The sequence below is a fragment of the Astatotilapia calliptera genome, chromosome 7 (genome assembly GCF_964374335.1).
Source record: "Astatotilapia calliptera chromosome 7, fAstCal68.1, whole genome shotgun sequence".
In the NCBI taxonomy this organism is placed as follows: domain Eukaryota; kingdom Metazoa; phylum Chordata; class Actinopteri; order Cichliformes; family Cichlidae; genus Astatotilapia; species Astatotilapia calliptera.
The window spans coordinates 30,119,195-30,242,391 of record NC_137428.1 but is presented as its reverse complement, the minus strand read 5'-3'; the positions used below and the strand labels follow the sequence as shown (position 1 = coordinate 30,242,391).

At 40.7% G+C, this 123,197-nt stretch overlaps 2 protein-coding genes across 2 annotated transcripts; one reads left to right on the top strand and one right to left on the bottom strand.

Moving 5' to 3' along the window:
* Positions 1–15,869: 15,869 nt before the first annotated feature.
* LOC113025924 (5-hydroxytryptamine receptor 4) lies at positions 15,870–73,817 on the bottom strand. Its single transcript, XM_026174182.2, has 7 exons — positions 73,693–73,817; positions 55,389–55,470; positions 51,673–51,849; positions 50,791–50,991; positions 49,537–49,690; positions 46,155–46,819; positions 15,870–16,100 (listed from the first exon to the last, which is right to left on the bottom strand). Exons 2-7 carry the CDS (start codon positions 55,409–55,411, stop codon positions 16,007–16,009), a joined length of 1,314 nt encoding a protein of 437 aa, XP_026029967.1. The 5' UTR covers positions 55,412–55,470; positions 73,693–73,817; the 3' UTR covers positions 15,870–16,006.
* Positions 73,818–74,963: 1,146 nt separating this feature from the next.
* On the top strand, positions 74,964–100,770 carry LOC113025923 (putative cytochrome P450 120). Its single transcript, XM_026174181.2, has 11 exons — positions 74,964–75,359; positions 76,051–76,128; positions 76,268–76,352; positions 76,639–76,674; positions 78,280–78,419; positions 78,757–78,880; positions 79,227–79,371; positions 80,328–80,438; positions 82,932–83,059; positions 90,673–90,760; positions 98,585–100,770. The coding sequence occupies exons 1-11, from the start codon at positions 75,170–75,172 to the stop codon at positions 98,744–98,746; spliced, it is 1,287 nt and encodes a 428-aa protein (XP_026029966.1). The 5' UTR covers positions 74,964–75,169; the 3' UTR covers positions 98,747–100,770.
* The last annotated feature ends 22,427 nt before the right edge of the window (positions 100,771–123,197 follow it).

Sequence of the window (123,197 nt, the reverse complement as noted above, 5' to 3'; positions counted from 1 at the left end):
CTGTCAAGCCATCCCTTGCAAGCCTGCTCCTACGATAACTTCCTGGGTGAGTTTAAAAGGACATTCGCTCATCCTGTCTCTGAGGGCAGTTCGGCCCGCAAGTTGTTAAAGTTGCGCCAGGGTCGCCGCAGTGTCGCTGATTACCTCATAGACTTCCGTACGGCCGCCGCGGAAACGGGGTGGCCGGATCACGTGTTGCAGGGAATATTTCTACAGTCCCTGAATGATAACATGAAGGATCAGCTTGCTTCTCGGGATGAGCCCGCTACGTTTGAGGAGCTAGTCTCCCTTTCTCTCCGTATTGACAACAGGCTGAGAGAGAGGGAGTATGAAAGGAACTACAAACCCCAACGTTCCCTCCTCCGTCCACTTCTGTGTTCGGCGGTGCCAGCTCCACCCATAATGCAGTTGCCTGTGTCGGTTGCCTCTCCCCCCGTCGTAGACGCGTCGCCGGAACCGATGCAGATAGGCCGCGCTCAGCTGACGCCGGAAGAGAGAGAGCGTCGTTTTCGTGCACGCGCGTGTTTCTATTGCGGGTCAACTGAACATTTAATCGCAGCATGTCCTAAGAGGGGAAAAGGGCCAGCCCGCCAGTAGATTCGGGGATACGGGTGGGCGGTTCTCTTAGTGATGACAAACCCCGTTTGCTTCTCACAGTCAGTTTAGTTATCAACCGTGTCATGCACTCCCTTCAGGCTCTGGTCGACTCCGGGTCGGAGCAAAACCTAATTAGTTTTGACTACGCCACACAGTTAGGGTTGCACCTGGTGCCGTTAGACCCGCCTATTTCAGCGAGAGCACTCAATAACCAGGTTTTTGCACAAATAACTCACCACACAGAACCAGTGACTGTAATCACTTCAGGTAATCATAGGGAGGAGCTCACTTTCTTCGCCCTCTCATCGCCCGACACTCCCCTCACATTCGGCTACCCTTGGTTAAAGCTGCACAATCCACACTTGGATTGGTCGGGACAAAAGATAACAAGCTGGAGTGTATTCTGCCATTCTAACTGTTTGATGTCAGCGTGCCCCCCGGGTCCCGAGGAGCCCTATGCGTTGGATGAAACCACCCCCGATCTCACTGGGGTGCCCCTAGAATATCACGATTTCAAAGAGATTTTTAGCAAGAGTAAGGCACAATGTTTGCCGCCTCACAGACCGTATGACTGTGCCATAGACCTTCTCCCCGGGGCTCCTTTGCCCTCCAGCCGGTTATACAACATATCCAAACCAGAGCGTGCTGCTATGGAGAAGTACATCAGAGAGTCACTTGCTGCTGGACTAATTCGACCGTCGTCTTCACCTGTTGCAGCTGGATTCTTCTTTGTGGGTAAGAAGGACGGGTCGCTACGACCGTGTATCGATTTCCGTGGTCTCAATGACATAACCATAAAGAATAAATACCCATTGCCACTCATTAGTTCCGTGTCAGAGTACCTGCAAGGCGCCACTATCTTCACAAAACTGGATCTGCGTAATGCTTATCACTTGGTACGTATCCGGCAAGGAGATGAGTGGAAGACGGCCTTCAACACGCCACTGGGCCACTTCGAGTACTTGGTCATGCCCTTTGGACTAACGAACGCCCCAGCCACTTTTCAAGCTTTGGTGAATGATGTGCTCAGGGACTTTCTGAACAGATTTGTGTTCGTGTATCTGGACGACATACTCGTCTTTTCCAGATCGCTCCAGGAACATCATGTTCATGTCCGTGCGGTCATCCAGCGCTTATTGGAGAACAAGCTGTACATAAAGGCGGAAAAATGTGAGTTTCATGCATCGTCAGTCTCTTTTCTTGGTTATATCCTGGCAGGGGGGCAGCTGAAGGCGGATCCGGCAAAGGTCAAGGCAGTCACAGAGTGGCCGGTGCCCACGTCCCGCAAGCTACTCCAACGATTCCTGGGCTTTGCCAACTTCTACAGGCGATTCGTCAGGAACTACAGTCAGGTAGCCGCACCCCTAACACGCCTCACATCTACCAAGCACACATTCACATGGTCTGCTGAGGCCGACAGAGCTTTCAACAAGCTAAAACAGCTGTTTGCAACCGCTCCTGTGCTAATTCAGCCCGACACCAGCAAGCCCTTCATCGTAGAGGTGGATGCATCGGATGTTGGAGTGGGGGCAGTGTTGTTGCAACACACTGGTCCATCAGCAAAGTTACAACCCTGCCCTTACTTCTCTCGCCGCTTGTCTCCGGCGGAGAGAAACTACGATGTTGGGGACCGTGAGCTGCTTGCCGTGAAACTGGCATTGGAGGAGTGGCGGCACCTGCTGGAGGGGGCTGAGCACCCATTCATTGTCTGGACAGACCATAAAAATTTAACATACCTACGGAATGCAAAGAGACTTAATACACGCCAAGCCCGTTGGTCGCTGTTTTTTGCTCGTTTCAACTTTTCTATCTCATATCGCCCAGGTACCCAGAATATCAAGCCAGATGCTCTCTCCCGCCAGTTCAAAGCTGCTTCAGAGCAGTCAGGGGTGCCCTCCATACTCCCTGCCAGCTGTCGGGTGGGGGCTGTCGCATGGGAGGTAGACTCCGTCATTCAGCGGGCTCTTCAAGCAGAACCTGATCCGGGCACTGGGCCTGCTAACAAGCGCTATGTACCCACGGCATACCGCTCCAAGGTGTTAGAATGGGTTCACACGGCCAAATTCGCAGGTCACCCGGGCCGAGGCCGGACGGCTATGCTACTGAAGAGACACTTTTGGTGGGAAACATTGGATAGGGATGTACGTGAATACGTAGCTGCTTGCACGGTTTGTGCTCGCAATAAGTCCAGGAATCACCGTCCTTACGGACTGCTTCAACCACTAACCATCCCACACCGGCCATGGTCTCATATTGCGTTGGATTTCGTTACGGGACTTCCAGACTCGGCAGGGAAGACTACCATACTTACCATAGTTGACAGATTCTCCAAGGCCGCACATTTCATAGCTCTAGATAAACTGCCCACTGCTTCGGAAACAGCTAAACTGTTGGTGGAACATGTTTTCAGACTCCATGGGATCCCTATGGAAATCGTGTCTGACAGGGGTCCCCAGTTTGCTTCTCAGGCCTGGAGAGCCTTTTGTACGGCCCTGGGGGCCAAGCCCTGTTTGAGCTCAGGCTACCATCCACAGACCAATGGCCAGACTGAGCGCTTAAACCAAGAACTTGAGACCACTCTTCGCTGTGTTACTGCCCAGAATCCAGCCTCTTGGTCCACGTTCTTACCGTGGGTTGAATATGCGCATAACACACTCACCGCCTCAGCCACGGGTCTTTCGCCTTTTGAAGCATCCTTAGGTTACCAGCCACCTCTGTTCCCCAAGCAGGAGGCCGAGCTTGCTGTGCCTTCGGTCCAGCATCATCTACAGCGTTGCCGCCGGGCTTGGACGCAGACTCGTGAGGCGCTGTTGCGCGCTGTGTCTCGCCAATGCCACTACGCCAACCTGCGGCGCACGGCGGCACCTACTTACTCTCCGGGGCAGAAGGTGTGGCTGGCGGCTAAGGACATCCCGCTCCAGGGAACCTCCCGCAAGCTGTCTCCGCGCTATATCGGGCCTTTCAAGGTTGACAGGCTAATCGGCCCTGCAGCAGTCAGGCTTGCATTACCTACATCGTTGCGGATCCATCCGGTGTTCCATGTTTCGCAGGTCAGGCCGGTGTTGTCTAGTCCTCTGTGCCCTCCTTCCGACCCCCCTCCTCCCGGCAGGCTCGTCGATGGTCATCCTGCCTACTCGGTGCGGCGTATCCTGGACGTGCGGCGGAGGGGCAGGGGCCAGCAGTTTTTGGTGGACTGGGAGGGGTACGGGCCTGAGGAGCGTTCGTGGGTGTCTCCGTCTCTGATCTTGGACCCGGCGCTTGTTTCTGATTTTTACAGGTCTCGTCGCGTGTCCGGGTCTGCTCGGTCGCCGGGGGGCGATCGTTGAGGAGGGGGTACTGTCATGGTCCGGGTGAATACGGGGTGTTTCCACTCTGCTGGGCTCCACCTTCAGACGGAGACTCCAATCAGCTTCCGCACCTGGTTCCAATCAAGTCACCTGCATATAAGACCAGCGTTCACGACAGACCCCTGCCAGATCTTCTGCTAACACATGTTAGTGCTAGGCCGCCAAGCCCTTGCGAGAACTCTGGATTACTGTTTTTTCTCCTCACCGTGTTTTCTTTCCTTTTTCGCCATAGGACCCATCTGCCTGCCTGTCACGGCGACGGATGGCCGGTACTGAATAGGACCCAGGTGCAGGAACCCAGAGCGGAGACGGTAGTTGATTTAATAGTTTATTACGGTTAAGTGCAAGGGGAACAACAAAAAAAAGGAAATGTGGCAAAGACAGAAAATGACGAGACGTGGAGCCTTGGTGTGGCGTGCCCAGGGGAACGTGGCTAGGGCGAGGGAACGAGGCCTGAGAAGTGGAACGGAGCTGAGTGGGGAACAGTCACATTTGCAGTTAGGGACCTGGAGTGTTTGAGAGGGGGATGATGAAGATCCAGGGAGGCTGAGTGGCGTGGAAAGGCTGACCTGAGATCCGGGGCTCCAGATGGAGTGTGATGGCAGGAGGGCAGGCAGGTGAGGCACAGAGGGATTTCCAAAATGATCACTAGGTATTCCGAGTCCGGAGGTGGAGTGAGCCAGGGTGGGTACAGCGAATGGGTTGATGACGAACTGGCAGTGAGTGAACATCGATGTGTGGTTTAAATCCCTCTGGCTAGATAGCCTGCAATAGGCTCCAGGTGTGCAGGAGCTGGCCCTGCCCAGGGGCGGATCCCAGGTCAGTTCAGGAGCCTAATGGAAACTCCAGCCACCCACCGTAGACCATGACACTGCCTCCCTGCTCAGCTCCCCACTCCAAGCCTATTCTGGATCTGCTTTGGACACTCCTCACCCGGAACCCCCTGGACACTCCCTCCTCGATTGACACTCCAAATCTGCAACGCTGACTTCACACCTCCCTCCAAGCCGCTGCCCCCTTTCTCCATTCCCCCGGATCCCTCTGTGGAATCCAGCCCTCAGAGTTTCTCGTTCACAGTCTTGCCTCACAGTTTTCCGCTCATAGCTTTCACAGTTCATAGCATGCATAGGTTATAGCATTCTTAGTTTTCTGTTTTGTAACTTCGCTCAGCTCTGTAAATAAACTCTGTGCTCACGCCTGTTTTGCCTCCCTCTGTGTCTGCATTTGAGTCCACACCCACTGCCTGGCCCTCTCGGCCGTAACAGCTTTCCTTCAATAACAGCAGGTTTGAACAGCAGGGCCCTATTTCAGGAAGCCGGTTTAGAAAACTCAGTGAAAAACGATACTCAGGGTTGAGTAACCCCGAACTGTCCAACTCGGAATATTCGGTTTCAGAAAGGCTGATAACAATTAGTTCAGTCAACGCGGAGTTGCTTTAACCCCAAGTTAAACGTGCGCACGAGGATACATAAAGCCCTGATTAGTGGAGCACAGATTAAGCGAGTCACCATGGAGACGGAGGGAAAGAAGGCGCGGTCAATGTATTTTACAGCGCTTGAGGCCGAAATTCTGATGGCAGCATATGCCGATAACATGCAAATTTTGCGGAAAAAAAGTAACACAGCCTCAGCTGCAAAAGAAAGGGAGCATGCATGGCAAAACAAAGCCGACAGAGTCAATGCGTGAGTGTTAATTTAAACATTGATCTAGGGATTTCCATCCATTTAACACGTTATTTTATTATATTTTATTTTATTTTTTATTTCATACATTTTATTTTGTGATGTGATGTGAGCGCAGGTGCAACCCAACAGGCCCCAAACGTTCCTGGCAGCAAGTAAAAATGAAATATAAAAATATAGTCCAAACAGGTAAGGTGTAATTGTATTATGAGCCATAGTGCTTGGTCTGTTTGTCCGATGTAAATCAATTGCAGTTAGAGGCTACATTAATTTCCCCTCTGTAAGCACTTATTGAAATTATCTGAGCACATTACAAGTACATATTTGCTTACTCTGTATGCTCAAATTTGACCCGTTATAGCCAACAGAAAAAAAAGCGGAGGCCCGAAAAACAGGTGGGGGTCCTCCACCACCACCACTCACAGAGGCTGAGCAGTTGGCTTCCACATTTGTGATAATGTTGGCAGCATCACATATGATCTTCACAGTGCAGAGAACACAAATTAGCATCCATTACTATAATGAAATAATTTGTTAGTTTGAAATGCTACAGGGAACTATGTACCTGTACATTAATGCTGTGGAAAGACTTCCTGTTCACATAGTCTCCTTCATTTACTGAAGGAGCAATGATTGGAATGTGAGTGCCATCTATAAAGCCACTCACGCCTGGGAACCGTGAAAATAAATGTAAAATTTAAGTAGTAGTTCAAGTATCATCACATCATGAATTAAGTTTCGTTCATCCTGATACCTGCAATTTTGTGGAATCCCTCTTTGATAAATCTTGTGGGTGTATGACCGGGGAACACCACAAACGAGTACAGGAGACGTTTCAGTGCAACTGTAACATTCCTGACTGCCCGACAGACGGTAGCCTTGGAAACGTGCTCAGCGTCACCAATATTATACAGAAAGCTCCCGTTTGCAAAAAACCGAAGTGCAATACAAATAATATGTACAGAACTGAGCGAATGTCCGCGATGTGTCACATGAGCAATATTAGGCCTGAGGATGTTATTCAAATAAATTATAGATTGTGCTGAAAAACGGTAACGTTCACACAGAAAATCATCAGGAAATGATAAAATGTCCAAACGCGCTCTAATCACTCTCTCCCGGCGGAGAGCTCTGCGGAGAATTTGTGCTTCAACATCTACTGGCTCTTCAAGGAAGGAGCACGCCATGTCTGACACTTCCTACAGTCAGGTTTCCGACAAAGAGGCGGAGAAAGTCAGGGTTAGTTGAAGTAAACCTGCTAGGGGGCAGGTTAGCTTCACGGAGTGTGTCGTCATAGTAACTCACTCAGAATTAATCTAAACTCGCTTTGTGAAACCGAAAACCCAGAGTTTCCGTTAACTCAGGGTATACTTACTCAGAGTTTGCACTAAACCGGCTTCCTGAAATAGGGCCCAGGTGAAAGCAGGTGACAACAACCTTATTATTAAAATAATACAGGGTGGACTTTAATATCACCAACCATTCCCATGTTATTACGGTGTATCCATATAAATGGCCCACCCTGTAGTAACCGTATATACTGTTGTGTGTAAAAGAAATCACACGTTTAGGATATCAGGATAGAATGAAAAGTCATCTGGTCCTTATCAGGTTTTGAAATATTTACATACAACAACACATGAAATATTCCACCTTTCCATTATTTAAATGAAGCACCAATCCTGAAGCAGTATGTGGAAAACAGGGACACCCAATGCACTTGAGTAACTGAGCACCAATGAGTGTGAGTGTTGTGAATTTGTTAGTCTGGAGCATTCCAAGGAGGACGATTATCAGCAGTGAACTTGCCCTCTGTTGCTTCTAAGAGTATAATTAGACTGTATAACAGTCTAATTATAACAGTATAAAAAGACTGAATAAGTATCTCTTGTTTGGAAGGGATGCCAGGAGAAAGTATCTTCTCAGGTTAGGTGGAGACGTCTCGCAATATCACACAAATACAGCAGCTGTCAAACCTGGTGGTGGTGAAGATTTGGGCTTGTTTTGAAGTCGCTGAGTTGAAAGTCAGCTCGTCTGTATACCAAAGTATTTTAGAGTCAAATGTGAGGTCATTTCCTTGGGCCAATATTAGGTCACCCAACAGGCGAATGATTTTAAGCAAATCTTTAACCGAAGGGTTGAAAATGAAAAGAATCAAGCTGTTGCAATGGCCCAGTCAAAGTACAGACTTCAAGTCGATTGAAATGATGTGTCGAGACCTTAAGAGAGCTGAGCCTAAACAAACATCAATATTTAAAAACCTCAATAAACTGAAGTAATGTTGTAAAGAAGAGTGGTTCGAAATTCCTTAACAACAATGTGAGACTGATAAAGTCATAAAGAAAACATTTGCTTCAAGTTATTGCTGCTAAAGGTGGTTCTAAAAGCTAATCAATCATACACTGTGGTTAGTGTTTTGTAGGACTGCAGAGAGCACTTATTTCTGGAAGAAGCACCTGGTGAGACAAAGGTTTGTGTTATACACATCAACTGATATCCTTGGATTTCTGTAATCAGGTTAATTTTTATTTTTTTTATTTTTTTATTTTTAAAGCATTTAATCCAAGTGTTCCTAACTGTAGTTGTTCCATCTGGGTTGCTAACGAGAGCAGCCACATTTAACTGCTTAACTGCCCTGTCAAAACGTTAAACAGTAATTTGCCACAAGTCCAAAGTTACATCTTGACAACCTCATGGCACGACATCACCTTCTCTGCATCTTCAGGATTTCTCAACAGTTGAATGGATCCCACAGAAGACACTGATGGATTCATGCAAAGGCTCCGTCAACTACATTTTAACTCCATTTGTCTAGAATTAGCCATTGTCCTGGGATGTAAATGTTTAGGGAAGATTAGCAGTTTATGGAAAGTAACTTGAGTTTTAGAGCCCCATGCACAAAGAGCCATTGTGGTGCTCCAGTACAACCCTTCTGGTGGCTGTAGCTCAGGTGGCAGAGCAGGTCAGCCACTAATCAGAAGGTCGGTGGTTCGATCCCAGGCTGCCTCCTGACTGCATGCCAAATATCCTTGGGCAAGACACTAACCCTGTGTTTGCCTACTGGTGGGGGTCAGAGGGCCCGGTGGCGCCAGTGTCCGGCAGCCTCGCCTCTGTCGGTGCGCCCCAGGTCAGCTGTGGCTACAATGTAGCTTGTCATCGGCAATGTGTGTGTGAATGGGTGAATGACTGAATGTAGTGTGAAGCGCTTTGGGGTCCTTAGGGACTAGAAAAGCGCTATACAAATGCAGGCCATTTACCATTCAAACTTCCCTTGAATGATGATAATAATGTTTCGGTTAAAAAGTTACCCAAAACAGCTGTTTATTGACAAAGCACTAACATATCAACCGATAACCAAAAGACCTAGTTATTTATTCTACACAGGCAAAAGGTGAACTCTAAGCATGTTGTTTACACTGTTTATAAAGTGGAGCATGCAGAAAAGAGACATACACCAAAACGCGTCATCAATGAATAATAACTGAAATATGCATAAAGAAAGAAATACATGCCTAAACAATATCACAAAAGTCTTAATAAGCTCATTTCTTTTTATTTTTTTCCTTTCTTGCATTAATTCATTCATTTAAAAAAAAAAAAAAAGCTCTTTGGTAGAAGTTCCTCATTCCCATTAATTTACCTCTTGGCTCACTGATTGCACTTGTACCTTTTAGATTTAAATGAATGCAAACAAGAATCTACAACCACTGATGTACATCAGACGGAAAGAAATGTTTGCTACTTTCTTTCAGTATGAAAGACATTTGTGCAGCGTGAAAGAAGACACGATACAGAACATGGAGCATAAAAGCCTGTTTGCAAACACTGGGAAACATGCATGAAGTGACTTAAAATGTTGGTTAAAATGACTGTTTATAAGGTTGGGGAAACCTGCAGTCAGCTGAGACTAAAGAAGTCACTTGGATGAGTGACAAAATGTTTCTCCCACTGAAAATGCTATGTCCAGATGAACAGAATCAACCTTTTGGGATGCATGAAGTGACTTTGCAGTTTGGGCTTTGCTGCAGAACCATGCTATTATAACGAGTGCAGCTGTGCATTGATAGCAAGCCTTTCTCTGTGTGAAAATGCCTTTATGATGTCAGAGGAAAAGGGTCAGACTGCAGCTGATGAAAGGCAAGTAACTCAAATAACCATTTGTTACAAACAAGATATGCATAAAAGGATCTGTGAATGCACAACATGCCAAACTGAAGAATGTGGACTACAGCAGCAGAAGACTACACCAGGTTCCACTCTTGTGTGCTAAGAAAGGAAACTTACACAAGATCATGGGAAACAAACAGGAAAATGGAAAAACATCACCTGGTCTGGCTAATCTTGATTTCTGCTGTGACAATTGGATGGTACAGTGAGAAGATAAAGGCGTGGATCCCTCCTGACTTGTACCAATGGTTCCTGTCCCGTAGTATCAACTGTGCTTTAAATGCCACAGTCTTCCTTAGCAATGTTGCTGACCATGCTCATCCCTTTATGATCACAGCATCTAATGGCTCTTCCAGCAGGATGGCATGGACAACATCTCTAAGGAGTGTTTCCTGCATCTTGAATCACAAAGAATTTAGTGTTATGAGTGGCTGTGTGCAGACAGGAATAGGACCCAAGGTGCAGACTCCGGAGACAGTCGTGAACTCAAAACAGCTTTAATGTAAAACTTAAAATATAACATAACTGGAAAAAATCAAAAATAAACTTAAACCGAAGGACTGACAGAACACACAGCTAGGTAAACAGTAGATCACGACCCAGACACAAAGAAACACAGGGCTCAAATACACAGAGGGAGCAATCAGGGAATGTGTAACAGGAGGGAAACACAGCTGGGGCAAATCAGGCCTAACGAGACAAAGGAAGCAAAACCAGACACATTAACATCGGACATGGACTTTCAAAGTAAAACAGGCAACCCATAACACAGACTGAACAAAAGACACAGACTCACACGCAGGCACTACAACAGAGGGAACAGAGACGTGGGACCAGGGCAAACACAGACACTGACTGGACACGGGGATATAGCAACTAAGGATACACAGAGACGCGAACTAGACAAGGGGATACAGCTGACAGGGGAGACAGAGCAACTAGACAAGACAGAGACATAAACCATAAGACAGAACTCAAAGAAACCAAAGACTAGAAATTATAAATAATATAATAAACTCAAAAACCCTGGGGGGGAGCATTAAGAGCAATATGTACCTAATACATTGTCAGGTATATTTTATAAAGTGATATTTGTGTTTAATACAATGTGGCGTAATGGCCTGAAGAGCACAGTCAAAACTGATTTTCAGCTTTATCAGTTGTGTGTATATAGATTTTTCAGCATTTGGTCACTTATTACTTACTATTACTATTGTTTTGGATTAAATATAGACTTAAAAATTATTTAACAATCGTTGAATTTGGATTACACTCCTGTGAGATTTCCATTTTATACCTTAATTATAATAGTAATAATAATAACAACAAAGCAATCATAAAAAGATAGTTTAGCTTAAGTTCCAGCGGTAGACTTGTAGCTCATAGCACTTATCATAGTGATGGAGGCTTTCCTGTGTTGGAAAGCTGACACTTATAACAGGCATGATGCTTTTCCTGTCAAAATCTGAACAAACAAACAGAAGCCCCCCCCCCTCAGTAATATGAACTCCTACTCTACCCGCTGAATAGAAAAGCCCATCACAGTTAGTAGTGTTGCGATGACATCTGGTGGTATTAAGCAGGAAGTCTATGAGAGTCTCTGATTTCTGCTTTCTTTATCCCCATCCAATTTTTCTCTGCACTGCACCAGTCATTTTCTAAACTTTCAAATCCATTAAAGACATCTATACTCCGTCGCTTTATAAGACTAATGGGGAAAAACAAACCCCCTCACCTGAACTGGCTCATCTGTTGTATTCCAAGTAGCACCGTGTGTCGGTACTAGTTTTTGCTGCGCAGCTGGATGTCTTCTGCTCATCTTTTACTTGGCTTGAAGAAACAACTGTTTGCGTTTGAGACAGGCCCGGGTGGTGCTGGTTGTGGCTATGCACTGTTCTTTAGCGCAGTTTTCCCAATAGAAATTACCTACAAATTTGCCCAACCAGTGGGATTTGTTTTGAGCTCTGATAACAGGGGGCAGTAGAGAGCCCGCTACAACTCGATGTACACGATGAGTAAAACTTGCTGCATGTTAAAGTAAGATTTGTGCTTCACTGAAGGAATTTTCAAATTCTTTTTTTTTTTTGGTGTTATGAAAGAAAATACTTGTTGGTTGAGACTAACAGGTTGGTTGAGCAGGAGCATGTCTAATAAGCTTAATGAACTGCTTACAGCTAGCTTATTTAAGTTTTTCCAATAGGAACCATGTGGGACTGCTTCCCAATGAATGAGACACACTTAAAAGTGGCTCTTGGGGCCGTGCTTTGAAGTTAACTCTAAGATCTTGCCTCCATGTGGAAAGAATGATAAACCCCCATGATGAGGTACCACATTTTATATCCTCAAACAAATTGTTTTGCGTTGTGCAGGCCTGTTTGCTATAAGAGATCAGACCCTGAAACAAAAACATCTCCATTGCAGTCAACATTATTTTTTTTCAGTACCATAGATGGAAGTATAAATCTATGTCTTGTTAGGTTAAAAATGATGTTCTGTTCCTGTGTTAGCTTCAGATTAATCCTCGAGCCAAATGTTTTTAGAAGACCGGGTCCAGCTCTGGCACTGTGGTGCTATATGAGCCAGAGCCTTGAGATCTCGAGGTCTTGGACAGGCTATAACCCCAGAAGGATTGCAGCGGAGTCAGAGAGTTGTGAGAAGGCTCACAATATAATGAATTCACCGTTTAGTTAACGGCCAGCAAACTCCCAACCTAAGTCATTTGTTTTGTTTTTTCTTTTTTTAGCAGCACTGGGAATGATTGGAGATATTCAGGTTTGCTGTTACCAAACAGGATTCTGATGAGGGGCTTTGTGTGTAATTACTGCCTACCACCTCCAACAATAATGAAAGCTTGTTAAAAATGCTTCAGCCTCACAGAGAGCCTGCTTTCTCATGCCGGCTTGCTGAAGAAAGGATCACATCACAGAGCTCAATTTGAGACAAGTGAACGTTCAATAGAAGGCACAAATACTACAATAGGCTTCCCCCTGCCAAAATCTGGGGGAAAGAGGACAATCTGCTTAAAATACAGACTCTAAGGACCATATATGTGTATTTTCTTTCCAGCAGAAGATGGATCTTAATGATTTCAGCAATCAGATGGACTATATTAAAGAAACAGAGCTAAAAGGAGCTTGTCTATTGGATGTTATTCTGTTAGGTGGCCAAAAACGCTAATGTTGCCTGGTGCAGAGTCAATGTGTAAATAAACTGCTCTTTGTTAACATGTGCAACATATGAGCCTTATATGACAAATCTATAAATTTTTGTTTACACCTTGTTGCAGATTGGAAGTCAAAATGTTTAAAATGCTTTCATTTCTTGGCATCTTTATCATGTCTAATAAACATGAAATACATGGAGGCTGTGAACTGAGAAGAAAAAGAAAGAAGAGGTGTTAACTGATGCTTTAAATGCAGAAGGACAATATAACGCAGATATTAGTGATGACAGACAGTAGGCGGATAATAGCTTCACGCCTTTGTAAGTCAAACTCAAAACGCGCTGTGATAGATGGAGACCAACTTAGACAGACAACATGTGGGCTAAACTTAGAATAAACCTTGGAATCAAAGGAGTCTGGAAAATGTAAAGGAGTCACCAGTGGTGCCAAACTGTACTGCTTTTAGTTGTTGTTTTTAAATGTAGGCACTATGTCACATCAACTTGTTTTCATATGTTCAATTAGACAAAATTAGTACTAATAGGTAATTACAGGTACTCCCTTAAAGTCTGATTTAGGCTTATGCAATGAATTTATGTAGAGCCTGGGCTGCAGGCTGTGCAGCTGTTCTGCAGTTTCTCTAATGAAACACTAGATGGTGCTGGAATAGGCAAATGACAGTCATTACAAGCTGCATTAGCACATACCTAGGTAAGTAAGTTACAGCGTAGATTTAACATTGAGTTGTAAATCCCACTGAAGGGCTCTTTGAGGTTGTTTTACAGTGTTTCTGCCCTCTAGTGGTCAAATGTCACCTAATTTGCCTTTAAAACAGTCCACTTGATCAGTCCACTGATCAAGCAACTCAAAAGCTCCAAGTCTGTTATTCTTCATTTGTGAAATTCCACACCTTCATACCCACCTCAGCTGAAAACTGCCTTTGTGCAAAATAAACCCGATCCTGAATTTATTACAATCTACAGCAGATGCAGTGCTTCTGTAAATGCAAGCACGAGGCTGCTGATATTTTTTTCATGTTGTGAAACATGACATCTAACAGGGAGGGCAATTGATTATATGAGCAATTGTCAGACTTTGTTCCAGTGAGTGTATTCAAGTCTGATATGCTATGTGTATGTATTCCTCTGTGTTTTTTCCTTCTAACTGATGCCAATTGTTTCCTCACAGGGGGTCACCTGGTTGGGTTTTTCTCTGTATTATTGTAGGTCTTTACCTTACAACATAACAGATTTGCAGCCAACAAATCTCCAGCAACTTCATCATGTCAATACGGGCCAAATTTCTCTGAGGAATGTTTCCACCACCTTGTTGAATCTTTGACACAGAATTAGGGCAATTTTGAAGGCAAAGGGGGTCCAACCCAGCACTGGCAGTGTAATACCTATAGCTCATAAAGCACCCTGTGAGTCGCTATATTGGTATATACATGTACTTATTTGTGCTTCACTGACATAAAGTCTCCTACTTCTCTAAATTATAATTGGTGAACGTAGGCTGAAAAGATTTTCTCCTGTTTCAGTAAAATTTTGCAAGATTTTTTTTACTTTCCTTAAGTCACACATAATGAAATACATGACTGAGAAAGGTTTGCAGGATTTAAGGCCCAACTCTGAGATAAACTGAATATGTGACAGAAGGTTGCAGGTATTTCCTGATCCTGATCCATGTACAGCTGGTTCAGTTTGTAAATTGTACATTGACCTGTATACACTAAGCTTTGGCTACTAGAAATTACTTCTGGTGTTCTAATATATTGCTGTTGTATCTATTTTTTGATATGTGAGACTGCTTCTTGTTTCAAAGTGTCTTATTCATCCAACTACAGTCACTGGCCACTTGATTAGTTATGCCTTGTTAGTACAAGGTTGGACCCTCTTTTTCCTCCAGAGCTCAGCAGTTTGTCTTGACTATGTGTAAATGTAAATTGCTGCCATGTGATTAACTAACTGAATGTTTGCACCTACAGGTGGTTTCACAGATGTACCTAACAAAGTGGCCGGTGACCGTATGCGCCAGTGATTTCTCTTCATGTTTCACAGCAGCCTTATTTACATGAAAGAATACAGGAAACTGGACTCATTCACAAGCACAAACACCAGAGCGGATTTTTCTTCACATTCCTGAAACCTTCACTTTTTCAGACACATTTATGGCAATGCGCCTGAACTTTCAGTGCTTTGTTACAGAAGTTTATCTTATAAATTTACAAAAGTAAAGCATATTCTCCAACACAGATCACCGTCATTCTCTGCAGAACGATGAAAACCACGATAAATGTTTTGACATACATTTTTTCACATTGGCGTAAAGCTACACTTCAACTTTGCGGCTGGCCTGCATACAAAAGTCCGGCCATGTTTTATGTTCCATGAAAACGTTATGCAGGTGCTTCAGCACTGTTTGAACTGCATGATGCCGCTGATGCCTTTCCTGGGAGAAATCAAATCAAAATGTCCATGTCTTCAGTCTTTGGTGTTTTTGTTCACAGCAGGATTAGAAATGAAAAACAGAAATTATGAAGTCCTTTTTAAAAACTCTGTGTCAGACTCCAGTGCCACCTTAGCTGTTTAGTTTATGCTGGTAAAAGACAGGAAAAGAAAGCAGTACTGTAAAAGAAGCCGTATTCTTATATGAACAAACATTTGTATGAGCAGCAGGCAGGTAGCTCTGCCACAGCTTGTTGTTTTAAGTTAGGTTAATGAGTCTCACATTATGTTAACATGGATGGGCTTGCAGTTCGCTGATCCCAGGATCCAGACTAGTTCTTTGGGCTTCATAATAAGAGCATGCCTGGAAACATTTGCACAGTTCCTTGATCCAACTATTTTATAACAAACAAGTCCGTTCTGATGCTCCACACTTGAGTAATGAACATCTTTAGAGATCCATGGACAGGACCAGTAAGTAAAGTAAATCAGACAATGATGATGCATTATCATAGCTCGAATATCCAGAAGGGACACGATCACTATTATTTGAGGAAGTCCACCTCAAGGTTCATCACAGTTCTGTTTTTAAAATAGTCATCCTCATAGAGGTCCAAGAGAGTCCTGGGATTCCTGCTCATTGGCCAGAATTGTCCGTCCATTGTCGCTGTAGCTCCGGTTTGGCAGGAAGGACAATCTGAAAATTAGACAGAGGTGCCTTTAGTACACGTTAGTTAAGCCTTAAGTCAGACAGTCTTAAAGTAAACTTCATATACACTTCACATCTACAATGCTATAGGCAGAGGCAGAAAGAAAGCTGACATGTTAAATGAGGTCATTTAAAAGCCCTATTTTTTTTTTCATGCTAATCATGGAAGATGAATTCTTTTTAGCAATTTTTCTCCCTTCAGCAGAGGTCAAAGGGAAGCACCCCAGCCTGTACATACAGTACATACAGTCATGTGAAAAAGAAAGTATCCCTCTTTTAACTCTAAGGTTTTATGTGTGTTTATATGTATACATATCTAAAATTATTTAGCACCTTGGATGCACAACAACACACGTGTCATTATTTATTTAAAAAACACTGACCCAAAAAGCCAGAAGCAGTGTCTGAAAAACTAAGTCCACCCCGTGATTCAGTAGATCAGCAGCATAAACTTGAAGTAATAATTTGCTGTACGACTTTATCAGTCTCTCGTTCAGGAGGAATTTTGGCCCACTCTTCTTTACTGCATTGCTCCAGTTCATTGAGGTTTGTGGACATGCTGTGCTGTCCTGCCACAGCATTTCAGCTGGTCTGGACTGTCTCTCGCAGATTTGCTGCTGTGCTTTGGGTCATTGTTCTGCTGCATAGCTCAAGGTACGCCAAGCTTCAGCTGTCAGACAGATTGCCTCACGTTTGACTCTAGAATACGTTGGTATACAGACGAGTTCTTGGTCGATTCAATGACTGCAAGGAGCCCAGGTCCTGTAGTCACCCCAGCACCACTGTGCATGGTGGTGGTATGAGGTATTTGTCTTGATATTCTGGGTTTTAGTTGCGTTATATACAGACATCTATACACTGGTCTTGTATGTCCAAAGGACAGAAGGCTTGTGATTTGTTCAGATGTAACTTTGCAAACCTAAGCTCTGTCTAGTTCTTTTTAGAGAAAAGAGGCTTTCTCCTGGCAAACAAGACATACTTGTGCAATATTTTCCAATTGTATTATCAAAAACTTTTTTGGGAGTTTCTTTGAGCACTGCACAATCTGACCATGGTGTGAATTTGCTGGAATGTCCACTTCTAGGAAGAATGCAACTCACAATAGAGTAATGGAAGAAATGGCCATATAACCATTCCCTGACTGAGCTCCAATGGCTTCTCATTCATCACTGCTGATGTCTTTCCTACTTGGCATTGTGTTAACGCACACCAGAACAGCAAACTGCCAAAACTTCTGCTTTAATAGAGATGGCCACACTTGCTGATGATGATTACTCTCTTAATTCCTGTGGAAGCAGTAAAGGTGTAGTTAGTTTTTCACACACTGCTTCTGCATTTTGCCTTACTTTTTTTTTTTTTAAATAAACACTGATATGATGAAATATATCATGTCATTCTGGTCATCTGAGGTCAGCGATTCTTTTTTTTAATTATGCTCAGATACATAAAACCTTAGAAGTGAAAGATGGAGTACTTTCTTTTTCACCCCACTGTAAATGTGCTTCTGTTTCTAACGGCTAATGTCACTTACTGTATGTCATATAGAGTGAAATTTTAAGTTCCATGTTTGAAGGATGAGTTGAGGTCAAGGCAAACACAAATGTATCATAGCTCTGCTGGCAGAAACCACCAGAGGAGAGCTTTTGTGGAAAAGTCGGTGGGAATATGAGAGGAAGAAGGCATGGGAAATCAGAAAAAAGGGGAACTGCTGTCAAAGCAAGGCACAAAGTTCCCCTGGAAAAGAGGGAGGACGGGGGAATGGGAGAAAGGCAGCAAACAGAGAAAATACTTCAAAATGGAAAAGGGAGAATTGTAGCATTTGTTTTTGCAAGGACCGTTTATTTAGAGTACAAATCAAAATTAAAATAAAAAAAAAGCTCTACATAGCACAAGTGAAGATATTTTGTGATTTAGTGTGCATGTCTGGCTCCACTGGTGTGTTTGCAACCCACTGAAGCAAGCCGAACAAAACAGCAGCAACATTTATATGTTTATATTCCAAATGAAGGCAGCTGGGATACTTCTACTGTTTCCAAATTATGTAGAAACATACATTTATCAGGCTTTTAACTGTAGATATCAACCAACACATGTAAAGATTACTTATAATCACAAAGCCAGTCCATTTATAAAGCACATTGTGGTGCTTTTGGAAATATTGTCAGAGTGAATACTTCGTACAGCCTAAAGAAACCTACTTAAAGAGCATCATCAAGTCATTTTTGGCATTTGATGATTAAGTTCCCAAAGATTGTAGTTGAAAGATAATGCAGTAACATTAAAAACTGCCGCTCAATTGACATTTCCTCATTAACCAGCCTTGTGTTAATGGAAACCTTTGGTATATTATTATGGATATATAGTGTGGATACTCTCACATATATAAAATGAAATTACATTCTCATCCTGCTTCTCAAAGTAACTAAAACAGCAAAATATTTTTTGAAAGAATTAAATGAAAAGTCCCAGTTTTCAGGTACTTAGTTTCTATATGATGAAAACCAGTTTGCCTAAGTTTAGAACTGATGTGATGTCCTGGTTTTTATCTCTGAACTCAGCTAATGGTATTTACTAATGTCTCTGCAGCTCAGAGAGAAAATATTTCTAATTGAGTACCCAAAGCAAGTCCGTCCAGGGGTGACGATTATCCAACCTTTTCACATGAGTCATAATGGTGAGTCTGATAATTGTCAGCAGTATCAGTCAACTGGAGCTGTGGCTGACAACGAGAGGCAGAGTGATGATACAGGATCCCAAACACATTGTGTATTGGATTGTTTTCTCTTCTTTTGTTCTGAAAGCTAGTTCAGGCAGTGGACATGAGCTGCATCATGTACGCACAGGCCACTTTTTTCAACTGTTCACTAACCCAACTATCCAATCAGCCAACCACATGATAGCAAGTCAATGCATTTAGGCATGTAGACGCCTAAATGCATTGGAGAGAGCCTGGTGAAGTTCAAACGGAGTATCGGAATCGAACAAAAAAAAGATTTTAGTGACCTAAATGTGGCACGGTTGTTATGTTGTGCTATTTTGATCATTTTGGAGAACGCTGATCTAATGGGAATTTTCTGCCCAACCACCTCTAATTCATTGAGTCACAACAACATTAAGACAGTAGGGTCAAAATTAGGTGTGAGCCACATGAAAGCATGGATTCATCCTGGCTTGCATACACAGTTCAGGTGCTGGTGGTGTATTGGTGTGGGGGGGTATTTTCTTGGGACACTTTGGGCTCCTTAGTACCAACTGAGCATTATTTAACCACCACAGCCTATCTGAGTATTATTGCTGACAATGTACATCCCATTGTGTCTACAGAGTACTCAATTTGCAATGGCTGCTTCCAGGAGGACAATTTGTTATGTCATGCTCAGATCTTCTCAAACTGGTTTCTTGAATACAACATACTCAAATGACTGCCACAGTCACTGGATCACGATCCAATAGAGCATGTTTGGGATGTAGTGGAATGGGAGGTTTGCATCACGGGTGTGCAGTTAGGAAATCTGGAGCAACTATTTGATGTTATCATTTCAATATGGACCAAAATCTCTGAGGGATGTTTCCAGCACCTTGTTGAATCTATTCCATTAAGAATTTAAGCTAGCTCTAAAGGTAAAAAGCTCCAACCCAGTACCAGCAAGGTCAACCTAATAAAGTCTCAGATGAGTATACATCTAAATATCAGTTTGCTTGTAGTTAAAGAGTAAATTATCATTTCCATTCAAACACAGTACGAGTCACAAACCCAAAAACATGCAGTTGGAGAGGCACAACATCTAATTTTCCCTTTTGAGTGAAGACTGGTGACCGACCACAGAGGTTCAACAGGATTAGCTCCTTCTTATCAGATCATTCGCCACAATGACCACACACACACACACACACACACACACACACACACACACACACACACACACACACACACACACACACACACACACACACACACACACACACACACACACACACACAGAGGCATACACTGAGTCCAACGTGGAGGCATGCCCCGGGTGAGGAGGCAATGGGAGAAAGACAAACAGAAATGTTCTGTTAGCTTCTGCTCTTCTCTTTTTTGTGTGTTTTCGGTACAGCAAGTTTGTTTACTGTTCAAACACAGCTCTATCTCTGTCCGTCTGTCACACAGTCATGGAAGAGATGCCTATCACTCAGAAGCCAGTAGAGGGATCAGCGTGAGTATCTGGCAAAACCACGCTCAAGCTCTGAGGATCTGACTCAAGGAAACGGGCATACAAATAAATACATACTGACAGTGTGTGGGGTAAAAAACAAACTATTAACATATCCTCAAAATCTACACTTATAAACAATTAATTGTCACTGGCAAATATGCATCTGAGGAAAGGCAACTGTAGCAACAATTTGCTTTTGTGTTAGTCTAAAGCTCAGGAGGAACAGTTTGGTGCCAAAAAGGCAACAAAGACCAGGATCAGTGGTAAAATTACAGTTTAGGATACTAAAACCTTTGAAAAAAGACGTGAAAAAAGTCACAATCTTACATAAAAATGGAACACTTTATGAGGATCGAATTGCCACTTTCTGTAAAACTTTTAATCTCTTACATTTTTTTGTTTTGTCCCACTCTTCTTTGCTTTAGTTCATTGAGGACTGTGGGAATTTACTTCGGGACATCTCTCTTAAGGTCCCAGAAAAGGTCCCCAAAAAGCATTTCACTCGGGCTGAGTTCTGGACTGGAACATTATCAAATCAAATCAAATCAATTTATTTATATAGCACTTTTCACAGGATAAAAACCACAAAGTGCTTCACAGTAATATAAAACAGAAATACATAAAATACATTAATAATAAAACACACAGCACAAATCTAATTAAAAGCCAATCTAAATAAATGAGTCTTAAGCTGCTTTTTAAAAGAATAAATACAATCAAGGCAATGTAATGATGGAGGGAGAGCATTCCACAACCTGGGGGCCACCGCTCTAAAAGATCTATCACCTCTGGTCTTAAAACGAGTTCGTGGGACTACCAACAGCCTTTGATTAGATGATCTCAGGCTGCGAGAGGGAGCGTGGGGTTCTAAAAGATCAGAAATGTAGGCAGGGGCATCACAATTCAAAGCTTTAAAAGTCAGAACCAAGATTTTAAAATGAATTCTAAAATGTACTGGAAGCCAGTGTAATGAACGTAACACTGGTGTAATGTGCTCTCTTTTTCGTGCCTTAGTTAAAAGCCTTGCAGCAGCATTCTGGACTAACTGGAGACGGTCAAGATTCCTTTTGCTCAAACAAAGAAAAAGGCTGTTACAATAATCTAAGCGAGATGAAATAAAAGCATAAATAACCATCTCTAACTCAGACTTAGACAGCAAAGTTCGCAGTTTGGAGATGTTTCTTAGCTGAAAAGGGCAGTTCCTAATCAACTGGCGAGAGTGTTGTTCTAGGGACATGGCAGAATCAAAGATCACACCAAGGTACCTGAGGCTCAGGTGAACAGATTATCTTTTAGGTTTCACGTGCTTGGGATTATTGTCCAATAGGAAGAGGTGTTTATGGTTGAATCAGTGACTGCAAGGTGCCCGAAGTCTTGTGTTTACAAAACAAGCCCAAATCATCACCACCCCTCCACCACCGTGCTTGACATTTGATTTGAGGTGTTGAAGGCGCTGCCATGTCTGGTTTTTACCAGACGTGAAGATATACATTGTGGCATTTTGGTCTCAACTGTCCAAATAACATTGTTCCAGAAGTCTTGTGATTTGTTCGGATTCAACTTAGCAAATGTAAGAAGTGCTGCCATCTTCTTTTTAGAGAAAACAGTCTCTCTTCCTGGAAAGCCGTAGTTGTTCAGTCTTTTTATAACTTACTTTCATGGACTTTAATATTTAACGTGCTAAAGAGTCTGTGGTGTCGCTCTTGCGCTTTCCTCTGAGCACACTCATTTTTTGCAAGTAGGTAGAAAAACAATATCATAAAAATAATTTTAACTTTTGTCTCTTCAAAAAATAAATTTCTCATGTTCTGGCACACAAAGCTGTCCCTACTGTCTTTGAGGAAGTTTAGACATTCATTAAGTTTATTTTAATTCTATTGTTTTGTTTAAATCCTTCAATAGCTCTCCGTCCAACAGAAATTTATCTCATTGCTCTTTCTGATTCAAAATAAAACCCTGCTAATCCCAGTACTCTGAATGTGAAAGCTACACACACTATCTAATCCCTATTAATGCCATGATAAACAAATCCAAGCCTAGTTCTACAACTGCATATAAACTCCTTCCTTGATCTGACTTGGATTTGGTTTCATTCTGCATCTTAAGAATGGTTCACAAACATGTCGTTTATGCTGCTTATCACTACAAAGAAAAGCTCACTTCCTGTGCTTACATATATGGTATTGTTCAAGAGCAAAACATGAACATGAAGCATGTTCTCTGACTGCAGTTAGTTAGTGTCAGACACATTCACAAAAAATATTAGCACACACAGTCCTCAGCCCATTAGCAGCAGTCGTGTGAACAAGTGAATGTACTCTCTCGTGTAAACTCTCAATTGTCATGGGAAGATAGATTTTAACCTTTTAAACTTAACTTTTGTTGCCTAATCCTAGCAATTCTGTTTTTTAGCCTAAAACCAATATAATGTGACTCAAAATGAAAAGTTTGAATCAATTTTTCTTGGCTGAAAGTCATGGATGAGGTCACTTATTATACTTACAGTAAGTGATGACAGGCATTTAATGGAGTCTCCCCTCTCCGATTAAAAGAGACCTAGTATGTGTTGTCTTATTTTCTGTCATATCTATGAATAGTAATTTCCCCTCTTTTCCCTCTTGTGGGGGTTGTGTATACATGTGTGCGTTCCTCAAGCTTGGACTCTCTACTAGAGGCCTGGGAGTTTGCGGGTTCTGCTGGATTGGATCGAGCCACTCTTTCAGTTTGGGGGTCAAAGCTCCAAAAGCTCCTAGTACCTCTGGGACCACTTTGGACTTTACTTTCAGCAGCTCCTTCAGTTGTTCTTCCAACCCCTGGTACTTTTTGATTTTCTCATGCTCCTTCTTTCTGATATCACTGTTGGCTGGGATTGCCACATCTATCACAACTTTCTCATGCTGGGCGTGGTTGCTACGACGCCTTAGACGCCTTGTTTGTGTCGCTACAACATGGAATTTGACGATTTATTTATTTATTTATTTTCCAAGTAATTTTTATCTGGTCATGAGTAGGGATGGGTATCGAAAACCGGTTCTTGTTGTTGTCAATTCATCTTTTTTAAAAAGAATCGATAAAGAATCGAATCGTTAAACAGAATCGAAAATGGAATCGGAATCGTGAAAATCTTATCAATACCCATCCCTAGTCATGAGCGATAGTTCTCCAGGCTTTCTGGAGGCTTTTCTGGACAAAAATGTTCTGTGGCATTTTACTAATTTGTCTCAAGGGAAGATGCCTATTTTTGCCTAAGTCCCTAACAGCAGGTAATGAGGCTGAACTGAACAAACGGGGAAAGGGTAGCAAAGATCATACACACAGAAATTTTAAACTCTGGAAGAGTTTTATGACTTGAAGCCAAACCGTTAGCAGTATTTGCGGACTGTATTTTACTTTACAGTACTAAACTGGATATGTTTATACCACAGTGACGACCAGGAACTGAATGTTTCTGTCAGGGTCCTGGGACTGGGCGACCCAGGACTCCTGGGCAGTCATGGACCTGTTATATTATTATGTATTTTTGGTGTTGCTCCCCCTTCTTCTCTATGCTTGTACATATGTGTGTGTGGGTGGCTGTGTGTCTGAGCACTCGTTTATAGGCGCCGTCAGGCCTGGTGGGTGTGGCCCTGCTAGGGGACTGGCCACACCCGAAGCCACACACCTGCTGCTGATCAGGCCTTGTCGGGGGAGCTACTTTAGAGAGTCTTGGAGCTCCCACCGGTGCGGGATCATTGCTTGAGACGCCACGTTAGTCACCCAGTTTAGGTTTTGTCGTTAAGTGCATGCCTGCCATTGTTTAGTGTCCTGACAGCTGCCGTTATTGTTTCCCGCAGGAGCGTGGAAGGTCTGAAGAGCAGCGAGCACCGGGAGTGCAGACACGGGAGCAGAGAGCACTAGGAGGACACGACACGGGAGTCTGGGGAAAAAACACGGGGATTTATTGTTGTTTTGTACCACACACTGTAAATACACGCCCTGTTCGCACACAGAGCACCGCGCCTGGGTCCTCCTTCCCTACACCCCCCACGGTCTGCCATGCCAAACCGTGACACTTTCGAGTTTTACACCAAGTAAGAGATATGGTGCTACTTTAAATTACATATCAGAAAGGTTTCATTTGGTGAAATTTTAGGAACTCATATAAATAATTAAATTAAATAGGAAATAATAAATTAACTGATCTGCCAATTATGGAAAACAGCACTCTTCAGCTGTGCTGCATCAGATTCTAAAGAAAATAACTGTTAACAACTTTATTAAAAACAAATGGAAACACTTCTTAGATACTGAGCAGCAGTTCTCAGTCAGAAGGTTGAAAACAACCAAATGCAGCACATTTCATAACTGCATCTGGCATCTATGAGCTGCCAGCTTTGATCTTATCTGTCAGTTTGATCTGTGGCTCAAATCCAGTCTGACAAATCGAGGCTGTAGATCAAACCGTCACTCAAGAATAAAGGAGGGAACTTGGTCTCCTTGAACAAATGTTTAAAGAGACTGTGGTTGTTTTGGTAAAGAGGAAGTTAAAAAGGCGAGCAGGCAGTTCGCATGAGCTTTATTTTTTCTTCACGCTGCTTTTTGTGTGCGATGGTGATTTCCTCTGTTTCTTTGCAGTGTCAACATTTGCTCCATTTTTCTTCTGGAAAATTTACTCTGATGCTTAAGTAAAGTTTGAAAACTTACCGACAGCATCAGTGTAACTTTCTGAACTTTTAAAGACCCCAAAATGAGTTTTGAAGATACCAGTAAAAATGTACATTTTTTATCTAGCATCTTTTACTTTTTGAAGGATTGTTTTAAAAAATACTTGAGCAAAGTCCCTACATTTTCTCGGGAAAATATCTGAAGCTTGAATGTTGGAATCCATATGAATGGAACGGTGTCATATCTGGAGATTAACACATCAAACTCAGATGAAAGTGTGTCCATTTTTAAAAAGCTCTACCTTCTGTGAAGCCCTTTGACTGATTTGGACAGTTTGAAAGAGTATCATGTGCCTTGTTCACGAGAGGCTGTAAACAAAATCTCAGCCCCCTGCACGAAAAACTGTGGTTCCTACAGGCCTCCAAATCTGCTGTCAGAGATCAGACATCGGGATATCTTTCAAGCATCAATCATTTTATGTCAACTTGAGCTCCATATTCATAGTACCAGATATTTGCCCCCAAATTTTAAGGTCCTGAAACTGCAGTCTCTGTACTGTGATGCTGTCCAAAACCTGAAGTAATGCTCGTAGACTGACAGTCCTCTCTAATCTGATGGGTCAAGGCCAGGTTTTTGACTGAGTGGTTGCGCACACAGGCTGTCTTCAAGTATTCTGGGACACAGCCAGAGGGCAGAGAACAGTTAATTATTGAACGCAATCAAGGGGCAGCAACTTCCACTGCTTCACAAATACATTTTTGGAGGTGTCGTATCTACGCAGCTTGAGGAGCGTTTCAGTTACACCACAGCTCAATCTAGACAGATGGACGGCACTACAAGGGAAACATTCAGGTTCATATATAGTTCAGCTTTGTGCCAGGAAATGATTCACATGAACACTACTGTACATATTCTTAGAGCAACTTTATCCAATTAGTAGCTGCCTGCAGTGTGCACATTTCAATAAGCCAGACTACCTATACTCCACGTAGCTTCTCAAATTTCCACTGTTTTTCCCACATATTTCCACTTCCTCTCGCTTGGTCTTCAATAATTCCTCATCTCCTTCTCAACCGCAAGACAACATCAGCGTTCTAAACTACAGACACCGAGTCGCTTGCATGAAAACATCATCTGATCCACAACGTGACCTTAGAATAGATCAAGACGAGATAGAGGAGAGGTTTGCGTTCCTTTAATTTTGTCCTAATATCTTTTGAGGACATTAAATAATCAAATTTCACTCTGTGTGTGTGAGACAGAGAGAGTGCTGATAGAGGAAAAAAAGACAAGTTTTCCCACAGGAACGCCAAGAAGTAGGTTAGCGAGATAAAGTGGGGACGCCAGCCTCAACGTTACAAGTTGAATGTGTTAAAGGTGTTAATGAGTTGTCCATGTGAGGCGTTTGGGCTCAATAAGTGTGTGTAATTGACATAACCATTACCATTAAGCAAAGCATTTAGATCCACTGTATTTAGGCCAGAAAACAAAGTCACAAGAAACTAATAAATGCTCAAAAGAGACTTTATTAAAAAAACAAATAAATAAATTCAGTATATTTATTTCTCTGTCCTCATTTGTGTTTACATTTGCAATTCATCATCCATTCTCAAACATAAACACACACACAGATAGAACATCAAGTACAGGCTAAGACTCTGCACCAGAAAATTCACAAACTAATTGACTGTACGGTATGAACTGAACTGATACCCCAGATTCTGGGCCAGTAAGGCTTTAGTGTTTCGAGGTCAACAGACAGATCAGCTGGGAGTCAAAGGATGCAATGACCTCAAATCCAAGCATGACTTAAGGTGAATGTAAATTCTGGCCTTAATCAGTGAGTAGTTACAGTTGGCTAGAAGTGGTTTTTATAATTTAGTAGCATGGGACCTAACCTGAACTGCACTGACACAAAGTCCTCTGAACAAAACATGACTTGAAAGCTAAAATTGGAAACAGAACTACTACTCTACAGGCCTCAGTTATCATGTTATGATAGTACAGCAAGAGAAAGACTGAACAAGTATGGCATGTTTGGAAGGTTTGTCAGGAGAAATCCTCTAGCCTATAAAAAGAACGTTGCTGCAAAGCTTAGATGTGCAAAGCTGCATCAGAACAGACCACATGAGCAATTTTCTTTAGATTGATGATACAAAAATGGAGACGGCATATGATATCACAGCAAATCAAAGTATATCACAGCATATCAGCACAAAAACCTGATACCTCAGCTGCTAAGCATGGCGGTGGGGGGATAATGATTTGGGCTTACATTGCAGCCACATGACACGACAGCTTGCAGATCAAATCAAATCAATATTTGACAATGAATCGGTGACATGAGTAAAATGTGAGGCCAACTGTTGGACAGCTAAAGTTGTCTCAAGGTGCAGCAAGACAATGATCCCAACACAGCAGGATTTCTACAAAAGAGCATCGTGAACGATTGAAATGCTGTGGCAGGATAATCAGACAGAACCATATGTCTGCAAACTTCAGTGAAATTATTATTTTAAGTTTTCTGCTAAAGATGGTCTAAAAGCTACTGAATTGTGGAGTGTACTTGGTCTTTCACAGGACTGCAGAGAGTCCTGAGAAAGCTTTTCTTTCTCATCTGTATAGGCTGTGAAGCCTAAAAACAGGTGGCCGTTTTTTAGGCTTCACCTCCACTGATTAGATTCGCTGAGCTTTATCTGTGGATCTGTGACTGTTTGTGTGCATTTTGACCATTACAACTTTTGAAGAAGCCTCTGATTTGCTTTGGGTGAGTCAAATTCTAGTTTCTAATATGCAGGTTTTTTTAAACTAATTATGAGCACTAATTATTAACTAATATAGTAAACTAAACTAATTATGTGCATTTGTGTTACGCAGCCATATAGTCTATAGCCCCTCCTTGATGACCATGCTCATATTCATATTTTAATAAACCAGCTTATGATGATGTTACAGCGCTTATGCCCGTTATCGATGCCACTGCTGGTATTGGATCGATACTAGTGTGACCGATTGTTGCTTTAGTTTGCTTACACATGACCTCTCACGCGGGCACACTTTGATCTGCTCCCTCCTCCCTGCTCTGCTGTGTTTAGTTGTCCAGCGATCATGTGACTCGGTGACACCAAGAAGAGCCATGCGGCAGTAAGTGAGAAAGCGGAGCAACGCGTGGAACTACTTTACAGCTGTAAATGAAAACACTGCAAACATCATGCATGTTGGAAGATAAGTCTACACAGTGGCAACACTGGCAACTTATATAAAGACATGAGAGACCACAAAAAATAGAACTCGGTCCCAGAACAAGCAGCAAAAGAAATGAGAAGGTGAAGGAAATTCCTCAGTCATACCCAGACTGTCAGCACGGCGTCAGAGCTCACTGTCACAGTCCTTTCAGAGAGGCAAAGAATAACCAGGTAGCTCATGTAACAATAACGGTGATTTAGTTGTCATTAAGATGTATTCAGAATTTGCAAATTGATGATGATTCATCTCATAAATCATGACACACTGCTCTCCCCTGCATAAGCTGCCTTTATAATTTTGGCTGTACTGGCTCTGAATTTACTTGCTCTCAGATTGATACTAAAATCTGCAGTATTGCACACCAGTAGCGGTGCCTCAGAGGAGTGTGTAGCCACACAGCATCCACTTGCTTATTTGGACAATTATCTCCGCTATTAGCAGATTTATGCCCGAACACTACAGTTCATGCATTACATGTGATCTGTACATGGGAACCGTGCATGAAGTTGAGAATCTAATTCAGCATACATGGCCATTTTAACAATAACTGATAAAAATTTCCTCTTTCTTTCCCAGCACCTTGTGCACTTCCACCCGTTTCCCCGAGATTTGTTTTGGCACTGGTAGTAAATGCATGAGATGTCTCATGGCTGCATGTAAGCCAACTTAATTTAAGAGTTTCTTCACAAAAGCCACAAGCAATTCCAAGCTGAAGGGCTACGTTATTCAAAGTGAAATGTTCCACATTAAGGATCAGCTACTGGAGAGGCAGTGCACATATATTTATGATGAGAGTTTATGCCTAATTACCTTGGTGTTATAATATGCGAGCCCTCATGCTAAAGACAACAGTAGACAAGGGCCCCGAGTCAGAATGATTTTCTCGATAAAAAAAAAAAACATGTTCTGCACTCAAAAGTGGCAACACTGAGGCCAAAAAAAGAAATAAAAATGATAGTAACAGCTAAAATAAGCTTTGAAAACAAACTTTAATAATAACCAGCAAACCACAAACGGTACCATCAATCTGTGCTGCTTTTCTAGGACAGAAAATCCTCTGAGTGTTTGCTATGGATGAATGTGAGGCCATTCTGACTGAAGGCTGAGCTCAAGACATTACTCAAGAGAAACTATGATGAGCACAGGCGTGATTACAAATTCATAACATGACAATTTTTATTGACTTTATTTTCCTTTCCATCACAGACCACTACGCTATGATGTCCTAAATTATCATGGGGAGGTTTTTAGAAGCATTGATTAAATTTGATGTTATGTGGTTACATAGCACAGCGTGATTAAATCAGTTTAAATATTTAATCTGGTTCTGGGTGTATCATTATCTTAAATTTCTTCGTATGTGAACAGATTAATTCTCACCATATCGCTCTGCCTCAGTGCTGTGCAGCTGTGTCTGCGGAGGCTCCCTTCATATATCCAGCACTAACTTTAAGAAAACAAAGGGTAAATCCCCTCCTTTCTCCAAACAGACCTTGTTTTGTTAGAGAAGTATGAAAATGATTTCATCTGACTGACATTTGGTCCTGATTCGTTCCCACTGAAGTTAAGTCAACTAACTTCCTGCTCAATAGAAGTTAGCTGCTGATAATGAGGTGCTGCTCCTACATGTATTTTTGACGTTGGTCTTTCATTTGCATTTTTTAAAAGTCGTTTTATCTTTGGGTTTCGTGAAGCCTTGCCAAACGTAACTGAACCTTGTGACTCAGAGCTAGTTATTTATGAATACTACAGTGAGCTTCGCACCATTTTCTGGGACCCATAGTTTTCTTGAGATCCCAGCTATCACTGAGTTATCAAACTAATAATGGAACACAACTACGATTTGGGTTTTAAATGTGAGGCAACTACTAGTTAAAGTGAATTCTTTACAATTTTCAAACACCTTGTGCCACCCTCCACAAGTTTTCAAAGCAACCTCCCTTTGACAGAGTAATATCAAAGATGGATATAGTCTTGATTTTAGCTGTAACAGGAGCTCTTTATCCTTCAAAACCGGATCCTCTACCAGAGGCCTGGGACCTTGAGTGTCCGCCACTACTTTGTCCGGCTGGTCTCTATCTGGAAGTATCCACAGGATCTTAGCTCAGTCATTCCCAACCACCCTAGGAGGCGTATCCCATGTTGACCTGGGACTTCCAGGCCATACTCGGCACAGATGTTCCTATGCCAGCCCCTCGATTATGGCGTTCCATGTATGCCATCCCTGCTAGCATCTTGCACCCTGCTTTTATGTGCTGGATTATCTCAGGGGCATCTTTGGACAACCTGAACTTGGGGTCTTGCCTGATGTGGTAGACCCCAGCCTCTATCGAGCTTGTGCTTAGAGCTTGTTCCTGTGCTGCCATGATTATTGTCTCTCTGCTGTCTTTTAGCCCAGCTTTGTCCAGCCATTTATAGATTATTTCAACACCAGCCACTCCTTCTATCTGGTACATGCTGTGAAGAGACCTGTCTTTTCATGATGGCTCTCTTCTTGCTCTTCTTCTTTCTTGTGTTTTTGCTGCCTGAGATATTCACAAAACGTGATTAGTTATGGCTATCTTCCTAATGTATTCATGGATCTTTTTTTGTTTCCTGGACAGTGGTTCTAACACTCACTAGTCCTCAGCCTCCTTCCTTCTCCTTAGCACGCAGTCTAAGGATGCTGTGCTTGCATGCATTTTCTTGATATCAGTGAATTCTATCTAAACTTTTGGCCAGCTGTCCCAGTAAAGTATCTGATGACCAGCAGGGGGTAGGTGTTGGTAAATGGACTGGTTCTTATATAGCACTTTTCTACTCTATCTGAGCACTCAAAGTGCTTTACACAACTTGTACATTCATCGATTTACACAAGCACTTTTTTTGTCATTGTTGATTGCCTGGATCTTGGTCTTCCCATTCAGCTGACTTCCCAGGCTTGTCATGTTCATGATTGCGGCTTTCCTAGTGGTTCCCATTTGCCACTGGGATTCCTTCTTGTCCTTTCTGACATGTGTGCAGTGTGTGTGTGTGTGTGTGTGTGTGTGTGTGTGTGTGTGTGTGTGTGTGTGTGTGTGTGTGTGTGTGTGTGTGTGTGTGTGTGTGTGTGTTTTTGAGGATCAATTCTGCTAATAACGTTTTTCTACCTAAGAGATTTGCTACAGTACATCTATCTGTGGCCAAGAGAGAAAGTTGTTATTATTTAATAAAAACTGGTTAAAATAAAAGGAGCGATCTACACTGAGTTTTATTTGGCATCACCAGAAATGTTGGAAGAAGCTGTGAGGACTTGAAAACTATGGAAATTGTTCACCTCAGACAAAAGAACAGGCGACTATCTTTCTGTCGATCGAACTCACGGCCATGCTGATGGGTCATGGTAAGTGGAATATTTAAAACGAGTCTCACAGATAGAATCTTTTGGCTAAAGCTGGAACACACAGGGACCAAGAAGTTCAGTTCAGTGACTTTAACTGGTGGAGTTGAAGCAGATAGTTCCTGGCTACAGTTGCCTGAGTGCATCATGCACTTTATATAAAAGATGGACGTAGCTTCCAAGACAAAAAAAACCCCCACCATCCATCTTCTGGCAAAATGTAATAATTAAAGTGAAAAGTCCAACTCAAAAGCAGCAGCAGAAAAACATCAGAACTGATGGATGATGGTAGCTCTGAGAGCTCTTTCCTCTCTTCAGTCCATCAGACTCTTTACAGATAGGTCTCATGCCACGAATCTCCAGGTTTCTGCAAGTCAGACTTAATTCTGTCATCCACCAGGAGTTAAATCAGTTTGATGACTAACAGGTCAGTTAAAATTAATTGTTTTTTCTCTCAAATTCTGTCTCTTTTAGCTTAATACAACATTTAAAATGTGTGATTTGTTGGAGAGCTTATGCCAAGACACAAAAATCTGGGCTCAAAGCAAAGCTCATGGAGCAGCTTAGCAGCCTTGAGGCTAAACCGAGCTGTGTGGATATGTGTGACTCGCTGAGAACCAGGATTTTCTAAAAATACACAGTAAGGCTTGTCTGAATAAACAAAGCAAAAAAACAACAACGACAACAAAAGAAAAACTGAAAATCAATTACATAGTGAGCATGTGCTGATACTGAGGTACTGAAGGAAGTAGTGCTAATCAGATTGGGAAGTGACCTTGTTTAGCCTCTGCTGCAGTCTGTCTACAGCCTGCAGAACTGTGTCATCTTATTTTTAGTTCAATATCAGCCTGACAGTCTCATTCAAAATATTAACAAGCTTTAAGCAAAACAAAAATCAAAGTTCTCGCTGAGATTATGATTATATACAGTGGTTTTAGACATTTAATAGCTAACTGGGGGAATAAGTAAACTGTGTCCTGCATATCAACCTTCATTTAAATCAAAGGATTTAACAACAGTATTGCATTAACTTTTTAGGAATTACAGTTATTTTTATTTATAGCTTCCCAAATGTGGCCTTTGTTTTCCAGCAACAGAAATCCATCAAAGTATTAACAAACCATTGAGCTGTCCATGGTGTAGCTAGCAGCTGATCCATAGATCCTAAATTGGACAGGCGAAAGTGAATGGAAGGGATGGGTTGTACTTCTGCTCTGGAAAACAGCCCGTGGTTTCCACCTTGTTGCATGTAAACCGTCTGTAGTTAGACCCATGAAGGCATCTCTGGATTACAGTGAGATGCAGACCTTATAAGAGTGTTCTCAACTTGGTTAGATGTTGTGGAAGCTGTTTTCTTGACTTTGGAAATAATTCTGGAATCATGAACTTTTGATGTCTTATGTGATCTTTCAGACCTTTTGGTGTCGCTGAGCTGATCAGGGTAACACTTCTTTTTAAGAATCTACCAGATCGTTGATGAGGTTAGAGTTTTCGCTACCTTCAGATTTTTCAGCCTAATCATGACCTCCTTCACTTACATCCATATCTCTTTGGACCTCTTGGCCTCTTGTCTAAATGATACAAATTAAAACTCACTGACCTCTTGGCTAAACTTCAACAAAAAAAAATGTTACCACACAAGTCAAAAATAAAAAAGTAATAAAAACACTGGTCACATTTGTCTCTTTTGTTTTTTTCATACTGAAGCACTTTATTATCCATCCATCCTCATCCGCTTTGTCCGGGGCCGGGTCGCGGGGGCAGCAGCCTAAGCAAAGAGGCCCAGACCTCCCTCTCCCCAGCCACCTCCTCCAGCTTATCCGGGGGAATACCAAGGCGTTCCCAGGCCAGCCGAGAGATATAATCTCTCCAGCGTGTCCTGGGTCTGCCCCGGGGCCTCCTCCCGGTGGGACATGCCTGGAACACCTCACCCAGGAGGCGCCCAGGGGGCATCCTTGTCAGATGCCCGAACCACCTCAGCTGGCTCCTTTCGATGTGGAGCAGCAGCTGCTCTACTCTGAGCCCCTCCTGGATGGCCGAACTTCTCACCCTATCTCTAAGGGAGAGGCCAGCCACCCTTCGGAGGAAGCTCATTTCTGCCGCTTGTATCCGCGATCTCGTTCTTTCGGTCACTACCCACAGCTCGTGGCCATAGGTGAGGGTAGGGACGTAGACCGACCGGTAAATTGAGAGCTTTGCTTTTACACTCAGCTCCCTCTTCACCACGACGGACCGGTGCAGCGTCCGCATTACTGCAGCTGCAGCCCCAATCCGTCTGTCGATCTCCGGCTCCCTTCTCCCATCACTCGCGAACAAGACCCCGAGATACTTGAACTCCTCCACTTGGGGCAGGAACTCATCCCCGACCCGGAGTGGGCACTCCACCCTTTTCCGGCTGAGAAAGATGGCCTCAGATTTGGAGGTGCTGATCCTCATTCCCGCTGCTTCACACTCGGCTGCGAACCGTTCCAGTGCGAGCTGGAGGCCTTCACCCGATGAAGCCAACAGAACCACATCATCTGCAAAAATCAGAGATGAGATTCTGAGGCCACCAAAGCGAAAGCCCTCCGCCACTTGGCTGCGCCTAGAAATCCTGTCCATAAAAATTATGAACAGAACCGGTGACAGAGGGCAGCCCTGGCGGAGCCCACCACCCACCGGGAACGAGTCCGACTTATTGCTGGCAATGCGAACCAAGCTCTTGCAACGGTTGTATAGGGATCGAATGGCCCGTAGCAATGGGCCAGACACCCCATATTCCCGCAACACCTCCCACACACTTTATTATATTTTTGGAATTATAGTTTTTGCTGCATGTTTAAATCCAGAGTTTTGTTGTGCTTTCATTGTATCAGTCTTTCTCAGAACAATATCTGTATTTAGCTTGCTGTACATTTTACAACCTATAAAACACATAAATAAAATGTCAGATCTTGTCTACACACACTTACATAAAACAGAAAGTGACACAGGAATCAGTTTATAGTCCCTCATGCAACAAGGGGCAGTAAAGTCATATTTATTGTCAGGCATGCAGGGAGAGGCCTCTGAAGTCCTACTTGACATCAGAACAACTAGTTTCCTCAAAAACAATTTAACTCAAGAGAGCTGAATGACATCTTTACTGCTCTGCAGTCAGTCTGGAATAAAAACACACAAGCAGAGCAATGGAAACATGAAATGAGCACACAAATCCTTGAACATCTCAATCTCAACCCCAAAGTTAATTTAAGCTTTGTGCGGTGCACATATTCGTGGCTTGAGTTTATGTCAGATTTAAACTTTCCCATCATTTGTATCGGACATGAGTCCGTTATTCTTCACTCTTTTGGGCAGACTGAGAAATGTAAAGTATGTGATTCACCTGAAGCTAAAATAAGTAGTTGAAGACTTCTGCCAAGCAACACAGACACACAAATGTAATGTATAAAACTGAGCATTCAGAGAGGAAAGAAGTATCGGAATATTTTGCTACATGTGTTTTTAGCATTGTTTTTGTTACAAACTATTCACCTAAGCTAATAGCATACTTTATGTCATTACTGAAAAGAAATCACTGTAAAAATCAATTAAACACACCATGCTGGTGAAACTCTTGGATTTAATATAAAAAGTGGCCAGAGCTCTGCTGACAGGACTGACTTTGAACAAGCATTTCCTGTTTCTGATCAGGAGGGATTTTGAACCAGTATTTCTTACATTGGTTACACCCTTCTTTTTGATAGCAAAACTCCAAAGTTGGCTTTTATTCAAACAGATTAACTAAGCCAGATTGTAATTTTTTTAAGTGCCTGTTGCAAAAACACATTCTGTTCTGATTTCCTGAGTTGAATTTATGGAAAAATTCCAACAATAACAAAGTTTGAGAAGAATAAAATATTACTTTTGCACCAACAAATTCCCAAAGTGCTATTTGCCAAAAACTTCTCAGCACACTGAGCAGTGTGTCCTTAAACATTTGAGGAAACTGGACAAGAGAAGGACAAAAGAAGTGATCCTAATAATCTATCTATTGCAGATGAACAGCATCTGAAAGTCATGTCCAGAAGAAATAGGAAAAAATCCAGTAAAAGATCTGAAGCAGGAATTCATCAGGGCCATCAGTTGATCCATCTCATGTCATAAGTCAACCTTAAGGAAGGGAAGCCGGAAGAAAAGGCTGAGCTATGCTGACTTACACAAGAACCGGTCTGAAAATCAGTGGCAACAGGTCTTACGGAGCGATGAATGCAAATTTGAATTTCTAGTGAAATATATGTCAGTGTTTACAGAGGAGGTGAAGCGAGAGGTATAACAGTGAGTGTCTACAGTCATCCTCACCATAACTATTTACTTTAATACAAAATTTTAACTTATTTAAACATAAAGATATTAATTGAAATATTTGAACTCTTATTCTTTATTTACCAGAACACTGCTAAGTGTCAAGAATCTAAGAATAGCCGCCTAAAGGATAATGCTACATGACCTGCTGTATAGATATTTAAAAACTTGTTCAGCTCTTGTTTAGGATGCTGACTAAATATGATGAGCCGAAGGCAGCGAAAGGTTTCAAAAAGTCCTAAATTGTATTTAAAGAAAGCAAATAAAAAACAACCCACATCTTTTGTCCCTCTCAGAAAATAGGCTGATTAAATGAGATTTCAAAGACCTGATTAGCCAGTGTGGGTCAATTTTACTGTCCGACTTGTCACAATTACAGCACAGAAGCGCAGAGACAGAGATGGAAATTGGCTCTAAGGGCTTTATGAGTGTCTTTAAGAGTCTCCAGTGAGGTTCAGAAAGTCTGGCCCAAGCGACTGATATACCTCACCCAAAGAGAACGAATGAAGCAATAAAACCAAGAGATGTTAGTAGTTTTGTTCTTTTAGTTACTGTCTAATTATTTTTCATGCAGTCAGTTTGTGTTTTACTCACCCAGTGTCTTGCTTTTCAATTACATGTATCATAACAAACGGCACAAATAGTGCACTGCATGTAATTTGTCTTTCTCGTACTTTTCCCTCCTTCACTCTCAATTTAAGGGAAACGATCCGTTTAGATAAATGCAGAAGTCAAGGATAACAAAATAGAATAGGAAGTAGTAGGCTGCGGCTGGAGATTAGAAAAAAGAGGTGATAATCGCAACACAGTCCAACATTTTTACATTGTTATGTTTAACAAGACGAAGGAACAAAGGAAAAGATAGAAATCTGAGTAAGGAACCCAGAGCGAGAGCAGTGAGACACAGAGAGGAGCTGCTGGAGGATCTGACGTTTCAATCAAACAATAATAAATCATACTAGTCTCATAATAAATCACAGACTGGAGTGTTTATACTGTCCTGCCTCGCCTGTCTAAACTGTCTGTGGTTAGTCATAACACGCTCACTTTCACCATTGACCTTCTTCTCATCCTCACAGTGACACACCTGGAGAAAGTTTTATATCAAAGCAGGAGGAGCTGGGGATTACACTGACAACCACAAGTTTCTTACACTTTCGTGATCATGCTTTGACTTTAATACATTTTAACATGCTTTATAGTCTTCTAATGACATGAAAGAAAACCGTGAGAGACTGACAAAAGCTCATCCATGAAAATACCAAATCTTATGCAGTCCTAGACGGTGAAATCACAACTTGCCTACAAGATGGGAAGATGTTTAACAAACCCTGTTACTTAAGTTGGGATCATTCAAAATGAGTTCAATGTATAATATGTAACACTTATGTTTTGAAATGTCTGATTGTCTGCAGCGATGGAGGGCACATTTTCTCTTGAAATGATGATGTGATTACATCATCTTTTCAAAGAATGTTTAAAACCAGAAAAAGCCTCAATGTTTCGGCCTCAAAGTTTTAACTAATAATATTTTAAACCTATATGCAGGTTTAAAAACTCATGTATGCATATTCGATACACCTGATGTTACTGGGTATAGTAATAATAATAATATTTCACAGTTCTTCAGCCAGGATGGAGTGCAAAAGTTGAATACATCCCTGAAGACAGGTATGCTTTAATCCTGTTCTTACCATATCTCTCCACAACAAGTTTCAACTGGCAACAGTTACCCACTTCTTGCAAACACTTGCCAACCGGTTGGGGAACACAGATTTTTCCCTAGCGATAGTGGTCGCCAGGGGGTCTAGGCTTGTGTTACTGGAGCTTTAGAGATTGATTCCAGAGTGACTGCTAGCAACCTGTTGCAATCAGCTGGGGATTACTCACTGTTCCCTAGTGTGACGAGACCCTCTCACTGCCTCAAAGAAGTCCTGACCTGCAATTATAGATAGTCTTCCAAACTACACAAGCAGGCCCAGATAAACTTCTCTGTCTCATCATTTCTTTTAGTACACCTCCATCTTTGTCACCCACTTTGAGCCAGTTTATGGCACTAGCAACCAGTGGTTGCTAGACAGTTGCTCACTAGTGTCTAGTTCTTTGCTCTTAGGGATTAATAAAAAACCCTTTGCTAAACTTTCCCTGCTTGAGAGTGCTTCCAAACACTACAAGTGCCAGTTTCCAACACAGCTTCTTTTATTTTTTACATTTTTCTTTCTGTCTTTAAGACCCGCCAGAGCTAATAATGATAGCATCTAAAAGAAGTAATCACTGTGGGTGATCTGACACAAGCCCCACAGGGGAAGATATACATGTGTTTTGATAGGCTGAGAGGTACTTCTCTTGACTGCAAAATACATCTTGTGAATGTAAAAAAAAAAAGTAAAAAAAAATCTGGAATTCCCCCTTAATATTCCTAACAATTGTTTTCAATACCTTCCTGGTGTCATTATCGTAGAATTTGTGTGTTGCATTTTGCACTCGTTCCTTATTTGTCTTCTAAATCCTTGGGAATAGACTTCATTTTCCAATATAGAGCTTTTAACATCTGCAGGAAGCTCCTGAGGATGTTTTACCAGTCGGTGGTTGCTGGAGTACTTTTCTATGCTGTGGTGTGCTGGGGGAGCAGCACAGCAAAGAAGGACTCATCCAGGCTGGAGAAACTGATCAGGAGGGCTAGCTCTGTGGTCGGCATGAAGCTGGACACTCTGGTGACAGTGGCAGAGAAAAGGACATTAAAGAAACTGATGGACATTATGGACAATGCCAGGCATCCTCTGCACACGGCCATTAACAACCAGAAGAGTCTGTTCAGTGACAGGTTGCTTCTCCCAAAGACAAGAACTAACAGACTTAAAAACTCCTTTGTCCCACACGCCATCAGACTGTTTAACTCCTCTCTGGAGGGGAGAGGGAGGGGAAACAGGAGGACAAAGGAGGGGGGAACAACTAAGCTGTAGTGCCTCTTCACCTCACTGTGCAATACCTTTTGTGCAATACTTTTTGTAAATAGTCAACAGTGCAATAGACTCAATACTTGAAATGTGCAATTCACTTGTATTTTTATTTTTTATTCCTATTTATTCTATTTATCCCCTTCTTATATTTATTTATATTGTCTCTGTATTTATATATATGTGTGTGTGTGTGTGTGTGTGTGTGTGTGTGTGTGTGTGTGTGTGTGTGTGTGTGTGTATATATATATATATAATATTCTGTAACTCTGTAACTTCTGTCGGTGCTGTGCTTTTTTGGAAATCGAATTTCCCAGAGGAACCCACCCGAGGGATTAATAAAGTTCTATCTAATCTAATCTAATCTAATCTAATCTAATCTAATCTAAAGTTTCATCTTATCTCAACATAAGAGAGTCATATATCAGCAGGGCATGCCAGCGTGGCTTTGACCCAAAGAGTGATCTATCTTTCGTCCCAGATGTCTTCCATTCCGGAGAGATTTCAAATTCTACTGTTTTTCAGTGGCTAAACAGAAGTGCTCTGCTACAGCAGATCATCCTGCTCAGTCTCAATAACAATCACACAGCTGATAACAGTATCCGCTACTTAGCGGAATTAACAGAATTCAACAGTACATCATCGCTACATCACACTCAAACTGATTATGTGTTACGGGAATGGTATGATATTCTGAGTTGTTGGTTATTTCTCATACCAGACATTCAACACTTAAGGGAACAAGAATCTGGCTTCCCCAAAATATCAAACTACACAGTACTTCAGTATGTACACTTTCTCTTCTTCTTTTCTTCCAGTAAAATGTCCGAGGATAATGTGCAGCTTGGACTGCGGCTTCACCACACTATGCATCATCATCATCTTGCACCTTTCACTCTTGTTTAACTCTGTTTCTTTTATTTTTCTTTTACTTTTTTAACTCAAGCTCACACATCCAGCCCACACTGTTTTAAGTACTGATGACAGCTGCTCTGAGGGAGGTAAAGATGATAGAGCTGAGCGAATGACAGAAGAGCAGAGGAGAGGTGAGATTCAACTTGGAAAACGTATCATTATCCTACAACTGTAGCAAAACAAACTTGACCATTTACCCGTGTCCACTGTGTTTCATGTATCAATGGGTCAGAATAGAAAAAAATATCAAAGATCACCAGTGACGAGAACCCCATAGTGTGACATGACCCACAGGGCTAGTGGGGCAATGGAAAACACATCTGATTACAGATCAAAATATTTTAGGTTCAACTCCTGGCTAGCTCAATACTGTAGTTTTACAGAAGGGGGAAATAATAAAAGACATATCACAAACATAGGTTAAGAAGAAAGGTCATGATTAGGAAGCTGCAGTATGGCTTTATTTTGAGAAAGCATATAGTAGGGTGACAAGAGAGGAACTGTGGTACTGTTTGAGGAAGTACAACAGAGATGTATGTGATGGTGGTGCAGGACAGTAGCGAGATGTGCGATAGGAGTTCAAGGTAGGGGTGGGATTACATCAGGGATTAGCTCTGAGCTGTTTTTTGCTAGTTGACAGGTGAGGTCAGGTAGGAGTCACTGTGGACCATGATGTTTGAAGATGACATTGTGATCTTCAGTGAGAGTAAGGATCAAGTGGAAGAGAGCCTGGAGAGGTGGAGGTGGAAAAAAGAAGAATGAAAATCAATGGAAATAAGACAGAATACATATGTGTGAATTAGACTGAGACGGGTGGAAAGGGTAACAATCAAAGAGTGGAGACAGTGAAGGTATATGAGTTTGAATTCCCTGGGTCACCATCCAAAGTAACAGAGACTACACGAAGAAGAGCGTGCAGTTGAGGTGAGTGTTGGGGGGAGCAAGACAGTACCGTCACCTGTTTGGCCTAACAAAGCTGAAGATGTTAAGGTTTTACAAGAGAGTCACCAGAATGGGAAAGATTAGATCTGAGTACATCAGAGGGACAGATGACGGACAGCTCAGGCTGAGTAGTAGTAAGGCTGAGATGGTTCAGTCATGTGCACAGGAGGGATATATTGGACAAAGAGATGTTGAATATGGAGAGGAAGAGAGGACATGCAGAGGGTTGGTGTGACAGGATGCTAGGGATGCAGTGAAATGGAGGCACATGACCCATTGTGGTGGCCCCTGAAGTTGAAAGAATAATAATAATAAGAAGAAGATAGTATGTGATATGCTAAAAAAAATTGCTTACCATAACACTTTAACTACAAACACTGAATAATCAAATATATCTATGCAATATATATATATATATATATATATATATATATATATATATTTCAAATACGTACTTCTAGTAAAACTATTACTTATTATTAATAATAATAATTTCTGTCCTGACAGTTAATCTGTCCTTGAAAACAGACTGCTTAGCTGCATCCACTCGTGCTATGCTAGCTCAAGTTAACTGTTATCTGGCTGTGACAACTGATGTGCCGGTCGAATGAATATAAGCTAAAACAACACTTAAATTATACTATATAAGCAAAATTGTGGAAAAAAAAGCAGGAACAGCTCATCCAAGGAAACCCATGCCACGAGTCTCCTAGTGCACAGTTTTTCGAACAACCCATTCATTCCCAACTGCATGGCAAGGAGCCGTGGTAATGGGACTGTGGCCCAATACTCGTGTCCATATTGTGTGTCTATAGAAAGACATACTTTATAAAATGCTGTAAACACCATACTGGCGCAAGGACACAAGACAAGGAGCAACTCAACATTTTTAACCTGTTTCAAATCTCCAGATGCTTTTGTCTCCACAGGGTGGGTCATTTATATGCATACACCGTAATAACATGGGAATGGTTGGTGATATTAAAGTCCTGTTTGTGGCACATTAGTATATGTGAGAGGGCAAACTCCTCAAGATGGGTGGTGACCATGGTGGCCATTTAGAAGTCGGCCATCTTGGATACAACTTTTGTTTTTTTAATAGGAAGAGGGCCATGTGACACATCAAACTTATTCGTAATGTCATAAGAAAAACAATGGTGTGCTTGGTTTCAATGTAACTTTATTCTTTCTACAGAAGTATTTAAAGCTTTACTGATGGACAAAAATACTGGGTAAGGGAAAATCCAAATGACCAAAAAATATGCACGAAATATTAATTGTTAGGATGTTTTTTTTTTTGTTTTTTTGTTTTCAATTTTAGAAAAACAAAAGACGGTGGCACATTTAAAGAAATGACTGGTGGAGAAAGTAATTAGGCAAAGTAAGAAAAGAATGGACTGTATTCTAAATAACACCAATTCAATTCAAGTCAGTTTGATTTTTATGGCACCAATTCACAACAACAAACAGTTTAAAGTGTTTAAAATATAAAGCATGTCATTAAAAGCAGGCCAAAGCAAAGAAATACCAATGTTAGAATCTGTTGTAAAGCAATTCTGCTTTCCATTGGATTCATATCCTACTACTCTGCCAACATTTTCCATATGTGCCATCACACATGGACAAAGACATTTTAAAAAGGCAGAGGACACTTAAATGTAACTTTGAAAAACAGTTTCCTTAAAGGCCGTCATCTCACTGAAATAAAAATGAGATTCGACAGGATTTCTCCAGTAATTTCAGCTTCTAGTATCCTGCCGGCCTTAATCTGATTGCCCGAGTCTGTTTTCCATCGGAGACAGATTTAAGACAGGACATCAGATTGGAGTTAACACTGTTTGCCTTTCTGTTTCCTACACACCGACGTGCAGAAATCCATGGAAACACGTGACAGCTAAAACTAGTATGCCATAAGCTGAGATATCAGGAAAGCGTGTTTCATTTTTCTTATTTCATATAACAGACACGCACAGATGATGCACACGCAGAAGGTTTCTCGACACGTTCAGAAGGTGTGACTGCCTGTGCTTGCATGTATTTTGTATGAATTCATTTGTCACACGTGTGCATGAGTGCACACGCACTCTCACTGTTTCTCTTCAGCAGTGAAGTACTTGTATTAGAGTTAAACAGTGCAGACACAAGCAGGTCTCCTCCATCTTTCTCCCAGCTCGCGGAAGCTGAGAGCACAAACACAGCCGTCAACTAAATCAGCACCATAACATCAACAGATGTCCTGGTGTGAAAAGCCTTCTGGACTTTTAGTGTTATTATATATTATAATTACATTGAAGATCCAATCTGTAAAAAAGACAAATATGAAACTGTCCACTGTCCGTGCTATTTAACCACTAAGAACCAAGATTTAGCCAGATTTGGGCATTTTAGCTGCTCTTTGAAGGGTGCTTTTTGCTCCACTTTTCTATAATTTAATACTTACAAAGTTCACCATGTTAGATTGGTGCTAGTTTGCCTAAACAAAACCCAGACAAATTCTCCAGCAACAGGAAGATGGTTTGGTCCCCTGGGGGCCTCTATTGCCTGACTCCGTCTCAGATTACATGAAGAAGACAGTGAGAGAAATTCTCCAAGATGCTTGAAGTAACCTGCCTGCCAAGTATCTTAAGAACTGTCCAAGTGCAAAATGCTATAGTCAAAGCAACTTTAGCGCATCAAGACAGTCACAGAAATGGAGTCTATCTGCTCTCATTTTACCACTGAATTAGCTGAAGTTGGTAATTAAATTCAACCTGCAAAGATTTGGCCTTCTATAGAAATTTACATGAACTAATATATTCACAGTATAGCCAGAATATATTCAGAGTATAGCCAGGTGAAATCATAGATTTGAAATAGAAATTCCTCCAAAAATAGTGATGTCCTTTTGCAGGACAGCAAAAGGATTGACAAAAGGCTTTGCATAAATTGGAAGCCAATTATTTGCAAGCCTTCGTCAATCTGTCTGAGAGTGACTGCAGTCAGACTGCAATTTCTTTGGGCTCAAAACCGATCACTGAAACTAATTGTGATCATTAAAAGGAAAAAAAAAAATCAATGAGTGGTTGTCATCCTACTTTTAGCCTATTGTGATGGAGACATTAAGGACAACTTGTAATTTACTAACACCAGCAGGTGAGTCACAGTAAATATTGATTTGACTCTAGTTTTTTCTATTTACTACACTTTATGATGAATAAAAACTACAAATAAAAAACTTTTAGTGGTAAATTCTATTTCAGTGACTACCAAGAGAAAAAACACAATGGCTGATCTTCATATTGCTGTTGCTACATTCTGTTATTGCTGTCCATACAAGTTTATCTCCTCATCATTCTCCCCAGCTGCTGCTGTGCACGTGCTGCATTAAATGGCATGATTAAACGTTAAAGAAGTTTCTGCAGAAAAACACAGCACAAGTGCAAGTGTGGGTCAAAGTCTGAATGTTCTCTTTCAAAATTTCCCAAACGGTTCCATGAAAAGCATCTGACACATCTCAGGATCAGAAAACAAGGGATTAAAAGAAGGGATGATTATTAAATTCATTTTATCACAAATGTGAGCCTAGGATAGCAACTAGCTGCACACAGTATGTGATAAAATGATATATGATCCAATAAGAAATACCTTATTTATCCCCAAAGTTGGGAAATGCTACAGTACTCAAAATGTGAAAAAGAACTGTGATTAAATAAATATCACAGTGCAAAACAATCACTCAATAAATCAAAATGTAAATGTGATTTACTCAGGAGCTTAAATCCACAGTGGATACATGGATTGTGGTATGTGGAATTGTGTTTTATCCTTGTGGTGGTAAAGCTGAAACAGATGTTAGAGAAAGTCTTCAGCTGCTTGTCCAGCAAGTGGTGCAAAGGTTGACCAAGATCCATTTTTGTCCATGCTCATTCAGCCACAGTCCTTTGGATGGCGGCGCACGTAGTTGCAGCAGCTCAGTGTTCTAATCTATGCACGGTCTGAAGCATGTGTGTGGGAATGTATGTGAATGTTTTACTGTTATATCTTATTAGTATTTTAAGTATTCTATCTATTTTATTTATTGAATTTTATTGGTTAATTTATATTTTGATATTGCTAGGGATGATGCAATGATCGGGGACCATTCTTAATTTCGTTGTTCTCATGACAATGACAATAAAGTTTCTGATTCTGATTCTGATTCTGATGATCTCTGTGTCAGCTGATGCAGGAATCCAAACAGTGTGATGAATAAAACTGGATTCAAACAGCAACAGAAATGTCCATTTCCCTCAGTGAGTAATACCTTGCCAGCTAGCAATATTCGGGCCATGAAAATCTTCCCCACAGTTACATGTCTGCAGCTACAACCCTTTTCTATCACAATTAGTGCGATTTCTCCACTTTTCTTCTTACTGCTCAGATTAAAGTCCTTGGCTGGCACTCCCTCTCTCCCTCCACAGCTCCATGAAGCAATGTCAAACTACACTCACTATGTTCCCCCTCTTCTACAGATTTGCGATGCAGTCCTGTTTTACCTTCATAAAACTGCAGGAGTTATGTGGCTCAACATAATGCAACAAAATAAAGTTTGGCAGCTCACAATAGGCCACAGGATTATCTTCGTCCAGGTGCACGAGTATAACACTCCAAATGAGACTTAGTGGCAATAAATTTCTCTTGTGAAGGGCACTGAGGTAATCGTCCAAAATGTTCAAAATGTCCCTGACATTCATCAGGGACTGATGTGAGTGTCTCTTCTGTGTCATGTAGGACCATAACTGTGTTTCTTAATTGCAACTGATCACTCCGAGGAGGTCAACAAAGGGACAATTCCAGTTTTCCACTTTTCAAGATGATGAACATCTTTAATCTGCTGGTCTTCTTCTTCTTCTTCTTAACAGCTGCTAGTTAATTAAAAACATTAAAAATTATCTTTTTGGTGTGTCAAATAGATGGAGTAATGAACTAATAAAAGTCCAGTGTGTCGTCCTCGTCTCAGTTTTTTTCAGGCAAAGGCTAAGGAAAACAAACAATCTTTCAGTCAGATGACACAGAAAGGTTTAGGTGTAGGTCTTTTCGCGGGAAATGACAAATTAAAGTTCATTCTTGCCCAAGGCCTTCATTTCTTTTTGAATCAGTGAGGACAAAAACAGAACATCAGTGACGTAGTAGCGCATCCGGCTTAGGTATTTATTACAATCCACAAGTTATTGCCCTGAAAAATGACAAATGTGACCTTAATGTTAACCTGAAACAGGTTCTTGTTTATTGTGAACAATCAAAGCCTTGATCGCTGAGCAAAAAAAACATACACTCTCTCACTCAGATCCACTTACACCCCTTCACTCACTGAAATTACTTCCCTTCACATTAACATTAAGGGACGTCTGCCATCAGTCTTACATGATCAAATATGTCTTAGGCCACTGGTTATAGATAGACTGGTACAAATGTGACTTGTGCCTGCCTGTGTGTTTACCTCAGTGCCATGGATGTCCCATTGACTGATGCAGCTGAGCATGCTCTGTGGGTTGGTCCATAGGAGCAGCTCCCCTGCCGTGCGTACCGCTCATCCCCGCAGCAGAGAATGACCAGAAACGCCCTCCGAAAAGCCCGGTTTAGGAAGGCGTACAGGAAAGGGTTTAGCCCTGAGTTAATGTACCCAAGCCACAACCAGGCTGTCCACAGCTGCCAGGGTACCGAGTAGTGGATGAAAGGGTCCACTATGTTGGTGATAAAGAATGGAGCCCAGCACAGGCAGAAACAACCCATTATAACCGCCAACGTCTTTGCTGCCTTGGTCTCAATGCGCATGCGGCTGTGACCTACAGGAGCCTGCTCTGAGGAGGAGGAACCTGTTGGTGTCCTAAGGCGGTAATGCTCCAAAGGATCTGAGGAAGTGGATGTCCTCACGGTAATGACTGGAATTGTGCCGGTGACTGGAGCAGAGCCGGCACGTTGAAGTGTCTCTATCTGCCGCACGTGGGTCATGGCAGTAACATAGATACGCTGGTAGGCTAGGACCATGAGGCCCAGCGGCACGTAGAAGGCCACTGCAGAGCAGATCAGGGCGTACGGCCGGTTAACTAGAAACACACAACTTGTGTCGTTCGAGCCTCCCGCCAAGGCTCGCCGCTCTTCAATCTGCAAAGAGAGAAGACACAGGAAGAAAAAACAAGTGAAATATGGGGCTCCCAGGAGGGGATTAGTTTAACTTAACAAAAAACAAAAACATTAAAAAAAAAAACTGGAACTATGGAAAGACTTAGGCCAGCTGTTTCCCTCTGCTTCCTGCCTTTTAGTTAAGGCGGGCTAAAGAAAGAGGTAAATGCTACATATTGTAATAATAAAGTACTTTGGAATATCCTTTGTCTGGCCAGTTGCCCATATCTTTGTCCTCTATATAAACCATGAGTAGGTCAAAGTAAATTAAAAATGTGCAGGCGGAGAATTGCCTTGAGCTGAAAGATTAATTTTATCTCATCCCTCTATGTAGCATTTGGGTGCAGTAAGGTAATGCTGCACCCTGGGACACTAGAATAAAACCAAACTATCGTCAAAGCAGAGCAAAAAGTAATGCGTGACTCATCTTGAATTGAAAATGCACTCTTAATGGACTTTTAGTGTTTAAAGTGCCAAAATAATGCATTTGAAAAGCTAAATAGCAATGTCTCTATCCAAAAAAGACAACCTTGCTACAATTGCAGTTGTGAGCTGTTTAATGTAGGAATAATTATTCTTTCTACTGTCTACATCCAAGAGTTAGCAGAAACTCAGCTGAGGGGAGATTTCAGTAATGATGGAAGAATCACGAGCCTCTTGTCACACGTTTCTGATTTGATAGTTTGGTGAAAAATGAAAACAATAATCGTTCCTACCTGTAAATGAAACTACACACAATAAGGTTTGTATACTTTTTGAGCAACTGGGTGTTAATTGGAAAAAGATTTAGGTTTAATCAAAGCTTCACACTTACATAATTATCAAAAGAAAGTAAAGAAAGGAAGTCCATCACATCGATTTCCTCCCTAATTATTGAATGTGACGTTCATCTTTGTGTTACATTTACTAGGTAACCAAAAAGTTCTTTAAGCTGACAACAGCCACATGGTAAACATGTATTCACAAAGCCTACTGAATAAACTGTAAGTAACCGTGTCACAGACAGCCAACTGTGCCGCTGTTGTTGTCCATTCTCCATATGGAGGTGGGTGCTTACTCCCACAGCACAGTGTCACTTAGTCGCGATAAGAGCCAGAATAATCTAGCTTTTTTTCAAAGGATGAGATGTCAGAGTCTTGAAGTTGAATCTTGACTTTGCGGAGATGTGAAATTTTTATTTTAATACTTTAAAAAATTAGCCTTTTTGATATTATTCCTCCAGCCTTGTGATTGCAACAAGTCCAAGTACATGCAGAACAGGAGCCTCACACTTACAGCAAAAGTCCACGAAAGGTAACTTTCATCTGTGTAATTGTTTTGCTGTCTGTTGCCAACTGTGTTTTATTTTCAGCCGTATACATTTATTATACATTTCTTTGTACAATGCCTCAATATTATGCAGACCATCGGCAGATATATGCACTGAGAGATCCTCTATCCATTGCCTCTTAGCTTCGAGCAAAGGGTCGCATACCTGAGATATGTGAATCCTGGAATTAATTCTAAATTTTGGAAGTGTTTCCTTTGCCTGATTGTAATTTTTTTAGTAGCTGTTTGAGTGGACTACCTGTGGAATAGTTGAAAGGACGGCCCAACCGTTTAAACAGAGCACTACTCATTTGGACAAACCTCTAGAACTGTAATAATTTACAGATTTCTACTAGTTGATGTCAAATAAATTAATAATATAAGTACTTCCAGCTTTCTGCCACATTGCCCAGTTATCTGGTTTGTCTCTGCTCGGGAGTTGTTTATTATTCCATAGAAGTGCTTGAGGTATAAGCTCCGTGTAGCTTATGGCATAGACCACGGTGATAACCAGTCCCTAAGGTAAATTTCTATCTGAAATCAACTTGGCCAGCTCAATTTAATTAGATTTTATTCTACTGACAGAAAACTTTGCTGCAGACGGTATCTCCCAAATTCAGCATTTCAAGACAGAGATCAGTTTCAGATCACTATCCCTGAGCAGACACCTTTAAAACCAACCAGACAAATACTGTTTGGTTTAGCTTGTGCTTAGTGAGAAGAAATTTCAGTTTCAAACAATCCCTCTGAAACAGAACAGAAGCGTAATGAAAAACACATCGGCACACACACAGACAGCATTTAAAATAATCCTATGCAATTTTGTATACCGTGTATGACTTCTAGCCATTGAGACAGCCATTAAAAAAGTAACACTGGCTTTGTACGCTGCCAGACAGAAAGATAAGAGAAAAGAGCTTTTCATTAAGTCTGGATGAATAAATTCATCTGTCCCTGCCTGCCTCTGGGAGTCCTGCTGCTCATTTCAAGGCAGCTCTGAAACAAGCTCATGCCAGAACATACCTAAACCAGAAGAAAATGCTTGTTGAAGTGCTGTCTTTGCTCGCAGCGAGAAAGCCTCCACAGGGACTGGAATTGTTTTGTGATCATTCTTTTACTGTGCCATTGTTTCAGGGATTGAAAATGTTATTAGAAACAAAGAATATTAGACTGGAGAGGTTAATGCCGCTTTTGCCCTCAAAGAAAGAACATACCTCTCTTTAGGCATTTGAGAGCGGTATGAACTTTTCTTTGTGATACTTTGTTTAAACATACTGTCTGTTTGGTTTGATTCAGGGGTCGTAGTAAAGAAATGTAAGCATTAGAACTATGTAGCCACTTGTTTTGATCTCATTAGTGATGGTTTCTGATCTGAGCTAATGAGGACTTACAATATCCTCGATCCCGATGGCGTTCCAGCTTTGCATGATGGGTAGAAAGGAGATAAATGTGGGAATGAGCCAACAGCCACTGAGCATGACTGCCACTCTCATCGGGGTCATCTTGTGTCGATACACCAATGGCTGGCAGCAGATGGCATAATACCTGAAATAAGACACAGACACTAGCACACACATACTTTACACTAACATACAGATTTAAAAATGAATGGGGGGTTGTGCTTCAGAGGTATGGGGTATTGGGCCCATACTCTATTCTGGCTTATTTGATCCCTGTATGACGGTAGAGCAGCCATTGCTGTGAAATAAATCAGACTTTTTCCTACTTTTGTAGGAAACCTTACTGACTTTCTGTGATATTAAACTGTTTGGCTGCTCTTCATAGCTGATTCTGTTCACTTTTTCTGACAGAAATACTAGGTTCAACATGGTGGCATGACCAATGCTTGCTGCAGGATCTGCTTACACCAGTAAAGGCAATATAAGGCAACAGCTAGCTTTGCCTGTCAAAGTCGTATTTTTGTTTGTGACTCTCTAAGGGACATCAGAAGCCTTTGCTGAGATCTCATAGATTTTAGGAGGGCTACCTTCAGTTATCTCCCACCACCGACAGTCAGCGAATTTGCGGTAAAGAGGGTAAAGGGCATTGAGTTTTGGAGGGCTGACCTCCAGCGACAACACCACAGCTGTCATCAAGAAGGCACAGCAGCTTCTCTCCCTCCTCTGCAGAAGGAAGACAGCGGACCTCCTCACTTCAGCACTGACAGTCTCATACAGATGGGCCATCAAAAACATTATTACATACTGGATCACTTCTTGGTTTGCAAACAGCAGGTCTGAGGATAGCCATAAGCTGAAGAGGATTGTGAGAATAGTAGAAATGATTATTCTCTGTTTGAAATCTACAAACAGCACTGCATGGGCATGTCCTACCAAGAGGACTACCCGAGGGCCGACCTGGACACACACGAAAGATTAGGTCTCTGCCAGTTTGATAATGTTTTGTATTCTTCTCAAAGAGTGGGAGGCTCTGGATGAAGAGAGTATAGTCTGGGGTACCTGCTTAGAGGGCAGCCCCTACGACCCAAATAAGTGGTAGAAAAATACAGACGGATCATTTGTTAGGTGTGCAACGTAAGTAACTGACTGTCTTCAACATTAAATCAAACCCTATTTTAAAAAAATGTTTTCAGTGGGGAAACACATTGTGCCATCAATATATGCCTTTTTTACACAAACACAAACCTATCCAGTGCAATGCAGCAGAGGTGCAGGATGGATGCTGTGGTCAACAGGACGTCCAGAGATGTTCGCACCAGGCAGAAAATCTCTCCATAGCGCCACTGGCCAGTAGTCAGTTCGATGGCAGCAAAGGGCATCACAACCAGAGCAACCAGCAAGTCAGCAAACGCCAGCGAGACAATAAAGTAGTTTGTCTTTTTCTTTCTGGGAGAAGAAGACAACCATATAGAAGTTGGAGAAAAAAAAAGATCCAGAAAAAGTTTGATTTACTCTAAATGTTCTGTCTTTAAAAAGGGAAGCGGCTTAGTCGGCGCAACTCTGTAAAAAATATGAAAGACAGGCATGTTTTTGAGTATAGTTTTATAAATAAATAGTATTAACTTCCATTCCTGCAGTAAAGTCTATCTTAAATAAAGGTCTTTAATAAGGTCTCAAAACTTTTGAGGCACAGATCCAAAAAATTTATTTTTGGGGAAGTTACCAAATGTCAAAACAAATTAATGCCCATCTTTCTGTCTACCTGACGGGGTTTGTCATGACAGGCTGAATGAAATTTGAGTGCTCTGACATTTGATGGGTTTGTTTAAATATTACTGCCAAAATGAGAACCATGTAGTTTGAGAAAAAACAGATCTTCAAATGCTGGTTTAATTTTAAAAGATGGAAAAAGAAATTCTGAAAGTCATTATCTCACTCAAAAAAACTTTGCTACATTATGTCAGGTTTATTGTATTTATTTTTAAGATTACTAGATTTTTATTTTGGCTTTTCTGGACGTTCTCAAAAAAGATTTTAGGGAGCATTTGCAGACAGAAGATTTAAACCTTCTTCTCTGCTGAAGTCACAAAAAACACAGCTGCTGCTGAGAAAGACAACAGTGCTCACCGCAAGTGTCGGTCCTTGCAGAGCGCCACCATGACCAACAGGTTGCCAAAAACTGTCATGATAATGATGAGCGAGAGAAAGATAGAGAGAGCGATGGTCTCCAGGGAGCTCAAGAATTCCTGCTGCTCCTGTTGGCCTGGCTGTTGTTCTTCAGAGTTTTTTATATCATCCAACAAACTGCAAGAGAAAAATAAAACAAGTAACCGACCAATAAATCAGTTATTAGTTGCATATGCTATAGTCTGGTTATTGAATGGGATATGCATGATGTAAGTTTTACAATGGGTATGGATAGATTTATCTTAGTTTATCTTTGCATGCAAATTTGATTATTTTATATTATGTTACTTGTATGTTGTCTCTCTGACATGTATCTGAATTTTATGGGTCAACTGATATTATATGTAGCTACCAAGACAATGCAGATGAAAATCAGCTAACAGCTTAAGCTGGGACGAGACATTTTTCCCCCAAATGTGATAAATGTTTCTTTTTGTGCATGTTCCCTCAGAAAATTAAAAAAAAAAAAATCAATCAAATGGCTGTGGTGTGCTTTCATTTAGCACACTGTGTAATTATAGTTGGGCTGACACCTGTAAGTGTGATCAGAAGGTTATAATCACTCATGGTTGTCATGACAATTCAGATAATCAGAACCAGAATCAAATTGTATTAATCACAGAGGCACTGTTTTTTTCCAGTGTGTAAAGATGGTACAGCATACATCTTTAATGACTTCAACAAATTTGAATTTATTTAGTACTTTCTTGAATCCACACAGGGTCAAAATTATACATACACACTCGCAATTAATCTTTTAATAAGTGATGTTGTAATGAGTGAAGTTTCTACATTGTTTTTTAACTTCATAAAGCCAAGGCCTATTAAATACTTCTCATTAGCAGTGTTGGGTAAGTTACTTTAAATTAGTAACTTAGTTACATTACTAGTTACTTCTATCAAAAGTAACTCAGTTACTTCAAGTTACTCGTTACTTTCAGAGTAACTAGTTACTAGGGAAAGTAACTTTGGTTTTACTCAGAATTCTCTTGTTAATGTGTTGCTTCCGTAACTGGATACCCAGCAAGATTGCCAGTCTTCTAGCTTGCTTACTTGCCACAAGTGCACTGTGCCACCTACCAATAGAAAGGAAAAAATAATGTGCACATTTCCACGAGAGAAATCCCACACCTGATTCTATCCTAGCCTGCTTTTTACATCCAACACAAAAACTGCAGTCGTGGTGCGTTCGATTGTACTCAGAACTCGGAAATTCTGCCTTCTGAATAGGAAGATGTAGGTAACACCAGACTGCAGATGAGCTGCATACAGGGCTGGACTGGGACAAAAAAATCCTCCCGGGCATTTTGGATAGGAAAAATTATAGGAAAAATCATAAAGCCTTTGAATGAAAATAAACGCTGTTGTGACAGTGATGTTCACTGTTCTGATGGTATATATGTATCAATCTATCAATTGTTTGTTGCAAGACTCAGATAATTATTTTTTTTAAAAGTGAGACATTTTAAATGAGAATAAGAAAGTATTTCCTTGTGCCCCCCTTTCCCTTTTAATGCCCTACATGGACCCCTGGCAACACTTTACTAGATCCGCCCCTGCACAGTTACCAGCTGTCAGCTACTTAGAAAAGGATCCTGGTGTTATTTGTCTCTCAGAAACAGTTCATAACTTCCCTTCAACTCATTCATGTCACCTAAAAGGTAAACCTGTTTCTCCATCACCTGTTCAGCTCTGATGATTCAGTAACATCAGGACATCTCCTGGTTTCATCTTCATGTTTCCCTCTCACCAGATAACCAAACCGATATCATGACCAGCAGCTTTACAGCTGTGGCTCCAGCAAACATCAGCTGATACTAGAAATTAATATTAAATAAATTCTAACAACAGCTGATCAAACGTGCTGCTGTTGTTTACCACGACATCCGCTGGTTTCCTCTTTCTGGCGCAAAGTGGGCGATAAACAAACAAGAGAGAAAAGCCGATCAGCTGATCACTGATCAGTTTCATGATTGAAGTAGAAACAGGAGAGGGAGGGTGAGAGGATGAGAGAAGAAGAGGCAGCTGTGCAGCGTAAACACAGAATAACTCCAGCTTTGTGCCTTTTTCATTGTAGCTGAAGTCCGGGACAAACTGTTCCTTTTCACCTCAATACGAAACGCGTAATATTTTCTCTGAATACCAGACGATTCAGTTTTTTACGAGACGGTTGGCAACTCTAATAATTAACCTTATGAACAAAATAAAGTTCAACATCAGTAACATAGCACCCACCCAGCTGTATAGAAACCCCGTCATGCTAGCTAGCACGCAGTACGAAAAAGTCAGCATAACGAAAATAAACTCCAACTAAACTTGGTTTATATCTGACCCAGATGGACTGCAGGTCATAACTTCTTACCTGAAGTTCAGTTCACCTGACACTCGGACCAGCGGCCGCTTCGGGTCTCTCCTCCTGCCTCCCTTTTCCTTCATCCACCTGCTGGCCTCCACCACTTGCTAATGTTATTGAATCTGTGGAAGCTCCGCGATAGCCGCCACACGAAGTAACGAATAACGAGCCTATCTAAATCCCAGTAACGAGTAACGCGTTCCCGGTTTTGGCATAATAACTAGTTACCGTGCTCGTTACCACAATAATAACGTAGTTACTGTAACGCGTTACTTAATAACGCGTTAGTCCCAACACTGCTCATTAGTGCAACAACTGGTAGTTTCTTTTTGGCAGCAGAAAAAGTGTTTGTTTGACAATGGAAAAGTCAGTGAAGATCTAAGAAGAAGAATTGTAGGTTTACACAAGTTAGGAAGGTCTCTTGGAGCCATCTTTAAACACGGTCTGGAAGAAGACCCAAACTGCCCCCCTCAAATGAAAGGAAATTGGTTAGGATGTTCAGGATCAACACAGGTACTACTTCACTAATGGACTGAGAGAGTGCCAACCAAGAAAGAAGCCCCTGCTCCAAAATGAACACCTTCAAGTTCGAAATGCATTCTTGGGAAAAGCTTTATGGTCAGACTAGAAAACAACTGAGCTTTTTGGCCACAGGTTTGGAGACGTAAAGGTAAAAACACTGTGCCAACTATCAAGCATGGTGGTGGTAGCATCATGCTCTGGAGATGTTTTACTACCAGTTGTACTGGTACACAAAGTGGATGCAGTAATGAAAAGGAAAGACTACCTTCAAACTCTAGACTTCACCACAACAACACTGGCTTGGGAATACATAAAGGAGGCTAACATTAAGCTTCTGGAACAGCTTTCCCAAAGCCCTAACCTCAACCCTACTGAAAATTAGTGCTAAAAACTCAGGTCCATGCCATAAAAACCAATTTAAATGAACTCTATTAATTCTGCCAGAAATAATGCTCAATCATCTGACCAGTGGATATTGAAGCATCTAGTTGCGGTGCAGCTTGCTAAGGAACATTTAACTAAATATTAGTGGAGGTGTATGTATATATTTGAACCTCTGTGTATACTTTTGATCCTCTTCGGATTAGAGAAAAATCCAAAACATATTCAAACTTGTGCATTCAATTCTTGTTCTTTAAAGTAATTAAAGTCGCATGCTATTCAGTAATTCTATCCTGGAAAAAGAACAATTGAAATAAACCACAAAAAGCCCCAAACTGTGAAATTCATGCTAAAGTTAGCAGGGACTTAACATACTTGGCTTATGATTGTTATGACTTACTGTTGAGGTGATGCTGTGGCCATCACTAGTCATCTGCATTGAGATTAGCAAAGGAGAGTCCTCATCACCCCATGCTACAGCCCTGTTGAAACACACACACACACACACACACACACACACACACAACCATGATGTAATGTTACTGGCTCCTAAAGTAAGTCTGCATTTTTCTGAAAATAGTAGTTGACCTTCTTGAATCTGAACTGACTGGATTTCACATTCTTGTTTGTCCATCTTGTGGCACCCATTAAGGAGCCAAAAATGTGGTACTTGTACCTCAAATAAGTAATTAGATCACAGCTTGAAAACGTGCGATATTTATAGGGCAAACAGTCTGCAGCGGGCAGGCAGCAGCTGTTGCTGCCAGATTAAATCAGCATGTTAGTTTATCTTGGTAATGAAATAATAATATCATACATGAGTGAGTACCACAAGGGGAAATTCTCCTTTCTTACTTCCTTTTCATGAATGTCAAAAGTCGGATTCCATCTACTGATGGACTGCCGGGACTGGTAAAGATCAAAACCTTTGTTTCTCCCGTTGAAAGAAATGCTGTTTACGTTTGCTGCTCTTAATTATGCCAATGAAGAAAGCAATCCTAGTGAGACCACTTTAAAAGTCAAAGAATTATCAAGGTTTAGAGTTATCGAGCAGTTTTTTGAACATCTGAGTCAGAAATTGCTCTTCACTTGCTATTAGATAGTGAGTTTGCCATTTTCTCGTGTTTTGCATATGTATGGTTCTTACTCCTTTTCCTTATATAGCGCACTTAATGCAACCCAAAGTTCTGTAGCAGTAGTAGTGCAAATAAGTAGTAAATCTGCAGTGTACCATGAGGGCCGCACTATCCCTATCCGAGCACTGTATACAATCATGCTTGGCACTGGAAGAGAAATAACAGATGGACGAGAGAAAAGAGTGCATAAACAGCCATAAAAGTATTCATTTTGGGAAAAAAACGTCTGTTCACTTTAAACACTTTGATAAAAGGCTAAATGAATTGTGCTTTTAACACACCCTGAACTCTCTAAAGAAGAAGTAAGAAGGACTGAATGAGAGAATGATTTCAGAAAAAAAATCAGTGTAGTCATAGTTACATCTTTCATGTTACTGCATCTGTGATAGATTGGCAAACTCTCCAGTGTGTATGACAGATATGGGATGGGATAGACTCGCGCACAACCACAACCCTGAACCCCAGATAAGGTGAAGAGGATGGATAGATGGATGGATGGATAGATGCATGGATAGATGGATGGATGCATGCATGCATGCATGGATGCATGGATAGATGGATGCATGCATGGATGCATGGATAGATGGATGGATGGATGGATGGATGGATGGATGGATGGATGGATGGATGGATGGATGGATAGATGCATAGATGGATGGATGCATGGATAGATGGATGCATGCATGGATAGATGCATGGATGGCTACATGCATTCTGGACAACAAATATCAACTTTATGGCCATGGAAAAATTCTGGGGATGGCCAATTTATTTTTGGGCTCAGTGTCTGCAATCCCAACAAAACTCAGTATCAACTCCCTACTGCTGGTGAGAAATATACCACTTTTACATCAAAGAAAATTGTGATTTGCCTTAAAAAAAAAACTAACAAGTTCTACAATGTCTGGGGTCTGTATCCAGTGCTGTATCATTATTTTAGATTTTAGTTTCTTTCTCTGTCACATTTCTTTTTGTTTTCAGTCACTGTTTTGTGTTACTATTCAGAACTGCTTGGTTAAGTTTAGGAAATGATGCTTCTGCAACATGAAGCGCATGTTAGAGTTCCATTTTACGTTTGGCTAGGATACCAGAGTCACAAGCCCTGGGTTAAAAATATAGTAAAGAAAGAGGAGGAATCTCTGAGTCTCACAGCTGTTACTTAAAACTAATACACCATGGAGCATAGCTACAGCTAAATGTGATACATTAGACATTTTTTTCTTGTGACTGGATTCCCATTGAAATCTTTTTCATGTCAAACCAAAGAGGCAGACTTATCAGCTGATGTTAAGGTTAGGATTCATAAATATATTACACCAACTCAGGACAAAAGTACATACTATTTGTTTGTATAGTGTTTGCATACTATTTGACTGGAAATGACAAAAAAAAACTCTAAAAATACTTGGAGAATATGCTCTCACATGTGACATTAAGCATCTGTTCATGAGGAACAACCTTTCATTGGCACAGTTGCCGATGCCTTATCAGCTTTAAGCACCTATTTCAACATGTGCTTTTCTGCCGTTTTATGATCCCTGTCCAAGCTTATTGCACTTGAGGGTCAGTATCATTACCTGACAGACTGTGAAAGCCAACGCTCCTGTCAACAGTACTTACTTCCTGTGGACAGATTACAGTTTACTGCATGCGATATCTGTGTATTATCCAGCTTTAAGTTGAATTTGAACTCGTGTCTGTTCCTGTGTTGACTATAATAAGACACATAGTGTAGATTTTAAAATTAATATTAATTTATTTCATCTGATTCATAATGAGTCTTAATCCTGGCTTAAAAAGTAAGCAATGCTTTTCTCGCTCTGACCTGTCCAGACTTACGTATGTACTTGTACATAACATTTACTAGACATGAAAAATATAGTGGCGCTGAACAAGTGGGCTGAAACAAAACAGAGAAAGTTCAATCTGTCTTTTATCAAATGCTCCACTTCCTTAAAGCAATTAGAGAAATAACATGACCCAGGTAGAGTACACCACCTCCGCTGCATCCTGCTTAAGAGCATACAGTGCATACCATTTGTACTTACAAGAGCCGAGAAGTTTTAGGGTTTTTTTCAAACACATAAGGGACTCGTGAGGATAGATTATTAAAAACATAATGTTCCTGAATGGGTTGTTCACCATATTGGGCAGTATTCACAGGCATTTTTTTAAATCCACGATTCCACGATCACTGTGTCTTTATTAAAAAAAAATACAGGCATTGATTTGAAGTACCTTGCTAGTATGGGGTTGGACCCCCTGTTGCCTTCAACATTGCCTTAATTCTTCATGACACAGGCGCTGGAAACATTCCTCAGATCTTTTGGTCCATATTAACATGACAGCATCACACAGTTGCTGCAGATTGTCTCTATCATGCATAGAATGCACCTCCCCTCCATCACACCCCAAAGGTGCTCTATTGCAGTGAGATCTTGTAACTGTAAAGCCCATCTGGACATGTTCAATAAACCAGTTTGAGATTAGTTGAGATTTCTGACATCAGAAGATAGGTAAATCTTCTGGGGGCTCATAAAGAGATAGACATGGTCAACAACTACAGCTACGCTTATTCATTTTAATCAGCTGAAAGTGTGCCCACTAAATATCCCCCACATCATAGCTTCACCGGCAGCCTGAACCATTGATACAAGGCAGGATGGATTCATGCTTTCATGGTGCTTGACGCTACCATCTGAGGGTGTCAGCAGAAATTGAGACTTGTCAAAACAGGAAGCCTTTTTTTTTCAATCTTCTGTTTGTCCATTTTGGCGTGCCTGCGTTAATTTTAGCCTCAGTTTCCCGTTCTTAGCTTACAAGAGCGGCACCCAGTGTGCTCTTCCCTCTATGCTGGCCTAGATCGTTCCTGTCTACATCGCCTTCAACTGGTGCAGAACGCTGCCGCTCGCCTGTTGACTGGTTCAAAAAAAAGAGACCACATCACTCCGGTTCTCTGCTCTCTCCACTGGCTCCCAGTTGCCTTTAGGATTGATTTTAAAATCTTATTGCTGGCTTTTAAGGTTTTAAATGGCACTGCACCTTCTTACCTGTCAGAACTCCTTAGTACTTATCGCCCCAGGAGATCTTTGAGGTCAGCCGACCTGATGCTTTTAGATGTTCCCAGGTATAAATTAAAGACAAAGGGAGAGAGGGCGTTTGCTGTGGCTGCACCCAGACTGTGGAACAGTTTACCTCCTCACGTCAGACTCTCCAAAAGCCTAGAAACTTTTAAAACCGCTCTTAAAACTCACCTCTTTTCATTGGCTTTTAGAAAGGTTTAATTTATTTGTTTTATATATTTTTATTTTATTTTTATCAGCGAGGTGTTATTACGAAATTGTGTTCTATTGTATTTTTATCTGTATTTACTGTACAGCACTTTGGTCAGCCTTGGTTGTTTTTAAATGTGCTCTATAAATAAACTTGACTTGACTCTTCTGCTGCTTTGGGCAATTTGCTTCACAACTGATGGGTTGTGGGTTCAGAGACGTTTTTCTGCATACCTTGATTGCAACAAATTGTATTTTTGAGTTTGGGTCATGGTGCTGCAATGTGGTTGGCTGGTTAGATATGAGCAGTTGAACAGCTGTACCTAACAAAATGGCCAGTGTAAATCAAAACTGCGGCATTTCAGGCCATAAAGCATAAATAATGAAATAAAAGTCAACTTTAGAGGCCCTGTAAAGCGTAGCTTTTCAAGAGAAAATACCTATAACCCTGCTTCTTTGCTCACAATCACACACCTGGCCAATTCAACAGGCTCAAACAAGTATACTAACACCTTTAGCTGGCCCCCGGCTCATTAGACATCTGAGCACGTTCTAGCTAAGCCGATTGTCCGTAATCTGTAGCAATTACAACACAAAACCACTGATTACAAACACAGTAAAAATAGGTGAATGTGACGTTCCTGAAGGAATAATTCAGCTAAACAATGGTGCACAGATTGGATGGTGTTCAGCTTTACATTCAGCCCGTGTTCAATAGTCAGCTGAAATTTACTGATTATTGTTTGCATCTTAAATGGTGTTCACAGCAAACTAATCAGCATTTTTTCCTCTTTCAGCCACAAACACACTCATACGCTATCAACGCCACAACAACAAAACAAACACAACCCACCCTGCTAGTCGTTGCTCACTCAGTTACTCACATGTCGGAAATGAGAAAAATAGTTGCTTAATCTGGAATTTCCTACAAAGGGAGGAAAGGGAGAGGAGAGATGAGCCATATTTCTGACTGCAATTTTCTTGTATGATGTGAGTCCAGGGGGGTGTGTTTTCACAGCTCACCGTGTCCATTTCACATCTGACTGACAGCCAAACAGAACAGGATGAACTCTGGAAAGCAGAGAGCACGAAGGCACTAGATTGCTTTTATGTCTCCTTTTTATCTGCAGCATACTCAACAGTTGACAATGTTAACATTTATTTAATGTTAATATCACCGTCACTGCCATCATAGGCTCTGAGCCTAAATAAAAGGAATAAGGCAGGAAACCAGTGCGCCATGTCTCTTTATCTCAGTTGCTTTGGCTCAATAACAAAAAATGTGTCATTCCTACATTTGAGGAAATGTAATGCACGTGATTCTTTGTGGTCAACACAGGTGAAGCCAGGAGACTGAGCATTTTAAAATATGTTCAATTCATGGACACGAAGGAGCTGCAAGGGTCAACATTTGATGACCCCCAACAACTTATCAGTGGAAAAGGAAGAAGAGTGAGGATGTGTTAGAGAAAGACAGAATATAGAAATATAGAGTAGACCCGTTGGTTTACTCTGGTTCGGGCATCTGACCAGGATGCCTACTGGGCACCTTCTAGATCAGGTGTTCCAGGCATGTCAAACCAGGAGGACTTCCTGAGGCAAACCGAGGACACACTGGAGGGATTACACCTCTTGGCTGACTTGGGAACACCTTAAATTGTGCCCCAGACTTAGATAAGTAGTAGAAGATGGATGGCTAGATGGTGCACAAAAGAAAGAGCATTTCTCATTCTCATTTTTCCATTTGTTCTGGAGTAACTGGGCAACTGACTTGACTTAGTGCAGCTGTTTGTGATTTACAAGAGCAATGTTATGTGGATCTGCTGGACATCCTCCTAAATAGATAGACAAGTAACGATAAGAGCAGAATAAATGGATGTCTTTGAATGTCAATACAATTTTTTTATCCTGCACATGGTTTCAAAATACACCAGGAGCGTTTTAGCTGCAGAGTGTTTAGATCTACATGTGATCTTTTTTTTTTAAAAAAATAAAGAAAGCTTCTTTATGCAGTTCCACAGAGCAAACTCCAGAGTTGAAAAAGGTGGAAGCAGAAACAAAAAGCTACTGTTCCTTGGGGTGCCGCTTGAAGCCGGCTCCAAAAGGCAGTCAGCTGACTCATGTTAAAATGTCTAAATTTACAGCACTAAAAGGCATATTTACAGCGCAGTAAGAAATATATAGTTTTGACCTTTATGGGTAATTTACCCCTGATAAAAACTCTGATTAGAGTGAGTTTTCATCAGCATTTTTAATGGATTATCTATATAAAATGCTATCATTTTATTAGTCCATTTAGTAGCACTAATTAGCCAGGGGGAAGTAATTAGCGTTGTGTGTTCCCCTAGGCAATTTATGAGTGCAGCTTGCTAACCAAACCAGCTAGCATTAGCTGACAAATTAGCACTCCACCGTTTCATCCAAACAAGGTAATTATAGCCAAAATCGACAGTTTAAAACCAATGACTGGCACTCATCTTTTATACTGTCTGTATGCTGTTCCTGCTTTTAACTTCCTGGCACCCCCAATTGCTTTGTGAAACTCGATGTAGCTTCTGTTTAAAAACCCCCAAAACAAAACACTTTTTTTATTTTTAAGGGAGAAAAGCCACTTCTGAGATGCACAGTGCTACATGTGGCGGAACTCAGAGCATCATGTTGAGAGCGTACAATGAGTCGGTATTTTGTAGTGTAGTGCTCAAGCTGAAAAGTCCACACAGAAACAAAAAAGTTGGAGGGTCCACAGATGTCTGCGCAGACAAAATTTGCGTCACTCGGACTCGAAGTGAAGTGGGCTGTTTATGAGAGCACTCAAAGCACTTTTATATTACAGCCCACGTTCAACTATTCTGACACTCACACTTTGTTCCATGAACTTTAATTGCTTTATCTGTGTACACTCTGACAGTAATGGATGCACAATTCAGAGCCTATCTTAAACATGTGCATTAGACGAGCCAGGGACTGGTAGACCAGACTTGTTGTAGTAACAGTACCAAACTGTTCTGTGGAAATAGGCCTACTATGTGCCGTAGTGTACTAGATAATATATAGGTAGTTATCAACAGACAAAACTCTGTTGGATAGTTCAAAGTGAAGGATTGAGACAGACAGATTTGTGCTGAAATGGAAGAAGAAATAATCGGAAAAAAAAAAATAATGTGAGAGAAAAGGAAAATTAACTCAAAAATCAACCCAGTACCCACAGGTGGTTTTGAGATGCAAGCACTGTGTGGCCTACAACATCATAGCACAGCTATACAGTAGAAAATGAAGATAAATAAATATCACATCATATACACGCACAACTTCAAACAGATCCACGTATCTTCTCGATACAAACACCTTTATGTCTTAATAGATGTAGACTGTATAGATGCAGACAGAGGCTGAGTGACAAACAAAAACAAACAGGCAGTCAGATGATGCAGGAGAACTGACAGACTCATCTGAACTGAGCTGCATTTAGAAGATGCTCACTCGCCATCTGGGCATCTTCCTGATCTGCTGGGCTGCACAAAGTGAAAAAAAAAATGAATATGTGGATATTAATTTCCACCAGGTTTGTGCCCCAGTCAAAGATATCCCTTAAAACAGCGGTCCCCAACCCCCGGGCCTCGGACCGGTACCGGTCCGTGAGTCGTTTGGTACCGGGCCGCGAGAGTTGAGGCTCAGGTGTGAAATGTATAGTTTTCAGGGTTTTTAATCGGTTTTCAGTGTTATTTTGTTGTCGTTTTTATCGTTTACTCGGTTTTCCTGGGTCTTTTCATGTGTGTTATGAATAAATTTTCTTTTTTTCGGTGCCGGTACTAGTTTTATTTTGTTGTATTTATCCGCAACACCTTAAAGGCCGGTCCGTGACAATATTGTCGGGCATAAACCGGTCCGTGGCGCAAAAAAGGTTGGGGACCGCTGCCTTAAAAGACACAGAATCACTTCTGTGATTCTTGATTTACGCTGACAGTCACTATTAAATGTGTGTAAATACTAAAACACCTCTTCAAAGGCCAGAATACGGGACTGCACAGATAAGAAATGCAACAAACAATTAGCGGTTCATTAGACTTTTGGAAATGTGCTTGTTAACTAACTCTAACTCTATATCAATGGGAAGACAGTAAGGTAAAGACAATCTAGAACAATCAATGTACAACTATAGTCTTCTTTATCAAGCAATCACTTTTGTCACTGTAAGCTGTAAAATTTACTTCATGATACACTTACAAACTCTGTAAAAGTGAAGGTTTCCCAGCATGTGTAATAAAATTCAAATAATTTGTTCTGACAAATGTGAGCTAATGCTATTATTTGTCAAACATATGAAAGATGCAAATGTTCTTTTTCTGCTAAACAGCAACAGCAGTGTGTGGAGACCATTGTACTGCTTATAAAGAAGTAAAGGCAACTAATTAATTCCTCCTTAATTCTCACTTGTCTCTTGTCAGGTGGGACCTAAATACTTCTCACATATTCTCACACCTCTGATTGTGAGCTTGTTGAGTCGTTTGTGTGTGCCCATATGCACATTTGTTTGCTTGCTTGCATGTGGAGGAGCAGCCTCTCGCTCCATTGCCGAGGACACGTATCATGATCTTCAGTCCTTCATCCTGCAGTTTTAATTGTTTGAGAGTAAGGTCTGAGTAAGCAAACTGCTGCTGGGGAGGCTTTTCTCACCACCTGAAGCTGTGGAGTGCAAGTTAATACTAACGATAGCAAGAAAATATCAGCTCTGGCATTCATTATATTAATTCAGTTCCATATTACACATCCATAAATCTATAAAAAGATCATTTTGTTTCATCTTTCCCAATTAAGTCATTTGCCTGTATCCAAATCCAACCAAAGTGATTCTAGAACAGCGCTTACAGTATAAACGCCAACATGCCAGCCACCTACACACACACTCACACACTGTGCTGTAATCCTCCGAGCCACCCAGCTCCCCCCTCTCAATACTACTTGTGTGTGTCATAATAATTGGAAATGAAATGTAAACTGGATAAATTCACACCCAGTCAGGATAACAGGCATTTTACACAAAAAATGACAAAAAATGACAGATGAAAAGTGAATATATTTTTGGATGAATGGTGCAAATCCACGGTAGATCCATTTGTGCTAGTTAATTAGTACTTTGGTGTTTTATTAGCAGTTACTCTGGGTATTGAGTGGCTTTGGGACCTGGTAACTCTGATTCTGGTGACCCAATTTAGCACTACCATATAAATGAATTCCTCAGATTTACCCTAGTTTTCTTTTTTTCAAAATAAAAGCATACAATAATGGCAAGCTTTAGGAAACTAATTAACTTTGGGCTGATGGGAGGAAATAAGACACTGAGAGATCTACATACTGATTCTACATTCTGATTCTGTGGTTTAGGGCTAACTGATGGCAATAAAGAAATTCCAGTGTACCAACTTGCTTTTGTTTCCCTGTTTCGTTGCACTTCTTTTGTTATGAGTCACTGTGCCATTTGCTTTGAGGACATTAGCTTTTACAGGCTATAAACTGTTTCAAAACAAAACTACTTCTGCACTGGTATCATCATGCAAGCAGGCAGGAGGCATAGTCTGTGGTTTACTGGACAATTTTCAGCTGAATTATGACTAGTACACATACTTTATACACAATCATTGTGAAAAGCTTGTGGCAGCTTCAGTGACTACAAGCGGATCTTCATAAATCCTGTCATCTAACGCTATAGTCACGCTATGCAAAACAGTGAATGGGGACCGCAGCAGAACGAAATTATTGCATCGGTGTGCAATGAGTTTGCAGTCCGGTTTCCGTTAAAACGGTTGTTTTAGAGACAGGAATCAGGTCTGTGACCTGTCACAGTCAGATGGTGAAATGGCAACGAAATGGAACCAATCTGAAATCAGTTTGTGATTGAATGTCTGTGAAGGTTCTCAGTCATCCAGGTCATCGTAGTCAAAGGAGCTTGCAAAGAAAAATTCGCATGATAAGGTGGGGCCAGATTTCACAATGAGCTCACCCGAAACCCTGGCTGATTGGGACCCACACCCAGTTTCACACCTTGGCTCAGGCAATTAGAGGAACATCAGGGGGTCCTTTTGTCCCTCTGTGGGGGGAAACTCCCACTAGGTTTATATCTGGGACTCTCCACCATTTGACCTTAGAACTGAAGAAGCTTCTCGGATGAGAGGTGAAACGTCTTCAAGCAACTTAAAGAAGTCCAGACGCTTTTCTTTGCAAGCTCCTTTGTGATTGAATGTGCTCAAGGTGGCAATCACACGCAATCTGTTTGTGACCACAGAATGATTAACTGTGATAAACAGATGAAAATCGCAAATCTGTTGCCATTTACATACACAGAAAATCACATTAACTACTCAGAATGAACTGGTTCTTATATTGCGTTTTACTATTGTAACTAAGTGAGCACTGAAAGCGATTTATACAACATACACACAAGCACTTTTTCCTACCCGTGCTTTCTATCTAACAACAGCATCTCTGAGTTCAGTATCGTACCCAAGATCAAAGGGATCAAACCACCAACCTGCTCTACCTCCTGAGCTACATACAGCCACTCCAATACTCGACGTCCAAAAAGCTGTTTGACTCTGATTGGTGTGCAAGTACCTTGCAATCAAAAGCTGGTCACCCTAGTTACTTGCAATCAGTCTACAACAGCAAAGAAATCCAAGACAATTGTTTCTCTAGAACTCCAGAACTACTGGCTTTTAATAGACTGTTGAATTGTCAGATTTTCAAGAGCCACAATTTTCCTTTTGTTAGAGAGCTATAAACTAAATGGACCACCTGATTTTTAAACTATAACTTACCATGCTATACAGCACTAGTATACAGTACCCAGTTCTTCAGAAATTCAGAAAGAAACAAAAATCTGTATAATATTTCACTTTTACACAAACAGATTAATTACTTTTGCTGTATTAGTCACCTAAAGCAACTGACACCAGTCAAACAGGAAAAACATCTCAAACTAGGCTCCAGTGTTAGGTAGCAATTTAGAGATGACTGCAGTAAATCAAATCCAACGCATACTCCACTCACAAGCTTCTTTCTCTGTTAACAAAAGCTCTAAAGATGTAGCACTGATGTCAGAACAGGACAGTTGGTCTGGTATTTTTATAACCAGCTGACATCTACAAACAATTCGCTTTTTGCTTTTTTTTTTAATTTAACATCGCACTTAGCAGCCAAAAATAAGAGGATCGCTAAATTGTTAGAATATCAACTACAGCTGAAAACAGATGAACTCCACTGATAACTATAATTACATGTTTCACAAAAACTAAGCTCTCAGTCAACTTCCAGTTCTCAATTGATTTACATTCATTTGAGAGTACATAGTTCCTCTCTTTGATTTCAGAGGTATACTATAAAGAAAAAAAACTCTTTGATCATCTGTGGAGCACAGTTACAACACTCAAATTAACATCTATATGCGATTCTGATATTCTAGTAATATTCTAATATTCAAACCCTGTCCTCACAGCGATCCCCTAAATCACACACTAGTGTGCTACATGCATGACTGGAACAAGCTGCAAGTCTAAGCACATGGAGTGTGTATTGTGGATAAAGCTATGTGGGTAATGGGTTGTGAGCGAGTAATCGAGCGTGCTCGTCACAATCAGCATGCAAGCTCAGAAATGAAAAGGGGAAGAATGGACAATGAGTAAATAATACAGTACAATGTGCAGCATATAAGCATGCATGCACAGAGGCTGTGTGGAAAAGGCAGGCAGGCTATGGAAATCAAAGATCAACCAAGTGCTATCACCTACTTTGGACCTTAGTTTTTCTCAGAGCGCTAGTGTCGACTTCACACTTACAAGACACTCAAGGAAACTATTATGCAATAAAAGGAATAACAATACCAAGAAAAAAATTAGACCAAATTAAAATTAGAAGTGATAAAGGAAACAACTATTTAAAAGTCATGCTGAATGACATTAATTCAAGGATGTTTAATGTTTCACTTTGCTTTGCATGGCCTCCTTTTTAACAAAGGTCCATTTATTGAAGCTGAACTCCTATCTGATGGTCCATTTGAAGTTCTTCTTTCACGAAATTTTACTGCGATAATATTTAACTAAAAAACCGATACCATCAACTGTATATATCACCAAGAATAGAAGCATGTGACAAGCTGTTTCCGAGTAACTTTGCATCTCTCTACAGAATAAAAAGTCTCATTCAATTTTTCTTGGAAACACACACACAGACACACACACTTTTGCCCTGTCTCCCTGATGTGCAATAGTACCAAGTGCAATTTTCCCAATATAACAAAGTATTTTATTCTATTTGTATCTATTGTATATAATATTTTATTCTATTTTGTATAGTATGTTATTCTATCTTATCTTATCGTATCTTATTCTATTCTATTGTTTTTTTCTTTTTTTCTTAATTTTCACTGCTCTTAACTTTGTGCCGTGACCAAAAAATTTAGCACGGGTGGGACTAATAAAGGTTTATCTTATCTCTTATCTTAAAATAAAAAAATACATTTTTCCAGTAATGAAACTCTACCCTGTTTTGTAGTCACAGGATTCTTTTACTGGGCATTTTAATCACAAATTTGACATTTAATTCCTGTTGCACCAAACACGAGGCTCACGCTCAGGTTTCACTTCTGCACAGCAGATTATTATCTGCTTTAGAAGCTCCCTCACCTAGATTAGTATCTGATAACAGTCAAATTTGGAAATGATGACCATGTTCGGTTGTCACTAGAGCATGACAAGCGAACATCAGTGACCAGGGATGTAGCTCAGTCGTTTACTTAGTGCAGGGTACTTTCAGGCAATCTTCAGAACACTAATCAGCTGTCAGCAGTGTCATTCACACGCATGTCTAATAAGTCACCATTATTTATTGATTTATCACCATATATAACATGTTAAGTAATACGGAGAGACCAGTATTACTATGCTACTTACTATGCTGATGTTAGTTCAAGCGTAGCCAGTGGAAGCTGTTTTTCAAAACAGACAACAATAAGCAAAATCAAATGACTTATGTTTACTGGCTGTAAAAATGTAAAAGCATTTCCAGTTTTTATTAGCAGGACACCAAAACAAAGAACTTACAGTATATCTGTGTTGACAGTAGTCTGTTTACTATAGCACATATTACGATAAGCTATCTTTGTCAATAAACTGAGATGCAAAAGACGGATATGGGTGAGGTAACACTGATAATGAATGAGTCCTGGTCCATGCTGGGAATCAGGCTAATGAGTTGGCATTTGTACAGATGGCCTAAATTTAGCCTGAAGGCGGTGGCTTTTTCCTACATGTCTGTAGAGAGTGGCTAATAAGGACAGTAGAGCAGGTGATGGGAGAGCCAGGAAACTAACTATTTCTGGGACCTTAAAATATTAAAATCTTGTTTGACTGCTGGAAGGTCACTCTAGTTCACTCACTGTCTCTAAACACTATCCTGTTTCATCTGCCCGATTCACCTTAAGACACCCATACCTGTAATCTGGTCAAAGCTTTCAGTCTGCTGGCTGCTGTCCAGCACTGGATTTGCACCTCCCTTAGGAGTGTGAGTTTTCTTCTAATATAAAAAAAATTAGAATTTTTTTTTACCATGATTTATAATTTTGGTACCATATGTTGTCTAATAATAGTAAATTAAAATTAATGCTTTGATTTTTAAAATTTACTTTATGTTCCTATACCAGATGCTACCAAAGGATACAGGATTGGGGGTATTTAGTCTTAAAAACAGACAATGACGCTCTAGTGGTCCTTATTTTTGAAGCCACGTCAAGTTCATTTATTACGAGAGAGTGGAATTAAACAATGGCTGATGCATCCTGTGTGCAAACAATGTACACCCAGATGAAAAAGAAAGTTCCTCACAGGACTTTATGTAGTCCTGTGAGAAAGTACATATACAATAACTGCTTCCATAAGAATTAAGAGGGTGGAAAGCAGCATGGTACTGATCATCAAATCCACTTGATTAACTGATTATCGGCAAATGTGAGCACCTCTATCAAAACAAAAACTTTGGGAGGTTGCTAGTCTGGAGCATTCAGGTGTGTGTTAAAACAATGCGCAGTCTTCCCAGAAGTGGATGTCCGGCAAATTTACCCCAAGTTCAGACTGTGCAACGCTCACAGAAACGAGATCAATTCAAGAGCTACATCTCAAAATCTACAATCAGTTAGCATGTCAGCAGTACAACAGTAAACGGTAACATTAGAAAAAGACTAAACGCAGCTGGGACTAAATGCAGCTCCAGCCTCCACATAAATTGGATAAGGCAAGACCAAAGTGTAGATGTCACCGCATCATATCTGATGAAAAACAAGCACACTATCCATCCATCCATCCATCCATCCATCTTCATCCGCTTTATCCGAGGCCGGGTCGCGGGGGCAGCAGCCTAAGCAAAGAGGCCCAGACCTCCCTCTCCCCAGCCACCTCCTCCAGCTTATCCGGGGGAACACCAAGGCGTTCCCAGGCCAGCCGAGAGATATAATCTCTCCAGCGTGTCCTGGATCTGCCCCGGGGCCTCCTCCCGGTGGGACATGCCTGGAACACCTCACCCAGGAGGCGCCCAGGGGGCATCCTTGTCAGATGCCCGAACCACCTCAGCTGGCTCCTTTCGATGTGGAGCAGCAGCGGCTCTACTCTGAGCCCCTCCCGGATGGTCGAACTTCTCACCCTATCTCTAAGGGAGAGGCCAGCCACCCTTCGGAGGAAGCTCATTTCTGCCGCTTGTATCCGCGATCTCGTTCTTTCGGTCACTACCCACAGCTCGTGGCCATAGGTGAGGGTAGGGACGTAGATCGACCGGTAAATTGAGAGCTTCGCTTTTACACTCAGCTCCCTCTTCACCACTACGGACCGGTGCAGCGTCTGCATTACTGCAGCCGCAGCCCCAATCCGTCTGTCGATCTCCGGCTCCCTTCTCCCATCACTCGCGAACAAGACCCCGAGATACTTGAACTCCTCCACTTGGGGCAGGAACTCATCCCCGACCCGGAGTGGGCACTCCACCCTTTTCCGGCTGAGAAAGATGGCCTCAGATTTGGAGGTGCTGATCCTCATTCCCGCTGCTTCACACTCGGCTGCGAACCGTTCCAGTGCGAGCTGGAGGCCCTCACCCGATGAAGCCAACAGAACCACATCATCCGCAAAAATCAGAGATGAGATTCTGAGGCCACCAAAGCGAAAGCCCTCCGCCACTTGGCTGCGCCTAGAAATCCTGTCCATAAAAATTATGAACAGAACCGGAGACAAAGGGCAGCCCTGGCGGAGCCCATCACCCACCGGGAACGAGTCCGACTTATTGCCGGCAATGCGAACCAAGCTCTTACAATGGTTGTACAGGGATCGAATGGCCCGTAGCAATGGGCCAGACACCCCATACTCCCGCAACACCTCCCACAGGACACCCCGAGGGACTCGGTCGAATGCCTTCTCCAAGTCCACAAAACACATGTAGACTGGTTGGGCAAACTCCCATGCACCCTCAAGTATCCTCGAGAGGATAAAGAGCTGGTCCAGTGTTCCGCGACCAGGACGAAAACCGCATTGTTCCTCCTGTATCCGAGGTTCGACTAGCGGACAAACTCTCCTTTCCAGCACCCTGGCATAGACTTTCCCAGGGAGGCTGCATTATCATAAGCACACTACATTATCATAAATACCTTATACCAAACTGTCAACATTTTTTGGGTTTGGAAAAGTTCTCAAAGAAGTTCTTTGATCGACCTTTGGAGCCCTACTTGCACTCACTGAGATGCTAGTTCAAGTACAGTCAGTGGTAGCTCTTTTTCCAACCCCACACAACAATTAACAAAGTCAGTTGACATTTGATTTGGGCTTGTTTAGCAGCCACGGGATCTGAGCATCTTGCAGTCACTGCAGTCGACCATGTCGACATTCTAGAGTCAAATCTAAGGCCATCTCTCCGAGAGCTAAAGGTTGGCTGAAACCAAGTCATGCAACAGGGCAATGTTCCCAAGCACAACAGCAACTCTATAGCAGAATGGCTGAAAAATGGGAGAATCATGGTGTTGCAATGGCCCCCACAATATAAGAGACTGAAGTCACACAGAAAACTATTAAGAAACTATACTCAGGGTGGTTCTACAGTACAATCTACTGGATCTTGGCATTTTACAATAAATAAAGGCATGACAATAAACCACGTCAATGTTTGCCACCTTGATATGAATATCAGTTCCCAGTGTGGACTCAGTGAAGATGTATCTGACACCCCTACTTTCAGGAAGTGTGGAGCATTATGACTCTTTATACTGACCCACATTATCAAACACATCCCCTCACTCAAATCGGGAAATACCTCAAGTGAGTTCATCAAACAAAACCCCACTTGGCAAATCCAGTGCAACATTATGCCCTCATAAAAAGTCACAAAGTGATTTACTAAACTGCATCCAACATACTCCACTGACAAAGACTTTCCCACAATAAAAGGCACATAAACATGATTAAACACCCTCACAAAACTTTTATAGTAGCAGTAGCTGTTGGTTAGGTTTTACGTAGTTAATCAAAATAATTTTTTCACCAAGCAAGAAATTTGATTACACTCAGTGTCAGCATTTTTAAAACTCTTCCTTTCAACATTTCTACACAAACTGCCCACTAGGTTATGTTATGGTTATGACTATTGTTGATCACACATCTGTGAAAGTAGGTAGGCTCTGGTCTTTATGAAAGTTAGACCTGCCTCCACCACCCAGACCTTCCTACCACCTCACACCACATCAGATCTATTTTCTGTAGATACTGGGCTGAATGTTCGTCATTTACATAAGCACATAATCTGCTTTTGTTTTAAATTACTGCCTGGGAGGCTTTTAGAAAGTCAGCTTTTCATGTCTTTAAAAAAAATCCTGTTCTTAATACTCTCGTTAACAAAGGCACACAGACACACACTTTGTGTAACCAGCGCAGTGTATCAGAACACTCATTTTACTGTAGAGCACTATTACATTGTTTACAGTCAATTAAAAGCTTAATCAAGTGAAGAACAGCCTCCAGCAGCTGCTTGGCATGCTAAAGTGCATTCAGTAGATGGTGTGTGTATTTGAGTCCAGCCTCAAGTAGATCTATATGTGTGCATGGCTCATGTTGTTATATAGCAGCAAAGGAGAAATTAGTGCATCACCTCTGTGATGAAATGTCACTGATTAGCACCCTGTTCCTTAGTAACTGAACAACATTTGACCTTTTCATGTGTCCCGACACAGGCACTGAAGCTTCAATGTCCCCTCATTAAGCACATCGAGTGCATGTTTACTCATCCATACACTAAAGCTGACGCACCTCTAAGTCAAATAATAGATGTTAGGTCATAAAACATGCGATCGGCGGTGACCAAGAAGAAGAAGTTCCCCTGCATGAACTTACAGCAAAATGAAGAAGAAGAAGAAGGGTGGCATACTAAATGTTAGAAGCTAATTCACAAGAAAATAGTACACAGCAAGTTGAGAAAACAAATAGATTCTTAGAGCATGTGCATGGGTAAAGAATCAAGATGGGAAAAAATAGCTGTGGCCTCATCTTTTTTTTTGCTCACAAGCAGGTGATAAGCTGCAAAAAAATTATAATTCATGACACTGCATGGTGATCAGGCATGAATCAAGGAGTGACAGACAGGCTACTGAAATCATAAATGCATCTTCTTTCATGATGGAGACAGGACTGGTTACTTTGTCACTCACATAGTCTATTCCCACAATGTGCCAATCACTCAGCTTGACAGTACGGATAAGAAAATACAAGTTGATGAGGTAAGTCTCTCCTTTGGGTGCATGAGTGGAAAAATACGAGGGAAAAAAAGCAGCTGAAGGTATGTAATACATGTAAAAAAAAACTAAACAAAAAACTAAAACAAACAGCTGTGGAGGCACAAGTTGTTCATTCTTTTTGGCTAACAAATGTGTGGGAAAATTATAATTGATGATAAGCAGTGGTATTCACACAAGAGTCAAGCACTTATAGAGAGGCTTAGATTCAAATTAAAATCAATTTTAAGGCTGGAGACAGGATTAGGCTACTTGGCTGGTCAAGCAATCCTGCAAGATGTCAGTCAGTGTGATAACGATGATAAGAAACTCAAAAAAAGAACATCAAAATAAGAAAAAAAAAGTTTACATTTGCGTTGTTCTCTTTGTTATTATTATTGATTTCGTCGTGTTTGCTTGCTCTCGATAGTAGGTGTGTGTGAAGTTGCAGTGAGCACACGGTATCCCTGTTTCTCTTTGCCAAACTTTTAAAAAATGTTCATGTAAGGCTCTTACCTGTGTCGGGCTCCACGCCTCCCTTGCGCACAGTCAAATATTCCCCCCTGCGCGTGTATTCCCCTTATATTCCTACTGACATGACAGAAGTGTGGAAAGCTGCCGTGAGCCCGGCGAGTCTGATACGCACGGGCTGCAGAGGAGTGACCGTCCCACCAAGAGAGAGAGAGAGAGAGAGAGAGAGAGGCGGAGTGATCGTTGCCGCCATCGCGTGGCAAAGGGGGGAACTGCATGCTATAGTACAGCTGCGGGTGACCAACTGGCCCACTTTATGTGAGAGTGGACATCATATTTTACCTCTCTATCCCACATAATTAGAAGATACTTCACATTTGCAGTGGTCAAAAGCCTTCACTGTAGGACATGAATGCTTCTAAAGTCAGGCTTTTTACGCAGCTGATGTGACGAAAGAAGGTTAACCTGTTTTCACACCCGACGGGAAGGGGCGTTTCTAAGATTTTTCTTTTTTGACCGGGTGGCACGGGGCGGGGAGGGGGGCAAGAACGAGAATATTTAATCAAAACAAAATCAGACGTGGGAAAAAAAACAGTAGTGCAGCAAATATACGAAACATACTTGGATATATGTTTTTCAAAGTGGATGACAAAATGCAGTAAAGTTTACAGTCTTGTGCAGCTCAGTGCTGAGGTGTTTGATGAAAATATTTAATCAAACACCTCAGCACTGACTTTTACCTAAAGTTTTTCAGATTCAAATGAAAAAAGTGATTCTGTGTTGTGTCTGGGTTAGGGTTATATATCACATTTTTGTCAGTTGATTTTTGGTGCATCATTGCATCCTGGTACCTTACATTTCCCTTTACCCTCTCTCACACACACAAACTTGCACACATGTCATCATTTACATACACACTATTGCTTAACGACACACACACAACCATTAACTGATCCCTGGTCTCCTTACTGTGGACATTCCTCACCGTTTCTCTCATCAAGTTCACTGAATGAACTTGAATGACCCTAACTGTCCCATTACATTTTTTCATCCCATAAAAAGTTCTTGTGCCCATGTTAGTCAGTGGTTTGCCTGCTTATATATCCCACTACTCCACACTCTCAAAATGTGAACACAGAGGTTCTCCCTGTGACCCTCCCTCTTCACTACACCTGATCCAAATTTAATGTTGACCAGTTAGCTGAACTTGGTGACTGCCCCTGATGTAAAACGAGTTTGACATCCCTGGACTAATCCGTCTTTACAACGTCAATCTAAATTACGGGCAACACCTCAACGCATCACTCTCTGGTGCAGGTGGGCACTTTACGGTACCTCAGAGAAAACAGAAACAACATTAAGCTGGCAAGAGTTCGCAAGGTCGCTCGTGTGGATAGTCACAGATAAATAAGGAATTAGTTCGGACCTGGACCTGGTTTTAAAAAGTTGAGAGTTCCTGGTGTTCTGACAGTGCCATTTACAAGCCAAACAGAAGATAAACGTCGTTGCACTCAGATTCTGAATGACTAAACTACCAGGAAATGCAGGTGTATCGCTGCTCGGGGACAAGTCCCTGGAGTTCTACCGGGACCCGGTGAGCTTCTGCCAGCAGAGGATCGAAAAACACCGGAGCAGAATGTTTCTCTGCCGCCTAATGAACAGACCGACAGCCTTTATCTGCTCCGTGCAAGGGATGAGAGAGCTGCTGTGTGGTATAGTGAACACTTTCTCTTTTACGACACATAGTTAAACTTTGCTTCCACAGTCAAAGGGATATATGGAAAAAATTTCCTCGAGTAGTCCATGGGAGAGACTCGGGATAGTATTGGGGGAAAATATTATTATTATAGAAGTTTAATTGTTTTTACTTTTACAAATGATTTAAATACTTGCACTTTAATAAATTACTCATATTATATTGCACACTTAAAATGAGGATAGGGCCTATTCAGTGACCAAAATATACCGAGAGAGAGAGAGAAAATAGATTTTTTTAAAGCGTTAATGTTAACACACTGTATTTATTTGTGATTTAGATTTTTTTTAATACATGACTTACTGGACATTAAAGTTTTATAATTTAAATTTTAAAGCACATGCTAGCGGTAGGAATTTGTGTAAACAAATTTAGTCCCTTAAATACAAATATCTCCAACCTTAATTTAGTCGTTTCTGCCTCTCACATTTAAACAGTTTAAATATCCCATGGCATGATTTATTCAACTTATGCATCGTGATGTGATGATATTTTTGTTATGCTGTAAAATAGGAATGAGATCACAGAAGCACTCATGAGAAAAAGCAGAGATTTTCCATGCATGTTGTGTTTAGTACAAATGAAGCAAAGTGTGACGTGGACGTTTGATTGAAGAGTATGCAGAGATGTTATGTGATGTGTTTCAGAGAAGTCCAGTTTGTTTCTTAAGGATCCAACTGACTTGATGACAAACATGTATGGTGACACCATTGTTACTACTAATGGTAAACACTCACACACATACAAGATGGCCCACACTTAAAGTATATTCAATTTGAGTATCAATTTTCCCTTCCCTACTCCACATGCTTTAAATACAAGCAAAAAACTTTGCAAACAGTGACTTGTATTGGTATATTTTAGGTGAGGAGGCATGCCTTCTCCGCCTGTCACTTACCAGCCTCTTTACAGGAAGCTGTTTGGGATCGTGGAGTGATTATATCGCAAGGTAATCATAATATTGTTACAACAGTAATTCATGTATTTGATAGCTGGGGGATGCCTCTGACTGAAGTTTGGGTTGTGGCGGCAGAAATAATTGCATAGATATATGTGACGCAACTGCAAACCTTTCACTGCTGCAGCAGTTGAAATGTGTCCATCCATGTCAAAGGTTTCTCTTGCAAGAGCTGAGTCCCTGTTTGTTTGAGAAACAACAGTTCTTTCCAAAAAAACAGTTGTACTTTTACTTAAGACTAAAATATGTCTGTGCTTGTCTGTTTGTGTCTGTGTAGTGTATGTGAGCGCTGTCTGAAGGACCTCTCTGTCAGGTAACACTTACACCAGTTATATCCACACATATTTACCTTTTTCACGGATATATTTATATGTATTAATGTAGCTCAAAGAATACAATGAGATTTACAACAAGTATTGTTTCACAGTCCGAATAAGTAAAAAGTGATACTCTTTGATAAGCAAGAGTAAAGTTAGGTCCATAAGTATTTTTACTGTGTATGTAGTCCTTTATTTCAGAGGCTCAAAATTAATCAGACAAATTACTGACAAGCAGTTTCATGAGCTGTGTGATCAAAAGGATCACACAGCTCAGCTGCACTAAGAGATCTTAAAAAAGAACTCAGGTGTAGCATCACAGATTCTTACCTTGTTTAAGAAAAAAAATCACTTAAGAAATAAGAAATCTGTAGAAGATAGGTGTATCAGTCTAATGTGTGCAATCGGTGGATGCCATCATGAATATAAATACAGAGGGTTCACCATAAGGTGCAAACCACTGGTTACACTCAGGAACAAGAAGATCAAAGTAGAGTTTGCCAGAAAACTAAAAGAGCCTGTACAGTTCTAGGGAAAAAAGTCTTTGGACAGATGAAATCCAGATTAACTTGAAGGGAAGAGGAAATTATAGAGAAGGAGAGAAACATCTCCTGATCTGAAGGAGACATCACCGTCAACATGGTGGAGATGATGTTGTGGCACGGGCGTGAATGGCTGCCAGTGTAACCAGGTCACGCGTGTTTGTTGATGACGTTTATAGAAGGAGCAGGATGAATTATGAAGGGCACAGAGCAATGATGCAGAACTGATCAGACAGCGCTTTACAGTACAAATGGATAATTACTCAAAGCCAACTGCAAAAGCAACTCAAGAGTTTATCAAGGCCAAGTCACTGAAAGACAAAGAAAGGAAGAAGAATCCTTGGAATAAAAAATGTGTTAGTGTATCCGATTATTTTAGCCTCTGAAAATGGGAGACTGTGTGTAACAATGTCTGCAATAACTAAACAAGTAACCGCCTTGAACCCCTTGAAATAAAGCTGAAGGTCTGCACTTCAGTCACATCCTGATTGTTTCACTACAAACACACTGTGCTGATGTACAGATACAGTGTACACCACCCACCGCAGATGTAATTCACACAACCACAATGACAATATTTTGTCCAAACACACCCAACCTAACTTTGAAACCAAAGCTGTGAAGATGAATATCACCATGTGAAAAAAGTACAGAAGCTTTTTAAATGTAGTTGTTAGGACACTAAAATATAAACGTCCAATGTTTATAATATTCATATTTTCATACATACATATACAGCTTTATGGTGTGTTTCTATCAGTATTTCTTGAAGTCACTTGCTTAAATTACAGTCTCTCCCTGAGCCTGGTTCTGCTGGAGGTTTCTTCCTGTTAAATGGGAGTTTTTCCTTCCCACTGACACCAAGGTCCTTGCTCATAAGGGCTCATCTGATCGTTCAGTTCTCTGTTGTATTACTATAGGGTCCACCTTACAATATAGAGGCACCTTGAGGAAACTGTTATCGTGTTTTGGTGCTGTATAAATAAGTTGAATTGAATAATTTAATTGAATAAACTCATCAATGTGTCTCCGATTGTATACTTGTGTGTGTCTGTGTAGTGGTCAGCCAGAGAGTGTATACACTGCTTTTAAGTCTCTGGGGACAGAGCTGGTGTTGGGCCTTTTTCTGAACGTACGAGCTGAGAAGCAACCTGAACTTTTCCAGGAAATCAGTCAGCTGTGCACCCAGCACTGGCACGGTAGGGCCATACAGATAAATCATACACACACACACACAAAAAAACCCTCGTGCTAATTTTTTATTTTAATTTTTTTGCAGCCTTTTGCATTGATGTTCTTTCTGCAACGTATTTTTATTTAAATATAACACTAAGAAGTGATCAATCTTAACACCTCTGGTAATGTTAAAACATGACAATTTTTTCTTTTGTCTTTTTTTGGCAACTTCAAGTTTTGTGCAATAGACTATTGCAACATCTCCAACGTCCTCTTTCATTCTGGGACCGCACACATTCATCTGTGTGTTTCTGACTCTTTTGTTCTGCGCCTTCTGCCCTCCTCCCCCTCACCCTGCAGGCCTGATCTCTGCTCCAGTAAATGTGAAGGTTCCTATGTGGTCGTCGGGTTTCTCCATTGCCCTCGATGCCAGGAACAAACTGATGGACATCATCAAAGATAAACTGGAGAATGACAAAGAGGGGTGAGACTGCACACACCTCAGTTCATCTGCCACTGCTGCTTTCACAAAAACAAGTTTTTCTCAATTAAATAGTTACATTTCTATCCGGATTGTTTGTGCACGTTTTATATCAAGACAGATATGTTTTATATGTTTTGTATTCCACTTTCTGTTCCTCTTGTGTCTGAATAATGCTACGCAAATAAACTTGACTTGACTGAAGTTAAATGATGTATAAATCTCTCCTTTCAAACATAAATCAGACTCTAGTGGAGGCCTTGGGTCTATACTGATGCTCTGATTTGTATAAGTGGCCCTTGATTAAGGATCCTTTCTCTTTCTTTTCTGTCTCTGCGGCCCTCTCCAGTTTTGTTGGCTCTCTCGGTTCTTTGCCGCTGCCTGACTCAAGTTCTGCAGCCCAGCACCTCCTGTTGTTCATTTCAGCGCTGATCCCGAAAGCCCTGGCATCACTGCTCACCTCCTTCACATTGGCACTCGGTGGGAATGGACAGGTACACAAATACAGGAGAAGAGTTTACAATAAAAAGAGGGAACATTAGTGTTACCCAACTTGTTATATCTTTTTGTAAAGGCAGTGATTATTGTTCTTTCACGTTTATTCAACAACTGCAGGAAAAGCAGCCATGAATGCGCAGGAGGAATCCACGGTAGTAAACAGGCCAGTCACAAAAGCTGTAGATAGCATTGACTCAACATTTAGCTACTTTTCCAGGGAGGTGTGTGTCAGGTCAGGGATAGCATTACAGTACGTTACAGTGTAGTGTTTCAGAAGGGTTTCTGGTTACAGTGTTCCTACGGCGTAGATTTAACACTGAAGTATAAAATCCCCGTTAAGCTGATTGTCTTAGTGCCTCATAAAATACTAACAGTGATCAAAACAAGCCAGTGTTAAGGTAGAAATGGAGTCCACCAATCATACTGTCAAGAAGGACTCAAAAATGCTCAACATACTCAAAAATGCAGTTTACACAGGGACAAAAAAACAAACCTGAAGCTACGGTTAGCCAGCTAGCTGCGATGTTTGCTAGCCATTTGTACACATCAACATGCAGTGGTCTAAGGAGCTTGGAAAGAAAATGTTTGGACTTCTTTAAGAGTCCTTGAAGAGGTTTCACCTCTCATCCGAGAAGCTTCTTCAATTCTGAAGAGCTGAAGAAGCTTCGCGGATGAGAGGTGAAACGTCTTCAAGGAAACTTAAAGAAAATAAACGATGGACATCCACCATGCCATTACCTGATTACTTTTTTTTTTTTTTAAAGACACAAAAAACTAAAGCAATCAAAGCTGTCATCCCACGCCTCTAATTTTGAGCCTTACCAGTATAACTCAAACGTCAGCATCAGCAGGACTTGAGATTCATGTAGGCTCTATATGTAAAATGTTTCAGTTTTCAGTAAAAATCTTTGTGCTCTGACATACAGCTCGTTGTCTCTGTCTCCATGTTCAGGAGAAAGCCCGTCGTCAAGCAGCAGAAGACCCTGATTACCTGTGCCGGGTGCTGCTGGAGGTGCAGAGGCTATGGCCTCCTTTCATTGGTGGACGCAGAATAGCTGATCAGGTAGTTTTTATGTAAATTTCAGTGAATGAGCCAGTGCTCCTCATCTAGCACAATTATACCGTGAGTAATGTCTTAAAAGTGAAAGAGAATGAAGATTTTAATTTCGTATCCATGTCAAACACGTCTGATTTTTCCACCACTCATCTGGTCAGTTAGAAAACTTTTTGCAGAATCTATTTAGTTCTATTCAGAGGTCCAAAGTTTATGAGTGCGGAAGTGAACATCATCATGAGAATATTTAACAACTGAAAAAATACAACCCTGCAGCAGTAATGACTTAAATTGGGAACTTATTGGTTAGTCTGGTGACTTAGCCTTTAGGGTAATGACTAATCTTTGGGACAGATTGTTTACTGTTGCGGATTGTTGCATTTTTAAAAAGCCTAGTCATTGTCAGATGACCAGTAGTTTCAGTGGATTGCATTTTGGCAAATCCTTTTCCTGTTTTTGGTCCACATGAACTCTTCACCTGCATGAAACCAAAGCCTGCTCAGACATCACCGGTCAGCACAATTTGCACTTCAATAAAAACTTGCTGAATTCAAAGGAAATAAATCTAGCAGCATGTGAACAGGTTGCTATTGAAATACCTCCCAGCAAACCTGTGTTTTCAGATATTTTATGGTTTGTATTTGTGTTTATAATTTTAATCCTGAGGTAGAAGTAGTTGTAGTAGTACTTGTAGTAAGCATTAGTTGTTTTGTCTTGCTCTGCCTTCCTCTAGATGGCGACAGCTGACTGTAGATGAAAGACTTTTCTAAGAGCGTTGTCTGTGTATGCTGTCCTGCAGAAGGACTTAGTAAATAAATATTGTATATCTTCAAATGCGGTAATTCAACTTTACAGTCGTTTCGAGACTTCTTCTGTTCTCTCACAGTAGCAGTCAGTGTTAGTGAAAGTCCTCTTGAAACCTTTATTTGTGTGCTTTTACAACTACAGCTGTGAAGGTTCGCCCAGCTGTGAGGTTTACCACAGGTAAACCACTCCACGTGTCAGTTATTATAATATCTTAAAGTTTGTTTAATTGTATTATTATTTTTCCTTTCACCCTGTTTGCTGTGCATGGTCCGTTGGTTCTCATGTGATTATGTAAACTGATATTTTGTAGGCGTGTTTGCTGAGAAAAGTCTAGTAAAATGTAATATGTACACTGATCAGACATCTGCCTGATAGTCAAAGCCCACGTCGTCTCGACTTACCGCCTACTGACTGCTTTTACCCCAAGGATGAGGAATTCAACAGTGTGTCCGCCTCTTCCCTCCGTGGCAGTCTTTGAACCCTGTGACTTCAGCAAACAGGCTTATGCAACAGTCCAATCAGAGACATTGATCTCTCTCTGTGATCGATTTCCTCCGCTTCCCCTCCGGAAGGAAGCGAGTGTGGGAGGGGACGGTGGTGCCAGTGTTTTCGAGTGAGGGTAAAGTGAACTGGTGATGCTCTGAAGCGGAGTGGAAAGTTTTGTCACTCCTGTGAAACATACCAGTGCACCATTCTTGCCAGCGTCAGTGGTTTATACAGAGATATAAATAAGATAAACACAAATGCACGAGCAAGACTTACAGGACTGGGCGCTAGAATATCTACAGTGACTCGAGCAGCTGTGAGAATATTTGTATACTTAAAGATACTCCAGCTAAAGTTTGAAAAGCAGTACTTTGAAGACAACTGGCTGTTAATAATGACATATTGCCAGTGCCATAGCTGATGCCCTGCCAGAAAATGCAAGAGGCAAGTGCTGTGCCTGCTCTGAAAGGACTGATGAGATGTTTATGTGTGCAGGGAAGTGTGTAGGAGAATGAGTGGTCATTAGTATTCACAATCAGGTGGAAAAAAGTGGATCCTCCCATCAGGTGGAACTAAGATATGCAGTGGTGTTTTACAACCTGTGTGCAAGAGTGAATGAGAGAAAGGGGAGGAGGGAGAAAGAATGAAACCAAGTGCTGAGGCATTTCTCAATGAGAAGAGGGAGAATGAAAGAGATTTTCCACTCCACCAGAGAGAGGCAGAGAGAAAAATGAGTGTGCACAGGAAAGAGAAACAGTGATCATGTTCTCCGGCAGTCCATTAGTGCGGCTGCTAATGGATGTAGTGAAAAAGGTGATTTAAAAGGGCAACAATTGGTCTTTTTGCCCCAAGGTGGCTCTTTTCACCAGGGCTTAATGGAAAACTGGGCCCGGGATATTTTGTTTAAAATTGAGTTTTTATTCAGAATTAAAAGTGGGGCCTATTCACTGTGGTTTAAAAGGGTTTTTAACCCTTTCCCCTTTTTGCCAAATGTTGTCTTTATGGGGGAAAGAGTCAAAAGTTTCTTTCTTACAATTGTGCCATTTTCACTGCAGGTCAGGTGCGTATGTACACATGTAAAATGCAGTGTAAAGTAACACAAGCGTTCAGTAAAAGACCAGGAAAGCATTTCAAAGCCAAGTTTGTTACCCACATGATATTTAATAATATGAAAATAATGTGAATATGTCTCTCTGTATGTTTGTGTAGGACTCCACGCTCATGGGGTTTCATGTTCCTAAAGATTTTGGTGTGATTTATATCAGCCATGCCGTCCATCGCGACCCAGAGGTGTTTCAGGAGCCTGATGCCTTCCTGCCAGAGAGATGGAGCGGAAGGTGAGGATCTTTTCTCTCATTCTTTTATTTTATTTTCTAGTTGTCAAGGAGTGTCATCGTGGTAGTAGAATTTCAAACTCGATGTCGACACCTTGGAAATACTTGATACCATTGTCAATACTATGGGGGAAAATAGAGTCATTACAAAACAGAAATTAGAACAATGCAAACAATAACATCAATGACAACACGATTTTTTTAAGTTGCCTGATATGGTGCAAAAAATTGCATCACTAATGCAAAGTGTAGATATGACAAATGTTTAAAGATTGTAAAATGGTAGTGAAAAAAACCCAACACATAAACACAAAAGGACGAGGGGCAGTGAGGTAGTGCCGCGCTTCTGGTGACTTGGTACCATATTTTTGTTGCTGATGAAACAGAGCAGTTAAAGTAGACTGCTATTGTTTCTGTGTAGTTGCTGATGAACTTTTCTCACATTCAATCTGCTGACTGCCTTTAAGAGAAAAATAACTCTTTTCAAACCCAAATAATTATGTTATACTGTAAAACTTATGCTGTCTTTTAAAACTACAGTCAGGGAAATTAGATAATGTTTTGCTACTTACTCCAACATTAATGTTATCGTTTTTTTATTTAGTTGTAACTGCTAACTAAGTAGTAAATGGTCAATTGCTAATAGTTAAACAGCAAATGTTAATGTACACGCCAGCCAGGTAAACATTTATGATAACGGTTTAATACTTCAGTGCTGATGAAACAGGAGCGCTACTGACCTCTCAAAATTCCTCATAGAGTGAAAGTACAGCAGTGCAGTGTGAAGTTGTGTGTCAACTGGAGGGCACGAGGAGAGCACTAATGGTAACAGTACTGTTGCAAACGAGTATATAATCCAACAGTAATTTTGAGGACCAGTTAGTATCTTTTCCTTTCTTTTTTGACAACACTATTATCGAGTTAACAGCTCTTTACAGATATAGACCAAAGTGTCTCTGGTATCCTAGCACCAATGAAGAGGAGTATTGTACAAGAACATGAAAAAGCACGAGGGTTAAAACGAAGGTTTCTAGTCATTCCCAGCATCACCGAAAGTCGCAAACCATGCAGTATTTAGTCATTAATGTCTTTAGAAAAAGCAATCAATTATGCCTAGAACTTCAGCCTTGAAAAGGTAATGTATCAGTCTTTCAGGGAAAAACATTATTAATCAAGGCTTTCCCACAGACTTAAAATATATGAGCTGTGCCTCAAATGAGGTGTTAATTTCATGGGCTTTTTTTTCAAACATAGGTTTTCTTGATGTTGCTGGATTGACCTGCACATTAAATAAATGTGACTGACACACAGCCAAAGAGTAAAAAATTGTAAACTGACAAAATAGCTTCAAGAACGGACAGGACTTTGTGGACCAATGGAAAAAATGGTAAAATTAAAAAAAATGGTGAATTTTTTTTGTTTTGTTTGTTATTCTGAAAATTTCTTAGATCAAACAAGAAGGAAGCAAACGGGCAGTTCTGTTTATACTCCCTTACTGATACATACTTACAAACACGCCACATTTGCACAGTCAAACACAATCAGCATTAGAAAGAGTAAGTGGGAGGAAGCTTTTAGTGCTGTGACACATCAGGGATCGAGGAAATGCGTCACAAAAAGATGTTTAAAAAAACACAAAGAAAAAGATAAAAGAATAAATAATAGAGCATTTTCTTCCATGTGCATTTATACGTATAGTGATTTATAAGGCACTCGATAAAATCTGAAAAGAAAGAATTATAGTAATGGACCCTGCTTTGAGGCATGCCACAAAGCAAAAATGATTCGGGAATAGTTTGAGTAAAATGAGTTGAGTTAAATGGACTTCCAAATAGTAGATGATCTGCTCTACCTCTCGAGCTTCAGCCACCCCAAACGCCAGCTAAGTCCAATTGAGCATCTGTGGATGTGCAGGACAAACAAATCTGACCCACAGAGGCCCCACCTCGGAGCTTACAGGACTGTAAAGGATCTGTTGCTAACATCTTGGTGCCAGATAGCAAAGCACACTCTCAGGGGTCTGGTGGAGTCCATGCTTTGATGGGTCAGGGCTTTTTTGGGAGTGGGACCAACACACGGTTAGGCAGGTGGTCATAATGTTATACCTGATGGGTGCACATATGGCAAATATAATGCTAGTCACAATTTACATATCCCCAAAATGCTTTAGCTTCATTATATAATGGCCAAATGGCTTGCTGCGCAGGCAGGGTGAATACCTGTGTTGTCGATTATATTTTCAGTTCAGCACCTTGTAAAAACTATCTCTGTGTTGGGTTCTTCACCCTGTTGGAAATGCACCATGTTCAGTCTTTATAGCACAGTATTATGCTTATACAGAAAGTATGAACAGCTGAAGAGGTTCTGAAGCTGTTGATAACGTGACTAAATGACAAAGTTATACTGTATTAACATAGGCACAGATAATGGATTACTAATTGCAGCAGGTACCACACAATAACTTCCTGTTTCAATGATAACTTTAAGAATAGCTGAGGGGGTTTAGGCCACATTTGCTGCAGTCAGACTAAAATGCACAGTTTTACTGGATAGAAATGCACTCTTAAAATAGATGACAGCAAGATTAAATCAATAGTCTGTTCTACAACTTGTTTTATGACCGCAAAGCAGAAAAGAGTGCTGGTTAGTACTTTATATACATACGCCCACGTCTTTACTATAGCAACCAATGCAGATAGATAACAGCGCCTGAGCACACAAGTCTGACTGCATCGCTTTTACATGTACTTGCTCAGACTGTCTGCTGGGAAAGTAAAATAAAAAAGCCTTCTGAATACAAAAGGAGATGCATAAAGACTCTCTGTCTGTTACCTGCTCTGGTAAAATGAAACCCAAGCTGGCTCATTCTCTGTCAGCCATTCATCTGTTCATTCACTTCCTTCATTCAACTGTTTATTGTCATTCATGCTCTCTCTCTCATGTGACAGAGAGTGGAGAAAAAAACTATGAATGTATGTATGTAGGAAGGAAGCTGCTGCCATGGAAACTGGTCACCTGTCAGTATCTTCACCAATAGGGATTCCCCTGTGTGTATTTCTGTGAGTGTGTGTCTGTGTGTAGAGTGGGGGGAGAAGCTTTTTTCTCTCCCATGATGCCCTGGGAAAGAGTGTGATGGGTTACAGAAGAATGAGTCAGAGAAGCTCCCATCCTTTTTGCGATGAAACAGTAATAATGTTGAATTTCTTATATATACTGCATATATTTACTTTATTTACTTTTTTGTTGAGCAGAGAAATCTACTGCCATCAGTTGTCATTTTTGAAGGTGTGTGTAGAGACCTCTTCTTCACTCTTATCTTGTTAAAACTAACCTAATTACGTGTTGACTTTTATTTTAAACCAGATAAAACCATCACACCAAATGAAGCAATCTAATGTTACAGTTGGCAGTTTGGAGTTTCTCTCTTTGAGCTGATCCATTATCTTCCGATCGGTTTGAAAAATGGAAGCAGAAGAAATAGCCGGAAAAGCTCAGGAGGAATTGATGGTGCTGAATTCAACAGTCACAGTGCGAGCTTTAGTCAGGTTACGGCATTGGATTTCAGAGGGGTTTGCATTTACAGCATAGATTAACTCTCTCAGGTATTAAAGTAGAAGGTACTTTCTACCTTTTCCCAAGGGGTCGTCACACCAGACGATTCCACATATTTGGTTTGGTACAGATTTTATGCCAGACGCCCCTCTTAATGCAGCCCTTCCATTTATCGGAGCTGGGAACCAGCACTGGGAGCACACTAGCTTCTTACCCCCTGAGGCTGGGTTTGTGCTTCTTTCTGGTCTCGAACTGGGGGTCTTCCATCTGTGAAGTAAGGAGACACAGATGGAAGATGGTACACAAACTCAAAAAAGAAATGATCCTAAAACAGCTTAATAACTTAAGACGTAGATCCAACTAGATACTTATAGCGCAAAAAAAAAAAAAAAAAGAGTCAAAAATCTGTTCAGTCTGCCTAACAGGCAGATACTTTTAGCCTGGAAATGGACACCATTTTAAATACTCTGAAGTGTGTGAACAGAGCACTCAGCTGAGAAGAGAAATCTATGAATGAATAGATGGCATGCTTTGTGTCTGCGTGTGTGAGCATCAGGTAAGATGGTGCAGGGTTAAGGAGTGAGTCAGAGGAGATTTTCCTTGAGATAGTCTGATGTAAAAGAAAACTCTAGAAAAGTCATTAATAAGAAACTGCACAAAAAAAAACAAAAGACAAAGATGAAACGTGGAGTGTAGGCGCTAGAAGTTTGACTATACCTCAATAAAGGTGTGAGTCATCCACATTAAGAAGATGTGTATATTTGTATGGATGATTCTGGTCACCTTTTTGATATTTCTTACTGTCAGTAAATTTTATTGAACCCTGAGAAGCGATCTGTGCGACCAAAGCTGATATATCTTTCATCCTTGCCGTGCAAACCTCTGCTGCCTGTCTTTGCTTGTCTTTATTTTTCATTTATCACCGTGTTTGTTTCCCTTTCCTCCCAACTGTTCCTGTCTCTGGTTTTCCATCTGCCAGTCTTCCTGGTGACCGGTTTCCTGTCTCTCTTGATAGTTGCCCAGCTCATTTTCTTGCCACCTGGCTGTTTAATTTAATGACTGCAGTCCTGTTACATAACAAGCCCACCTACAATCACCACAGTTTCATCTGTTTATTTTTTATTTTTTTGGGCAGTAGCTGGGTGTATTATCTACCGTGTGTGTTCCCGTTCATACTCGTCGTATATTGTGTATGTGTGCTTTTCCTGTTGGAGGCAAATATTGGAGCTGGCAAGTTAACATCCTATCAGCTCAACGCCCACACAGACTCTGGCCCTAGATAAGTGAATCAGAAATGCTACCAAGCACAGATAAAAATCTTAGCTATTGCAGTGGGCTGTGTTGCTAGTTTCACATAAATCCGAGAATAGGGACTTTTCTTCTTGTCTCCAAAAATAGTGAGAGACATCTTTTTTTAAATTTGAAGTAGAAATTATCTGAAATGTCTGTGTTTGCGTACGTCAGCCACTGTATGAATTCTTAGAAACGACACAAACCAGAGTCACCAGTTCATAAAGATAATGGCAGGAGTTTGTCATAGTCTAGTTGAACTAAGTATAACAGTTTTGATAATAGGCTTTACGTTTTAAAATAATAGACTGCATATAAATGACACATAGAATTCAAGATGCTGCCCATTAGTTTGTGCACTAGTGTTCCTAAGCCTCAAGTTTGGCACGTGAGCTAGGCTATAAACTCACACTTCACTTTCTTAGATGCACCTTGCTAGTACTGTGTTGGACCACTTTTGCTTTCAGAGCTGCTTTAATTCTTCATGGCGTAGATGCAACAAGGTGCTGGAAACATTCCTCAGAGATTTTGGTCCATGTTGACATGATAGTTTTACACAGTTGCTGCAGATTTGTCAGCTGCACATCCATGATGTGACCCTCCCGTTCCACCACATCCCAAAGGTTCTCTATTGGATTGAGATGTGTTGGAAGCCATTTGAGTACAGTAATTGCATTGTCATGTTATCAAGCTGGAAACAGCCATCAGAAGATGGGTGTGTTGGTCATAAAGGGATGGACATTAAACAATGCTCAGTTAGTACTAAGGTGCGCAAAGTGTGCTAAAAAAATATTCCCCACACCACCAGCCCGAACTGTTGCTGTTTACAGTCTTCTGTTGTCCAGTTTTGGTGAGCTTGCGTGAACTGTAGCCTACATTTACTGTTTTTAGCCAACAGAAGTAGCATCTGTCATGGTCTTATTATGCTGTTGCAAGGTTACTGTTGCCTCCCTGTCAGCTCAAACCAGTCTGGCCATTCTCCTCTGACCTCTGGCATCAACAAGGCAGAGAACCATTGCTCTGCCTTCTTGGATTGGATATTTTCATTTCTGGTCCATTCTCTGTAAACCCTAGAGATGGTTATGTGGGAAAATCCCAGTAGATCATGAGTTTCTGAAATCCTCAGACCAGCCCATCTGGTGCCGACGACCATCCTACCTTCTAAGTCACTTAAATCACCTTTCTTCCTCATTCTGATTCTCACTTAGAACTTCAGCAGGTCATTAATGCTGTTAATATTTGTGTTAATAAGCAGTTGAACAGGTGTACCTAATGAAGTGACTGGTGAGTGCAACTTTGATGTAGGGTTTTTTTTGCCATTGAACTTTAAATGCAACAAGATGCAAATGAAAATAAATGATGAGAGTTTTTAAGTGATCTGCAGCTATTTGTTCGTCCTCTTCCCTGTCTTCCCTATCTAATAATTAATCTGATGATGCCCTCTTGGCCTCAGTCATGATCTCTCACAGAGCTTTCTCATTATACTTTATTGCAGAAAAATGAATTATACTTCACACAAGAGTATACTGCTCTGATTCACTTCCTATCCACTCAACATATTTGATATAGCATTACGATGGAGTGCTTGGTAAGACTTCCTTTCCCTTCCTATAGTGTACGCCGCACATCTTACTGTTTCAGGATGTACCTAATAGTACATTAAACCATTAGTCAGATGCTAGCGAGAACACTAATAATAACACTTCTCACACACACAAACCATCTGACACAGTAGACCCAGACTATACGCACCACTAATGCTTCCTGTTTGCTTTTAATCAGAGCTCAGGTTTCAGGAAGACAGGATCCATTAGAGGCAAGACACGGCCTGCATCAGATGGATATTGAGTAATGGTTGGAAAGGACCTGCTTTCTTAAGTATATTTTTAAGAAATATTAGAAAGCAGGCATGATGAAGTAAAGTTGGGTCCCTGATTTTTGTTCATTTGTCTTGTGGAACTTCATTCTAAGCTGCACTCTTGGTTGGTTTCCTTTGAGGTCTAATTTATTTGTCTTTTGTGCCAAAGAGAGAGGGGTCAGCTGGATTGATCGAGAATTCTGGGTGTTTTATATGATGCATTGTAGAGTTTTTGATGATGAGCATCACCGTGCAGCAATGCTCTCCTTATTCTTTGTACACATTTTTTCTTCACCCAGCCAAGAGCTGAGATGGAGGCAAGCGATTGGTGCCATTTGTCAGCATTTCTATCAGATAGACAAACAACTACAAAGCCATAAAACTTGGTGCAGAGGTGGAGTGTGGGCAAAAGAAGAGCCCACAGAGAAGCTGCAGTTCATTGTCTTTAAAAGTGAGAGATGAGAGAATTGGCTTTGGTGGGAGACCTGCTTTCTCTTAGTGCCCTTTAGTGTCATTAGTAAAGTGAAACATAAAGTGAAACAATGACCTGAAAAAAACAGTCAGGGTGTTTTAGTTTGAACAACTAACTTAAAAAATACTTTGTATTGACAAAAAAATCTACAAGATACATCTCTGGTTGGTCTATATCAGATTTAAATATGGTCATATGCCATGCTGTGAATTTCTCATGGATGAAACACAACTTTAAATAGCTATTTTTTTTAAACAACCTCAAATACCATTTGGGATAAGTTTGCATAACGTGCATCTTTTTTTAAAATCATTTTTTCAAGATATACCTTTTGATTGACGTTTGTGAAGTCTGTTCAAGATAGATTATTGATTGATTTTTGCATCTCTGATTTGTCTACCCTATGCAAAATTTAATTGTAGCTCTTGTGTTTTGCATATGCAGGAACGAAGGCCATGAGCACTTCCTGTGTTCCTTTGGCAACGGGCCCAGGAGCTGCATCGGAGCTAAACTTACCAACGTCTTTCTGAAGGTGACCTTCACACACAAGCGTGACAAAGAATACATCGACACACACTCTTTAATTATCACTGTAAAAGTGACTTCTTTAACATAAAAGGTTTTTTATGTGGGTTCTGGGGGGGTTTGGGGGTTTTTTTTTACTTCCTCTCTGAGACTCTGGTGCATTTAATGGCTTGTTGAAAGATTTGTGGTCTCTGAGCCTCAGCTCTGCATTTTATATTTTGGGCTTCTGGGTTACATGTGGAGGGAAATCGGCTGAAAAGTCAATGGAAAGTTTACTTGCAATGGATTTATCCTCTTTAGAGACGAAGCAAGCGATGCAGCTGATCAGATGTGAAGTAAGGTCTCAGTTGAGCGAAATATTACTGATGTGAGACTGAGGCATCCAGTTAGGTTGTCTGTAGCAAAACTAATATCTTTCAAAAAAGAATTGACAAGAAGTTCTTAATTTAGATTTTCACACTCCGGATGCTGAACATCAGCAATATAATTTCTAGATGTTGTGTAAACAAGTCTTAAACGTTTAGTTAAATTAGTTAAAGAGTTATCATTAAATGTAAAAATAGAAACTTCATAATCCTCTTAAAAAGATATTTGTGTTTGCCGCAGTCAAACAAAAATTCAGTGTCTTGTTTGGGGTTTTTTGGGGAATATGTAGGCCATATGCGTTAAAACGTTATGCAAACCACAGAGATACGGCACCTATAACAGCATCTTTACTAAATTTTCCTGCACTGAGATCTGATTCGAGCTTCTCATGTCAATCCTTTAATGCAAAAACAGCTAAGCGTGAACCTGTTTACTGCATCTGTGTTAAGTGTGATTAAAGGGTTCAGTTATTGTTGTATGTTTAGATATTATTTTAACTGTAATTAATTGTGTATGTAAATGGGGGAGGGGGGTCTAAACTAACCATATCTGTCATTTGTAAAGAGGTTGCTATTTGTAGCGGTTACAGTAATAGCTTAAGCTAGTAAACTGACAGATGCTGTTATTGTTCAAAGTTAGAGGAAATATAACGTAGATGAAACGTGTGAGTCAGAACAGAGAAACAGAGGATAATGCTACCTTGTGCATAGCAGTTTATCAAGCTACTTTGATAAGCTGCTCCTTAATGACAAGGGGTCACCACAGCAAGTTGCTCCACATGCAAAGTTGGCAAAGTTTTATGTTGGATCTCCTTTCTGACGCAATTCAAAAGGAGAATTGCTTGCTAAGCGAATGTGTAAACCTCCACACCATGGGGCCACTTATTTTGGTATACCTGTTCAAACACTCATTAATGTATGGACATGGTCAATATGACCTTCCTTAGATCAGACAGAGCATCAGAATGGGGAAGAAAGGTGATTTAAGTGACTTTGAATGTGGTAAGGTTGTTGGCGTCAGATGGGCTGGTCTGAGTAATCCAGAAACTGCTGATCTGCTGGGATTTTCACACACAACCATCTCTAGGTTTTATAGAGAACCGTCCAAAAAAGACTAGAGTCCGGCCAGACTGCTTCAAGATGATAGAAAGGTAGCAGTAGCTTAAATACCTACTTGCTCCAACTAATGTGTATTGAACACACAACACATTGAACTTTGTCTGCTAAGAACAAGAAACTGTGGCTACGGTCCAACCCTATACTAGCAAGGACCACAAGTTACAACATAGACATCATGACATATATATTAAGACGTGAAACCAGTGATTGAGCCCACAGAGTTACCAATAAAGAGTCCACTGAGATTGTATGCCATGTGAGCAGAAAGGTAATTGACTGATATGTAACTGGCCTTTTTCCTTGGGTAATCAAAGAACTCAACCCCCGGCTGGCCATTAGACATTAGAGTCCAGGTTTGCAGCACTTCTGTATTGGCTTCATTGTTTTGGGGGTTTTTTAGACCTGGTGGCCGCATCTTTCTTTTATAGCCTACAGTTTAACACAGAGTTAGCAGAGCTTCATTAGCAGAACAGGTCAACTACTTTACCTTTCTCTGAAGTGCACTGGGAAAAACGCTCACAGCGAGCCAGCTGTGGATGACAGCTGCGGCTCAACTGATTGTGGCTGTGCAACCCCCCCAACACACATGCCCACACACACACAGTGGAAAAACCAGTCAGAGAAGGAAACCATCCCCCAACCATTCAGTAAATAGAGCACTGCTCATGGGAATGACGAAATGCTTGGCTGGCTGTGTGTTTATTAGATATACCAGAGGGAAAGATCCGGGCACTGACTGTCCCCTTTTAACCACCTCACAATCCCAAAGGCATATTCACCATAGCTGCCGTTGCCTATATACTGGGCACACGCATATACACACGCAGCCATGAGAACAAGACAGGTGTGTTACAGGTATGACAACAGGAAGCAAAGAGATTTAATTTCCCATGTGGGGGCATTCCTTCTAGAAAGAGGAGGGCACGTAAATAAACGTGTGCGTATGTGTTGTCAGCTTGACACTGGAAAGTCAAAGTGGTGACACCAAGTCAACAACAAATACTGTGAGCCAGTGGATTTCCAGGAAATATTACAGACTTTCAGTTGTCACTGATTTACAGATTTATCTGTGACCAGCTTTGTTTTTAGGCTGTGGTAGATGAAAGCAGGCTTCTTATTTCTGCATATTTGCCAAAGATTTGGTTGAAATGGCTACAGATTTTATCCAGTAGGTCATTTGATAACGTTAGCACCATGAATTTTTATGTATTACAATGTTTCTTTTCAAAACAAGAGTCCTGTTAAATTACTCATAAATATGAATTAAATGTTTCGATGGCCATGAAAAGCCTAGCTGCATGCATGCATGCCTCAGGAAAAGAAAATCCCCTTGCTCACAAGACAACAACGCTTGCTTGTGTACAAGACTTTGAAGTAAAGGAGCGTTTTTGTTCTTGTATTGCTCTGTCATATATTAGTGTGACTGTAATAACTCAGTCTGGATTCTCAGAGCACTGTTAGAACGGTGTTTCAGTTTTTTCTAAACCTCCTCAAAAGAGGTACTCAGATGCTAACATTACCGCAATGAAGGACACACAGGAATATCTCCCACACACCCAGGAAAAGCAGAGCATATATGTGTGATTAGTATTTAACTATATCTGTACAAAATGTAGTTGGCTAATAAATCTACTTAGACTAAAATCTACTAAAACTAATTAGTTAAACTAGTTCACCTACTCAGTTTATTTTTAATTAAATAATCAGGATGTTATTGATGTGCAGGCTTTCAGCTTTATTTCAAGGGGTTTAAAGTAGAGCAGGGCGATATGGCCAAAAATATTTATCACGATATATATTTGAAAATTTGCGATAACGATATAACTGACGATATAATTGATGCGAGACAAAATACAACTCCACAACATTACTAGCGCAAAAAGACAACCTATCATTTATTTTCACTTAAAAATTAAACAAGAAGCTGGTTTTTATGTACATTAAAGCTTTATAAAATGTAACAGTGCAAATGCAAATTCCTTGCTGAAAGTTTAACCAAAAGGCATTTCCAGTAGAAATGGGCTGACATATCCTGAGCATAACCATGTATAATATCCACTGAAGTTAAAAAGAGGTGCTTTGCAACATTAAACTGCAGTGTGCAGTACGTATTTTTCGGACCATAAGGTGCACGGGATTATAAGGCACATTAAGCGAAACAAAGCAGTCAGATAAATCAAACTTTATTAAACTCATTCTTCTTGCTTCCTCCACTTCTGTACCATTGAGTCATTAATGTTGAATTCTCTGGCAGCTGCTCTATTCCCATGTTGTTGCAGTATATTAATGACTAACCTCGTATTGTGGATGGATTATCTCAGTTGTTCTCCTGACTGAAGTTTGGTCCTTTTACAGCATCCTGCCATGCGATTGCATTTGTCTCTAACCATGAGGAACCTTAACGTTAACTTTTATAAGTGGAAAAGTGTTAGTGTTCGTCCTCCAGCTTCACTGTGTATGTTATGCTAACATAGCTGTGTTGCTAGCGATCACGTAGCACATAATTATATACCAGCTAGCCCAACTTCAGTAACCCTACAAACGTCACTGCTGTTTAGTTTCCTGTCTTCATTTATGTTGGAAGTGATAGCAGAGCTGTACGTTTGATTTTTATTTTGTAACTATAATAATAAATGCGAATTCACTGTGTAATTGTGTAACTTTATTAGCAGCGTCCTCCTGAAATGTGCCAACAACATTAAGAGTAACATCCTCCTCTCTGCCCCTTAATGCTTTCTGGTCGCAATGGTAACACGTAAATATTTCTTTCAAAATAAGACACACAACTGCAACACAGGAAAAGATCCAGGGAAACCGAGTTAATGGTAAAAAACATGAAAACCATAAATTTCACACCCGAGCCTCAGCTCTCACGGCCCAGTACCGATCCATGGCCCGGGGGTTTGGACCGCTGCTCTTGAGGAGGCAGGTGCATCATTGTCAAAGTCTATAACCAACCAACAAACAAAAATAATAGACTTTGCCAGTAAACATCTAAAAGAGCAAGCACATTTCTGAAAAAAAGAAAAATCTTTGGATGGGTGACAGGGCTCATATTTTGCATTTTATTGTTAGCCAGTGGGCAGCAGTCTCCCAAGGTCAAGAGCTGTCCTGTTTTCTTCACTGAAAGACATTGCTAGCACAGGGCGCCCACAGAAACACAAAGCAGGAGATGAAGCATCGCTGAATATGCTTCCAAACCAACTTCATTCTAAGCCAAAGACTAGAAAATATGGTGAAGCAGGTCTTCCCTTTGGTTTCACCTGCACAAGTGCCGAGGTAGGTCTCCCTGCAGAATTGGTTTTCCCTGTGTCTCGAGCAGCGCTGGGCTGTTCAAATCATGGACTAACAGTATCCTAAAGTTGTTTATATTTTTAAACCCATTTTGCACAGAGAGGCATTTTTTGAAAAATGCATTGATAGCAACGTTGAATATTATTACACATGAAAAAAAAAACTACATGTAAAATAATTACACCGTGACTCTGCCTTTCTAAATGGAGGGACAGTAACTTCGTGTGTAAATGTAAGCGTGTAAAACCTAAAGATAGTAAGATTGACAGTATTTTGTCTCTATCTGCCATTCTGCAATTCATCTCATGTAAACGGGGCGCACAGCGTGACGTGAAAAAAGGCACATACCTTTGATGTTGCGTGACGAACTCTGTATTCCTCGTCCACACGTAAAAGCAAAAAAATGAGTTTTAAAAAATCTCCATTTTCGGTGATTTTCAAAAATACCCGTGTAGGTCCGGACGTAGCCTAAAAGAGTTAGTAGTTTATTTTATTACTACCTGTAATTTATTGCAGATTACTTGTATTTGTTTAATTGTTTACTAAATGTTTGAGGTGTGAAAAAAACCCCGCAATGGAGCAAAATATGGGTGTGTGTGGTTGGAGGATGTGCAAACATTTTTCTTGTAAAACAAAGGGGGGCCCAGCAAAAAAAGATTGGGAACCACTGCACTAAGACATCATTTATATGTTTTTGTTCTCAGATTATTTAACAGTAAAAACAGCAAGATACATGGGGGTGTTAATGCACGCTATCTAAAATGCAACAGTGAGGGATGACTCAACCCTGCACTCACACTTATGAGTCACTGAAAATGTTGGGTGTGATTGAGTGGAGCTCAGGTGTAGTTCAAAGCAGTTTAATGTCTCTCCTCGTTCGGCTATTGTCCCTCTTCAGCAGGACAGTTATTGTTTCAAATTGGATTACTCATCATAGATAATCAGTTGCTTGTTTTGGATTATTTACGATTGTCATGATTTGTCTCTGTCTCTGGAGATATCGATATATTTGGCCACAGTAGTGAATACACAAAGTAGAATTACCACCTCTCTGATACTTAAAAAAATGAAAAAGTGTTAAATGCAGATGCTTAAGAAATGATGTAGTTTATTAAAGCTGTATAGATGTAGAGCTCGGAATAGATCGCACAGGTGTTCTCTTCCTGTTTTACTATTTACACTTTTATATATTTAATTTACATTTATAAAAATTATTCTACTTTTGATGTGTACAGTTTTAATAAAATTTCTTTTATTTGACTTTACTGGATATTTTTAAGTACATTCTAAATTAAATGATACAGACTGGCATCCATCAGCAGCGTTGCCTCTTAGTTTAGAGAGGACTGAATCAGTGTTTGATGCTGCTTCACAACACAAATGTACACTATATTTTTACTGCTTTTATTTTGCTGCTCAAACAGAATCTTCCCTTATCTCAGTTTTTAAGTTGTTAATCCTGTCTTTAAATAGTTAATTATGATAAATTTATAACAGAGCTATCTGCTTTGCTTTAATGATGCATGTGTTTGATTACGTCTCTTACCGTGCTTAATTACAGAAAAGATCAGACTGGCAGATTAAAGTACATCTGCTTGGCTTTCAGCAGGGTGACCATTTGCACACACACACACACAGACACACACACACACACACACACACACACACACACACACACACACACACACACACACACACACACACACACACACACACACACACAGAAGGATGAGGGCATGACCAGAGTAAAAAGTAGACTGCAGGGATCTAGGTCAGAGATGTGACTCATCGCCTCACTTCATCCTTCCCCCTGTCGTCCTCGCTACCCACCCCCCTCTCATAATTCTCCCTTCATTCCCTCTCCTCTCCTCTCCGTTACTCCCTTGATCCTTCCCCGTTCATTCATCCTCCCCCTCACAAGGAAAATCTTCATTCATAAAGTGGAGAGACGCAGGGGAAATATGTGTTGGTTAGACAGGTCCATGGCTGAGGATAAGCCGGTAAGGAGTGTTGTCTATGACATCACCAGTTCTGAGCTCTCAGTGCTCTCACTAGAATAAAATAGAATAGAATAGTATATGTATGGGGAAAATGAAATAGAATAGAGAATGGAAAGTAATGCTTCATAATATAGGATAATATAGAATAATAGACTGGCAATAATAGAATAGAATGTAGAATTATGTGGAATAGAAGAAAATAGATTAAAATAGGAATATATATAATTACATGAAAAAAGTAATAGAATTGAATACAAGAGAATAGAATTATGTGAAATGCTATGAAACACAGTAGAAAAAACATAATAAAATAGAAAGTAATGAAATAGAATATAATAAATACAACAAATATAATACAATAGAATGATGGGGTATTGGAGGGAAAGCAAAGAATCTAGACGAACTGAACAGAAGTGAAAATTGAAATACAGTAAAATAGAAAATAATACAAATAGCACAAAAAGTAATTAAACAAAATAGAATAGAGTTATTTGGAAAATATTAAAATAGAGTAATAGAATGGAATAATAGTTATATATAAAACAGAATGATGACTAGAACAATATATTGAATGAGTGAAAGAGAAGGGAATACAAAGGAGTGACACTGAGAGAAATGATATGGAATGAAATAAAGGTCTTCTCCTCAAATTATGCAAATTTCTGTGTTGCTCAAAGGAAAATGTGTTTCTAACTGTACGATTTTGTGTCTGAATGTAAGCATTGTTGATTCCAGGTCTAAAGGACCAAATGTTCCATTACAGCTTGCCTGGTAAAAGTTGTTGCATTGCTATTTTCAAACCTGGAAAGGAACACACAAAAACAGGCTTGAAGTGATGTGGAGGCTGTAGCTTTGCAAGTTGGAGACTTATTCAGCGTTGGTGGATGCTCTAGGTCTGCCAAGTGCCTTCAGTTTTAACATTTTGTTTTCGCTCGGCTTTAAAATAGAAAATTGTCACTTACACCCATGTAGCTCTTCACTCTACATAAGTTTCGTTTATGTAAAATGGAGCAAGCACAACCAGAAAACAGTATTTTTGTGTTTCGCTGCCAGGAAGCGTGCGTGTACCTGTTAAACAACTTTGACTGGTGTTTGGACCCTCCAGTGCAGAACCTCGAGTACAAATGGCTGCCCGTGTCTCGCCCTGCCAACCCCCCCACCGTCACCTTTACCCAGCGGGATCACACCCTATCTGGCAGAAGTGACACCAGCTAGGGATGCACAGTATGCTCCATGATGCACCTAAAAACTCTACTAAAAGTCACACATGCCTGTGCAGAAAACGCTGGAGAATATCTTAAGACACGCCGAGGGAAGCCAGCAAACTGTGAGGCTTTCCCCCGCTGTATATAATACAGTAATCATCCCGGGGAAAGCCGGAGAGAGTGCTGGTTTTCCCTCTGTCTGTTCCTCTGCCAGATATTCTGCAGCTTTCCTTGATGACTGCAATGGGAGACGAGATAAATGAGTCATTCTTCAGTTGTTGACTCTGAAACTGCCAAACGGATGTTTGTGTTCTGCCTTTTTTAATGAGTAATATGCAACATTTTAAAAACATTGACCAGATTTTTGACGAGAAAATCTTTATATGAACATTGCCTCTTGCTTAAAATTCCCTTGTGCTCATTTACGTGTTTGTATATATGAGAGCAGAATGTGAAAAAGCTCCAAAAAATAAAAATCCATCCAGGGGGGACACGTGCACGGATGAAAATCGAGGTAAACCCTCAGATTCCATCACTGACTGCAAACCTGTCTCCCCCACCACCACCACCTAGCAACCAACAGTGCTTAGCAACAGTTCGTCATACCGACTTGCCTCCTTTTAGTATGCAAGTCTCACACGCGCACACATACACACACTAACCTGGTTATTTTTGAAAGCGTTCACTTGGCACGCCATCTGAATTCCATGTAAATGACGCCAGAAGGCAATTCAGAGCACGCGTCTGAATTTTAAGCACCATGAATGATTTGAGTCATAAATGGAAACGATTCTGTGCCTCCTACATTTATAAGAATCAGTTTAATGTCATATTTATTAATGTGCAGCTGAAGTATACATGCATCATCTTGTGCTGTATCACTTAGATACCTTGTTGTTACTTGCATTTTGCCTTTAGTAGTGTTTTTATGTTATCGTAAGGTTTGACAGAGGATTCATGCAATGTTCTGAATATCTGAATGTTATCTTATTGGCTGAAAAAAACTTTAAAATTTAATTCTTGTAGTATTTTTATGCATTATATTAGTAAATATTAGTATTTATTTTTCTGACCTCAAGATTTTAGGTTTTACTGTGCAGTGATTTTCCACAGGATGGTTCTAAGAGGTCGTCAAGCAAAAAATGGTGACAGGGAAAAGACTGTTTACAGGCCAGTATTTTTAAAAGCATTTTGAAGTGTATTAAAAACACATACAGTTAAAATGTCCCAATTTAAAAACAAGTTATTAATGCTGTAATTTATGAAGTGTTGGAGGTGCTGCAAGAGCACTCTTTTTTCTGTTTTTTTGTTTTGTTTTGTTCCAATAAAGATTTGTCAGTGAAGTAACACCTAAGCTGTCTAACATGTGGAATGTAAGCTGCGCTGTCTGCATAATCAGCTAAAAGCACGTCTCGGAAAGATGTTCTTGTCCTGTGGGAGCTGCTCAACAAACCTACTGTTCTCTTTGCTGCACTCCTCTCTCTCTCTCTCGCACGCACTCGGCTAAGCTGCCGCCATGCATGTTGCTCGTCTCCGTGTTTTTCACTGTTTCTCTCTAACGCGCACACTTGCAGACATACATCACACAGGATCTGGCAGAAAATGAGGTTCTTGTGAGCAGACTGGTATGACTCACTCTTCTGCCTGCACTTGTCCATTAGCTGACGCTCCTACTCGCAGTTTATGACAGGCAAAAGCGACTTAGAGTGTATCCTCTTATGCATAAGGACATATGGCTCTGTTTTATTTATTGGAGCTTTTTTTTCCTCGTCATTTAACCGTCCACTTTCTGCTTCTAGTTTAAAACACCGGCGAGATACTGGCAGACTAAAGTGTTCAAGTGCGCTGGGTAAAATGCTCCCTGTTTAAGTCCAGCAGTTTATTTTTCAGAGTATGCTCAGTTAGTCTAAAGATTCTTTCACTGGCTTATTTTAAATTTACGTCATTATGGTAGAAAATATACTTAGAGAGACTTGTCATTTTCTTGATGTTTCCGTCTGTACAGAAATAAAAGTTCATAGCCTGAAAAATAAATTGGTGAAATTCTCTCGTCATTCAACCTTTGTGCACCCTTTAACTTGCCTTATTGAGATATCTGCAGTTTTATTGCATACCACTCTGTCTTGTTGCCCACATAATCATATTTTAAAACGTGATTTAAAAATTAGGTCTAGTTTAAACAATGATCTTCTAAGCTGTTTTTGTGAATTCAGCATTGAGTGACTTTCAGGAATGTGCTAGATAATGATAAGTTCATTCAGTTCATCCAGAAGTAGGTGAAAGCTCTAGTGTTCATTATGTAGAAAGGATCTTGCAGTACAATGTACACTGTTTGTCATGCACACTGGAGTGAAGGAGGTCCTAACAGATAGATCACATCCACAGATTGTAGAGTTAAAACTAAGGGCTTATTGTTGTCCAAAGACAGAGTGTTTCCATTGTCTCTGACATGTTATGTATTATAAAATGGTCAGATGATAAGATTTGACCCGATGTGTGAAATTAAAGAGAATGTGAAAATATGCGAACCATTTAAACTCAGTATTTTATTGAAATGCAATATAAGCAATGTCAAAACTAAGAGTTTTCTTTCTTATTTTGAATATGGTGCTGCAAAAATATTTCACTAAAGCTGGCACAGAGAAACTAAAAGGCTCGAAGGCCATTTAATATTTAAAAAAAAAGGTTTGTTGAAACATCTTGCAACTGAGTACATGGTAACAAAGAAAGTATACCCTCTTTCAATCCCAAGATTTTATGTAACAGGACATAATAAAGATCAGCTGGTCGTTAGCAGGTTCTAAAATTAACAACACATGACACATTACCAGTGTCATTATTTCAATAACAGAAACCAAAAACAGAAGCAGTGTGTGAAAAAACGAATTAGCCCCTTACTGCTTTCATAGGACTCTAATCAAGTGCAAGTGATTAATTGAGCATCAGCACCTCTATGAAAGACATGGAGAATTCAGGTATTTGATAGCACAATGCCAAGAAGGAAAGACATCAGCAATGATCTCAGAAATAATTGATCTCAGAGAAAAAACTGTTGCTGCCCATCAATCTGGGAAGGGTTATTAAGCCTTTTCCATACATTTTTAAGTCCATCATTCTACGTCGACAGTTTCCAGTCTTCCCAGGAGTGGACATCCCAGCAGATTCACCCCAAGGTCAGGCAATGCAACACTCAGAGAAACTGCAAAAAACACATCTCACATCTCAGACTGTACAGGCCCGAGTTAGCTAAATGCTAAAGTTCGAGTAGAAGAAGGCTGAACAAGTTTTTTGCTTTTTTGCAAAAGTTGCCACTTGCAAAGATAATACATACATAAAGATTATCCAAAAGCACCCATTTTCAGCTATGACAGTTCAAAACTCAACATCTGAGAGGTGCGGGGATGGATCAGTGCACATGCCACAGATAACAAGAACGTCTGTGGAGGTGCCAAAAATGGTTCAGCGTATTTTTCAGGTAATGCATTGCTTATTGGACCAAGAAAATGCCAAACTACACGCTGCAACAACAGTGTGGATCTATAGAGAAAAAGTCAGGGTCGTAAATTGGCTTTCTGTGCAGTGAAGACGTGATCAAGTGGCAGCATCACTCTGAAGCTGATAGCGGTTGATAGAGTACATTCTAGGCTGCACATTCATAGGTAAACTAACATATTTACTAGCCTGTCAGATGCAGTGCCATTAGTAAGGACTTTAATTGCTAAAAATTGAGAAAAAAACATTGACTTTGTTTGCTCTCCGGTTGCCGCTTAGCTGCAAAGCTTTGAAAACAGTTTACTTCTGTGAGGGTTTTTAAAAAACAGCACCATCAAGGACCAGGCAGTCCTTGAAGCAGTTCAGTATAGAATTTCTCGGTGCTTTATTTATAATATTTGAAAAGACTGAAAACAAACTTCTGGATGAATTCAAAAATAACAAATGTTCTTCAGTACAAAATGATAAGACTGAGCTCTGTCACAGTAATACTATGTGTAAGAAATTATCAATTGATACATTACTGATGATATGTTTCAGTACAGCCACAGTGTTGTTAGGTGTCTACAGGTCTTTGCCTGTTTGCTGACTGAATTCCTACAGCAAACCTGAGAAGTCACACTCTCATGCACATAAACACCTAAGTGTGTGCCCGTCAGTGTTGGACACACTGTCCTTTGCTGCTTACTATTGTTTGTCTGTACTTAAGCAGGCAGGAAGGAAAAGCCTTTAGTCACAGAGGTGCCATCGAGCCCTGTTTAATTGTCTCATTTATCTTCCCTTTGCTGCTAAACCTTGCACTGCTGCTCGAATTCACCCTGGGAGGCCTCAGGAGCAGATACAAGTAGATCATCATTTATTACAGAAAATTGTTCATATAATATCCCAGTCTGTGTCTGATAGAAACTGAGGTGGTAGTTTCAGGTTGCTCAAAGAATGAAAGCCTTCATGAGAGGATTTAGCTGTATGAATTTAAAATTGTGCCTGTATTATGTTTTCTTTAATTAAGAGGAAAAGCTCATATTTAGCTTTTATGCTGAACATGTGTAGAAGTAATCTAACTAGTTCAAGCTACGCAGAAAAAGTTAGCACGTCCAGTAGAAAACCTTTTTGCTTTTTTGACATATTTGGACATTTCTTGATATGTATACTCAATATTTACAGATGGAATATTCAACCAGTCTCTGATTTGCTCCCATGCAAAATTCCTTCATTTCAATGATGTTTTGAGGGCTTTTTTGTCTTTTATGTCTGTTTCAAATCACTCCATAAAGTGTCAGTGGGATTCAGATGTAAGCTTTGACCGGGACGTAACTCTCTGCTAATTTTCAAGAAGGAATATGAGCCAAAAGGTCCACTTCTGATTCAGGTTCACTGTCAGGCAGATGTCCTCACCTTATCTTCAAGTAATCTTTCACATGATGTACAACTCATTGTTGATCAATAACTGCAAGCTGCGTTGTGCCTGAGGCAGCGAAGCAACTCCAAACCCCGACCAATTCACAGATGGTTTAAGGTTCCTCTGAAAAGCCGTCTACTGTAACTGCGGCCAGACTTTTTCACTCCGTCAACAAAAGCACAAAACCAGCTTTGTTTGGGAATGCAGTTTTGTTGTATTTATGAAAATGATTATGAAAAGTGAACTTTCGTGTGATCAGTTTGTCATCAGTGCATCCCCTATATCTGCACGTACTGCCTCCAAGGGGTCATGGATTTGCAAATATGCAAATAAATGTGCAAATATGTCAAAAAGCCAAGTTCCATGGTATTGACTCACCTTTTCCTGACTCTAAATGGCGTGTCCACAAGTTAATATGTTATGTTTATGAAATGAAAAAGGAGCTCTGCTGATGATTCGACGTTCAGAAGAATTCAGGCCCAGACCTACTAACTGCCCTGTGGCATAGCCCCCCAACTTTATTCAGAATGTGATTATCCATCCATCCATCCATTCGCTTCCGCTTATCCTTTTCAGGGTCGCGGGGGGCGCTGGAGCCTATCCCAGCTATCATAGGGCGAAAGGCGGGGTACACCCTGGACAGGTCGCCAGTCTGTCGCAGGGTCAACACACAGGGACAGACAACCATTCACACTCACATTCACACCTAGTGACAATTTGTATTATCCAATTAACCTATCCCCACAAGCTGCATGTCTTTGGACAGTGGGAGGAAGCCGGAGTACCCGGAGGGAACCCACGCAAACACGGGGAGAACATGCAAACTCCACACAGAAAGACCCCGGCCTGGTGTTGGAATTGAACTCAGGACCTTCTTGCTGTGCGGCAACAGTGCTAACCACCGTGCCACCGTGCTGAATGTGATTATATTATTTATTAAATATTATTAGTATCTAAAGTAAATGTACTCACTCTAAGGTAACTGCTGGAGATTGTAATTTCTTATAGACTGCTGGGTATCTTTATACTAATACAGAACCAAAGCAGAATTATATTTTAAAATCTGCAAAACAATAAGTGCCTAAAGCTTTCAAATGAATGGTACAGAGTACAAAGTATAACATTTGCTTTCAAATGTGTAGTAGAATTAGGAGTAAGCATAAAATAGATATATTTAAATAAGCTATATTAAATCTCTACTTTAGTACTTTTACTCAAACAAATTTAGTCAGTGACACTCACCACTGGTCCTACCCATGCTCTCGACCAGTAGAGTTGCGCATTGTAAGGTTAACAGTATTCTAGTTTATTGGCATTGGTGGAGGGGCTTATCCAAGGCCAGGCCCTACTCTTGACGTGACCCTGCCATCATTCCAGTCCAACTTGTGGGAAGAGATTTGGAAAGCATGTAGTCGTATTTCTTCAAATTCTTCAACAAACTAAAAAGCTAGAAAGCCAAAGGTCTGCAATGTCTGTGTACTACAAATAAGCCCACTGGCCACTTCATTAAGTACATCTTCCTGTGACTGGTTTAAATGCCCTTTTAGCCTTAATTCTTAGTGGCCCAGATTCCATAAGGTGGTTTGCAGCCTTCCTCTGAGATTGTTGTCTATACTGAAATGACAATATCACACAGCTGCTGCAGATTTGTCAGCTGCACATCCATGATGCGAATCTCCTCACACCTCCCCATCCCAAAGGTGCTCTATAAAACTGACATCTGGTGACTGCGGAGGAGTACAGTGAACTCATTGTCATATTCAAGAAACCAGTCTGAGATGATTTGAGCTTTGTGACATGATGTCTTATCCTGTTGGAAGCAGGCTGTGGTGCTTAAACAATGCTCATTTGGTACTAAGGGGCCAAAATGTTCCAAGAAAACATCCCCCACATCCCACTACATGACTACCAGCAGCCTGAACCATTAATACAATGCAGGATAGGTCCATGCTTTCATGTATATTATGGCAGATTTGAACCATACCATCTGAATATTGCATCAGAAATCAAGACTTATCAGACCAGGCAACATTGTTCCAGTCATCTGTTGCCCAGTTTTGGTGAGCCAGTGTGAACTGTAGCCTCAATTTCCAGTTCTTAGCTGACAGGAGTGACACACAGTGTGGTCTTCTGCCGCTGTAGCCCATCTGCTTTAAGGTCCCATGTGTTGTGCATTCAGCATACATTGGTTGGAACAAGTGGGTATTTGGGCTATTGTTGCCTTCCTATCAGCACGAATCAATCTGGCCATCCTCCTGTGACCTCTGGCATCAACAAAATTGAACTGAAATGATCACTCTGATGTGTGGATAGGAATTAATTAAACCAATCTGCCCTGCTGCTTTTAGTCTTTGCATAGGCAATACCTTGACCTTGAAAATCGTAGGCTACTGTGCATGGAGACTATTTTAAGACTCACTATCCTGTTGTGACTGTCATTATGATTTCAAAATCAAAGTGTCGTTCCATGATGTTCCGGTCGTAATGTGAGAGGGAGAGTGGGAGAGCCAGAGAGGAAACAGGGGAGTTGCAGGCCGGGAACACAGTTGAGTAAAAGCATCGCTCTCTAGACTCCCCCCTCGCTCTCTCTGTGACATGTACTCACTCTGTCTTTTAAACACTTTCTACTGCTCCCATATCGCTGCCCTCCATCTCACCACCTTTTCCTCTCCTTGGGACTGCAGCCAACATCACGGAGCAACACTTGACCTGTTTTTAGCTGCCGGGGTAATAGTTATGTCTCTGGTGACGTCCGCTCGAGAAGAAAAAAGAGGAGGAGGCGGAATTGGAGGGGACTGTTAAAAACATCCAGGAGCTATACAGTGTTGCAAAGGGCAAAATGTTCCAATGTGGTGTTGCAGATACTTATATAATCATTTATAATGATCCACCTTTTAAAACTGTCACTAAAACATGAATCTGTGATGCCAGAGAAAGTGTACGGGAGTCTACTAAGAATATAAAATCTCTTAAGTATTGCTACTAAAATGAAATTTTTGCTTAAGTTTGGGATTTTGGTAATGATATGCATGTTTAACGGTAAATATGTTCCTTTGTGTTGTTAGTTAGAGTTAACATTTTACATAAAATAAGATATTTGTCCAGGAAAAGAGCCATGTTTTTGCTCAGACAGTGATATATATATATATATATATATATATATATATATATATGAGATATATATATTCATATTTAAAAAACAGATCATGCCCCATTCCCCTCAGTGTGCACGCAATTGAGCAGACAAGGAGTAAAAAGAAACAAGGAAACAGCATCCACAAATACTGCTGTTTTTTACCCTCAGTGCAGTGCAGTTTTCCTTGGAGTTACACCTCTGAAAAGCATGTTTATCCTTAGCCATTAGGAAAGTCGCCTGCTAACACGCTGAGTTACAGAGACAGCAATACCAGGCTTGTTTGTTTTACAGCTTTAACCATGCTCACACAGTTCAGATTAAAATGTCAGGACACTGACACTAAGAGTCCAACTTTCACTTCTGTTTATTTTGCACGTGATAAAAATTCTGTAGTTGCAAAACCCAGTATCCAGTTATCCAATATCCACCTCATTTGAAGTCCAGCTTTTATTTCTGTGACTTATTCACATCACTATGTAACATACAGGTACTTTGGTATGCCTCACAAAAAGAATGAGAAGCTGCATTACAGTCTGACCTTTTTGTAATTGCCAGAGCAGCTTCTCTTGCTAAATTTAAAGTAAATTAAATATTATTTATATAGTGTCAAATAACAACAGCATTCCGTTCAGCGTTCAGTTTTGTACCTTTATTTGTGTTCTGATCTTAGTTTATTATTGCGATGGTTTTGGTTTCTGTTTTGCATTTCTGTTTTCCCCAGTTCTTCTTGGTGTGTGATTGTGCAGTTCTTACGTTTTGGTTTCCATACTCCCCCTATTCTGTGTCCAGTCAGTGTCTGTGCCTGCCCTGGTCCCACGTCTCTCTTCCCTCTGTTGCGGTGCCTGCTTGTGAGTCTGTGTCTGTGAGTTCAGTCTGTGGTTCCTGTTTTACTTTGAAAGTCCGTATCTCATGTTAATGCGTCTGGTTTTGCTTCCTTTGTCTCGTTAGCCCTGATTTGCCCCAGCTGTGTTTCCCTCCTGTCTCTCATTCCACGATTGCTCCCTCTGTGGATTTAAACCCTGTGTTTTCTTTGGTCTGTGTTGTGATCTACCCTCATTTCATGCTGTGCCCGCCTGCCCGCTCGCTCTTACCAGTTCTCTATTTGCCATCTAGCAATAAATCTAAGTTTGACTTTACTTTCTGCCTCCGAGCGTCTGCACATTGAGTCCTCCTTACCACCACTCCTTCCTGCATACAGCCAGGCTTGGGTTTTGTTATAGCTGCATACTGAAAAGGCAAATTGTAAGAAATTACAAAATGTTACATTTAAAATGAAGTCTCGTACATTTTAGCATTAAAATGTTTGCACAAAAAGTTGTTCTATTTAGGTATTGCAAAAAGTGTAAATTCTTTAAAAGGGGGAAACTATAGAGTGCCAGCTTAGCTCACTGTAGTGTAAGTGACACGTAAATTGTGAGGCTGAAAAAGGGTGCGGGGTTTAATCAAAGCATTTTGCCAGTGACCTGATGGATGTTAAGCGATACAGGTTTTAAAAAAATGGACATCTCTCCTGCCTTTTTGCCACATTTTTTTGTACAGCTGACTCCCATCAGCAGTTAAGAATACTTAAGGCCAGAGAAAGGTGAGCTTTACTGCCAGAGAGCCTTGTTGGGTTGCAGCTAGTTAGCTGTGTGTATGGTGGTTGATTGCTCTGACTCTGTGGAGAGGAGTGTGTTTTGGTACTAACCCCTTTTTTCATTTTATTGACCAACATCTGAGCTTTGTTGTTTTCTTTCTTTAAAATGTGTTAGCGGCTTTTCCGTCTCATTTCGTTTAGTTAGTAATAGAAACATTTATAAAATCCTTTTCTTTTTTTTTCTTTTTTTTAAATCTAACCATTTTGCCTCCCTGTCTCCTTTTTTCAACCTGGACACCGTTTGTTACTTTCCCTCATCACCTGGACCTTTTATAGGGGAAAGTAACAGTGTCCACTGAAAATGCTAACTTGTCTTGCAAACACTTGCCAGCTACTAACTAACTTGAAAAAAGGGTTAGAACAGAAACCAGAAATGAAGAATGTTCATCTTCAAAGTAGAAGTTGTGCCTTACTGCTGCAGCCAACAGCTTTCAGAAAGCACAGCTTTTACTTTGATGGGAATTTGTCTCAGTTTCCAGTTTGTGTTGCAGTTTTGACTGTTTCAGTACTGCTTAGTGAACAGTTGGTAAGGGTTAAGAGAAAATTTGACATCTTCCATGCAACAGGCAACTGCGATATTCTGCTAGTAATCAAAGAAATTAGGAGGGTTTCAGTGTAAGACCACAAATATCCATCCATTCGCTTCCGCTTATCCTTTTCAGGGTCGCAGGAGCCTATCCCTGCTGTCATAGGGCGAGAGGCGGGGTACGCCCTGGACAGGTCACCAGTCTGTCGCAGGGCCAACACACAGGACAGACAACCAGTCGCACTCACATTCACTCCCGCATTCACACCTATGGACAATTTAGATTTTTCAATTAACCTATCCCCACAAAGTGCATGTCTTTGGACTGTGGGAGGAAGCCGGAGTACCCGGGGAGAACCCACGCAAACACGGGGAGGACATGCACTCCACACAGAAAGACCCTGCAAGACCACAAATATCTCGCAACCAATTTCAATTTTAGAAACTACCAGCAACCGCTTACTAAACGAATAGGGAATACACATTTTTTTCCTCACACCTTGGCGTTCGTCCTACAAATATTCTGTTTATGTTAGTGTTAATTTAAATTTTTAAGCTGATGTCCACAACTGATAATGAAAAAAGTGAGAAAATGGGGGTTTGTAACAATATACATAAATATGTGAAGAGATCGAACTGGAGCTGTGTTGATAATTGAGTGTTTTCACAGTTTAAGTAAGTTCATATCCATAAGATGAAAGCATTGCAAATTATGTAAAACTTAAGCATGTAGGCGTCTAAATCTTCTTTAGTTGCACTCCTAGTGCTAAAGACAGCTGACCAATGACAGCACTCTTTCTTTTTGGAAAGAGCCTCTATTGTATTTCACATAGTAGGTGAAAATATCGGCATGCAAATGTGTTCATGCAGACTAAAGTAATGTGAATGAACACAATGTCCCTGTTAAGTACAGTGATTTAACTGCCTAAAGAAGTGCGTTGTCAACAGGAACACAGAACTGATACAATATTATTAGGAAATTGATAATAATATGTCAGTTTCCGTGACGAAACGTTTCTCCCACAAAACGCTACGTCCAGATGAACAGAATCAACTTTTGGAGGGTCAGTTTCCTTGTTTCAACATTTTGTTTTTAGACTAATGCAGTGAGTCTAACCACACTATTGACCACAAGCAGCAAAGCAAGGTCACAAGAAACGAACAGTACAATTTACCATTATATGACATATAGAAATATGCCATTATAGTGCAGAAATACACTGTAATAATAATCAGAGGACTGAAAGTGGACATACTTACTTTATAGATTAAAAAAGCTAAGAAAAAATGAAGCAAACAAAAATAGTACTTAACACCACCACGACAAAGGGGATAAATACAGAAGATCAAAAACAACAAACTCTCATAGAGTAATTCTTCAAGTTTTTAGTTCGATTTTAGTTTAGCCCATCTAAAAATGTCCAATCTGAGCACATGTGGTGAAATGTAATATTTGTGTTTTTATTATGTAAGAACTGTCTTTGGACAGAATAAGACACATTTAGACTTATTTTAATTGTGTCATCCCTGTGTTCCCCATCCTGTTTTTCCTTGGAAATGTATCCCATTGGGAGCTTAGGAGGAGATGTTTGTCTTTGGATAATTAGAAAGGATAACAGCCGTTTCAACACTGGGAAAATACTTGCACAAAAATATATATTTTTAGAGACTGAAGGATGGCCTCTGTGTGGATGTAGGCCTGACTTCCAACAAAACCTTCAGTGTATTTCCCTCTTGGGGTTTCAATGGTTTCAAGAGTTAAAGATATAATTAAGTAAACTACCCACAATAGTGTCTTTGCTGAATATGATAAACAAGGTGAATTTCAAGAGCAGCACAGATGGGAAGAATTCCCAGCCGGAGACAGCAAATGAGAGAAGTGGCCTAAAATATTATCAAGTGTTTCCTGGCAACCACAAGTTTCAGTTCCTTTAAAGCACAATCCTGAGGCATTTGTGTGACGCTGCTCAAGGCTTAATTCATGGGAAACATTTTCAGTATGGAAGCATTTCCCCTGCGGTGAGAGTGGGCACTGATTAGTAGGACGTATCTGAAACAAGCAATGCTGTCATCTTTTTTTTTATTTTTTTTTTTAAAGAAAATCCCTTTAACTATCTTTGGTTCCCTGAATTGGGTCCAATCTCTGGTCCAATTACGTAAGGTCCTCACATTCTCACAGCAAAACACGATAAATATTGTTCAAAAGTTGCCCTTACCAAGGGGTAGGTATTTATAGACAACACGTTAAAGCAAAGGGCACAGGCAAAATGGCTTGCAGCGAAAACATACAATTGGTATCCATGGCAAAGTCAAAGTGGATAATGGAGTGTGCTTTTAAAGAGCAAAATATCATGTCATATCAGCCACAACACAATAAGGTCAGCGGAGAGGTCCAGTAAATGTGACTCGACCCTCACTTCTGAAATATAATGCTATTTTGTGGCCTGCTTGGAAGTTAATCCTAAAAAAGGATACGTCAGATTAGATTAAGCAGAATGAGAACCATGTGAAGTTGCACTAACCTGTTACAGCAGAGAGCAGTTTGACCATTACAGGTGACTCGGGAAGTTCAGCAACTTTTAAGAAAAGCTTGTCACTAAAACTTCAAAGTTTTCAGGTCCTGCTCATAAAGAGAAATTTGAAGAAAAAACACAAAAGCACATGTGTTATAGTGTTAACAATTTCCCATGTGATGAGGAACATGACACAGCTTAATGGAGGTTAACTTACTCAGATCAATTATGCCTTTGTTTACCCTCATGGTTTTATGATACATACACTCACAGACTTTATTAAGTGTACTTGTTCAACTGTTCATTAAGACAAATATCTAATCAGCCAATCACATGAAAGGGAATACACATTTGTATTGTTGTTGGTTGTTGAGTATGTCAGAAAATGCTGATCTACTGGGATTTCACTGCACAACCATCTTTACGTTTACAGAGAGTTGTCTAAAAAAAAGAAAGAATCCAATGAGCAACTCTCTTTCATTGGAGTGTGAATGTGTGTGAAAGTGCTAAGGTGTGGAAAAAAGTTTTGAATAAATCTTTGAGCAAAATAAAAAAGTGTTGCGGAGGTCAGAGAAAATGGAATAGGAAGGTAACAGTAACTATACTAGCCAGTTGTTACAACAAACTTAGGCAAAAGAGCATGAAAAGTTCGTGTTATTTAAATTAAAAAGCTGCTAAGTTTGAGCAGTAAAATACCAAATGATAATCATGGGGTTAAATGAAACAAAAATCTTAATCCTTGACTTACAGTGAGGAATGAGTGGCTCTGCTGTGCCGTGGAGTCATTTGGTGTCGTGATTTAGACCCACATGATTCCATACAAAGTTGTATTGTTGCAGATAAACATTTCTATCCTAATGTGATTAGTCATTTTCAGAACAGCAGTGCCCTCATCGGTAGGGCCACTGGATAGTGTGGTGTTGGTTGTTAGTTTCTCCATCGTCTATATTTATATAGTAGTCATGCAGTATGGGCAAATCACTGACTAATTGGAATAAATCTTTTCCTTTATGTTTTTCATTTATCCGAGCATAAACATCAATATGAACTGAAAAGTCTGGCTGTTAATGACCTCTGTTTAGATTTTTGTTTTTTCCTATGTGGTGATTCAAGTTGTAGGTGAATATGCCCTATACACTACTGTGGGTTTTTCCGGGGCAGTATTTGCTGAAACGTTGACTCATAGAATTAAAAATAAAACGCATGCATCAGAGTCATGATTGCACTGCTCTCGCCTCCATCTACTTAGTATTTTTATCGTTCCGTGAATTTAAATTGGTCGTCTTTAGCAGCCAGTCCAATTCTCACTGCTTTTTTCTGATCTTGAGTTGCACTATCCAAGGTTTTAATGTAAAAATATACCATATATGAGTCACTAAATTAGCTGAAATAGAAAAGTTGACAGAAGTAGTTAGTGCGTAACAGTTAACAATTTCTTACAGTGTAGTACAGAGTTGCTGAGAAACATGTTTATTAAAAATCATGTGTTTGTCAGTGTTGTTAAATCTTTTAACCCAACATGTTCTAGGATCCATTGATGTATATGTATTTTTGTGACTGGCTACAGATTATATGTTGTGTCTGTAATGTGATAATTGTTCCAAACAAACCCACAGTGGAAACTAACTGGAACTAAACCAAACTTTGACATGATTGCATAATACAACCAAATTTTCAAATCTGCATGTCTTGAATTCATTTTGAAGAAGCGTGGGTGAAAAGAAATCTTCCCACACTGCAGACTATAGCAAAAAAAAACAAAAACAAAAAACAAAAAAAAAACAAAAACAAAAAACAGTTAAAAAGCAACATTAGTTTTAACAGTTAACGGCTTTATTATTTAAATCTCATGGGGCACCACAGAGTTTGAATAAAAGGGTGGAAACAACTAAAACCTTACATTTCATCGTGACTTTGTTGGTGCTTATTTTTACTGCTGAGGGAGACACATGAGTACTGTAGGAAACAGACAGGAAATGATAGCTTGTCAAATCTTACCACAGACAGTACATAGAGTGATTCAGCGATGCTGTACTGCGGCAGATTGTGATAACACCTCAAACCCAGAGTTTCATTCTGAGCCACCAAGGAGCCACCAGGGAGGCGGGGAGGGAGATTTTCACTTGTGTGTTGGTAATGTTGGCTGTCAAGCAATTGGGCAGTTGACTCAATGCACTCATACACAAACACACACAGTCACACACAGGAAATCTAGTCACTTAAATGTGACAATGTCACATTAACAAGGACACTCCACTTCCTCCTGTTCCTCCCCTATTAATCTCCCGTCCTACCCCTGTCTCCCCTCCTCCTATATCCTGTATCATGGTCAGCTGGCCTTCTTGTTGTTTTCTAGGAAAATAAACAGGACGTCATAGGAGACACAGGTCAGCGTGAGTTCAGCGTAGTTTGCTTTTCTTTATAAATGCATTTGAGGACCTATGTACAAATACGTATTTTTGTGTCTCTACCTGTCATTTCTGGTCATACTTGCTACCACACCCAGTCGTTGCCTTAGTAACCACAGTTTGTTGCTCTGTCACACTCTCAGACAAAAAAATATGACAGACTAATGACGTCAACCTGTGTCAGGTCGGATGCACCTCTGCCACATAACACAGAGAGTGGTGCCTGGTTGTGTGTGTCTTTGTTTGTGTGCAGTAGGAAAATTTACAACTTTTGCATACAGATTTCCAAATTAATTGCACCGTTTACAAACAAACTACAAGAGAGTGACACGTAAACAGCCAACAGTGTGTGTGTGTGTGTGTGTGTGTGTGTGTGTGTGTGTGTGTGTGTGTGTTGTTGTGCAGATGTGGAAAGGGTTTCAACAGCAAGCTGTTTCCTGTCTTTAATCCCTGCGTCTGTGTTCTGCTTACACTGCCACATGTCAGACACACACACACTCACATACACACATGCGGCCTGTCACGCGTTAGTCCTCCCTGTTTTTGACCTGCAGATAATCCTCACAGTCATTCATTCACAAATACACTGTGGATGAGCCAGTCACAAAAAGAAGAAGAAGAAGATGACCCATTAAAATGTAAAGGTTTTTAACGGTTATTAAACGGTTTACTTTGTGCACACATTCAAGTGTTTATTGTATGCTGTATATTTCGTTTCATTTTGTTTTATTGTCTTAAATAGGTGGATATCAAGTTGCAAATCTAGGTAAAAGGCCGTTTATTCCAGTGGATTGACTCAATCAAGACTGGTGAACTTTGAATGGCAAACTCATGCTGTGTACCAATAGTAAGGCATGTTGACAGTGAGTGTTTATTTATCCCTTATTATTTGACTTAAGATTATGGGAACTCTTTTGATCTGCAGACCAAAATAAAGCTTCCTCCATGAACTGAATGACCTGCGGATGTTGAACTTGATTTTTTGCATTTTTTGGTCACATTCCGGCATCGCTAGATGTAACATGACCTAACTCGTTCTTCTGGCAAATTTTAGCAAAGGGAAGCTTGTCTGCTTATGTGGCGCATAAGCAGACAAGCTTCCTAGCTTAGCAGCTAGCTGACAAACAACTTGCAGTTAGCTTGTTGTGCGAACTGTGTGTCTGAGTTTAATGCTAGTGAATAGTTGCCACCATTAAAGTTACTCGTAAAATTATGCTGCAGTCACTTTGGGGAAAATAATGGTTAGAGACTATGGCACAATAAAAGCTATGGCCGCCATGAACTTGCTGTGTCTTTGTCTTTGAAATGGTTGCTTCAAAGACAGGGACTAGGTCTGTGACCACTTATCATCTTCAGGGCAATTTTGGTCTATCAGTCAGACAGAGTCAGTCTGCTATCAGTTTGGTTCAAGCTGACAATTAAATGGTAAATGGACTGGTTCTTACATAGTGCTTTTCTACTCTGAGCACTCAAAGTGCTTTACACAACTTGCCTCATTCACCCAAGCACTTTTTTTCTATGCTCTTTCCACGTAAGTGCTTTCTATCTAATGTTCACACTCAGAAGGATGCACCGCAGAACAACCTGGGGTTAGTATCATGCAATATTTGTCATCCAGTTGAATCAGAACAATCTGTTGGAACTCTCTTCCAAATAGGCTTGGAAATAGGCTGCCCCCCACCAGGCGACCTGTGCAATCGTATTACGATCAAAAGATGGTTGCTTAGAGGTTGAGGGTCTTGCATGGCCAACCTCTGAGCAACCAGTTGGTTACCACAACTATTTTTAATTGTTCTCCATTAGCAAAATAAATCAATGCAATCCACAGGCAACCATAGATTTTCCTGTTTTCACTCTAGTGTCACCGGGGCATTCATTAATGTCTCTGTTGGTGCATTTAACCCAAGCTATTCATATAAAAACAGTCAAATGGACTGTTCGGTGTGGGAGAAGGCTTCAGTTTTGACGTCAGGTAACAGCCCATTCACGCACACCAAGTACAAGTATTCAGTACAGGAGAAAAGCTTCCAATAGAACGTAAGCATTAACAGTAAGTGATGCAAAACTCTGGTGGGCACTGTTTAATATCTTCCACTACATGATGACTGCCTATCGTCATTGCTCTTTGGCAGTCCAACTGTCTGTACACCCCTCCGCACTAGACTGTTTATATTATGCCAAATGCCAAATATTAAAGCATTCTGGACTCATGCCCAGGCTGTGAGACAGTATTTATGACAGGAAGGTACCACAAAAGAGCAATAGCTTCATCTTGGCCACGATCGTAATCGTGTTCACATCAACTGAAACAATATTTGTCTTAATGCGGTAATTTAAAAAACGTAGTTTGAATGCTGTAGTCATACACAATGTGAATAGCTTTGAATATATCTCACTGTTTCATCCTGTGCTGCTTTGACTATTCAAAATATGCAGTGATATTTGAATGACGAGTGAGTTTTTCTGTGTGTGTGTGTGTGTGAGAAAGACAGAGAGAGAAAGAGATAGAGGCAAAGGGGAAACCAAGCTGATTCACACTGTAATGTGGATTGTAGGTATTCATAGTGCTCCTCACAGAGGTTAATTTATTTAGCGTCTTAGAAAAAAAGAAAAAAACATTTAGTTGTTTGTCACCACTTTCTCATCTTGTCAGTGAATCTGGAGCAATGACCAGAGATAGTGTGCTCAGCAGCTAAACAAAGCTAGTCTCTGTCCAAAGATACTTTACAAAAAGGGTTCAATTTCTATATGAATCTTTTGAAAACTACAATTTTACTTCTATTATATTTTCTGTGGTTATCGTATTTATTGTTTGGGGGGGTTTGCATTCAATTAAAAGTAACAGCCTTTAGGATAAAACTGAAAATTGCACAAATAGTTTCCACAAACTGAGGCTCATTCATGGGAGAAGTCAGGCTGTTTGTGCTTAAGGCTAAGAAGGAAGTGGGCAAGAAAAAAAAACAAATAAGGAAACTGGTGGGAGTGTGTGTGTGTGTGTGTGTGTGTGTGTGTGTGTGTGTGTGTGTGTGTGTGTGTGTGTGTGTGTGTGTGTGTGTGTGTGTGTGTGTGTCCCTGCTAAGTTGCATTGAAATGGGGATAAGTAGCTGGTGACCTGTTAGATGTATTACTCATTAACGCATGCAGTCTCCACAAACAGGACTGGGCAAACATTACACTGGCACGAAAGCCCAAAGCATTTTGCCATTGAACTCAATCACGAAGAATGAAGGTATAAAAGCAACATTTGTTGTCTGTGACAGACAAGCAAGAGAAATGCAGATAAATCTATAATATACAAACCCAACCCTGAGAAAGTTGGGTTGCTGTGTAAAATGCAAATACAAACAGAATCCAACCATTTGTAAATCTCATAAACCCAACATCTTATTCACATTCTTTTCACAAAAGTTTTCTTTTCCAACAGTTCTGGTCTTCTTTGTTATGTTTTCATTTCATGATTTACCGAATATTTTCAGCTGATGAAAGGTCTGGACTGCAGTCACGCAACTTCAGCATCTGGACTCTTCCACTGTGACGCATGCTGTTGGAATAGATGCAGTAATAAAATATGGCCTAAAAGATAGGAACATATGTGGCTTTAAAACCTGTATATACTTCCCAACATTGATGTGCCTTTTAGATATGTAGATGCCAATTTCATAGGCACTAACGCATAGGGATGGGTATTGATAAGCCTTTAACGATTCCGATTCCATTTTCGATTCTGTTTAACGATTCGATTCCTTATCGATTCTCTTATCGATTCTTTTTTTTTAAAAAGGAGAACACTAAAGTCGATTAGCTTAGAACTGTGTTTTATATCTTCTCTTTGAACAAGATAGAAATTTAGGAGTAACATGGCCTTACAAACCCAACAGTGAGATCTTAAGAGATCCACAGCCTACGGCTCTTCAATGGGGTGTCACAGGGTCCCCAGGAAAAAAAATGTATATGTAAAATAATAAAATAAATATTCTCCTGTAGCAATAACAAAGTTTAACATAAATTATTCTGTAGCAATTACACAAGAATATCCAGTAATGTCCCTGCCTACAATTAAACACATTCACTTACCAAAGTGAAATCGGGGGCATCTGCTGCGGCAAATGGGTGCAAGCCTTTGACCACAAACTTAGACACTGCTCGGTGACATTCGTCTATCCTGGCCTGAAAGGAGACGCTACCGGTAGACTGCAGCGAGAACTGCCAGCATCTGAGCCAGCCAGACTCTGTCTCTCTCATCATGGTTATCTAAATGCAACGCACAGTAATAGCAGGTTTTGTAATAAGGTAAATCGCGCTAACATAATGTGCAATGCTAATTGATTAGTTACCTGCAGTATTAACGGGAGAGGACGTGGAAACGCTACCGCTGCTGCTGGGTTGAGCTTCGCTAGTCCGGAGCGGATCAAAAACACGACATTCGTTGAACGCAATCGCGTGTTTTTTGAGCAAATGCTTTTGCATGTTCGTAGTGTTTCCTCCCTTTGATGAAATCTCTACTTTGCAAGTATTGCACGTTGCCCTGTTGTCATCCTTTCTCATAAAGTGTAACCAAACTTTTGAGCGTTTGTGCCGCTCAGGCGCCGTGTTTCCTACTGGGTAAAAGACGCTACTCAACGTGATGACGTCATTCGGGGCGACTGGAATCGATAAGGGAATCGTTTATAAAAGTGGCAAACGATTCCAAGGAATTGAAACAGTGGGAACCGGTTCTCAACAAGAACCGGTTTTCGATACCCATCCCTACTAACGCACCTCCATACCATGCAGTGTTTTGAACTGAAAACTGTGAACGAGCTGGATGGTCCCTCTCTTCTTCATTGTGGGGAACGTGGCATCCATGTTGGTTCATCTGACCATAGGTCAGTTTCCCACTTTGCCTCATTTCATGTTGAATGAGCTTTGATGAGCCCGAGAAGATGATGATGTTTCTGGATCATGTTCACATATGCCTTCTTCTGTGCATGATAGAGCTGTAACCTGCAGTTGTGGATGGCACGGCATCACAAAAAATGATTTCTGAAAGTGTTCCTGAGTCTATGCAGTGAGTTCAATGACAGAATCATGCCTGTTTTAATGCAGTGCCACCTGAGGGCCCGGGGAGATCCATTGTCCAGTATTGATTTTTGGCTCTTTGTCTTGCGCACAAAGATTTCTCCAGACTTTCTGAACCTTGTGCTGTAGAGGATGAGATATTCAAAGTCTTTGCAATTAAATAAGCTTAAAAAAAACTACTGCATCTATTAATTGTGAAACATTATTGTGAAATTGTTATACCCAATCATTTTACTTACCTTTTGCCAGTTCCACCTGCTGTTTCGTTTTAGTACCGCTTACTTTTCCAACTTTTTGTTGCCCCATCTTGATTTTTTTGAGACTTGTTGCTGCCATCAAATTTAAAATACGCTCACTATTTTTCTTAAAATAGTTCAAACCTATAAAATATGAGTTTATTAGAACAGTTCCTTAAAATCAAGACTGCATTTTTAGCTTTTCTAAATACTAAAATGTAGATTTGGAGATAATTCCTCACTTCACTCATTGCTGATCACAAACTCAGGCCAGAGTTGGTACTACTGGTTACAAAAGAGAAGAAATATTCTCCTACGTAGCAAGACGGTTTCCATTTGCTCTTGTGAGGAGTAAATAATTTACCCCTTTAGGCCTCTGAAACTGCTGCCATTATTTGGTGGGGCACTACTTTATGACTGATTTAAAAATCAGCATTTTTAAGCATTCCTCTGGCAAGGTTAAATTTCTTAGTAGCTAAAAAAAAAGCGATATCTCCACTGCATAAGCATCAACATGTCTCTGAGAGAAAAAATAGATCAGCTGCAAACAGGAACAACCCCCACCTCATCGCTTGCCCACTTCCGCTTCTTAAATCATGCCACCTCTCTCCCTCACCCTTTCTCTTTACTTTATTCTTTTGCTTTCTTTATTGCTTCCTCGTGCTTTTTTTTGGACATTTTTTTTCTTACATGTTACTTTCACTCTCAAAAAAGCACACACATCTGCCTCTCTGCCTCTGTCAAAGTCACACATGACAAAACACGAACTCATTCATGAGAGTGTAGCAGCACTCAGTCAAGGCTTAACCACTGGATTATGGGATTAAAGGGAGGCATGGATTTGGCTATACGTGTGTGTGTGTGTGTGTGTGTGTGTGTGTGTGTGTGTGTGTGTTGTTTTATTATAGTATGCTGGTGTTTAAGTTATCTCATATCTTGGACTTTGTATTCTATATATGGGGAAATTCAGCACACTCTCATCGATGGCTGACTACTCATAGCATGCATGTACATGCAATAAAAAAATGTAATCTCAAAATAGCGACACTTTTAAATCACTCGATACGTCGCACAATATCGTTTGGGCACAAAGTCAGAGAAAAACAAGCCATGGTGCAAGTCACAACAAATTTGGTGATAGTGATTCTAGTGTAGGAAAGACTACAGGCGGACATGTACAATCCCACAAGCCTTTTTCATTTCTGCTGTTGTTGTAAATTGAGTTCTAGCTGCTTGGTTGCGCACCCGTCATGTTAGGTCCAGAGTTCTTTGTCTGCTAGCTTTGTGTTAGGGTCATAGATTGTGTATAAAAGTGGTTAGCATGCTAGGTTCACAGATATTTGGAAAGCTTTGTGTCATTTTTGTTTCCAGACAGAGCGGTTTTGGTTTTTTTTGTCCATTCATGCAATTAATTACACTGCTCACAAATTTGCTAAAAATGTGCTAGTTCTTCTGGATTTCAAATATATGTCAATTACAATAACTGATTTCCAAGATATTTACATTCTACACCTGTGTATGGTCGCTCGATATGATAACATTTCACCTGTAGTGTGGAGTTTCATCAGTTACCCTGAATACTATGACATGTAGATATGTTGGTTTCATCACTTAGCTGCATGTCTGTCTGTGCAAGTCTCCACAACCAAACCAAAGAACTTTTGGTCTCAGGATGTACAGTGGGGCAAAAAAGTATTTAATCAGCCACCGATTGTGCAAGTTCCCCCACTTAAAATGATGACAGAGGTCAGTAAATTGCACCAGAGGTACACTTCAACTGTGAGAGACAGAATGTGAAAAAAAAATCCATGAATCCACATGGTAGGATTTGTAAAGAATTTATTCGTAAATCAGGGTGGAAAATAAGTATTTGGTCAATAACAAAAATACAACTCAATAATTTGTAACATAACCTTTGTTGGCAATAACAGAGGTCAAACGTTTACTATAGGTCTTTACCAGGTTTGCACACACAGTAGCTGGTATTTTGGCCCATTCCTCCATGCAGATCTTCTCGAGAGCAGTGATGTTTTGGGGCTGTCGCCGAGCAACACGGACTTTCAACTCCCGCCACAGATTTTCTATGGGGTTGAGGTCTGGAGACTGGCTAGGCCACTCCAGGACTTTCAAATGCTTCTTACGGAGCCACTCCTTTGTTGCCCGGGCGGTGTGTTTTGGATCATTGTCATGTTGGAAGACCCAGCCTCGTTTCATCTTCAAAGTTCTCACTGATGGAAGGAGGTTTTGGCTCAAAATCTCACGATACATGGCCCCATTCATTCTGTCCTTAACACGGATCAGTCGTCCTGTCCCCTTGGCAGAAAAACAGCCCCATAGCATGATGTTTCCACCCCCATGCTTCACAGTAGGTATGGTGTTCTTGGGATGCAACTCAGTATTCTTCTTCCTCCAAACACGACGAGTTGAGTTTATACCAAAAAGTTCTACTTTGGTTTCATCTGACCACATGACATTCTCCCAATCCTCTGCTGTATCATCCATGTGCTCTCTGGCAAACTTCAGACGGGCCTGGACATGCACTGGCTTCAGCAGCGGAACACGTCTGGCACTGCGGGATTTGATTCCCTGCCGTTGTAGTGTGTTACTGATGGTGACCTTTGTTACTTTGGTCCCAGCTCTCTGCAGGTCATTCACCAGGTCCCCCCGTGTGGTTCTGGGATCTTTGCTCACCGTTCTCATGATCATTTTGACCCCACGGGATGAGATCTTGCATGGAGCCCCAGATCGAGGGAGATTATCAGTGGTCTTGTATGTCTTCCATTTTCTGATGATTGCTCCCACAGTTGATTTTTTCACACCAAGCTGCTTGCCTATTGTAGATTCACTCTTCCCAGTCTGGTGCAGGTCTACAATACTTTTCCTGGTGTCCTTCGAAAGCTCTTTGGTCTTGGCCATGGCGGAGTTTGGAGTCTGACTGTTTGAGGCTGTGGACAGGTGTCTTTTATACAGATGATGAGTTCAAACAGGTGCCATTCATACAGGTAACGAGTGGGGGACAGAAAAGCTTCTTACAAAAGACGTTACAGGTCTGTGAGAGCCAGAGATTTTCCATGTTTGAGGTGACCAAATGCTTATTTTCCACCCTGATTTACGAATAAATTCTTTACAAATCCTACCATGTGGATTCATGGATTTTTTTTTCACGTTCTGTCTCTCACAGTTGAAGTGTACCTCTGGTGCAAATTACTGACCTCTGTCATCATTTTAAGTGGGGGAACTTGCACAATCGGTGGCTGACTAAATACTTTTTTGCCCCACTGTACATGGTAGCTTAAAATGAAAACTTGAACCAACCGTGAACTTAAAGCATCATTTTGAATTTCGGTGATAATTATTAAACACCAAAACGTTTTGCTACAAGACTAGAATTGCAAACAACTTTCTGAATGATCTGCACTATAACACAAATGCTTTTGTGTATTTTACAGATACATAGTGGCCTTTGACATTTGGATATTTGACTCCTCAGTGACAAAATGCTTGCTGCACACATAGACAGACTCTGTAAATCTTAGATTCCACAATTTTCCTACTCTTTTTTTCCTCTAATGTCACAGGTCTTATTGCCATTATCCACTTGTTTGTTCTGAAACACTCAGTTATTTCATTCTTATGTAAACTCTTTTCTGTGTTCCTTCATTTTCTGGTCTCTACATTCCAGTTTATTATATCACACAGAATTGACAAGGAAAGACCATGAGTAATTTTCCAGAACCTAAACTGTCACTAAAGAAGGAATCAGTGTTTTGCTCAAAGGCACTTTGATATCCAGGCATAAGGAGCTGGGCCTGTGAGAGGCGACCTTTTTTGTGTCTTGTTCTTATATGCTGTTGTAATCTTGCTATCAGTCAACAGTATACTTGTGCTGTGTATGTGAATATATAATTTACACTGACATTTATTATTATTGCATTGTTGTTACTTTCATTAGTGCACAATTAAAAACAAGGGTAAATAAATAACCCTTTGGTTGCCTCTGCTGCATTCACAGCCCTGTTGTCCTCCTGAGCTTATTCACAAGGAGAGCTTGTGAATA

Coding starts and splice junctions, on each gene's coding strand:
- LOC113025924 (XM_026174182.2), bottom strand. CDS start 55,411: ATGGCCACAGCATCACCTCAACA. Junction 49,691..50,790: donor TGCTGCATTGCACTGGATAG/GTTTGTGTTTGT, acceptor GTCTTATTTCAG/GTATTATGCCATCTGCTGCC. Junction 46,820..49,536: donor CCATCGGGATCGAGGATATT/GTAAGTCCTCAT, acceptor CTCTCTTTGCAG/ATTGAAGAGCGGCGAGCCTT.
- LOC113025923 (XM_026174181.2), top strand. CDS start 75,170: ATGACTAAACTACCAGGAAATGCAGGTGTATCGCTGCTCGGGGACAAG. Junction 79,372..80,327: donor CACTCGGTGGGAATGGACAG/GTACACAAATAC, acceptor CTCCATGTTCAG/GAGAAAGCCCGTCGTCAAGC. Junction 80,439..82,931: donor GACGCAGAATAGCTGATCAG/GTAGTTTTTATG, acceptor ATGTTTGTGTAG/GACTCCACGCTCATGGGGTT.